General features: G+C 37.3%; 7 protein-coding genes across 12 annotated transcripts; 5 read left to right on the top strand and 2 right to left on the bottom strand.

Annotated features, from left to right (window-relative positions):
• The first annotated feature begins 26,508 nt into the window (after positions 1-26,508).
• LOC134821766 (uncharacterized) lies at positions 26,509-39,407 on the top strand. 4 transcript variants are annotated; one of them, XM_063832517.1, is made up of 22 exons: positions 26,509-26,887; positions 28,516-28,641; positions 28,777-28,849; positions 29,351-29,443; positions 29,657-29,749; positions 30,247-30,341; positions 30,676-30,777; positions 31,001-31,173; positions 31,684-33,179; positions 33,281-33,405; positions 33,550-33,718; positions 33,881-33,990; positions 34,139-34,236; positions 34,807-34,936; positions 35,259-35,366; positions 35,659-35,769; positions 35,880-36,001; positions 36,259-36,364; positions 36,596-36,672; positions 36,822-36,929; positions 38,100-38,200; positions 38,587-39,407. In XM_063832517.1, exons 1-22 carry the CDS (start codon positions 26,828-26,830, stop codon positions 38,715-38,717), a joined length of 3,807 nt encoding a protein of 1,268 aa, XP_063688587.1. In that variant the 5' UTR covers positions 26,509-26,827; the 3' UTR covers positions 38,718-39,407. The 4 variants fall into 4 exon arrangements, with proteins under 4 accessions (XP_063688587.1, XP_063688586.1, XP_063688590.1 ...); XM_063832516.1 differs by having other exon boundaries at positions 26,543-26,887; positions 38,100-38,210; positions 38,587-39,269; XM_063832520.1 differs by lacking the exon at positions 26,509-26,887 and adding an exon at positions 27,886-28,222.
• Positions 39,408-47,204: 7,797 nt separating this feature from the next.
• LOC134822156 (uncharacterized) lies at positions 47,205-72,370 on the top strand. Of its 2 annotated transcripts, none has more exons than XM_063833064.1 (23): positions 47,205-48,374; positions 48,490-48,534; positions 48,828-48,890; positions 49,015-49,131; positions 49,255-49,770; positions 49,923-50,051; positions 51,343-51,408; positions 51,594-51,656; positions 52,949-53,128; positions 53,304-53,828; positions 54,778-54,969; positions 55,093-55,169; positions 55,455-55,560; positions 55,702-55,844; positions 56,962-57,043; positions 57,149-57,225; positions 57,441-57,521; positions 57,782-57,936; positions 58,118-58,239; positions 59,125-59,300; positions 60,706-60,850; positions 71,292-71,462; positions 71,661-72,370. In XM_063833064.1, the coding sequence occupies exons 1-23, from the start codon at positions 48,083-48,085 to the stop codon at positions 72,164-72,166; spliced, it is 4,029 nt and encodes a 1,342-aa protein (XP_063689134.1). In that variant the 5' UTR covers positions 47,205-48,082; the 3' UTR covers positions 72,167-72,370. The 2 variants fall into 2 exon arrangements, with proteins under 2 accessions (XP_063689134.1, XP_063689133.1); XM_063833063.1 differs by having other exon boundaries at positions 52,925-53,128.
• A 3,320-nt stretch (positions 72,371-75,690) lies between these two features.
• On the top strand, positions 75,691-85,784 carry LOC134821743 (uncharacterized). Its single transcript, XM_063832487.1, has 7 exons — positions 75,691-75,740; positions 76,904-77,027; positions 77,244-77,374; positions 83,024-83,198; positions 83,356-83,451; positions 83,895-83,989; positions 84,176-85,784. Exons 1-7 carry the CDS (start codon positions 75,702-75,704, stop codon positions 85,484-85,486), a joined length of 1,971 nt encoding a protein of 656 aa, XP_063688557.1. The 5' UTR covers positions 75,691-75,701; the 3' UTR covers positions 85,487-85,784.
• Positions 77,580-79,140, bottom strand: LOC134821745 (endoglycoceramidase-like). Its single transcript, XM_063832490.1, has one exon. The coding sequence runs from the start codon at positions 79,136-79,138 to the stop codon at positions 77,663-77,665; it is 1,476 nt and encodes a 491-aa protein (XP_063688560.1). The 5' UTR covers positions 79,139-79,140; the 3' UTR covers positions 77,580-77,662.
• On the top strand, positions 79,456-81,374 carry LOC134822170 (endoglycoceramidase-like). Its single transcript, XM_063833084.1, has 3 exons — positions 79,456-79,478; positions 79,865-81,004; positions 81,110-81,374. Exons 1-3 carry the CDS (start codon positions 79,456-79,458, stop codon positions 81,372-81,374), a joined length of 1,428 nt encoding a protein of 475 aa, XP_063689154.1.
• LOC134821744 (transmembrane protein 145-like) lies at positions 85,730-108,919 on the bottom strand. Of its 2 annotated transcripts, XM_063832488.1 has the most exons (16): positions 108,740-108,919; positions 108,459-108,533; positions 108,213-108,305; positions 107,335-107,461; positions 105,725-105,790; positions 103,532-103,602; positions 102,690-102,771; positions 102,345-102,416; positions 101,103-101,171; positions 100,525-100,605; positions 100,266-100,344; positions 99,924-100,017; positions 99,471-99,643; positions 98,348-98,528; positions 89,466-89,561; positions 85,730-86,356 (listed from the first exon to the last, which is right to left on the bottom strand). In XM_063832488.1, the coding sequence occupies exons 1-16, from the start codon at positions 108,824-108,826 to the stop codon at positions 86,231-86,233; spliced, it is 1,572 nt and encodes a 523-aa protein (XP_063688558.1). In that variant the 5' UTR covers positions 108,827-108,919; the 3' UTR covers positions 85,730-86,230. The 2 variants fall into 2 exon arrangements, with proteins under 2 accessions (XP_063688558.1, XP_063688559.1); XM_063832489.1 differs by lacking the exon at positions 101,103-101,171 and having other exon boundaries at positions 86,145-86,356.
• A 1,920-nt stretch (positions 108,920-110,839) lies between these two features.
• On the top strand, positions 110,840-113,343 carry LOC134822039 (uncharacterized). Its single transcript, XM_063832878.1, has 6 exons — positions 110,840-111,022; positions 111,193-111,393; positions 111,606-111,853; positions 112,107-112,249; positions 112,403-112,487; positions 112,702-113,343. The coding sequence occupies exons 1-6, from the start codon at positions 110,859-110,861 to the stop codon at positions 112,794-112,796; spliced, it is 936 nt and encodes a 311-aa protein (XP_063688948.1). The 5' UTR covers positions 110,840-110,858; the 3' UTR covers positions 112,797-113,343.
• The last annotated feature ends 11,535 nt before the right edge of the window (positions 113,344-124,878 follow it).

Below are 124,878 nucleotides of genomic sequence, written 5' to 3'. Positions count from 1 at the left end.
TGAGTATTACTGGGCCGCGCTCAGCCTCAAGCCTGTCAAGTGTCTGAACTGAATACTGCCACTGGGCTGAAGTACCACGATCAACTTTTATTTCGGTTTTGTAACTATTCAGCTAGTCAATTAAGCCAATTCACGTGACACAAGAAACAAAAAATTAATTGAAGGCCAAGGTATGATCAAATTTGGACAGCTGTTATGTTGCAAGTGGATGGAAATCTAGCGTCCGCTGACAGCCGAACAAACGGGCGCAATTCTTTTTAATTAGGAAATTGATTTTATTGTGCAGAAGAGGATCAAGAAATACCTCTACTTCTAAAAGACCGTCAGTATTAATATTATCAATTATAGCATAGTAATAGTATACTGTATAGTATCAACTACCTTATCAGACCTTATTTGGACGGACATTACTTCAAGTAACGCTTGGAGGCCCTAGCGTTCATCTTAATGTCCGTTCAAATAAAGTCCGTTCAATTAATCATTAATGTCCGTCCAAGTTAAAGTCCGTTGGATTTTTTCCAAAATTTTTTACATTTTGAACTTTTTGTCCAGAATATGACACCTTTTTAATTTCCGTCAATTTCAATAGCTATCATTACATTAAACTAAACTATATCGTTGAACTAATAAAAACAAGGTATTATAAAATTTTAACAATCTGAATTGTAAATATCACATTATTGCATGATCAGTATCACTATCTTGAAGTTGATCTTCGGCTTCTTCAGTCTTCTACCTCCACATTTTATTTTACAACTGGTTGTCTGTCCAACTCGTAGTCGTACCGGGCAATGAATGATCCCAACTGCTCTACTAGAGAGATACTTGAATGCATAAAGTACAGCTTAAGCTTTATCTCTAGCCCCCCACTTGGTATAGGCGACCTTCGGTGGCTTTTGTCAGCTACGATACCTTCTACCATATACCGCCCATCTCGATAAAGTATAACTATAAGACAAACCGGGATATCTCCCTAGTTATGTGACCGACGGTATCTAATCTAGTCCTGTAGGTACCTTATCAGTTATCTGCACAGCGCAGATAAGCTTACTGTTATGTATAATCATTTGCTAAAATTTAAAAAACGTTAAAAAAAAGATGAAAAAAAATTCGGATTTTTGATGGTTTTGATTGCCTTCTAGCGTTCATATCAATGTCCGTTCATAATTATGTCCGTTCAAGTAATGTCCGTCCAAATAAGGTCCGATAATGTATCAAATAATACTAACGAATTATCTACTATGGGTGATTCAGAATCTAACTCTTTCGAATGGAAAGTTAATCAATATTCTCAGTCTGGTTTTTTAGTCTCGCAATGATAATAATAATAATAATATTCATAACATATACCTTAAGAACGACAAATTTAGTCTACCATAAATTTAGTCAAACTTTTGACTAAAAATGTTGTAAACTAAATTTCATGTACTCGTTTAAAACCCACAACGGGTTTTCTCTGAGTCAGGTAGCGACAGCTTCAAGACTCCAGGGGTCTGTAGATTGCATTGATATTTATTATTTTATGATTTCGTATATACTTTGGGAGTCCTGGCGTGCAGAGAGAGAGAGAGAGAGAGAGAGAGAGAGAGAGAGAGAGAGAGAGAGAGAGAGAGAGAGAGAGAGAGAGAGAGAGAGAGAGAGAGAGAGAGAGAGAGAGAGAGAGAGAGAGAGAGAGATATAGAGCGAGAGAGAGAGAGAGAGAGAGAGAGAGAGAGAGAGAGAGAGAGAGAGAGAGAGAGAGAGAGAGAGAGAGAGAGAGAGAGAGAGAGAGAGAGAGAGAGAGAGAGAGAGAGAGAGAGAGAGAGAGAGAGAGAGAGAGAGAGAGAGAGAGAGAGAGAGAGAGAGAGAGAGAGAGAGAGAGAGAGAGAGAGAGAGAGAGAGAGAGAGAGAGAGAGAGAGAGAGAGAGAGAGTTATGGAGACGAAGTGGTATCGAGTAGAAATTTCAAGGTGAGATTTAAATTAGCAAAGGTGGGATTTAAACTTGCAAAGGTGGGATTCAAACTAGCGAAGGTGGGATTCAAACTAGCAAAGGTGGGATTTAAACTTGCAAAGGTGGGATTCAAACTAGCGAAGGTGGGATTCAAACTAGCAAAGGTGGGATTTAAACTAGCAAAGGTGGGATTTAAACTTGGTAATCTCGTATCTACGAGAGTACGACCACGAGTATTTCACCATTTGTTTGTAAATTCAAAACAGGATATATCATTATTGGTACCTGACTAAATTAGGTGCAGCCACATGTTATACAGTTATACCATGTGACTGTGGGCAGTACCGGGTGATAGGCAAAATTAGCTCTGACATTTCCATATTGGGACACATTTTTAACCCCCACCTCATTCTGGTAAAGCAAAAAGTTTGTATTACCATAAAAAGTTTAAAAAATACAGGCAGAAAGGAAAATTTAAAAAGATTAAATTATTTAATTATTTAATCCATAATCGTAATTACTTATTAATCGCAATTATTTATTTTTTGGATTAATATGAACTTTTAGTTTACGGACTTTGAAACCCATCGCAATGAAATAAAAAATCAACACACAGGAGAAAGAAACTTGGTTGCCTTTGTATAAACTACAGTATTCAATTATTAATATTCGGAAGGTGACCGACATTAATTCTGGCACGTGACAAAGATACTTAACATTCATTTGACGCTGCTGTTATGACAGCTTAACAAACGGTCAAGCCATTTTTCAGGTAATGAATGCAGTACAGTACTGGTTGTAAGAGAAGCACAGTTAACCGGGCAAACATTTAAAACAACCACATTATAAACTGCCAGAACACATTTGATAAGACTAAGAGAAGTCTCCGAATAAAGCCAACTCAACATGCTAAACATGCCATTATTCACGTTGCACAGAATATAATTTTGCGCTTGCTTGCTCCTTAGCAGATCGACCGAGGAAGAGGTTAAGGCTAAGCAGCCAAGTGATTAAAGGTGATCAAATTTGTCAAGTGAACTGATTTCATTTTGAGATTAACTCGAGATCCGAGTCATGATCTCGATAACAATACTTGACTGCTTGAAATTGAAACCAACGAAAAGAGTTTATATAAATCCAAATTTAACTACTATTTGGATTAAATAGGCAGTGCGCCATCGACAATAAGACGCGCGCGCTGACCATTGAATGGTTTTTTGCTCTTATTTCGGCCAGCACATTATTTTGGAAACAATCGAAAAGTTATTATACTTCCCATATAACAATTTTGTTGAAATTTGGTCAACTTACGTAAACACTTATGTTCTACTGAACCTAATTTAGTTTGAGCAATTTCGATGCTCAGAATTTGAGTTATCAACGAATTTATACCTATTTTGTTATTTTTAGACCTCTTAATCAAGGCCAATCTCTCCCAACTAAATTAAATTAGGTTCGGTAGTTAAGTATGATTGGAAGGTTCTGACAAATTTTCAGCATGATTTATGTTCAGAAACCGAAGATATGACAGAATAATACGACAAAAATCAACGAATTTCGTCAAATTACGCGACTTTTACACCTAATTTTGCTCCAAAAGCCGCGCACCATCAAATATGGCACCTAGACGAAATTCACTGATCATTCCAAAAAGGTATGATAAATTTGCTACTGTGAAAATTCTCACAGTCTCTAGAAAACGATGGTACAAAAAATTTGAAAATCCGAGCAAGTTTATTTTTATCGTCAATCGTGCACCGCCTAGATTAAAAATTAAGCACTTTAATTTTAATTTACTAATAAAATACGATTATGTTATGGACACCGTCTTATATAATATTTAAAATTATATATTTTAATATATTGTGATTTAAACTATCACAATATATAGTACCTTATTGGACGTTATTTGACCGGATATTACGGGAAGGCGCAGTTTATATCTCCGCCAAAAGCAAATTTGTAAGCACTCACGCGCATTATATCCAAATGTGATTTTAAATTTTCGCATTGGATCGTTGCGCATTGGATGGTTGCTAAGCCGCGCCCTCCAGCATTATTCCTTCAATTGAGACCTTCGCCCCGCATTTAAGCTACTCGTCTGATATGATACCTTTATTTTTTAACAGCTTATTTTTTAAACATTTGATCAATTATTCTGTCTTATTTTGTTCCATTTTAAACTGTACGATTAATTGTGAGTGTGTTTTATATACATTTGAGTTCACAGTTGTGAACTTTATTTTCAGTATTTTATGTGACAGAGATTAGTTTAACTAATATTTGCTTCTCCTAAATCAGCTTATTTTTTAACATTTGATCAATTATTCTGTCTTATTTTGTTCCATTTTAAACTGTACGATCAGTTGTGTATGAAAATTATAATGATTGTCACGAGATGTTTGATCTAGTTATTAGAGTTGAGCTAATTCTAGTCCTTGTTATGACAGTATTAAAACTGTAATAATTGTCACGAGATGTTTGATCTAGTTATTAGAGTTGAGCTATTCCTAGTCCTTGCTATGACAGTATTAAAACTACAATAGTTGTCACGAGATGTTTGATCTAGTTATTAGAGTTGAGCTATTCCTAGTCCTTGCTATGACAGTATTAAAACTACAATAGTTGTCACGAGATGTTTGATCTAGTGGCTAGAGTTGAGCTATTCCTAGTCCTTGTTATGACAGTATTAAAACTACAATAGTTGTCACGAGATGTTTGATCTAGTTATTAGAGTTGAGCTAATTCTAGTCCTTGTTATGACAGTATTAAAACTGTAATAATTGTCACGAGATGTTTGATCTAGTGGCTAGAGTTGAGCTATTCCTAGTCCTTGCTATGACAGTATTAAAACTACAATAATTGTCACGAGATGTTTGATCTAGTGGCTAGAGTTGAGCTATTCCTAGTCCTTGCTATGACAGTATTAAAACTACAATAGTTGTCACGAGATGTTTGATCTAGTGGCTAGAGTTGAGCTATTCCTAGTCCTTGCTATGACAGTATTAAAACTACAATAGTTGTCACGAGATGTTTGATCTAGTGGCTAGAGTTGAGCTATTCCTAGTCCTTGTTATGACAGTATTAAAACTACAATAATTGTCACGAGATGTTTGATCTAGTTATTAGAGTTGAGCTATTCCTAGTCCTTGCTATGACAGTATTAAAACTACAATAGTTGTCACGAGATGTTTGATCTAGTGGCTAGAGTTGAGCTATTCCTAGTCCTTGCTATGACAGTATTAAAACTACAATAGTTGTCACGAGATGTTTGAACTATTGCGGTTTTAATACTGTCATAACAAGGACTAGGAATAGCTCAACTCTAATAACTAGATCAAACATCTCGTGACAACTATTGTAGTTTTAATACTGTCATAACAAGGACTAGGAATAGCTCAACTCTAATAACTAGATCAAACATCTCGTGACAACTATTGTAGTTTTAATACTGTCATAGCAAGGACTAGGAATAGCTCAACTCTAATAACTAGATCAAACATCTCGTGACAATTATTGTAGTTTTAATACTGTCATAGCAAGGACTAGGAATAGCTCAACTCTAATAACTAGATCAAACATCTCGTGACAATTATTACAGTTTTAATACTGTCATAACAAGGACTAGGAATAGCTCAACTCTAATAACTAGATCAAACATCTCGTGACAATTATTGTAGTTTTAATACTGTCATAGCAAGGACTAGGAATAGCTCAACTCTAGCCACTAGATCAAACATCTCGTGACAACTATTGTAGTTTTAATACTGTCATAACAAGGACTAGGAATAGCTCAACTCTAATAACTAGATCAAACATCTCGTGACAACTATTGTAGTTTTAATACTGTCATAACAAGGACTAGGAATAGCTCAACTCTAATAACTAGATCAAACATCTCGTGACAATTATTACAGTTTTAATACTGTCATAGCAAGGACTAGGAATAGCTCAACTCTAGCCACTAGATCAAACATCTCGTGACAACTATTGTAGTTTTAATACTGTCATAGCAAGGACTAGGAATAGCTCAACTCTAATAACTAGATCAAACATCTCGTGACAACTATTGTAGTTTTAATACTGTCATAACAAGGACTAGGAATAGCTCAACTCTAGCCACTAGATCAAACATCTCGTGACAACTATTGTAGTTTTAATACTGTCATAGCAAGAACTAGGAATAGCTCAACTCTAATAACTAGATCAAACATCTCGTGACAACTATTGTAGTTTTAATACTGTCATAGCAAGGACTAGGAATAGCTCAACTCTAGCCACTAGATCAAACATCTCGTGACAATTATTGTAGTTTTAATACTGTCATAGCAAGGACTAGGAATAGCTCAACTCTAATAACTAGATCAAACATCTCGTGACAATTATTACAGTTTTAATACTGTCATAACAAGGACTAGGAATAGCTCAACTCTAATAACTAGATCAAACATCTCGTGACAATTATTGTAGTTTTAATACTGTCCTAGCAAGAACTAGGAATAGCTCAACTCTAGCCACTAGATCAAACATCTCGTGACAACTATTGTAGTTTTAATACTGTCATAACAAGGACTAGGAATAGCTCAACTCTAATAACTAGATCAAACATCTCGTGACAACTATTGTAGTTTTAATACTGTCATAACAAGGACTAGGAATAGCTCAACTCTAATAACTAGATCAAACATCTCGTGACAATTATTACAGTTTTAATACTGTCATAGCAATAGGACTAGGAATAGCTCAACTCTAGCCACTAGATCAAACATCTCGTGACAACTATTGTAGTTTTAATACTGTCATAGCAAGGACTAGGAATAGCTCAACTCTAATAACTAGATCAAACATCTCGTGACAACTATTGTAGTTTTAATACTGTCATAACAAGGACTAGGAATAGCTCAACTCTAGCCACTAGATCAAACATCTCGTGACAACTATTGTAGTTTTAATACTGTCATAGCAAGAACTAGGAATAGCTCAACTCTAATAACTAGATCAAACATCTCGTGACAACTATTGTAGTTTTAATACTGTCATAGCAAGGACTAGGAATAGCTCAACTCTAGCCACTAGATCAAACATCTCGTGACAATTATTGTAGTTTTAATACTGTCATAGCAAGGACTAGGAATAGCTCAACTCTAGCTACTAGATCTAACATCTCGTGACAACTATTGTAGTTTTAATACTGTCATAACAAGGACTAGGAATAGCTCAACTCTAATAACTAGATCAAACATCTCGTGACAACTATTGTAGTTTTAATACTGTCATAACAAGGACTAGGAATAGCTCAACTCTAATAACTAGATCAAACATCTCGTGACAATTATTACAGTTTTAATACTGTCATAGCAATAAGGACTAGGAATAGCTCAACTCTAGCCACTAGATCAAACATCTCGTGACAACTATTGTAGTTTTAATACTGTCATAGCAAGGACTAGGAATAGCTCAACTCTAGCCACTAGATCAAACATCTCGTGACAACTATTGTAGTTTTAATACTGTCATAACAAGGACTAGGAATAGCTCAACTCTAATAACTAGATCAAACATCTCGATTCTCGTGACAACTATTGTAGTTTTAATACTTTCATAGCAAGGACTAGGAATAGCTCAACTCTAGCCACTAGATCAAACATCTCGTGACAATTATTGTAGTTTTAATACTGTCATAACAAGGACTAGGAATAGCTCAACTCTAGCCACTAGATCAAACATCTCGTGACAACTATTGTAGTTTTAATACTGTCATAGCAAGGACTAGGAATAGCTCAACTCTAATAAATTTTATTCGTTGTTATGACAATAATATAACTCAGAATGTCAACAAGTTTTTGAAAAGACTGTAGAAGAAGATATCATGCCTTATTCGTTGGAGTTCTCAGACCTGTCGACACTCTACTGCACAATTTCTAAGAAGAGGGCTGACTTCCTCAAAATGGGAAACAGGAGAAAAAGCTACAGACCATTAAGGCAGAATTAAAAGAATCATTTACCTAATACTTTTTAACAGTCACAGAGTTTTATAATAAAACTTTGTAAGAATTTTGATCGTTCTTTAAAGTTGTGTTTTGTAACATCATATTTTGTATTTCTCGACTCAAAAAAAGCATTATTATATAACAAACGAATCTTTTATCATTAAAGCATTTCATGCTTTACTGCCGGTTTACTATACGACTGAAGTGCACAATTGTATGGAAAAGTAAATTTATTCTCAATAATACGGGAGGAGGTGTTCTAACCAAATTGTACTAATATCACCCCGTAGGTATACCGGTACCGGTACACCGTAGGTACCGGTTTATTCTCTACTAAATATCGCCCATGTACAATATCGTCTCGGCCATGCTATTAATGTGCCAAGTTCGAATTCGGTTTCTTGCACTTTACTTATATATAATATTTTGCTTCCTATAAACTGGTATGTTAGGAAGCAAAAGTGGCTGTTTAATGTAACTTCAGGAAGGCGCGACTGTGAAAATAGTTGAGAAAACTACGCGCATTAATGCTAAAATGTGATGCTTTTGGCGGAGATATAAACTGCACCTTACGGGAACGGACATTAAAATGAACGTTCGAAGGCATTCATTTAATGTATCTAAATTTACTACCTTTTCGGACTTTATTTGAACGGAATATAAGAAAGCTTTCTGATAATAGTTTGAATTCTCCAGTTTTGTAGATTATTACAATATAATTATAAGACAGCTCCCATATTAACATAACCGTTCTCCAATATCGATAAATGGTCGAAATAAATGCTGCCGAATATTTAAATGCTAGTTAGCCAAATGCTAGTAATCTTTATATCTTAAGTATAAGGAGTATCGTTCTATCTTAAACAAAGCTATAAAATCTGCGAAAAAAAGCCCACTATGGGAAAAAATTTGAACTTGCTAAAGGAAATATTAAAAAAACCTGGGAATTGATTAACGAACTCAGGGGTAAATCTAAAAAAGATATAAAAGCATCATTCTTAATTGATGGTAGAATTGTAACTGAACGCCGTGAGATTGCCAACGGATTTAACATCTACTTCTCGTCTATTGCTCGTAATCTTAATTCGAAAGTTCAATCTTCTGTACCATCTCGTACGGTAACTGATGGCAATTTCAATAAAACGAAGTTTAAACAATACCTCAAGGGCAGAGAAAGAATAGTGAACTCTCTTTTTTTCTCAGCCCCTGTGACGAGGAAGAGATAAGTAAAATTATTGGTAGCCTTGAAAATGGGAAGGCAAGTGATATCTCTGTTAAAGTCTTGAAAAAGAGTGTAAATTATCTGTCTGGTCATATCTCTAGATTCTTTAATTGGTTCTTGGACAATGGGGTCTTTCCAAACAAGCTTAAAACGGGCTCTATTACACCAATTTATAAAAAAGGAGACTCACGATGCCTTGATAACTATCGACCTGTTTCTACATTACCGATATTTGGCAAAATACTTGAAAAAATAATTTATAATAGGTTATATAGTTACCTCAGTGCTATGAACGTGATTTATGATCGACAATTTGGTTTTAGAAAACAACACTCAACATCTCATGCCGTAAACTATTCTGTCAATAAAATACTTAATGAGATTGAACAGAAAAATCATGTAATTGGAATATTTATTGATCTAAGTAAGGCATTTGACACAATTGAGCACGATAAACTCCTGCATAAACTTGAACACTATGGAGTAAGAGGTACTGCACTAAAAACGCTTGCTAGCTATCTAACAAACCGTAGCCAAGTAACTTCTTTTCAAACTGAAAAATCGGACAAGTGTTCAGTTGAGTATGGTGTACCCCAGGGGTCAGTGTTAGGACCTCTACTATTTCTGATTTATATTAATGATATTGTGAGCTCCTCAAGTTTGGCTGAATTCGTCCTGTTTGCTGATGATACAAATATTTTTGTGATAGGTCGTTCAGCACAGGAAGCTTTTGAAAAAGCTAATCATGTAATGAAACAAGTCAGTAACTATATGGAGTCTAACAAGTTACATATAAATGCAGGGAAAAGTTGTTTTATGCATTTTCAGCCAGGTTTGTCAAGAGCAACACAGACCTGTGCTAGAACACGGCCCTTTAACAGGAATCTAACGATTTCAATAGATGGCAAAAAGCTAGAAAAAGTTCAATGTACAAAGTTTCTTGGGGTGATAATAGACGAACAGCTATGTTGGGAACCACATCTTAATCATTTATCTTTAAAGCTGAACTCCAGTATTGTATCGATTAAGAGAATTTGCAAATTCATTCCCAAATCTGAATATTTGAAACTATACAATGCTCTTTTTATGTCACATCTTAGCTATTGTATAAGTTGCTGGGGTGGGATCCCTAAACATAAGCTGAATAAAATCTTTGCAATTCAAAAACGATGTATAAGACTGCTATTTGGTAACATTCCCAATTTTGATCATAAAGAATACTACTTAACCTGTGCACGTTCAAGAACTTATAACGAACATATGGCTAGCAAGAACTACTGTCTTGAACACACTAAACCGCTATTCACTGAGCAGAAAATTATGAACCTGGAGAATCTGCACATGTACCATACATTTATGGAGCTATTCAAAATTCTTAAATTTGATGTCCCCCAGTCGATTAAAGATCTTTTCAAGCTCTGTCCTAGAAATGAAAAACTTCGTCTGATTGTCCCATTACTGAGATTAGATATCTCCCAACAGAACTTTTTGTACACCTCTACGAAAATATGGAATGATCTCATCCCCTATGTATTCGAAATATGTGATGCTAATGTAGATGGGATAATAATCCCGGGTTCTTCCAAAAATTCAGACTTATCAGCCTCGTCAGGTATTATTAAATCTAACCTTAAAAAGCACTTGCTATCCCTCCAAAATCGAGGTGACCCTAATATATGGTAACTAATCTGTATTATATCTCAAATTCTACATCCGGTACGGCTCTGCACACATGATATCTCTCTCTGCCATGAAACATGGCTAACCTTTCAAACTATGATTTCAAACATAAACCTAAACTAAAACTCAACTGGGCTCTCCTATGTCACCAAACTAGACCAATAAGCAATTTTAGCTTAGATAATTATATTTTTCTATATTTGTATAATAAGTATAGGTATTGACGTAGTGGATGGTTGAGGGGGTTTCAAGCACAGGTCACTCTCAAATCCTAAAGATAAGCAGTGGCCTTCGGCACTTGAAACCTCTTCAAACCTCCCCTGATTTATTTATTATTGATATTGTTTGATTGTGCCGTAAAAATAAATATTTGTTTTATTAAATATTTGTTTTATTAGTAAGTCAAATACTCAGAAATTAATCGAATACTCGGAAAGGAGGAAGAGCAATATGTAGAATAACGCTATCATCCCGAGCGTGCTAAATCACTCTACAGTCGATCTTCGAGATTGTTCTAAAAGGGCCCCCGACGGTTGTAACCAACTTCAATCGATGTATTTTCGGACGCTGATTCCGAATCACCCCCCATGACATAGGGTTAAAATGCTCCCCTGACGAGATATTGGCGAAAAACTGTCTCGATCACGTGATATGACCGTATAAGGAAGTTAGTCTAATTTCTCGTTAGGGTTAGGGTTTCAGCATATGTTTTTGTTAAGGATAGGGTTAGGGTTAGGGTTGGGATCAGATTAGAGGGTTAGGGTTTCGAAAAGTCGTTCAGAACCAGCTAGAGAACGGGTTGAAAAAGTCACGTGACAGTCGAGTGTAGAGTGATTAATCATCATCCCTATCATCCTTATTTTCTGGTCACGATAATCGCTTTAAATTGGTTGATCTTCTAAAACTGGTGTATATTTGTATTTTGTGACCAGAACAAGCTATTTGTTTATGTTACTGAACGAAGTTAGGACAAACTCTAAAGACAATTAACTGTGAACCCTGCATGATGCAGGAAAGGAGTATATCAATATGTATATCAAATTATATGTTATGTGGATGGGCCTACCAGGCGTAAAACGGACTTGGTAAAAAAGTATTACCAAAGCAATTTTGCCGGACATTACCGTGCAGTTAAACAATTTCATAACCCAATAAATCGAATTAATTAGAATTCATGCCAACTTGAAGGAAACGTCAAAATTGGAAACCACCATAAAGCCGGTCCTAAAATGGTTTAATCATGCGTGTTTTAGGCGTGTTTGCAAAACATACGGAATGTTAAAGCATCGTTGTGCATCAGCTACTTCGTGGACAACAAAATGACGCAGGTTGTTAGAGTTAGATTCTATAAACACATGATGACATGATGTCAGATTAGTGTCACGTGACCGAGAAAGGATGATCGATTAGAGATACGGGACTAGATTCTTACTTAGATTTCCGAAATGTTCCGTAAAATCTTGTCCATGATTCTGGCACGTTTTTAAAACCAGAAAATTGATTCATATTTTATTTCGAAAATCTACGGTGATATGATTACTATTGATTTTATCATGATCGAAAACACCAATCAATTATTGTATGATTGTGTAGGAATACCGTATAATAGAAAAGAGACAGTATCTCCACAGACCAGATTGTTTTCCCTGGGATTACAGTATGGACCTAGGACTAAGCCTTTTACTCAGTATACAACAAAATAATCTAAACCTGAAATATCAAATATATGCTTCCGTTTGGCGTGTTTGTAATGTAATCGTGAGTATGTAACCCTACAAAAAGCTGTTAAAATAGCTTCTCAAACTCATAAGTGGTTCATATTGCAGGTGCATAGTTTTAAACTAGATTTAAATTAGACAAATTAGACAAATTGGTTGAAATTCAAAATCATTGAAACTTGAAAGAAGCGCTTCATTTAAAAGCAAGATTTGACGTTCTCTTTTGCAGTGCATTTGTCATAAACCATAATTGCCTGTGAGAGTATTTCACACGACAATTATTCATTTCTTGAAGGAGTGAACTACCTAGAGGAGCTTCCAAGCCATGTAAATGATACAGGAATATGTTTTACAGAAGCTTTCACGTAACATATATCAACATCTTCAGCTGGGAGGTGACCTATCTAATCCTCCTCAAACTCCTCCAGCCCACTTAAAATATCCTCCTCCTCCTCCTCACCATCCTCCTCACCTCGGAGCAACTCCTCCCACCCACTTGAGGACACTGACTCTTCCATCTCCCAGAACTCTCTCTCGTCCACTAATTTATCAGAAAATGTAACCTTCTTCCTACGCTCTGTTTGTATAACCTGCCCACCTATATATCTACTGATCTTCTTATATATAGGTTTAGGGTGCAAACCTTCTTCACCACTCCAACTGTTTAAACTGGTTACAGTCAGTAACACTAAATTTCCTTCTTCTATTTTAATAGAAACGTTTTGATTAAGGAGGTTTGCCAAATCATTATAATGAAGATCTTCAAACGTTATTCTACATTTGCCATTTTTAAGAACGGCGCTATTATCTAATACCAGCTCTGCCTTAAGTTCTGCTGATTTGAAGCTTTCTTTACAGAGGCCTGATGGACCGGGAGTCTCTCCAACTATTGTTATCATGCTTCTATCACCGGATGATTCGTGCTCGTGTGAGGAGTTTTCTATTACCATTTCATCACCCTGTGATTCGTACTTGAGTGAGTCCTCTTTTCTTTTATCACCAGGTGATTCATTAACTTTTTGGGCTGTGGATGTATCGCTATCATCTGAGTAGTCCGGTGGAGAACCACGGGGTTGTTTTGAGGCTATTCTTCTTGACTTCATGGATAAACCACTAGTTGATTGAACTGATGTAGTTGAATAATTCTCCACTGAATCGCACCTTGACTGCTCCCTGTTCGATATAAGATTACGAGATGATGATATCTGGTTTGTATAAGAAGCACTGAGTTGTGATGATGCTCCTAAAGCGCCATTATCACAATTAATTAAGGATGGTTCAGTAAGCTGAATAAAGTTATCGAATGCTAATTCATCATCTGAGAAGGCTCTTATCAGAGAGTCTTCTGGTAGAGGGTCAGTTTGTTGGTTATTTAACACACGAGATTCTGTTTGGGTTGAAGAATCTGTTAGTTGTGTGGGTATACTTGGTGGTTGGATAAACCGTGCAACTGCTGAATTGCTGTGGCTCAGATAGCTGGAATTTGGTGATGAAATCAAAACGCTTTGAAAGTTAGGGGAGAAAGCAGTGTTTGGGGTAGCGGTTTGAAAGTGGCTTACAAGTGCACTTGGTCTCGGTCGCGCCACATCTTGGGTAGTGTTTGATCTAGTTTGCTGATAATCACCATCTCCAGTGTCCGCTGTACTCGACCCATTGCTCACTGTATTTCTGAACAAAGGATTATGATACATAGGAGCTGGTATGCGGGAGGGTGATTGTGGCCGATGTATATAAAGAGGTCTCGACACTGCCTCTGACTGATCAATGTTTCTAGATAATGAGCTGTTGCTACCTACCCTAGCAGAGTTCCTCCTAGCTCTTGAGAGACGCTGATTTTGTCGCGAAGGCACGTTTATAGATATCATGGGGACAAAATACTCGAACGAAGAGGAGGAGTCGCTGGGGATGTTGTTGTTGGAGTTTGTTGGAGTCGGATGGTTGTCATGATGGTGGCTATAACTTGTCCTTTCTCTTCTTCTTAAAGGTCCTCCCTGAAGATGATAACTTGGGCCGGGAATATTCTCTGCAATCACCGATCCAAACCGTAAAGGACGGTTCAAGCTTCTCTGTCGAGATCTATGTTGAGGTTCTGGAGTTGTCGGCCTGGCAGGGTATTGATCACGTGATCCCATCATCTGATCCTCGTCTTGTGAAGCAGTGGGAGAGTACTCGGAGATAGTGGAATCATCAAAAATATGCACATGGTCCGTGCCATTCTCGTTCTCTGTATGGATATCCCAGAGACTGTTGCTCTCCGAATCTTCATCAGGACCTGGATACCTCATGCTTCAGAGTAGCCGCAATATCTTTATCGAATCATAACTATTATGTCAACTGTATACTGTATAGCAACAAGAATCGGTGATACATAAAGAGTGGTCCTCCCTCATTGGCTTTCGTAGGTTTGCACATTTTGTCTGCATATATAACGTGATATATATTTATAGTCTCCGGGCTTTCTAGCTGCTGTTATGGCAGACGATATGCCAATATGCCATTTTGATTCTAGTTTACATGTACTCGTACATTATAACAGATTTTAAAAAGTTTGTTTTTTAAAAGTTCATATTTTCTTTAAATCGTAAGCGTTTCATTTTTTATATTTTCTTAGTTGCAACAAAAACTCGATCATGCTAATTAGGTTGATTAAAAATGTTGTCTTACTACCTAACGGTACATTGATTGAACATGGTAAATATCGAAAGAGATTCTTTCAATTGCTTAGCGGTTTCGCCTGTGTTCTGCAAGCGAAACCGTAAAACCATCACCATCTGCATTTCAATTAGTTAACTATATATAAATACAAACAAAAGGGAATTACTTTTTGATTAGTTTGTCGGAATGACCAACGCAATAATTTTAATACTTTTAAAGAACAACTCCGAGAAACACAACGTTCAAAACTTTAAATATCACAGCATCTAGATGAGATGGCTGTAACAACGATCATTCCCTCTGACCGTAAAGATAAACAACCCTCAAAGATCACGACCACCGTCAATAACGACCAAGCAAACTCCAGGTTTATATAACATATATTATGGACATTATCAAGTTTATAACGTGACAGCCACTTAGATTAAAGATCAATTTCTTCTTGGGGACCATTTAACTATGTTGGCTTTTATAGAGTTAGATTTGAGCTATATAAATCCCAAATGCAGCTGTCAAATTCAATATTCGAAGCCATTAAGATAAGCAAATAAGCAATGAATTTATGATTATATCCTCAGTTATAATCCAAATGGTTGTAATTCTTGGTACCAATAAGTACAATCGGTATGTGTTAGATACCAATATTGGCAATAATAATATGCTTGAATGATGCTTTGCTATCAGAAGCTATTTGAGGATTTAGCTAACTATCGGGGAAATAGTTAATTTATTTATCTTGAACCTGTATCATATCGCTAAATTATATAGCACAATATCTTTTTAGACAGCTATAAATGGGCAATGCGTTAATTGGTAAAGTGCTAATTAGTTAGGTGTTAATTATTAATGTAGGTGTTAATAAGTTAGGGGTTAATTAGTTAGGTTTTAATTAGTTAGGTCTTAATTTAAATTAGTTAGGTGTTAATTAGTTAGGTGTTAATTAGTAAGGTGTTAATTAGTTAAGTTTTAATTAGTTAGGTCTTAATTTAAATAAGTTGGGTTTTAATAAGTTAGTGGTTAATTTAAATTAGTGAGTTGTTAATTAGTTAGTTGTTAATTAGTTAGGTGCTAATTAGTTAGGTTTTAATTAGTGAAAATGCCGTCCATCTGAAATCAAACACGGCGGATCACTGTGTATAAAGAGTCGTCTAGCTAGGACAGTACAGAGACTGCACCAAATACTTTTACCTTACGTATTACGTACAGTCTAGCTATAGGGTCTTTGACAGCTCAAGGTTCCATTTTCAAACAATCCACCTGATTAATTGTCTGATGACCACATGGCATATTTGGAGCAAAGCACTCGTATAAACATCTTTGGAATCATATTGTGTAAAAGGACACCAAATTTATTGGCCTTGCAGTTATTAAAGTAATGTTTTGCCCCACTATACTTATACTGATATACCTCACCTTTATCAGGGTTAAGAATGTTATACAAATAATAAGTAGTATTTAGCATGTTATATAAACTTATAAAGGCTTATGGCTTAAGGCCTGCATATGCTCAATAAGCAGCTCAGTTTGAATAATTATCAATATCTAGGTTCATATTAAATGAATTGCGATTATTCTATTCTATTACCAGGGAGACCAAAGACAAAAACAAAACGCCAAGACGCAGTAAGAATGGGTCCAAAGATGAGATAGCTACAAAAGAGGTGTCCAATGAAAGTAGTAAAAAAGAATTGCCTGGTAAAGGGAAGAAAAGCAAAAAAGAAGTAATTGTAGGGGCCGATTATGCGGATAGCTCAAAGCAGCACAGAAAATCAAAATCTAAAAGAGATGCTAAAGTAGTTAAAAAAGGTATTCGATTAATTCCATAGTTGACAGCATGCCTATTAACATTGAACGTGTTACAGAGTTAAAGATAGGTAACAATTTTCAAAGTTATAGTTCACTTGCATTCATGGCTCTAGACATCATCAAGTTGTAAATGGATCGTTGTGTTCCATTAACTTGATTGAACACCGCAATTACAGTCGCCAGCCTTGAACTACTTTAGCAGATATTGTTACTAAACCAACGGAGATTAAAAATCCGTTAAAATAAGTTTTGTCCAAAACACTATTTGCATGAAATTTACTTAGAAATTCAAAACTGATGAAGGTGATGGGTGATGCTATATACAAATTTTCAGATAAAGATAAGGACAAAGATAAAGTCAAAAGAAAAGATGAAGAACAAACAGATAAAAACATTGAGCAGGAGGAGAAAAAGCGGGAGAAGGTCCGACCAAGCAGGAAGAAGAAAAGTCACCAGGAAGCTATTGATTCCCCATCTGAAGAAGAAGTGAGACTAATAACAATATATGCTCTGAAAACTAAGTACATAATATGAAATAATTAAGTATATAATATGCACTTACTTATTTAATTCCTGGTATATAAATTCACTATTACCCTTTTCACCAGGTATGTCATTTTCTTATAATTAGTTCCATACACCAACGGCAGGCCACACTGCAGAGTGCAGTTGTTTATTTTCGCAAACTGCAATCTGCATCCTCCCTTATGCTCTTATGATACATCATTGATAATAGCCATAAATGCAGTTGACGGCATGAGTAGGCCTCAAACCCACGACCATTTCAGGTTTTAGTGGAGATTCCAGAGGGTCTAAACGTTAGTACGCTAGCAGTGTTGCTGCCAAATCCTGATGGTACCATGAAGTTGGTACCCATAGCGGTGAGAGAAATTCAATGCACTGTTTATAGTTAATTTTATGATGAGTGGCGGTTGAGTTCTATTCTTTTGAGCGAAATCGCTCCTAATATTAATCCTAATTTTATAAGTTATCGAGTTGTTAATTCGGTCACCCCGAATTTTATGTGAAACAATATAATTCTAATTGAGTTGAAAGCCAAAATTAATGTCAGTAAAATCGGAAGATGTATTTGTATTTTAAGAGACTGATCCAGTAAACCCAGCATATGCACAAATACTTAGCCAATAATTATGAACAACATAACAACAAAATCAAACGTCAAATGTAAAATCTCAATCCTTCATATGAAGTTAGTTCATATATTGTTCCTTGAAAGTTTAAATCGCTTTTATCAGTTAACTTCTAAACCCTGTAGTGGTTAAAGAATCTACATTACGTACGATCCTGGAGACCATGCCTTTATCAGACATGACCTCATTTTCTCTTAACATTGTCGACAATGTCGTAGCTTTGACGTTTTTGTTCTAGCTATGACGTCATAAACCTCTAGACATTCTGAAAGCCATTCCATCGCGATTGTCCATTACCCTTGTAGTACGTTTGTAGAATTTAAATCATAAAACACAATTACAAGCTTCATTGCGTCAAAGTGGTACTGGTAGCAATCACTAAAAGAGTAAAAGGTGTCTCAGAGGACCCGTAAAATTAGTATTACTCGCCTCACAATGAGTCGATGACGGAGGTAAGTGAGATAATATAGTTGTGGATTATACGGAGGTAAGTGAGATAATATAGTTGTGGATTATACGGAGGTAAGTGAGATAATATAGTTGTGGATTATATGGAGGTAAGTGAGATATTATATCTGTGGATTATGGGACGGAGGTAAGTGAGATGTTATATCTGTGGATTATACGGAGGTAAGTGAGATATTATATCTGTGTATTATACGGAGGTAAGTGAGGTATCATATCTGTGGATTATGGGACCTGTCTCAATTGAGACATCTGGATCATCACTGCAAATGGAAACTGCATTAAATCTCAAACCTGCCAGTTTTGAATTTGGGAATAACTTAAATAGTTTGATAAAACACAAATAAAGAAATTTAGCGGGTTCAAATAAGTGATTTTTTGGAAAAAAGCTTTTTCTGTTCAAGATATTTGAAATGTAGGGTTAAATTTTGATAATAATAATAAATTGAAATTAAGAGTGTGTTCAGCAGTGTTTAATCTTACCATCCCAGAAAAATAATTCGACAAATTGTGAGTTAATATCTTTTGAGTTTTAAATAACAAATAAATATTTTGGCCCATATTAATTTGACCTCAGACAGAAAAACGGTTGGGATAAAGTTTGAAAGTGGGTTACCGAAACATTCTCTAAAAATTGGGACATGAATTACAATGACAAATCAACCTTCATAGCTTTGACAATGACCATTTTATTTATGGCCCGGCCTAATGTCAAAACTAGCTTCGACATTTGTTCAACAATTGTTCAACTGATAATGCATTACTTCAGGATACCGAAGACGCAAGCACAGAAAGTGACGTCGATACAATAAGTGAATCAGAAACCGAGCTACCCTCCGAATATAAGATTAACACCGAAATTAAAGATTATAGATAAACTAAATCGAATACTAAATAAATGGATCAGAAAAAATACGAAAAACTAAAACAGGTTACAATTTCTTGAATTGATTGGCAGCACTAGCATTATATTATCATAAACCGCTGATCTTTTCTGTTATTCGAACAAAACATTCGGTCATTTTTGGCATTCATTTTGTTATGAGAGCGTTTTTATGTGATAAACTCCTGCAATGTTTATTTAAGCGATTTCATTTAAAATGTGAGAGCTCAAAATATTATGATCAGCACAGCTAATATTTATTGTGTGAAATTGTTAATCTGTGGCCACATTTTAGCCGACAATATTTTAGCCAATCTTAGAATAAAAAATTATTTGTATATTTATGAATATAATCAAGCATTGCTGATTGCAAGTAATACTAATAAGATTGATCGAAAACAAACGTTTTCTACAATGAACAATTTTAAGAGCATGCTTCGATGCGAAATGAAAGCATCTGTTTATCACAAAGAGCTTTCAAATGACAATTCTTATTGACAAACGCGATACTGCTCGGTGCTTAATATAATTGGCAAACCAGTTTACAGTTGTGAGTTGAAGTTGTGACTTATTTAGATATATTTATAAAGCTTTAAATATCGCATGAATCCTGCATCAAACGCTCGTGCCACAAACGATTAAAAGCGGACATGTTGCGCACACTGTTAATGCACGAAAAATTGAGATTTCTGATTAAAACTGGTAAAGATCGGCGCCATAACGCAGGCACCATTTGCACTGGGCAGATAGATATTAATACAAATCTGTCAAATATCGAGGAAGAGGTTGAATAAAAGCGAATTAACAGGTAAGTTGTAGCACTTCAAATGTCAATCTCGCCCGCTGCAAATTATATAAGGGCGGAATTATACCTTACTAGATGGAGACTGTGATCTCCGTCATGTCTCAGTTTATGAAGGAGCATACTGCATATCCCATGGCATTTCATTATTTCAAGTTCCTTCAACAAACGTCAGTGTTATGCTAACGTATCACATTTATACACTGCGTAGCCTATTACATTTACATGTATTGTGTGAAGTAAAAACTGATATGAAGCGAACCAAAGGTTTAAAGATCATAAGCGCAAGTGTGCAGTATTCATGAATTGTAATGACTGAAAGTATAGTTTTTGTTACGTGACACGCACGCAGTTTAACAGGACCCCACATTGCACACGAGACATGTCGAGCTGTGCTTTGCAGTGAAGATTTTACTTACCCGCACTTGGTGAGGTCTCCTTAATCATTCAAATGCAGGCCTGCACCAACAAAATTCCATTTATGTCGTAAATCATCTCCTTCCAGACTGGAAGTTCCAGTTCCAATACTGGCAAACTTGTTTACACAATTCGATACAATATCGGAGCTTGCTGAAAATGTTGCAGCATCCTCAAGAACACATGTGCATTGACATCTTATTAAATAAATCTCCCTTTTACTTGGGCGATCGTTTCCTAAAATGTAAAAAAGGCTTATAATCATGTACTTAGGTCTTAGGAATTGCCTGGTGTCCGGCAATTCTGGCCTCATGTCATCTTAAGGGGGGTTCAACTTAATTTTTTTATAAAACTTGGTTTCAAGATACCAGTTGACCAACAAACTAGGACCGGTGACTGAAATTTTGAGGTGGTCCCGGACCCCAACCGCCAAACGGTGGCTGCGGGGCAGCCACGCCCATATTTGGTCCAAATTAGGCCCAATTTAGCCAGATACCCTGATCATGCTCAAAACCCAGATTTAGGTGCTCTACTTGTAGCTAGTGATCCCCTAAACTCGTATATGAAATCTCATTAAGATTGGACAAAAAATGACTGAGTTATGAGCTAAAAACTATATGCCCATATTTGGGTATACGCACCTAATTTGATCGATTTTGGCCCATAAATTAGTCAAATATCAATATTGTTTAATGAAACCAACTTTATATGAAAGGTACGCCTAAACTACACATTCTCTATGATTGTCAGCTCAATATCTAGGTACCTAACTGTGGATTCTGTGTTAAAATAATCGCAAAAAATGAACAAAATCGCCCGTATCTCAGAATTTTGAGTTAGGCCTTTAAAAAAATTTGGCGGGCATTTGTGAGCCACGTGACATGTGGAGTACGGGACAGGAACTGTGTGGCATGTAAAAGGGAGGATATACGAATGAGTAGGAGGAAGTGGACCATTAATATTAATACCAGAAGTGCTCTCTCACTCTGATCTCCGATCCAGATATTTATGGCCACTGCTGTCATGGGTGTCACCGTGAAATAATGAGGTTTTTCAAACCAAGAGGTTTCCAAATTTAAATTAACCTAGTTTCCATGCTCGTTAGCATATTACAGTTCATGTATTATAAAATATTATGTCATTCCGAAAAAAAACCAGCCATCGCACCATGTTATCGGAGCTATTAGTATTTTGACTGAATCTGGGGGATTATATCTCGTTTATCGGTGTTGTTTTGACTGAGATGCTGGGAGATCCTTTTACTCAACTTCTTACGACTCGAAAAGCCAGATCATATCTTGGTAGCCACTTATGATCTTCATCCTACTGAAATGAAGTACTAAACCCAGAAACTGGCATCAGGCATACTCAACCCAATACAAACCTCCTCGTCAGCTGTAGTTACAATTTCTCTCTGTTCACGATTTGGTTTTTTACAGTTTTGGTGTTTCTGGGTATTGGCGGATTGTTCTGCGACATTTTATTACTTAAATCAGTAGTTATTTAACTCGGGACAGGCTCTGTACGCCGAAATTATACTCCTGCAAAAAGGCAGCGATAAAAATAAAATCAATGCTGTGATTTGTAACTGGTCCTATTTAGGCATTAATTTGATCGATGCTTCCTTTATTTCTTTGGAACCTTACTTCAAATTTGCCGGTTATGTTCAATAAAGCTGGATATTGATTCTTTTACGCAAAGAATTTTACTACATTTTGTTTTGACTTTTTTATTGAGCTTTCTTGATTATGTTTAATGGTTTTTAATAAATTTTTATTATCTCATTTCACAGTTCTTGTTTTATTAGATGTACTTGCATTCTCTACTTAACATTTAACAAAGGAAGTGAAACAAAAGATTTAAAAAGTTCAATTGAGAATTTAAAGTATTCAAAATTAGCCACTGATTGGTCACCGGTCAAATATGCAGTCAAAAGTCTAAACTGTGAAATTTCGACAGAAAAGCATTCATCCAAAAATCATCCAAATGACTCCTTCTGTTCCGACGATTTTCCGCTTATCAAATATTTCTTTGGTAAACTAACTTTCAGTACCTTAATATTCAACCGTGTCTTGTGCCATCCACGACGGCGACTTGTGTCAGTCACTGACCTCACTGATTGATCACTAGTCAAATATTCAGTAAAAACTGTGAAATTTCGGAAAAGGAATCAAACTGGCCCCTGTCCCTTCGGGAAGATCTGAAACTCTTCGAGTAGGGCCTTGTTAAAGTCATCCTTAATCTTCTGTTTGTTCTTTGGCGTCAATTTTCGTCGTTTCCCATCGATACGCTTCAACCGACTGGAAGGTGGTTCTTCAGGTTACTCATTTGGGCGATTGTTTAAGTATTTATACGGTTAAAATCATACAAAACATTAATTTGAAGACAAAATTGATTAAATGTGTCAGACAAATCCCTATCACTCTATTATAACTATAAGCGAAATCAATTTAAAAACAGCAAATTAAAAACTCACTCAACGATGTAGACTTTGCGTCGTTTTAATTCGGCGGGCTGAAGGTCTGAAAGAACAACACCAACAAATGTCAAAATATCTACAGCAACAGCTCGATAAATATCAGTGACTTTCCATTGAGTTCCTTCGGCAGATGCTTTTTTCATATGATATGCTAAATTACTGAATACATCCTTTATCAAAAGAGGACGTGGACCAACAGAAAGAATATCAACGGGTTCGACAAATTGATCGAGCCTCATTTTTACTAATGAAACTTCTAACTTCTAAGAAAACCCCATGCTTTTATATTCTCGTAACTTGCGGTCGATTGAACGGGTGGTTAATTATTTCCAGACTATTTGGGGTGTGATTGCCAAGCTCAGAAGTTGGGGTAACATTGTAAACATGTAATACTCTAAAGATTAGTGGCGTAACTTTTGATCAAGAAAATTCTTCTCGTATAGTTATAGTGCGTCGATTACGATCGCGTCATGGTTCCAACGATTTGGCTGTGAATTTTGATTGCCCTGAACTATGAGGTCAGGAAACTGTTAACAACTGCAGCTCTAGTGCTCAGAATAATGATGGTAAGCAAAGTTTTTTAATATATTACCATATTATGTCGTATCTTGCGTCAATAGAAAGTTGTTAAATTTATGTTGCTTTGGGAATCAAATTGATACAGTATTATTGACTTTTACTTTCAACACTGTGTTTGATAGTAGGACCGTACCATCCTAATTTCATCACTGTACAGCCAGCATCTTCAAGAACATTGAGTACTGTTTCTCTGCTGATGTGTCAAAGGCACTTGACATGTCTATACTCATTCTGTGGTAGCTCCAATGCTTTCTAAGTACCACTGAGGTTAGCATACGTTGAGACCAAATTATATCGCCACAACTTCTACCTCTCTTGTAAGCACTTTGTGTAGGACCGGTGTACTGATCTAGCTTGCCTTGGATACGTTTTAGGGTAATCATTGACAGTAATTTTCTGGAGCAGTTTGAGAGGGTGAGAGGTCTGATGTTTGCTGCTTACTTAAATCAGTAAGTTATTTAACTCGGGACAGGCTCTGTACGCCGAAATTATACTCCTGCAAAAAGGCAGCGATAAAAATAAAATCAATGCTGTGATTTGTAACTGGTCCTATTTAGGCATTAATTTGATCGATGCTTCCTTTATTTCTTTGGAACCTTACTTCAAATTTGCCGGTTATTTTCAATAAAGCTGGATATTGATTCTTTTACGCAAAGAATTTTACTACATTTTGTTTTGACTTTTTTATTGAGCTTTCTTGATTATGTTTAATGGTTTTTAATAAATTTTTATTATCTCATTTCACAGTTCTTGTTTTATTAGATGTACTTGCATTCTCTACTTAACATTTAACAAAGGAAGTGAAACAAAAGATTTAAAAAGTTCAATTGAGAATTTAAAGTATTCAAAATTAGCCACTGATTGGTCACCGGTCAAATATGCAGTCAAAAGTCTAAACTGTGAAATTTCGACAGAAAAGCATTCATCCAAAAATCATCCAAATGACTCCTTCTGTTCCGACGATTTTCCGCTTATCAAATATTTCTTTGGTAAACTAACTTTCAGTACCTTAATATTCAACCGTGTCTTGTGCCATCCACGACGGCGACTTGTGTCAGTCACTGACCTCACTGATTGATCACTAGTCAAATATTCAGTAAAAACTGTGAAATTTCGGAAAAGGAATCAAACTGGCCCCTGTCCCTTCGGGAAGATCTGAAACTCTTCGAGTAGGGCCTTGTTAAAGTCATCCTTAATCTTCTGTTTGTTCTTTGGCGTCAATTTTCGTCGTTTCCCATCGATACGCTTCAACCGACTGGAAGGTGGTTCTTCAGGTTACTCATTTGGGCGATTGTTTAAGTATTTATACGGTTAAAATCATACAAAACATTAATTTGAAGACAAAATTGATTAAATGTGTCAGACAAATCCCTATCACTCTATTATAACTATAAGCGAAATCAATTTAAAAACAGCAAATTAAAAACTCACTCAACGATGTAGACTTTGCGTCGTTTTAATTCGGCGGGCTGAAGGTCTGAAAGAACAACACCAACAAATGTCAAAATATCTACAGCAACAGCTCGATAAATATCAGTGACTTTCCATTGAGTTCCTTCGGCAGATGCTTTTTTCATATGATATGCTAAATTACTGAATACATCCTTTATCAAAAGAGGACGTGGACCAACAGAAAGAATATCAACGGGTTCGACAAATTGATCGAGCCTCATTTTTACTAATGAAACTTCTAACTTCTAAGAAAACCCCATGCTTTTATATTCTCGTAACTTGCGGTCGATTGAACGGGTGGTTAATTATTTCCAGACTATTTGGGGTGTGATTGCCCTGAAGCTCATGAAGTTGGAGGTAACATTGTTAAAACATTGTAAAAACTGCTAAAGATTGAGTGGCGGTAAAACTTTTGATCAAGTAAACTATTCTATTCTCGTATAGTCTTATAGTGCGGTCGATTTAACGATCGCGTCATGGTTCCCAAACGATTTAGGCTGTGAATTTTGATTGCCCTGAAACTCATGAGGTCAGGGAAAAACTGTTAAAACTGCAGCTCTAGTGCTCAAGAATCAAGATTGAGTAGCGGCGAAAGTTTTTTTTAATATTAGTACATAATTTAATGTCGTATCTTGCGGTCAATAGAAAGGTTGGTTAAATTTAATAGTTTCCAAACGATTTGGGCTGTAATTCAAATTGCCTGAAGCTCATTTATAGCAACAATATAGCTCGTGAAGTTAGAGCGTCAAACTTTATAGAGGTAACTTTGTTCAAAACTGCTCAAGATTTTGACTTGAGAGGCATTACAACTTTTGTTTAATATATGCCATCTACATTTTACAATCGAGCATAAGTAAGAATCTGTAAAAATCTGCTTCAATTGCTTTGTTAATAAGGACTCTGCAGACTGCAGAGTCATTTCCCTCCCCCAGAAAGTGTAAACTTTTAAAGTGTTAGTCGGTTATAATCTCTCGATTCTAGCAAATGACAATGAATAAGTGCACCTGCAACCATTCAGTCGCACATTGCACAAGGAGATCTATATGTCGAGATATTAGTTTGCAGGAAAACAGATCAACCATTTCCTCAGTTACAATGATGACTTAATTATCCCACACATGACTGATGACACACGACACACACCCGTGTGTAATCAGAGAGAGAGAGAGAGAGAGAGAGAGAGAGAGAGAGAGAGAGAGAGAGAGAGAGAGAGAGAGCTGCTCGTGTACTGATAACGCACTCACTGTGTAGATAAGATAAGAACACACCCCCACACACACACACACACACACGCGAGGCTAATGGGGGAGACAGTGCAGATAGTGATTTCCTAGTAGGTATATAACTAAACATTACACACGAGGCAAGCTCTCTGCGTACTCTCTTTCTTAATTCGTCTCGCCAGTCATTACACGTACTCTCTCTCTCTCCCTCTCTCTCTCTCTCTGGCTTCCAGCCTGGATCGGCAGGGAGAGTAGCCTGCTATTAGAGCTGTTATAGTTAACGAGCTGCTTGGTTTGTTTGCTACACCCGACCTGGCCGTATTATAGGTAGATATATTAGTGCAGCGTATTTTGTGGTGAAGATCACGGAATAGATGTTGGGAGAAGTGGATGTTATCAACCGTGTTAAGTTTCGGAGGATAGCAAACGCTCTTGTGAGTTCAACATTATCGCATTATTTTACTGTTAATAGCACGGTATAAACAAAATTATCATGGCAATTATAATTGTTTATAAATTGCAGGTATGCTAATCCAACTGCAAATCGCTTGTGATTATTTGCCGCCACGTTCGTGCTGAGATTAGTGGACCAATAACGCTGGTCAATTGCGTAATTAAAGTTGTTAATTATGTAATTAAAGTTGTTAATTATGTAATTATCGTCCTTGAATCTGCTCTTGTTATCGCTAAGCTGATATAATCATCATAGTTCTGTTGTATGTTTACTAAATCGGCATCGTTTCTACCAACATAACGTAAGGCGACTGTTTGTTAGGATCAAAACCAATGTTGCAATCGGATTGAGCGTTATTTAAATTTATCATAGAACTGAATGTTTTTCTCGTTTCATTCTGGACATACTATTCTCGAAACGTTTTATAGTTCGCTGTCGGAGGCATTGGAATTAGGAATCTCAGGGCCAGCTACTAGGGCTGAGTGTTGAGACCAATTTCACCGATACAACTATTAAAAGCAATCATTATTGTCATGCCGTAGATGTCTACATACTCTATAGAAGCCTGGATCCGATTTTGAAATTGAGTCCTACCCTTTGCTTGCGAGAGTACCTTTATAAGTATATAGTACATGTTGTACTATCTGAGCATATGACTGATGATTGGCTCAACTCATTTACCGACCCATATTGGTTACCGCACAATTTCACGATAGCAGTATAATACTGCCACAATTTCGCAATATACTTATAGTACTAGTGTCGTTATACATACTAATACAGTGCACTGTGCATGAACCGTACATTTAATTAAAGTAGTACGACGTCGTACTCACGCAGGTTTAATAAGCACAGTACCAATTGCATGACAAGGTAGGGATCAGGGGGTCCGTCTGGAATCCTCTTGGCTATAACCTCAGGGCTAATATAAAGTAGGCTACATTTTACTTACAATGTATTCCATAATGTCCATGCAGTACATTGGCCATGTTAAGATGTTATAAGCTTGGTGTTTTCCTCAGTTTCCCTTTATACAGCTGTTAGCAGCCCCTTGGGGTACCTTAACGTAACCTACGGCACCACTCAATTTCCACCTTTATTAATGAAGCTGCCCAGTGATCCGCCCGCCTGACCAACTGTGTGGTATCAATGTACACTTCTGTTGAATTAGCATAGATATCGTTAGCTTTTCTGGCAATTATGTTGATGTACAGCTGATCGTTGTATTCAGATAGGCCTGGTTTGCTTTTCGCGTGTGTGAAGCTTTGATTTTATCCGATTCCTGGTCTCCACTGATCGAGCGTTATTTATATAGGTGACTACAGAGATTTTGCAGTGTTGCTATTGATTTTAGTAAAAGTAATGCTACTTTAGTAGCTATTTTAGCTTATATGATGGTGGTATTTGGCGGCACCCATTTCTCTGCGTTGGCGGCATTATAGGCGCGTTATAATAACGCTTGTCAATCACCAGTCCGCAGTATCGCCTTAACAGATTACCAATATCTGACTATTAAATGTCACTAGTCCCCAATATGAATATTATATTATGTCCTTTATAGCCCTAACAGTTCTACTTAATTAATTAACCCCCTCCCCCTCCACCTAGGTGACCTCGTTTGTAGTTGGAGTCTCCCCTGTACTCTCTGTTCGATGTAGGAAACTGTATGACAACATGTACGGTCGACTCCTTGCTATTTGTAGGAATGGTAACCCAGCTGTCGGCAAACGCAAGGTTAGTTTTTAGAGAACATGTTATTTTCTAACAGTAAACAAATTATATATTTATCAGAATTGGATGAATCGTGAGCTGTAGATCATTTGCCAAAATTACATGAATATGAATTTAATGACAATTTTTAATTTTCAGATTTCTTTTGATGATCTAATTCTTGCGTTTATCACATTCCTCTTTTTGATCAACGGAATTCTCTGGATAAATGGTAAGCAGTTCCTTGAGTCTCCAATCTGATCTGGAAAACAAGTACAGTTAAAATAAGGCACGTTTCGGTTGTTTTCATGCACGTCATATATTGGATCAAGTTATATCTTCAGTTAGAGACTTTACAGCGTACTAATTACTGCCTGGAATAAAGCTATTTATTATACAGCCAAGTGACTGGACACTGCAGTATATTTGTAAACCTTACAGCGACCAATCATATGATTATCCATGAACTGACCAGTTACTCTTCTGGTCGTATCAAATTTAAATGATAAGACTAACAACTTAATTATAATTGCTAACTAATTGCTAATGATATGAGTTACGACTAACAACCTAATTAGAATTGCTAACTAATTGCTAATGATACGACTAACAACTCAATTATAATTGTTAACTAATTGCTAATGATACGACTAACAACCTAATTTTAATTGCTAACTAATTACTAATGATACGACTAACAACCTAATTATAATTGCTAATTAACTTTCTACAGTGGTAACGACTCAAGATGGGAAAGCGTTGGGTGTGGACCACATCAGGAACTTTAAGAAAACATTTCCCAATCACCGGGGACAGTGCACTCAAGGTATTTAAGGAGTATTTAAGGAGTATTTTAAGGAGTATTTAAGGAGTTTGAAAGGTATTTAAGGAAAATATTTTGAGAAATTAGTTACAATATTTTCGTTGAATGAGGTTTTCCGATTTGATCGACAATCTCTTTGTCTTTGATTCTCATCGTGCAATTAACCTGGATGAAGTTACTATTATCACCAGCTGTAAAACTTAAAACTTGTTTCAGGATACGAGCTGAACACTCTACGTGGTAAAAAACTGTCTCCTTTTTGGCAGATTGTAACACTTACATCCAACATAGCTTATCGTCTTGTCACAGGTAGGGTTTAGAGACCAGCGCTACCTAGTTCCCACTAAAATATCCTTTGCTGTTTTTGCAGTTCCCTCTTTACTGGTACCCACTTTCCCGCCTTTACTATTTCTCTCCCCCCCCCCCCCTCTTTACTGGTACCCACTTTCCCGCCTTTACTATTTCTCTCACCCCCCCTCTTTACTGATAACCACTTTCCCGCCTTTACTATTTCTCTCCCCCCCTCTTTACTGGTACCCACTTTCCCGCCTTTACTATTTCTCTCCCCCCTCTTTACTGGTACCCACTTTCCCGCCTTCACTATTTCTCTCTCCCCCCCCCCCTCATTTTCAACTCATTTTCCTTCAGCGTCTGTCTTCCATCTGCTAATTTTATTTTACCCAAGTTTCGCATCTCAATCCATTATCTTCCCACCATGAACCATCGGCCACTCAAATCTTAAATCCCATTTTACACTTCAACAGGGCTACAACTTTACAACACAACCCAACCCCGATTATCTTCAGGGAGCTCTGTACACAGATGTAGACCGTGTGATGCTGGTTCTAGTAAAGTTAAAGAAGCACGATCCTGCTCACTCTGTCATCCCGGTCAATATCAGGTAATTAATGTTATTACCAGGTTATCCTTGTAATTAGTGTAATTACCAGGTGATCCTTGTAATTAGTGTAATCTATCAGCTAAGGCTGATCTCGTGGATGGTACGGCAAATCAAAACAGGCTTATTTCAATAATCATTAACCCTAATTTATGTAGACTTACTGAAACATGCAAATTAGCCAGCAAACATGCTAGTTGCTGACTCATTCGCATACTACAGTAGCTGCGGTGTATAACAATATGCCAAATGGCATGCGTACACCAGCGTATAACGTCCTCTGAATGGCCAAATACTCAATTACCGTCATCAATAATCATGATGCAAACCCTCGCAGCCAAGTAAAGGAAGCAGCGATTGTGTGGACTGCCCTGCTGGATCATACCAACCTGCTTTTGGAGCTGCAGTCTGTGATATCTGTCCGGCAGGATTCCACCAGGTAAAACCGTCAAAATATTATCAATTAATGAATATTACTATTAGTATTACTTACATTCTGTCATTCAAATTATTATTATTACAAAAATGCCGTTGTTGTTGGGGACGATGATTCTTAGTCAATCAGACCATAAGAATATTGGTTTTTGAACTGTTTGTTCGCCAAGATTAGTAAACTCTACGTAAGAAGCACCACTATAAAACTGATATTATCATCCGAACAGCCGGTACCAGGAGGGTGGGACTGTGTCCAATGCCCAGAGTTCACTTACCAACCTCGTAACGGAAGCAGAGAGTGTCTACCTTGCAGTGAACAAGAGCTGATCTCTGATCTCCACCAGTGTGGAATACTGGGTAAAGCTTCCAGAGACTCCCCTCTTGTTTGCGCTCTTGACAGGTACTGCGAGACTTTTTGGTGGATTTGACAAATTTGATGAGAATAAAACTCTGTTTTTAAGTTTGAACTGCTGGTTTCCTTCTTTTCAGTTCCATTATTCTTGCTTTGCAATCCCGCTGGTTAAGCTCTATTTCTTGCTTGATATGGCGTAACGAAGCTAAGGGCCCCGCCGACCCCGCTGTGCGGGGGGGGGGGGCCTTAGGGGGCGCCATATCGTTGTTTGAATGTGGGACAATTTGGAAAAACTTAACTAAGGTACTAGCAAAACTGCGCGTTTTGCTCTAGAAACACACTTTTTTAGAGATTTTACCGGCTTATCCTCTAAAATCATCTAATTTATTCAATTTTAGGGAGGTGCGCCAAAAGGGGGAGGGGCGCCAATAAGGGGGCGCATTTTCACCGGGGGGGGGGGGGGGGGGGCCCCAACAGGCAACGTTACGCTACTGTATGGCTGTTGGGGTGGTCTTTGCTGATACATTCTCTCTCAAACCGTAATCCCAAGTTCCTCAGGTGCCAATCGGAGTCTATTCAACAGGACCAACTTATCACCGAGCAGCAGGAGCATCATGATGAGGATGGCTTTTTTTTTAGCGGCTATTTACCTACTTTTGATAAGTTGAGGAGGAGATGGGAGGAGGAGATGGGAGGAGCAGAGGGCACGAGGGTGAAGGAGGAATTTACAGAGGAGTCACAAGCTGAGATAGTTGATAGCTCTGAATCGGGGTTGGAAGACGAGATAACGGTTGTGAACCATGATAATGATGAGGAGATTGGGGATCATCAAAAGGACGCGACTCTGGAGGAAAAAGAAGACGAATTGAAGGAAAAAGAAGACGCTTTGAAGGATGATGTTGATGTCTTGGAGATGGAATTACCAACCTCCGAATCTGATTCTACAGTATATGACGCTACGGTACATGAAGAGATTACTGGCGAAACCAGAGAAGAAACAGAAGTTGAAGTAAACTTGGAGGAGGACCAAAGTGGTGAATCTAATGAAAGTTTGGTCTCAGAAGACGAACCAGAGGTTGAGCTGGACGAAATGTCTTCTTCAGTGGTAGTGAAGACAGCAGAATATCTTAAATCTACGATGGACGAAAACGGAAATGAAAAAGAAACTTTGCCAGTGAAAGACGAAATTGATGATACTACTGATGAACAAAATTATCTACCCGAAAACAACTTGAATTCAATGGCCGATGTAGTAAAAGAAGAGAGCAAGGAGTTAAGCGAAATAGATTCAACTGAAAAAGATCGTGTTCTTGAGAATCATCCGTTGCCATCCACTCCACAACATTCACCACCTACAAGGAGCTCCGATCATCCTATCTTGCAAAAGATCACTGAGGAAATCAGCGAAAATAATAAAATATTTGACCCTTACATCCCGGTGAATGAAGACTTCAAAAATGACGCTGTGGTTATACCATCGAGCGAGACCGTCTACAGAGAGGTCGAAGAAGAAAAGGACATAGAAGTTGGATCTGATGATTCCTTCTCAACAGAGGTTGCGGAAGATTATGAAAATATGATCGAAGGATCAGTGATAGCAGATGCTCCTACAGAAGATATTGCAGAAGAAAACATTGCACAAATATTTGAAGATGTATCAGAAGATGGTCTTGACTCTACAGAAGAAGATGTGCAGGTAGCTGTAAAAGAGGTGACATCTAATGATTCAGACTCTGCGGAAGTTGCAGAAGAAAAGGATGCCAAGATTGAAAAGTTAGTTTATGCTGAAGAAAATTCCATAGAAAATTTGGAACAAAAGGCATCAGATGGTCCAGAAGTCTTAGGAGAATCAAGTGTAGAACTTGAGATTAAACTGGAAAATGCGGCTATCGTACTAGAAACAGTTGAAAGTGATAAGGATGAACATGTTGAGGAATCTGATAAAATATTTCTGAGTGATACAGTCGATAAGGTTCTGGTTCAGAGATCAGCTGAATGTGACGAAGTCTCCATCAAAGCCGATGAAGGAGATGTTTCTAAGAAAACTATGAGAGGTGTGTACTTTTAAATGTTTTATTTTATGTGTGGATTCTTTTGCGAGCGGAATAACATCTGGAATATTCTATTTACTTTCCACACGCCCAATCTTTACCAGGTTGTGATATTGCAAGAGCGACCAGAGAATGGATCTCAACAGGGAATTTAGCAGAACTTGAGCGGTTACAGCAACTTTTGGTTTCACAGTTTGATGCTATCAGGCATCATGGTCGTCGTGTTTTTGTGAGTTCACAGATTTTATCTTACAGTGTCTGAATTCTATCTTTTAAACAATTAGTCTAGTTGTCATAAAATATCGGCAGCTATTAAATCTCAATCACGTAAACAATAATTAATTAATTAATTAATTAAGACCACATTTTATAGGGATCAGAGCTACATCTGATTATCATCCCGATCGCTCTCTCCATCCTGCTGAGTTACTGTTGTTTGATGGGAATAGCTCTACACATGCTGGTTGTTACGGATAGAAACTTCCTCACCATGGCTTCTCTGTTAACCGACATGGTGTTTCTTGCCTCTTTTACCCTACTAGGTAAGCTGCTGCTTTTACTAAAGTTCTAATATATTTGATATTGTTGAAGTGTTAGAGTCAATATTTGAATGTTTTGAAAGACAGTGAGATAAGTTTTAAATGCTTTAGGTGCTGTTAAAGTACTGTTTAGTTACTTTGATAATCCGGTGTTATCTTTTGCAGAAGACGATATGAGGGGTGGTCATGTGGTTGCAGCAGTTTTACTAGTTCTCAGCATAGGTTTCTTCACTGCATCCCTTCGGGTCGTAGACCAAATCTCAAAAGCTTTCCCTGTGAGTATAACTATTCTTCTCGATGTTAAATTCTGCCGTGTACCCATTTTGAATTTATGATCTTCGATAGTTTATTCTATTTTGCTGTTATATGATCAGCATGAATTGTAACACTATCCATGAATTCGAATACAATGACTATTTTTAGATAAAATTATGGAAGAAAATCGCAACAATGATGATACTAACTGTTTCAAGTGTTATCGCACCACTCCTGTTCATCAACTGTGAATTAATGACAAGCAAGTAAGTAAAAGTTTAAAAGCTAAACAATTAAATTATGTTAGCGTTAAGAAAACAATGTACTATTAAGTTAAATAAACATTTCCTGGAGATCCTAACAATATTTAAAAAATATGTCCTACCGGTTGGACATATTCAAAATTTTCATTGCATCAAAGTTTTCTCCCGATATACTGCTTCCAGTACCTTGATGGCGACTTGTATCACTATCACCGACCTCACTGATTGGTCACTGGTCAAAATTCCAGTAAAAACCGCGAAATTTCGGTCAAGGAGACGGCAGAAAAGCCCCTTATAAAAAACTTTCCAAAATCTCTTTTTATATTCCGATGATTTTCTGTTTATCAAAGCTTTCTTTGGGAATAGAACTTGGAGTACCTCAATGGTGTCTTGTGCCATCCTCAGTGACCTTGCTAGATGGTCATGCAGCATACAGTACCTCGATGGTGACATGTGTCACTCACACTGACCTCATTGTTTGTTCACCGCTCAAAAAGTCAAAACTGTAACATTTCGGTCAAGGAAACTGCAGAAAAGCTTCAATCCGAGCTTAACTAACATTCTGATTCCCAGGACGAAGTATTGGCCACTACAAGACGAGACTATATTACGCTTACTATGTGTTTCCAAACTTTTGTCAATACCGTCTGTTCTGATTAGAATAGACTGCGAGGTGGCCAAGTCTCCACTCAGAACAACTCATGTATGTTGGTATTCGCAGATTTTTATTGGAATTTCTTTAAATTCCAATAATAATTCCGCATATTTTGTGTTTTATTTTCAGTTGCAAATCTTGTTTTTCGCATATCTTTTATAGCTGGAGGGAGATTGTTTAAAACAAGTGATACGAAAAGTCTATTATAGTTTTAGAAGATGATTATTCTTGAGCTTAACATTACATTGTTGACATATTTTTTACATTTATTGGTCGATTTTTTTTGGTGTCTATACCAAAAAACGATCAAACTACTCAGCATCTTAAATGTTTATTTTATAAAATTAATATGTTAAGTTAATATCTCCAGGGAGTACACGTGATTGATTTAATCTTGGAGACAATAAAATTCGTGCTTGCGATGATATCTCCGTTTAGTGAAACTATGCTGCAACTTGTTATTCTCAGCTCGACCGGGGTAAGTTCTACGAAAATTAACTGAGCATCAAAACTTAATATCGTGTTATGTTCGTGCGTTCCTGTCTCTTAAACCCTATGTCCGACTCGTTTAGTTTTTAGGATAATTTTCATATTTAAGTTGAACGGTGAAGTCATTCTATATCGCAGCAGTTTGGTCAGGGTAAATTGCAACGTTTTTATTTCTTATTCAGCTGAATAACTATTAAGTCTCGTCATAACTCCAGCAGACTGAACAGAATTAAACATATCAATAACTAATGACAGATGAGCTCACAGTGACTAATCCCCAGGTAGCAATCCAGTCCACACAGCAGCTGTTGTGTGAGGTATTGTTCAGCAGTGTCCACGTGACCAGTGACCACGTGACGGGAGAGGAAGATGATGTCAGCGATTTTACAGAGGTCGGTTAATTCACTAGTAGTGTCGTTTTTAGTTCTGTCCTTAACTTAGCATATAAGTTATTTCCTTGTGTTTGAGAATAGGTCAAACTAATGAAATCTCCTGATATCAGGTCAGGAAGCTAATACAGAGCAGCTCCCATCTTATGCGGTCTTTAGTGCCTGATAAGGAAGCTCGTAGAAGCGTGGAGGAAGGAGAAGAAAACGAGGATACGATTCATCTCCAGCAGATACTGTATTACACCAAATAATTATCCGCTTCTAATTAACCATTTTATCGATTCAGCTCTTTCTACTTATTTCAAATTTCCTTGAAATGAGCTCCGTTTCCTTTTATTCAACCTTATCTCTATGTTAAAATAAGTTTCCTGTAATTTGACTATAAGGCCAAAACATTTTGTAATCTGCCTATCCAAGAACTACTATGCGTTTCAAAGTTGCACTAGTAACAACTAACAACTAACAATACATGTGACTTATCTTATCTCTCAGAGAAGGTGGTATCGAGATAGACAAAAGAGAACTAACATTTGATAGGGGCCGTCTCCATAGCAACAGAAACATAGTAGCTTACATTAACAGAAGACCTGCAGAAGAGGTTAGTTTTGTTTACTTAGGGTCGGATCTGTTTAAATATTTCAGAAAACCTCCTGATAGCTTAGTGGTGGTTTCTTAGTAGATAGTATCTGGAGAATATGTAATGTTTAAACAACTGTATTATTGATAGTGTAGCAGACATACTACTATACTACTTTTTAGTCAAATCTCCAACTGTACACATAGTTATTAGTTGTAATAATTCCCCTTAAATATTCACTCCTCGTTTCAGATGGTATCATTTAACTCAGAGAGCGAGTGCAAGTTGTACCTAGCTCAGATGACAGGGTCATGTGAGAGTTTGGAGAGGTTAGTTGTATCTTTTATTTTTGATTTTTGATTTTGTTATTTTGTTAATGTAAAAGATGTATTTGCTTATACCCACACGGGTTTGTTGGGCTGGAACCTTGAAACTCAGAAACATTTTGTGACTTTATATATATAAGTTTTTTATTCAGCATTCTACAACAAGTCAGAAGAGACTCTGAAAAGTCGGAATCTTCCAACGAGGACTACATTATCATCCCCATTCCTAAGATAGTGGTAGAGTGCGGTGATCAGCAAAGGTAAGTTAAATTTAAGATAGTATAGTACATTCCAAAGGTAAGTTAAATTTAAAATAGTATAGTATATTCCAAAGGTAAGTTAAATTTAAGATAGTATAGTACATTCCAAAGGTAAGTTAAATTAAGATAGTATAGTATATTACAAAGGTAAGTTAAATTTAAGATAGTATAGTATATTCCAAAGGTAAGTTAAATTTAAGAAAGTATAGTATATTCCAAAGGTAAGTTAAATTTAACATATTAAAGTATATTCCAAAGGTAAGTTAAATTTAAGATAGTATAGTACATTCCAAAGGTAAGTTAAATTAAGATAGTATAGTATATTACAAAGGTAAGTTAAATTTAAGATAGTATAGTATATTCCAAAGGTAAGTTAAATTTAAGAAAGTATAGTATATTCCAAAGGTAAGTTAAATTTAACATATTAAAGTATATTGCAAAGGTAAGTTAAATTTAAGATAGTATAGTATATTCCAAAGGTAAGTTAAATTTAACATATTATATTATATTCCAAAGGTAAGTTAAATTTAACATATTATATTATATTCCAAAGGTAAGTTAAATTTAAGATAACTAATTTGTATATTCCAAAGGTAAGTTCAATTTAAGACAGTATAGTATATTCCAAAGGTAAGTAAAATTTAAGATAGTATAGTATATTCCAAAGGCAAGTTAAATAATAAATTTAAGATAGTATAGTATATTCCAAAGTTAAATTTATTTTAAGATCTTAAGATATTATATTCCAAATGAAAATGTCTCACTTGGATTAGATAATATAATTATAAATCGTATTATTTCAATATAATTAGAAGTGTGCTGCACCAAATATCAGGTAGATTTAACTCATACATTCGTCAGAAATATGACAAATAATATTAATTAAAATTTTTAAAAAAGAAAAAACTCAAAATGCACTCAAATATTTTCTCTTTTTGCTTGATATAAATTATAAAACTACAAATGGTAGTATTATTTATTAAGGTTCCATAATATCAAGTTACTAATTTAATTTCCTTTTTCATGTTTTTTTGTCAGAGAAGATGTCCTCACTCACACGAGAATGAGCAATAAGAATGACACACAGATGATCCAGGATATCTATATTAATGTTTTTATGTTCTTCAACTTCAACAGCAGTAAATTTCATTGAATAATTTGTGACCACAGGAAACTAGAAGTAGATTGTCTGTGTGTAGACTCAGAGCGGTACCCAGATCGTAGGAGGTGTAAGTCCGCCGACTCTTGCCGATCTCACAGCAGCCCATCTGGTAATTACAGGTTAACTATTCATGTAATTAGCTAATTAGGGGATTATAATTAATTACTGATCGTTTGGCTTGCTAGCCAGCACATGTGATATGATAATTATGGGAATATGGTGATTTGGCGGCAATTCAGTAATGTGGCAAAGCACGGTTAACGCACGGTTAAGGCACGGTTAAAGCACAGTTAAGGCACGGTTAAGGCACGGTTAAGGCACAAGGGTTACATAAATACCCTACTATACTTAATCTTTGTATTTCCCAATTTTCAATGACGTCGTTGGGAGATTTTTATTTAATAACGATTAAAAAAATGCAGTTGAGTGTATAAAATCCCGTAGCTAAGTTTACCAGGTAATTCAGCCTATAATTAAAATTTGATGTTTTGACAGAGTTAGCACGATCAGAAGAACTGCCGTACAGATTACTAGACGGCGAAGAGGACGAGGACAGGAGATGTTACTCCAGTCTCTCCTCGTTCGGGAACGGATCTTGTTTAACTTGCAGAAAAACCAAACTCTAGAGAAAAACGTTACATTTAAGAATATCATGCTATGATATACAATTATAACTTATATGATATTTATATTTGGTTGGATTAAACTTGTTGGCTCCAAGAAAGTATGTGATAATGGTATAGTAGGAATTATGGAGTCAAGGGGTAGTTTTTGTTTTAAAATCCCGGACGTGTAGTCTTATTTACACTATTTAAGGATATTCATTAAAAATTTGAGTCACCATTTCATAGAAATCAGATCCATGAATCTTATTATTCTTAAGGTTAATGTGATATTGATTGTGATTTGTGATGGATTCTTTTGAATATGGTTGCAACGTCTGCAGTGATGATGAGTATGACTGATTAATTTATTTGATATAAATTTATTAGTGTAGAATTTATTTATCTAAGATAAATTTATTCGTGTAGAATTTAATTATTTAAGATAAATTTATTCGTGTAGAATTTATTTATTAAAGATTTCCGTTATACATGTTTACGTTAAACGTGTTTGATGAAAGTGTTTCTATTTTCTTTTAGCGCTCTGTAATTATGATTTGAATTTCATTTATTCTCAATATTTTGTCTTACTTATACTTATAGCGTTATATATATAATATATCGCGAACGAAGATACGGGCAATTTTGTTCATTTTTTGGGGTATTTTCGCCTTAAAATCCACATTTAAACAGATATAAAGCTATTACTTACAGAGAATATGTAGTTCACACTTAGTCTTACCTTTCATATAAAGTAAGTCTCATTCAAAAATATTAATATTTGACCAATTTATGGGACGAAATCTACCAAATTTGATGCGTATGCCCAAATATGGGCATATGGTTTTTGGCTCATAACTCAGTCATTTTTGTCTAATCTTGATTAAATTTCATATACGATTTAAGGAGACCACTAGCTACAAGTTATCTTATCTTATCTTATCTTATCTTACGAGGATTCGTTGCGACGCAACAAGGCCATCGAATGAGTCGACCACCTTTGTTATTTTACTTCGGCATTACCTGCATTACAATGTAAACCAGCACTTTCAAGGAAGAGCTTTACAAGAAGCCGAAGGATCGTTCCTAAGGCCAGCGACGGTTAAGGCACTATGCCACACTTTCTTCGCCCGAGGCTTCGCTGTGTTGATCAAGCACAGCTCCTCATTTAACCCTCACACCCGATTTCTCGAGCATTCGGCTGAGTGAACCGTTGGGCTACATAGACCACTCGGGATCCTTAGCAGAGCGTCAACGACGCTCACCCCACGACTAGGCAGGCAGTGGGATTCGAACTCGCAACCTCACGATTACAAAGCCGATGCAATTAACCGACTACGCTACCTGGCCGCTACCTTAAACCTGGGTTTTGGGCATGTTCAGGATATTTTGCTAATTTGGACCAAATATGGGCTTGGCTCCCCCGGACCGCGGGCACCGTTTGGCGGTTGGGGTCCGGGACCCCCTCAAAAGTTCGGTCACTGGTCCTAGTTTGTTGGTCAACTGATATCTCGAAATAAAGTTTCACAAAAAAATACCCTTCCCCGGCCCCCTTAAAAGAAATAGGTACTTTCTTTCACAGGTTATATCGATAGAACATTTAAAACATTTAATGGTCTAGCACTTTTTAATTTATTATAGATTTCCATGATTTTAACGCCATCTTGTTCCACTTCCAAAGTGGAACGTTTGTAAATTGATTTTTGGGGAACCTTGCATTTTGACGGAGCTGTAAAGCCCTCTTAGTACGTACATTCCTGGGCCAGTACGTAGTACATTCCTGACCAGCCTAAAAACTGTTTCTCGCCCTACGTCAACCTACGTGAACATAGTCCAAAGAGCAGGATTGACCAGATATTGAACATCACCTACAGTGACGTCTTTTCGAGAAAAACATCACGCATACTATATAAAGAAAGAAAAGTATTACCGAGGTTGTTTTGACCACTGTTCGAATATGTAGCTGATGCATTATTAGTAATATTATATTACTAGTGTAACCCGGCCTTCGGCCGGGATTTCACTGCCGCAGTTAAAAAGGGTAGGATAATTTACCCGTTGAGTCAAAACCCGCATTAGGTGAGCAATTCTATTCGGAGTGCCCTCACGTATCCGTCATCCGATGGTATCTTAAACAATAGTAATAGTATCTTAAACAATAATCAATAGAAATTAACCCTTAACACCACACCCGCCTATCATATTTGTGAACACGCATAACATTGTCGTATGAAAGTATGAACTCTCTCTCTGCAGTCCAAACAGTGCCCCCTCCCCTAATAAGATTATAGTATAGACAGCGAATCTTGCACGGGTAACTCAATTACACTAATTATGCAGCTACATATGCGAGCCCCGTAACTCTTACCGTTGTGCTCAAGCCATTTTATGTAACATTTGTGGTACAAAATCATCAATTAAACCACTTACCAACGACCGATTTAAAAAACCTTTATCATTTAACTTCGTCAGAGTTTTGTCGGCACTTTACCGAAAAAATCAGTCCCGCAACTCTTACCGTTTTCTTGATTAAGCCGCTCGGAAATTACAAACAGACAGACAGACAGACAGACAGACAGAAAACACACATTCTGGGATTATTAGTTAGATATAATTTATATTGTAATTAAGTTAGCTTGACAACTTAGTAACAAAGCGGACGTGATATTATGATAATTGTAGTCAAACGGCATTATCGTAAAACACGAACGTTGTCTACTGCTCATGATAAAGAGCTCTATACTACTAACTCTATACTACAGTCTACTCGCAATTTGAGAATTCGGGTTCATTTCTTCTAAGCCGTAAGATACAAATAAAAGTGTCAATTGCACTCATGTCTTTTCGCTTATCGTACATAATCAGGGTGATAAGAGAAATAAATAAAAACATTGTTGGCACAGTTATAGAAGGATAATCAGTAACGTATAGTAACGTATATATTACCTATATGTAATGCCAGTAATTCGGCAAGTTTCCATAAACGATATTTTATGATCGTCGCCGATAATCGCTTATTGAGCGCTTTTTCGGCGCTTTTTTTTTAAAAAACCGTTTACAATCGCTTTTTTTACGATTATAAACGGTTCAAAAAAAATCGCTTATAATCGACTATAATTGGTGTCATAATTCAAAAAAGCGCTTTTTTGAATTTAAAAGCGCTTATAAGCGCTTTTAAATTCCGGGCACTCCCCCGTTCCGACCAGCTAAGGGGCAGCATTGAAAAACGCTTATAAGCGCTTTATAATTCTTGCCAACCCATGCCATGGGTGATAGGAAAAGTGGTAGAAAAGCGATCATAAGCGCCTATATGCGCTTTTAAATCCTGACTCTGCCGGTGCACCCCAGGTTGCTCAGAAAAGCACATGAAAGTTCCAACCAGGTTAAGGGGAATTGAGAAATCGCTTATAAGCGCTTTTAAATTCCGGGCACTACCCTGTTCCGACCAGGCTAGGGGCAGCATCGAAAAAGCGCTTATAAGCGCTTTTTAATTCCTGCTCACCTGGCCATGGATGATAGGAAAAGCGGTAAAAGCGGTGAAATAGCGATGAATTAGCCGTAATAAGCGATTTCTAAAAAAACGCTTATAATCGATTATAAGCGGTTATAAGATGTAATATAGCGTTTTCCTGACTCAATTTTAAAAGCGCTTATAAGCGCTTTATTTACGCTTTACAAACAGCTAAATTGCACCCCAATTATAAGCGCTTATAATCGCTTATAAATGGTTCAAAAAAGCGCCTACGAATCGCTTATCCGGCCAACCGCTTATCCACCCGTTTTTGGCGCCAATCCTACTGGAAAACCGCTTTCAAATCGCTCAGCGACGCTAGTAAGCGCTTAAAAGCGCTTATAAGCGCTTTTAAATTCAAAAAAGCGCTTTTTTGAATTATGACACCAATTATAGTCGATTATAAGCGATTTTTTTTGAACCGTTTATAATCGTAAAAAAAGCGATTGTAAACGGTTTTAAAAAAAAAAAGCGCCGAAAAAGCGCTCAATAAGCGATTATCGGCGACGATCATAAAATATCGTTTATGGAAACTTGCCAGTAATTCGATCGAAATTAATGGATTATATACTAAATCTATTATAATCTGTCTCTGTCGACTTTGGTGACGCTGGTGTTATTGATTTTTTGTCAGTATGCAACGCACTTCTTATCGGTATCCTGGTCTGAAGAAAAGAGAGTGGTAGAAAATTAAAATACCGGATATATATTATATTGCAGATCCACAGCGGAGTTGATCCAGATCTATATTGCAGACCGAGAGGGAATTGCATCCTATCTAGTAAATGAATCACGCCCTGGCTTTATATCAGTATACCTTACTCGGGATTATTATGACCGGGATAAAGTGGCGGGTTTAGGGTAATTTCGCCATATTTTTCCCGAACCACATTTTCACCGGTCGTTAATAAACCCGCCGTCTCAGCTTTTAGGGTTCCCAAGGGGTATGGGTGCTCATATTTTAATCGTTGTCTTATATTCACTAAAGAAGACTATTGGGACACTTGTTGTAGGTTTTTCGACTTCATTTGACTAAAATTGCAAAAAATTCACCTTTTTGCCCAATTCTTGTCATATATCCTTATTGTCAAAGTTGATTTAAATAGGCCAATTTTTAATTTCTTAGGTATTGACTATCTCTACATGATGAAATAGGACTCAAAGTAAAAGAAACAGTCATTATTTCTGTCTACTTTCAACAATTATTGATAATTCGACTTGTTTCACAAGTTTTAGCAATGCGAAAATTTCTAAACTTGCTTATCTCTAATAAGGAAATTTACATCTGAGACAAAATTTTTGAATCTAAAATTGAAAGGTTGGACACCGGTAAAATGGCGACCGGGAAAATGTGGTGGGTTTTGAGCAATTTCGCCATATTTTTCCCGAACCATATTTTAACCGGTCGTTAATAAACCCGTCGTAATAATCCCGAGTAAGGTAGTATTTTAATGTACTTTTACTCTATTTTTATAGCTTTGCTTATAGTTGATTAAGTCTTCGCATAGTAACCAAGATCATAACTCTGGTATGCGCCGTTTCTTTGACCCAAGTCGGTTTATGTTATTAATTGTAATAACATAACTTGAGACTTCGCATTCAAACTGCTGCAGTTTCGATTGCAGCTAAATTGAAACTTTTATAAATTGTCAATTCAACGGCCCTGATTTGAGCAATTTAACCATATTTTTTGTTCATAACTATGAGGGCCGTGGCTTTCATGATTTTTCACGACGTGTTTTATCGTAATTATAAAATGTCAACCAGAGTAACGGTAGGGGCACGTTTTAACAAAAGTTTGAGAAACAGTTTTGACAAAATTGACACGTTTTAACAAAAGTTTGAGAAACGCGTGTGACTATCGCCGCCGGGAGATACTGACTTTATTTATAATAGTATATGACAGGGCCCATCAATTTATAGGAAATTAATATTATATCCAAGGAAATATTATTAAATATTATTAAAACGAGAAAAAAATACTTGGGGTTCCCTCCTTAAAAGTAAAACTTAAACTATTCTTTTTAAGTTTAAACTACATTTTTTGTTCTTTAATGTTTCTTTGAAGTGTTATTACGTTTTTTTATAGCTATTGCAATATTATTTTCAGTATATATTATAACTCATACATTATGGTCAGATTCGAGACTTAAATATGATGATAACAAACCATTGATACCATGATATTAATATGATAATATAATAATGGTCGTGATCCTGGGTTTTTGCAGACGACATAAACGTATTATTAAACTTATTAAAAAACTTGATAAAAACGGCATTAATTATTCTCTGTTAGTCCTGAAATTTCATGCAAGTAAGATTTTCTCTTATTACTTTTTTATATTTCCTCAGAACATTATTATAGTTATACATATTGTTAGGAATTGCATAGTGCAAGACGGAGTTCTATTTACTTCAGCTGTAGAGAAGGGTGGTGGCAATTAGAGACTAGGTAGTTAGTCTAGCGTAGTTGAGTATAACTTAGTTCCCATAGATTGGTACCTGTGCTAGAACTTTGTGCTCAATAAATTTGCCGAGAGGACCGCCCAAAGTTTTCGTTCATCAAATGTTTAACGGGTGATACTCGTAAAATATTTGTTCCAATTATCAGGACCGTCGACGAGTCCAACTCGGCGCGCGTCCCGGTACTGGTAGGTTATAAACCTACAATCAAATGTTTGGGAATTAAATTTAAGGTACGTGACTTATATTGTTTCAATGGTTCAGTTTCTGCAGTTTAAGAACTTAAGCTGTATAGCATTTACCACGGCTGTTTAAAACTGTCTTCCAAGTTTAACTTTAACTATTTCCTTTAAATACTGTAAATTCTTTACTGCTGCAAATTCCGGACTGAACAATTCGTTTTTAACTTTTCCCCTTTCTGAGTTTGCTGCAAGAGGTGGACAGTGAAAGAGCTGTCTACCTATAGTACATGTAATTGTATCGACTTATAAGCGCCACATAATATATATTGTAAAGTCGAACAGCACTAGTTTTAAACGATGCACCACCGACGCCGAGTTTTTTTGTGCCACCGCCGGGTTAAGTCCACGACGTAGACAATTTTAATTAAATATTAAGATATTGATGTTTATATATAGCCGAGTGGTTAAACTTAAAGGTTAGCTATCCTACTTTCAATCCGAGAGTAGGAGGTTCGAATCCCGGCGTCGCTTATAATTTAGAAAATGAGGTTAGGATTCTGTTGGATCTTTACATCATTAAACTCCTTTTACAACTTCTGAACTTCTCCTCGATTTACTTACCCGAACGATCGGGAAACCGAAATTGAAGGTGAAATGAGGAGCTGTCCATTGCAGCGAAGCCTCGAACAAAAAAGTATGGAATTCATTTTCTGAACCGTCGCTGGCACAATTGTAATTATTACTTCGGATCCTGTCAGCAGATAAATATCATATTTTACCGAAGTAAAGAAGTATACTGGACTCGTATTAAAGGCGAAGGGTTAGTTCAAATGATATGAAATATCTCGACTACATTACTATTCCGCATACCGACTGCTACGATTTGTAGGTTCCTGCAGACGTAACTAGTTTACTAGCAAATTATCATAATCTCATATTTCTATTGTAATCTTATATAGTGGAGCATTTCGCCAATTTCACGGTGGGTAAACATGAATCAAAGAGTAATTGAGAGGACCAAAATTAATAAAATTAATCATCACACATGCTAGTGTTCAATCATCTTTTTGGTTGGGATATGCACTGCAAACATGACTTTAATACAATTAACGATCGCGATATATTGCATAAGTCATTTTACTTCTGTAAATATGTTTTATTATTACATATGAGACAAGAGATGCACCATTTTTATACTTAGAACGAGAGGAGAATTAGAACTCCTAAGCTGCCTCATTAGTTGCCGTGATTAGTTTAAAATATTTTCTGCTCCACATTTTATTAATCACTTGTCCTGTACAATATCCCTCCCAGTGGTGCACGCCGCGTGAACACTGTATTTTGAGAATTGTGAAATATCTTCCAACGGTAAAATCAAATTTTTGGCCTCACCGCCGCCGATTTTGGCAAAACGCGGCGGTGTGCATCATTAATCCCTCCTAGCTCATCGCCTTTTATTTGTAGTAAACATTTTTATTTCTTATCTTTATCAGTTGGAACGAAATCACATCTAATTGCGTTTGCAATCTCGTTCATTTCGTTTATATGATCTCATGTGTATGGCGCACGTCAGAACGTATTTTGTGTACGAAAATAAGCGTCCCACGTTATAACGCGGTCCCCCGCTGGTGTACACCAAATCTTCTTTCATCCCATAAACCGTTTTAGTGTTACACTTACAGAGAGGGAATACTGTACAATTTTAAAATTAATATAACTTATAGTACGGTACCAGTTTTTCGGGTCCAATATCAAATTATAACTACCATACTATTTTATTTAAACTTTTAAGGTAAATTTTAAGCATGAGCATAAATATAAAATAAATATATGGTAATATTGACTGGAAGACAAATAAATTTATTTTATTTTAATCTATGAGGATTGGGAAAACACTTTCATGTCGGCCAAAGTAAATTTTAAGCATAAATATAAAATAAATATATTATGGTAATATTGACTGGAAGACAAATAAATTTATTTTATTTTAATCTATGAGGATTAGGAAAACACTTTGTCGGCCAGTTTGTAGTTGGGAAAATGTCAGTTATACAAATATAGTAGGTAAGCTTTATACCGGAACATATCTGAAGTCTGAACGGATCTTACCAGGCTATCTGTGTGTAATTCAATGAAATAAGCTTAAGTACCGCGGTATGTAAAGAGTTTTTACCTATAATGGGTAATCCGTAATCATACCCATGATCACTGTCTCGTTTCAAACATAGAATTCCACGTTTTCCACGTTTTCCACATTATACCTGCCATTGACTAGATACCTTATATACACCTTTGCCTTTCACCAACATTTTCAATAATAGGAACATCTACATTCTACAAACTTGTGAAGTGTTACCGCAGTACTACCGCAGTGCTACCAGTACAGTACTCTGTAGTAGTAGTACTCTGTATCACGTACTATAACTACTGTAGTACGTAATATACAGAGCAATTGACATTATCATGTGCGAAATGTGTTTTATTATCAAGCTCTCTGGCTGGGCCAGGTTCTGATACTTCGTTACCAGATTGAAGTTTGAGTTATCTTTTGCTTAATCGCTAAAAGTCGTATTGATCGATTGTTCAAGATATCGTATTGGGCTCCGTGTGCATTACAAAAATTCTAAAATCATTTAGCATTCGAGTTATCTTTAACTTTTATTGGAAGTTTGTACTTACATTTAAAGAAATTTAAAAGAATAAATTTTCTACCTACAATTTCTCATTTTCATCACTTGGTGGCATCATATAGTTAACTTTTATGCACAGATTATTTCAAAGTTTCCAAATCATTATTTCGCCAGAGCCTTTTAATTGCTATTTCAAGATCCATCCTCATTTTCATCACCAATGTGCAATTTAACCAATAAGGCTCAGAATTAATTAATTTGTATGTACTGTTATGAATGATTTTGTCTTTCGAGTTTTGAAAAATAACTTTTTCACAGCTAGAAGATGAGGATGCAAGTCGTCCTCCTTCACTTCCTCTTCGGTGCTTCATACTACCTCGGTGCTGAGGGGGTTTGCAAGACTGATCTCAATGATGTGGAACAGTTGGTTCTTGACAAACATAATTCGAGTACCGAGCTAGGCACCAAGACACACCCCCGCTCTGTTATGCAGAGATTACTGGTGATGATGTTGAGTTCACGGCTCAGGAATGGGCCGATCATGTTGGGGAGACCGGTAAATTTAAACATACTCCAAATCCTAAAGTATACGGTGAGAACATGGCCTGGTCGTCTTTCAGAGGAGAGGATCCTGATCCAGCACCTTTTTACACTTCTGGCATGGAGCGTTGGTACAGTGAGATAAGAAACTGGGACTTTGCACTGAGCAAGGGGAGGATGACAACTCATTTTACTCAGATTGTTTGGAAAAGTTCGACACAGTTGAACTGCGGATTTTCAACGTCTGAAACTCTTCGTAGAGCTTACGTAATCTGTCAATACTGGCCCAAAGGAAACTGGGGGTCCGAATATCCGGTGAAAGTTCTCCCATTGATAGGGTTTGAACCTGAAGGTTAGCTTGACTTTTACTTACAAATTATTAACATCCCGTTATTTTTAAGTAACTAACAGATTGCTGTCATAATAGTCAGTGTACTACCATAATAATAAATATCAAATATTTTTAGGAGATGATTCTGAAAACGACTTAGAAAACGATTCAGAATCAGAAAGTAAGTGCTAACTACTATACCACTTTTTTGCAGCCGGATCTTCATAAGTAGATATTTAATTATCCGGACATTGTTTTGTACATTGTTTGAACTTTAACGGGTGATACTCGTAAAATATCTGTTCCACAGGACCGTCGACGAGTCCAACTCGGCGCGCGTCCTGGTAGGTTGTAAACCTACAATTTGAACTTTGATTTCAAATCAAAACAAGTTCATATGCTGCAAAATGTCAAAATATCGTTAATGTTATTATCAAAAAGAACAAACGATTGCCTAAAAAATTACCATTACAGAAGATAACACCTCTGAGGAACAGGCAGACAACTTTATTGAAGGCCCAGAGAACTTGATCTTTGGTAAGTATAAATTTCCAGAGCACCTATTGGATTATCAGTTATTTTGCTGGCATAATTGAACTCAATCGTCCAACCACAGTTCATAGCCTATCCAGTTAAAAAATCGATAACTTTAATCTCTCAGGATCTAAAGAAGAATCTAAGGAGAGAGCTAAGGATGAGCCTAAGGAGGAACACCAGGAAAAACCTAAGGAGGAACTTAAGGAGGAGAAAGAAAAGGCTGAAAAGGGAGACAAAAAAGGTTGAAACAAAATTTGTTTATATTCTGCAAAAAATAAAAACTCATCTTTCAACTCACAATAATTGTTAACCCTCACAACCGAAATATTTAAAGATATTATACTTTACAGAAAATACACCTCAGTGAAACAAAAAGGTTGCAAGACTGACCTCAGTGATATGGAACAGTTGGTTCTTGACAAACATAACGAGTACCGAGCTAGGCACCAAGACACACCCCCGCTCTGTTATGCAGAGATTACTGGTGATGATGTTGAGTTCATGGCTCAGGAATGGGCCGATCATGTTGGGGAGACCGGTAAATTTAAACATACTCCAAACCCTAAAGTATACGGTGAGAACATGGCCTGGTCGTCTTTCAGAGGAGAGGATCCTGATCCAGCACCTTTTTACACTTCTGGCATGGAGCGTTGGTACAGTGAGATTAGAAACTGGGACTTTGTACTGAGCAAGGGCAGGATGACAACTCATTTTACTCAGATTGTTTGGCAAAGTTCTACTCTTCTGAATTGCGGATTTTCAACGTCTGAAACTCTCCGTAGAGCCTATGTGGTTTGTCAATACTGGCCCAAAGGAAACTGGGGCCGGCAGTCTGAATATGCAGCAAAAGTTCGCCCACCGCTGGGTTTTGTACGTGAAGGTAAGTTGGCCAAAGGGGTTGGGTACATATAAATATTATTAACAGTATGACACATTTACTTGAACTTCTAACTTTCTAATTATCTAATACTTATTAAGAAATTTCAAAAACTCATGGTCATCATGATATCATAAAATGCTGTATTTATGCAGAAAGTGCAGTTTCCGAGCCAACAGAGAAGCCAGTAGAAGATTCAGAGAACGATCCAGAGGACAATTTAAAAGACCATTCTGAAGAGGATTCTTCAGAGGACGATTCAAAAGGCCAACCAGAAGCTGATAGTAAGTTTTTGACTCTTATCTTACAGTACTCTTATCTTACTGTACTCTTATCTTTCAGTACTCTTATCTTACAGTGCTCTTATCTTACAGTACTCTTATCTTTCAGTACTCTTATCTTACAGTACTCTTATCTTTCAGTACTCTTATCTTACAGTGCTCTTATCTTACAGTACTCTTATCTTACAGTACTCTTATCTTACAGTACTCTTATCTTACAGTGCTCTTATCTTACAGTACTCTTATCTTACAGTACTCTTATCATACAGTACTCTTATCTTACAGTACTCTTATCTTACAGTACTCTTATCTTACAGTACTCTTATCTTACAGTACTCTTATCTTACAGTACTCTTATCTTACAGTACTCTTATCTTACAGTACTCTTATCTTACAGTACTCTTATCTTACAGTACTCTTATCTTACAGTACTCTTATCTTACAGTACTTTTATTTTACAGTACTCTTATCTTACAGTGCTCTTATCTTACAGTACTCTTATCTTACAGTACTCTTATCTTACAGTACTCTTATCTTACAGTGCTCTTATCTTACAGTACTCTTTTCTTACAGTGCTCTTATCTTACAGTACTCTTATCTCACAGTACTCTTATCTTACAGTACTCTTATCTTACAGTACTCTTATCTTACAGTACTCTTATCTTACAGTAATCTTATCTTACACTACTCTTATCTTACAGTACTCTTATCTTACAGTACTCTTATCTTACAGTACTCTTATCTTACAGTGCTCTTATCTTACAGTACTCTTTTCTTACAGTACTCTTATCTTACAGTACTCTTATCTCACAGTACTCTTATCTTACAGTACTCTTATCTTACAGTACTCTTATCTTACAGTACTCTTATCTTACAGTACTTTTACCTTACTGTACTCTTATCTTACAGTACTCTTATCTTACAGTACTCCTATCTTACAGTACTCTTATCTTACAGCACTCTTATCTTACAGTACTCTTATCTTACAGTACTCTTATCTTACAGCACTCTTATCTTACAGTACTCTTATCTTACAGTACTCCTATCTTACAGTACTTTTATTTTACAGTACTCTTATCTTACAGTACTATTATCTTACAGTACTTTTATCTTACAGTACTCTTATCTTACAGCACTCTTATTTTACAGTACTATTATTTTACAGTACTCTCATCTTACAGTACTTCTATTGAAACTTCTTTTGCTTCAATCATCCACGCCTTTTTAATGTTCAAGCAAAATACTTAGACAGTGCCTAGACCATGGCCAGATTATTAAAATGAAATTTGTCCAGATGGTGCAGAGTCCGATCCAAAAGTGGATTCGGAACAGAATTTAGAAAACGATTCAGAAGATGATAGTAAGTTGTGGACAACTGGATCTCCATTTGTAATTGTATCATAAATATTGGATGGCGGATGCCTTGTATAATAATATAATTTAGATACCGAAATAGAGTTTCCTAATATTTTTGATTATTTAATTAAACCACTCATGGCAGTTGAAATCCTTTATTTAAAGACGTAACAAGATATTACATTACAGATGGGGTCACCTCAGAGACACAATCAGATATTTTGAATAATCTTCTCGAGAACTTGACATTTGGTGAGCAATTTATTAGTATATAGTAAACTTATTTAAAGCACCTACAATATCGATTGACACAATTTGTGTAAATGCAATAATCTTTTGTAGCATTCAATGTATGTTATTGAAACTCCTTCTATCCATATAATACTAATAGAACGTATTTATTGATTCTCGATCGATTTTAAAATTAATCGCTATTAGTCTCTTACAAGTTTCATATACAGTTCTTTTACTTCTAAGTTGCAATGATCCACACCTTGTCATGATGATGTTATAGATAGAGGTATTGAATCAGTATTTATAAATACCTTACTCGGGATTATTATGACCGGGATAAAGTGGCGGGTTTAGGGTAATTTCGCCATATTTTTCCCGAACCACATTTTCACCGGTCGTTAATAAACCCGCCGTCTCAGCTTTTAGGGTTCCCAAGGGGTATGGGTGCTCATATTTTAATCGTTGTCTTATATTCACTAAAGAAGACTATTGGGACACTTGTTGTAGGTTTTTCGACTTCATTTGACTAAAATTGCAAAAAATTCACCTTTTTGCCCAATTCTTGTCATATATCCTTATTGTCAAAGTTGATTTAAATAGGCCAATTTTTAATTTCTTAGGTATTGACTATCTCTACATGATGAAATAGGACTCAAAGTAAAAGAAACAGTCATTATTTCTGTCTACTTTCAACAATTATTGATAATTCGACTTGTTTCACAAGTTTTAGCAATGCGAAAATTTCTAAACTTGCTTATCTCTAATAAGGAAATTTACATCTGAGACAAAATTTTTGAATCTAAAATTGAAAGGTTGGACACCGGTAAAATGGCGACCGGGAAAATGTGGTGGGTTTTGAGCAATTTCGCCATATTTTTCCCGAACCATATTTTAACCGGTCGTTAATAAACCCGTCGTAATAATCCCGAGTAAGGTATATACTGATTTATTGCCTCAATTATGGTTACCGTATTGTTTTAGAACTAAATACTTGCCCTTGCTAAGAATGAACATGATTTTCACTGGTAGTTAATTTTAAAAAGTTATGGGCCGGCACATTGCCGTAAACCTCCTGAGTTTTCTGAATTAACTAGCAGTGAGAATCGTATCCATTCTATGATTCGCTTGTACACAGTAGAAGTTCTAGCCAACCCATTCAATAAATCAAACGATTACACACCGTCCAACCACTTTCAGAGGGGCATACTGTGTACTCTGTACAATAAAATACGATAGTACGATATAGCCTACTGCCACTCTTCAATTAAACTAAAATACTTGTTCAGAAGTTGCAGAATCTGATCTGAAAGATGATTCAGAATCTGATCTGAAAGATGATTCAGAAGATGATTCAGAAGATGAATCAGAAGAAGATACAGAAGATTATTCAGAAGATTATTCAGAAGATGATTCAGAAGAAGATACAGAAGATGATTCAGAAGATGATTCAAAAGATGATTCAGAAGATGACACAGAACAGGATTCTGAAGGTAATGGTGAGCAGTTGACTAAATCTTCAGCCTAAGATTATCGAAAAACTGATTTGTGAGGAAGTCTCGCACGATAATTATATTTCGATGTTAAAATATAAATTGTTTATATCCTGCGAAATATCCAAATTTTATTAATCTCCTTATAAAATGATGACCAGATATTATCTTACAGAGGAAGACAGAGTGAAGACAAAGGGTTGCATGACTAATCTGAATGAAATGGAACAGTTGGTTCTTGACAAACATAACGAGTACCGAGCTAAGCATCAAGACACACCCCCGCTCTGTTATGCAGAGATAACTGATGATGATAAGGAGTTCACAGCTCAGCAATGGGCCGATCAAGTTGGAGAGACTGGTGAATTCAAAATGTCGCCCTGGCCTAGGGCGTTCGGAGAGAACGCAGCCTGGTCGTCTTACAGAGGAGAAGATCCCGACCCTGGTCCAATTCTCCTTTCTAATATTGAACGTTGGTACAACAAAATAGAAAACTGGAACTTTGAGCTGAGCACGAGCACGGCCATGGCAAGTCAGTTCACACAGGTAATATGGAAGAGTACGACGCAGCTGAATTGTGGGTTTAGAACGTCTGCAACTCTCCGGAGAGCATACGTGTTTTGTCAATACTACCCCAAAGGAAACTGGAGGTCCCAATATCCAACACAAGTTCTTCCATTGATAGGCTACCAAGTTAAAGGTTGGTAGTTTTTAGTAATAGTGGATTGATGATGGTCTTACATTTTTTTCTAGTACGTCGATGTTGAACTTAAGTACCAGTTCGAGGGAGGGGAACCAGTTCGAGGGAGGGGAACCAGTTCCGTAGTTCGAGGGAGAGGAACCAGTTCGAGGGAGGGGAACCAGATCGAGGGAGGGGAACCAGTTCGAGGGAGGGGAGGAAGGGCGACAAATAGTGTTTTAAGATTTGTATGAATACACATTACAAACGTATTTTAAAAATGAGCCAAAACCATTTAGGGGGTTCACCCTGATTTTTTGGTGAAACTTGATTTCGAGATAGCAGTTGACCAACAAACTAGAGTCCGTGGTCGAACCTTGGAGGGGGCCGGGGACTCCAGGTGTCGAGTGTCGACCGCATGTAAAGTTTGGCTGACTTTTGAGAAAAATATTACATTGATTTTAATATATTTAATCCACGGGTCCTAGTTTGTTAGTCTCGAAGTTAAGTTTCACACAAAAAATCAGGGTGAACCCCAAACTAATTGTTACCGAGTCAATGTCCGACAAGCGGTGTTATAATATTTTCCGGGAATTATTTCCCCGAAAAGTGGTGGACACCATGGCTTAGTAATCGTGCCGGGCTCGCCCGTAGCACTCAACAGACAAGGTATTATTGTATTACAACTCCTAACGGTACCTATATCACCTGATAATTCGGTAATTCTAATTGATTCGGTCAAACAAGAGCTAGTATGGATTTACTTTTCTTGGACTAATGATTGTGGTGCGATCTCCATTTAGTTTAATCCAAGCCGTGACGGCATAATCGTTATTATCATTAGTTATATTCTGCAATTTTGCAATGCTGCAGAAATAAACTACTGCATATTATATCTCGAAATGTTTTTGCACTAACAAAACTGTTAAATTCTGAAATCTCTTGAACCATGAAACTAATTCTATTTTAGAGACGTGCAATCCCGAGGATGCAGAAGTTGATATTCCTGGAGGAAGCTATCATACTTCCAGAGAACAGGTCACTAGCTACGTCATGGGAGACGTTGTGGACTATACTTGTAACGAAAACTTTGTAATAGATGGAAACCCCTCTATAATGTGTAAAGGAACTAAGTTTAGCAGCAAAGCTCCAAAGTGCACAGGTTTGAACCTTCAAGTGGTAAGTTTGTTGTTTTGCCGAACATTAATACAAATTCAAGCATTATAGGACAAAATTTAAAATTATAAACATTGAATGATTATTGTCTGAACCTTAAAATGTTCAGCGATCAACACAAATTGCGACGAGTTTATCGTGAAGAATGGAAAACTCAGCATCAAGCATCCCTATATAACTAAAGATGTAAGTCCCCGCTTCCTGATTAGGTCATTTGATTAAAAAAGGATGAGGATTAAGAGGAACATCACCACAGATTGAAATAGTGTTCAAATTAATTCAGTGTCTGATTATATTTTCAGTAAAAGGTCCAAGAATGACTTCTTCTCAGTGACACAAAATAATTGCATGTGCAACATAGCATAGGAAAAGAGGACGTATGTGCTTCAGGCTTAACTGTAAATATCAGTTGTCAATTTCATTGGGGGAATTTATTAAGATTGTAATCAGCTATTTGATTGCCCTCTCCAGGAAGTACAAGTAACGTGTGCCACAGACTACATTCCTATCGGACCAAACCCGAGGAAGTGTGCTGAGGGTGGATGGGAGGATACGGCACCTATCTGCATTAAACATGGTAAAATCTAAAGAACTTTACAATTCTCACCCTCTCTACCTTCCCTAAAGATAGCATTAACTTATAACCTTCTAACGTAATCCTGTCCTATTCTTCTACGATGCTAAACCCCGCTGTTATCCTCAATTTCTCCCCCAACAGATGGAGGACAATGTATCCCGTTAAGTGCCCCCGTTAACGGTAACATAGCTTGCTCGGAGGAAGATGAGGGAAGATACGTGGCAGGGACGGAGTGTACTGTGAGCTGTGAGGAAAATTTCCTGGCTTTACCGGCTTCTGTTAAAGTAAGTGTAAGAGCCTGCTTCCCGTTCTCCTTGTTTAGATTCGGAAAACAAATATCACGGTCTGGCTCGACCAAGGTTGTTAATTCTTCAGGTTTAATGGTTACGATATATGTGATAACGGGTGATGGCTAAAAAATGGGACTTTTTTCAAGGGTCTTTTTAGTGTCGATAAAACTATTTTTGGTTCAAACCAATGAAACAGCGTTGTAAAGCGGGCAATATTGAACAAGTATGGTCAATGACAAGCGCCCATGAGCCCATTTTGATTGGTTCAGGAGGGCTTCTTTCTTCAAGCTCAAAAATTCGTCTGTACAGTTGGGCCTAAAATCGTGTTGGCGCAGTCTCTTCTTTTGTGCCCTAGGGCCCATGTATGCTTGTTAGCCATATTCCGGGCATGTACATGTGTTGCCAGGATACTAAAGAAGTCCTCTATGGGTTGAGATTGTCAAAATTTACTTTGGTCGATCACTTTTGGGACGAAATTAACCCTATGGCAAATAAAGATGTGGTTTTCATAGAAAAATACGATCTAGCCCCATCCTAACGAACCACCTTCCACCCTTTGGGGATATTTTCTTGTAGGAACAACACTAGGCAAGGCTCCAAGCACTTTGATTTTTACGTGGTACCATTATAGACCATGCTAAAGCCGATAGTTGACCTAGCCTCGATCTTTCACACGGTAAAATTTTACCCCTCAGGTGGTTTTGAGCTCAAATATCTTCTTACTGGTTTTAGCTACGCTGATGGGTGTTGAACCCTCGTCTTAAGCATAAAATTCGGCATACTCTCTGCTAAATATTTTTGGTATGGAAGCTTTAATTACCTGTGAGGCGACTTCTGTGAACAGTGCTTTACTGTAAAACTTTTATAGGACCCCTCCCCTAGTTCGAGACCATTATCGGGGACAAAGATCAACCAATTTGATCAAATGGGGGCGGAAACTGTTCGAGTATCGTTCAGAGTAACTGGTGGTTGTGGTAAAATATCAAAATTTTGTTCAGGTGGAATCTGAGGGCTAAAAAACATATAGTCCCATTTTTTATTCATCACCCGTTATATAGATAGTCAAAAGATTACGTTTTTTCACAAATCATAATGTTTTAAAATATTTCAGGAAACCACTTGTGAGGACAATAAGTTCAAATGGATACACCAGAACCCAAAAAATCTTCTCGGATTCTTTCGGCCTTGCATAAGTAAGGATGGTTATGTTATTTTAAAAACACAGGCTCATGGAAATAATAAAATAATTCAGTAGGAACCAATTTCTTTTGATCCACCTGCATTTACTCTTCCTTTAGGAATGATAGCACCGGTAAGCAAGAAGTTGAAAAACAAAGTTACTATCGGAGATGTTTACTGTCAGAACGACGACGAGGTTAGCTGATGCTAACATACAACTTTATCCAAGTCTCTTTTGTTACAGTTCGATGTTTACAGATTGTAAAATAATATGTACTTAACCTACATAAGTAGTTAAATATTTAATTTAATGCAATTTCTTCATCATACCCTGGTTATAAATACGATATTTTTATTTTTACTGCCAGAAAATGACAGCACTCAGCAGCATTAAACATTAAACTGTTTCAGAAAGCAGCAATAAGTGCAGCTTTAATGACCTTTCTCCAGGATACACTCAGTATTTCCTGTCTTCGTAATGGACAGTGTCAGGTAAGTTCTTACACTGCATTATCAGTGGCGTAAACGCTGAAAAAGCGCCCCCCTCCCTTTTTGGCGCCCCTCCCTAAAATTGGACAAATTAGATGATTTTAGAGGATACGCCGGTAAAATCTCTAAAAAGTGTGTTCCTAGAGCAAAATGCCCAGTTTTGCTAGTACCGTAGTTAAGTCGAACGACAATTTAGAGAAAATAAAAATGTCTCGTTACAGGCGATGAAAAATAATCACCAAGTTATCAATTTTCCATTTCAGGTGGAGTTAGTGATTTGTGAGTTGAACGGTGATAAGAATAACATCGCACTTACGTTTGAAGTGGTACAGAAACACGGCATGCTAAGGAGTGCTCTATTATTAGAAGCTAAGATAAAGATTGAAAATAGTGTTAAGTCAGACAGATTCACTCTGAGGTTAGCTGTATTCTATGCTGAGTAACAGCGGGAGTCCTAAACGTTTGACTTTTTCCTACCGAAAATAAAAAATAGTACCAGTCATTAACCCTTTTTTTAATCACGATAAATTATTGAAACCAAGCCGTTACAATTTGGATAAGATACATTTTTTAACTGAATCGTAACCTTATAATTCCAGTATTGATGAGAACAAGAGGCGGAGAAAGAGGGCGGTGTCCCTGTTAGCAGATAGAGATTCTCTGGAGGTTGAAGAGGAAGTGATCTGCAGAGAGGGAGAGGTTATCCAGGAGGGAGTCTGTGGTACGTTATATACCGTTACTATACCGTTACTATACCTTGGTAACTGTTACCTTGGTTATACCGTCTTTATAAATGCCGTCTTTATAATTGTGATTAATTTATTTTCTCATCTTTTAAAGTGATCAGTCAAAAAATGACCCATATAACCAACTGCAAAAACCTACTCTAAATATAAAACACCTCATCAAATGTAACTTTCTAAAATTGAACCCCCCCTAAACCCCCTAAACCCCCTTAACCCCCTAAACCCCCTAAACCCCCTAAACCCCCTAAACCCCCTAAACCCCCTAAACCCCCTAAACCCCCTAAACCCCCTAAACCCCCTAAACCCCCTAAACCCCCTAAACCCCCTAAACCCCCTAAACCCCCTAAACCCCCTAAACCCCCTAAACCCCCTAAACCCCCTAAACCCCCTAAACCCCCTAAACCCCCTTAACCCCCTAAACCCCCTAAACCCCCTTAACCCCCTAAACCCCCTTAACCCCCTAAACCCCCTTAACCCCCTAAACCCCCTAAACCCCCCTAAACCCCCTAAACCCTATAAACCCCCTAAACCCCCTAAACCCCCTTAACCCCCCTAAACCCCCCTAAACCCCCTAAACCCCCCATAAACCCCCTAAACCCTCTAAACCCCCTAAACCCCCTAAACCCCCCTAAACCCCCCTAAACCCCCTAAACCCCCTAAACCCTCTAAACCCCCTAAACCCCCTAAACCCCCTTAACCCCCCTAAACCCCATAAACCCCCTTAACCCCCCTAAACCCCCTTAACCCTCTAAACCCCCTAAACCCCCTAAACCCCCTAAACCCCCTAAACCCCCTAAACCCCCTAAACCCCCTAAACCCCCCTAAACCCCCAAACCCCATTGGCATTACACCCTCTTTAGTAAATTGTCCTGCTGGCTTCAAGACAGTAGAAGGAGCATGTCTACCCTGCGAGATAGGAACACACAATGCAGCTGAGGGAGCAATAGAGTGCATACCATGTGGTGGAGATAACACCACCTACACTACAGGTTCTACTAACATTCACCAGTGCTATCATCTCTGTATCGTTCCAGATGTAAGTTATAAGTTATTTATTGAGTTATTGTTGTGGTATTTATTTATTTAATATGCTATACGTGAGCTGATTCTAGGTTTAGTCGCCAGATCATTGTTTTTATTGCGAAAACGGCCCAGTCTATTTATTTATCAAAGATTATTTTACGGTCTAACCAGGTAACTGTAAATTACAAATAAAATTTATTTACTTGGTAATAATTCTGATTAAGTATTGCAGTGTTGGAGTCAATATTGAAGTCAACAGGGCTAAACTGATTAAATAATTCTTAATTTCATCATACCAATCGTACTACTAGTCTAAAGAAAATGATACATTGTTTATAATACTAAACTAGACAAAAATTAATCAGCAGTAAAGTTATGAAATTCCTTGATCCCGAAATAAAACCTTCATTTCCATTCTCTCTCTACTCCTCAGACTAACAATATGGATTACTGGATTTGGTGTAGCTATTTCGTCATTAAGTCATTAGCCATTAAAGTGATTAACAGTTATTATCTGCGACAATATCGTGTAGCAAGTAGAAGTTATGTTGTATGGGTTGAGTTAAAGATATTATAATTGGATTGAGTACCAAGTAGCAATTAATTTATTGTTGAAAACTTACATGTTGGTACACGTTTACGAATTAATGCCAGTTAAACGGTACTCAGTATCTGATATTTTATTTTGAAATGTGTTTAAATTAGGAGCAACTATTTGGGTAAATTTCATGGAGTGAGTATAAGTAATTCATTAAGTGTTGAAATATTATATGTCCGACGTCCGTACATGTGCATCTTCAAACAATGAAAGTTATTCAATACCTATTATTTTATTTACAATGCGGTCAGAAAAACTTCAAAAGGTCAAATGTGTTAAAATTCGGACCAACTATTTGGAGTTAACATTGTTTTAAATTTGAACGGCCGAAAATAGGGAGGATAAGTGTCCCTGTTATAAGCAAACTAAAGGCTTAAATTATATTAAAATAACAGGTACCTTTATACTTATAGCTTTGTGAGTTTCACTACAGGGCATTATAATATAGTCAACGTGTTTTTAAAGGCGTTATTAGTTTTATTAATAACTGCTTAGTGCTATCAAACACAGCTTAGATCTTGATACTTTTTTTTATTAAAAATTTTTTTTTTAAATCTTTATACTTTTTGATAAACTAGGGTTATTATGTCTGGAGTTTACAAAAGAATCAAAGAAACAGGCCCAATGTACAATATAATATAAGTGCCATTAAATGGAAAGCCATTGTAATCTTCAAAGAATGATAGACCTCTCTCTCGACCAGTCACAAATTTTTCTTCTATACAAAGTAAAAATCTATAAGTCAAGGGCTTCTTGCTGGGTTTGACTTGGACCTCGAATATGGTTTCAGAATACAAAATAAAAACCTACAAAACTTCAGATACCGCAAGGCTCGCTGAACCAGGAAACAGGTTACAAGGTGGATCCTACCTACACACTCACTCTCTCGTGTGAGGATGGTTACAGTGCCAGTGCCACTTCCTTCCAGTGTGACACCTTCTCACCAGACACACACAAGTGCAAACGTGAGTCATTTGATTCGACAAATTTTGGTATGCTTAGTAATATTTCACAGTGCTGGCAAGCACGAGCGGTGTCTTTATTGGGGGTATACTATGTACCCCCTTTACTATTGTACCCCCTTTACTATTATACCCCCTTTACTACTATAACCCCTTTGGTACTCGTCGGAAGCCTCTTTCGTGCACGCTAAGCGTGCACTCCGGCCGGAGGCGGCGGCCGAAGGCCGCCTCCTCCGGCACGAGTTTTTCAGGCATTAAGACTCATCGGAAGTCGTTCAGCAGATTTATTTTTAGTTCAAAACATTCTAATTTGATGTCAAAGATGACAGGAATATAAAATAGTTATGTTGAGATTTTTAAGAAATTTGCATAAAATACTCGCCAGCACTGTTATACGAAATTCGGTAAAAAACCCAAAATCGCCATATTCAGGTGCCTTAAAAACCATGTTAAAATTGAGTTAGAGATCTGAAATTTTTTAGGGCGTCTAGACGTTGACCAAATCGACTGCAAAAAAAGTTTCAGGTTTCAGGAGCATCGGGAAGTGGGTTTTCTAGAACCCCTGTTTTACGATAGATTGTCGTGATACATACATACATATATTATACAGAATAGAACACGTCACATATCGGAAGGTGATGTAGCATCCCTGAAAGCGATCAACACCGATGGGAAGCTACTACAGTACGAAAGGTATCAGATTCAGGGCCAAGGCCTCCATAAATGTGACGGTCATTCCTTTGAACTGAGTGATCGATCTTTTTTTGAAGGTTCCGAAATCTCAATTGATTCCGTGCAGTCAGAAATCAAAGTTGCGCTTCGTGAAGTTTCACCAGAAATCACGCCGGGCCAAGCCAAATCAAGCTGCACCGAATTGTTCTGGCGACCCAGTGTTGTGAAAGCACTGTGCAATGATCTTACTTCAGGTCTACCGCCAAATACACCCAGTCCTGGCCACCCTGAGGACAAAAACTCCCTTAAAACCTTGCTCGCAACCATAAACAACCGCGTTGGAGCTTTAACAAACAAAAATACCTTGTTCAACGGGCTCAGAATTATATATTCATTTGACAGGACCTCCAGAATGCCTCTGAAGAACACTCATAAAGATGACAATATGCCTCTTGTTATTCTACATATAGGAAAACCTAGAGACCTCAGTATCACCCCTCTCAGGTTTAACCCAGCCGTAGAAGACACCGAAGTCTGTGATGTCAGTCTAGGTAACTTTAGCCTCGTTACTCTATACCCAGATTCCATTAAACATCTACACTGCTATTTCTCTCCTGAGCTAAAGAAAAATGAGGGCGGTGACGAACAAGTCCTGATCATCCCGTATGTCGAAAACGTAGTAGAAGCTATTGATGAACCAGAAACTCTTCAAGCAACGGAATCGCAACCGGACGAAACTGAGCCTCCTGCTGCCGACGTAACCACACCAGCATCAGCTAAAGAAACAGCCGTCAGTCTACCTGCGTTTACCAATGAAACAGCTCACCATATCTCAAACAGTGTTCCACCTCCTCCTGACCCTTGTTTCATCAAACACAGTGAGGACCAAACAAGTGTCACCAACTCCCCAGTTGCAGTCTTCGACCCAAGAAGCAATTTGAACGAGCAGTCCAACATCTGCGTAAAGCCTGCTAGAATTACATCGGGTAAAGAGAAGGTTCTCGGAGTACCTAATCTGGACAATAGCGCCTCCATCGTGTTTAGATACATCACACTCGATCTCCTTAAAAACGCAGCAAACACATACAAAAAGAGCGCACTGGTGTCATTAGCATCGTCTCTCGGATTGAAAGGCTCCAACAATGTCACCACCAACAAAAAGAAGCTCTGTGACCTTCTCGAAACCTGTGAGACCACTGGTTCTAAGGAAACCGCAAAACTAGTCACACACCTTATAAACAAACTGGAGGACACCGTGATCAAATTTGAGCTCCTAGCAAACAGCCTCCCACTGAGCAATTCAGCCAGGGAAAGGAAAACTGACCTGGTTACGTTCTGCACAAACCGACACGTAAGCAGCGAAATTACTAGGCTAGTGTTCGATAGTCCAAATGAGGAAGCACCTGGAAACTCGATTTGTAGTAACGTCATACAGTCGCAGAATACGGAACATTTTGATAGCGAGCCAAGTCCACACGACCCGGGCGATTACATAACCCCTGGTGGACCGTTATCCGGCAGCTCCGACACAAAATTTGATTTCTTAACACCCCAGGCACAACAATGCCCTAAAATTCCGAAAAAGAAAAAGGGGAAGAGCAACAAAAAGAAAAAGAGAGGGAAACGCACCGATGATCAAAGCTTATCCATCTCAGGTGACACTCAGAAATCTCACCGAAAAACCTCTGATGCCTCCGTTACAAATGATGCTAGGATTATCACCAATGAGCTTACTACGGAAGCCAGCGATGGAAACCAACCAACTCGTGATGATAACCCTGAGGATCACCTGACCCTGAACGGTTGCAATAACTGCTCAGACCTGAAACATTCGATGTCTGTACTTCAAGACAGTCTACTCGGACTCAAAGAAGAGATGCTTCAACAAAAAGCATTCTCTGACCTCATCCTATCATCCCCAACCACATCTGAAAAATGTGTGTCATCCATCTTTAAAAAGAAAGTTGGCCCAATAGAGACCAAGCTTAATGGAATTCGGGCTGACCTCGACCAACTTAGATCAGCAGTAGACGAGCAGAACTTAATTCTCGAGAGACTGATCAACTTCAAAGCTCAGTTCTCGGACGAACTAAACACGATACAAAGTACGACTCTGAAAGTATTGTCATCTGCCAATTCCGCTAACAAACAGAGGATCGAGACCCTCGAGATCGGCCAAGAAAACTTGACGAAAGCCACGAAAGGAATTGCCAAGTCTGCACTCAATCAATCACATGCCTCAACCCAAGAACTTAAACATGAGCTTCGCCCCATCGTCGAGGCAATTGAAACCACAAGCGCATCGAACAGTTTCAGAATTGAAACCCTGGAGATCAACTTAGAGGACACGATACAAGCTCTAAACGCTGCTGAACAACCCGCAGTGAATAATATACCAGCGGCACTCAATAGTCCTTCCACAGGGAACTCCAAGCCAACACTCAAACGCAAGAAATTCAGAGTACACCGTAACAGCTCCAGCGATGCCACAGCACGTTCAGGTGAAAGCGAGCTCAAGCAAGCAGAGATGTCCTGGGCAGAGAGGGTTGATCAAAGCAACAAGACGCCATTCACGGTGGCAAACAAGCAGAACATGAAAAACCACAATGAAAGGGGCTCTAGAGGCGATCGACCCTCTAGCGAAATGAGGCGAAGTCGGGAGAACCTCAACACTAGAAGCCGCCAATATGACCTCGGAAACAGAATAGAACATACTAACCCCCCCGATCGGGGTTCCAGTGAAACAAACTCTGCCGCTGAAGCTAAGGTTAGCTACAGGCGTCACACAGTTCTTCTCATCCATGATGAGAGCTTTGACGAGTTTGACCCGAGGCGCTTTAACAGTCAGTTTAATGTTCACTGTTTTAAAGCAGATAGTTACTCAGATATGCTGAAAAAATCAAAGAAGCTCAACAACACTATAAAAAGACTAAGACCTGAGTGCATTTACATTCACACAGGGAGCAATGATTTCCTTAAAAAGAAATCAAGTCTTGTAAGCAATGTGAAGGAACTCTACGAACATTTACTGAACACCACAAAGGCTCAAATATGCTTTTCAGCGCTGATACCCTCCTCCAACAACTCTAGCATCAATGAAAGAATACAAGTCGTCAATGAGGAGACCAGAAACCATGTTAGCTGGCTCCACAAACACAGGCCGGATGTCAAAGATAGGATCTTCACCTTTTCAAACGATAAAATTGGCGATCAAAATTCTTATTCGTTCAACACTGGATTCGAGCTAAGGCAGAGAGGTCAAAAGATGCTTTGGCTTCGCCTCCGGGAGGGTCTGAGAAAGACCCTGCGACTCTCCCGAATAAGCTACCACGACAATGATAAAACAAGACGCAGCACCAACAGGTTTAGCAATGACTAAACCCACATCAACGAGGTCCCGCCACTCCCTTAAGTTTCTGTGCTGGAATATCAACCACTCTCGGGACAAAATTGAAGGAGCCAAGGTTGATATAACCGAAATTCGTGAACTACTTGACAACCACGATATTTTTGCTCTGCAAGAAACAAAAGGGGAGATCAACTTAAGTAACTACTGTTGCTTTAACTCTAACAGGAAGGGATCAAATTCAGGCGGAGTATGTATCGGAGTTCACAAAAGCTTAAAAGCTGGTGTAACCAACGTTCGTATGAATTCCAGGGAAGATATCGTTGTAGTTAAGCTTAAAGCTAACTACTTCGACCTAGACCGAAACACCTATATTATCAATGTCTATGACTCACCCAAAAATGGATCCTACAAGAAGCGAAGAAAAGGTCTGGAAACTGAAGACAGTATGTCAACTCTAGAGGATCTTCAAGAATTCCTGGCTGGAGTTCCTCTGAACGAGGATATCATTCTTCTCGGGGATTTCAATGCTAGAACTGGCACTCTGGACGACATGTTATCAGACCATAGTCTAATGAAGGATACAGAGCTCGACGCTCATTTCTCTAAAAAGCTGGCTAAACGCAATAACTCAGACCCAAAGCTAAACACGAATGGGCGACCCTTCATCGAACTCCTTCAGATGACAGGCCTAGTCATCCTAAATGGCAGAACTCTCGGCGACATATTCGGTGAACCCACCTGTATTCAGCGGCATGGTGTCAGCACAGTTGATTACATTTGCGTCTCGACGAGTCTTCATGACAGAGTCCGCCACCTGAAAATTGAGAGCATCTCTCAATATTCCGATCACAGAGCGCTGTCAATGTCAATATCGACAAACCCTTTAAGAAGGATTTCTAACAGTCTTGAATCGCCAGATATCCAAGATGCACCTAAAGCTTTCAAATGGAACTTATCAGAGAACCTCTCTGCTGACACAGCAACTAAGTTCCGGCTGGCACAGAATGATCAGTCATTCAAAGACAAAATGGACTGCCTCCTTGATCAACCAGTGAACACAGCAAACGACGCTGCTCAGCTTAATGAAGACGTGGTTGCAACATACCACAATCTTGCGAATTTTGTTACTACGACCAAAAGTGGCAAACGCTCCAGTAAGAAAAAGTGGTTTGACCAAAGCTGTAGACATGCTAAAAGGGAGGCCAACAGAGCCGACAGAAATGCCAACAGTAATCCACACAGCAACTTCCTTCGTGACCAGCACTTCCTCAGAAAAAAGGAATACCGAGCTATTAAGAGGATGAAAAAGGGGAAATTCCTGTATGAGATGAACCAGAAGATAAACGAAAGTGGAGATGTAAACTGGGCAGCACTCAAACGGCTATCTGACCAGTACAAAGATGAAGAACCATTCGACATTTACGATCTCATCCTCTTCCACAAATTCTTTAATGATCTCTACAACCGGAAGTGTGGTAGGAACGATCACTCAAGGGACGATGTCACCCCTACTCCATTGTCCAACAACTCGCAGCTCACCAAGGAACTGGTCGATGAACTGAATCGCGACTTCACGTTACAGGAAATCAAAGATGCAACTAAAAAACTCAAAAACAATAAGAGTGTGTCCGATGATCTGATATCCAACGAAATGTTGAAAAACTCCAACGAGAAACTCCAACTCGTCGTGGTAAAACTCTTCAACTCCTGCCTCCAGCATGGAACTTACCCCTGGAACAACTCCATCACAACTCCCCTCCATAGGAAGGGTGACCGGCAAAACCCTGATAACTATCGGGCCATAACAATTGGGAGCTGTCTCGGTAAACTCTTTTCGAATCTACTCCTCAAACGGTTAATCGAATTCAGAGAAAGAGCCTGTCCTGACCGACCCTATCAACTTGGATTCAGGAGTGGAGCCCAATGTAATGACCACATACTCACCCTAAATACAGTCATAGAGAAATACGCCAAGAAAGAGAAGAAGCGACTATTCGCATGCTTTGTTGACTATCGCAAGGCTTTCGATAGTGTATGTAGGGAAGCACTTCTGTTCAAGTTGAGCAACATGGGAATAGCAGGCAAATTCTTCGAATGCATCAGTCACATGTACAACAACTCTTCAACCCGAGTCAAGCTGATCCAAAAGCTCTCCGCAGCCATTGACGTCACGATCGGTACAGAACAAGGGCATCCAATGTCCCCTGAGCTCTTCAAACTTTATATCCACGAGCTCTCCATCAGGCTGGAACAAATTGAGGAATTGGATGTACCTCTTCTAAACGGTGTTAAAGTAAGCCACCTCCTTTGGGCAGATGACTTGGTCCTCTTAGCGCTGGATGCGGACAGCTTACAGAAACTGCTGAACTGCTTGCATGACTATGCCGTAAAGTGGGAGTTGTCTGTGAACATCAACAAAACCAGTGTGATGGTATTTAACACAAGCTCACGAATACTCAAATGTGCTTACGGATTTAAGCTAGGAAACTTGGACATCGCACCAGTAAGAAAATACTGCTACCTGGGAATCCAATTCTCTCTGAACGGTTCCTTCAAACAAGCAATCGACGAGCTTAGGAAAAAAGCTCTACGCTCGTTCTTCTCTATGAGACGAATTATTGACACGAGAGCACTCTCCACTAGCACGATGCTAAAACTCATCGATAGCTTAGTCAAGCCAGCAGCTACATACGGATGCCCTGTTTGGCTGCCATCGACCAACATCGCGAAAGCCATTCTCTCAAAAAACCAAGAAGTGAGTCTCCCAAAAGCAGCAGCAAAAGATGCTCTCGAATCTACTCACCTAAAAATTCTTAAATGGATATTGGGTGTCCACAAAAAGGCAAATAACAACTTCTGTTACGGCGACACAGGAAGAACCCCCTGGACAGTGACCGTCCTCCCTCAATGTATTGCCTACTTCTATAGAGCATCACAAGCGGTAGTAGGTAACGTGAACACACTTCTGCACCATACATTTCAGGAGCAGAAACAACTGAACCTTACCTGGTATGACACTTGGTCCACTATCATCAAGATGAGCACCTCCGCTAAACCAAACCTACACCCCGCTCTTGCAGCACGTGAGCACATACACGAAACCTTTGTGAACCACTGGAAAAAGGATCTTCACAACCAGCCGAAGATGTCATTCTACACCGCGGTCAAACCTGAGTTTGGTGAAGAACAGTACTTACAGATTCCGTGCAGGCTTAAGAGAGCTAACATTGCTAAACTTCGCTCTAGCAGTCACGATCTGAGAGTAGAGAAAGGTCGATATACTAGTGATCGATACAACACAGCATTGAAAACGTGTCGTTTTTGCTGCTCTCCAGACACAGACGTCATTCGCTTTTTCGAAGAGCTACCTTTCTTTGAAACACCTATCCTAGAAACTGAGGATCATGTCATAACTGAATGCCCTGGATACCACTCCCTCCGCTCAAAGCTTTCTGATAACCTGAAAAGCCTTGTAATGCTAAAAGAGTATAGGACCATAATGAACTCTTGTCACACAAAAGAATTCGGGAAATACCTAACAGACTCTTCAAACCTTCGAAATCCTAAAAATAAGTCCTAATCCTCGTACTCGAACTTTATTTACTGTATTACCTTAAATTATTATAGACGATCTTCTTTTATTTTCGTGAAATTGTAAACGGTTAAATTTTAATAATTTTTAAATGATTCAGTTTTAATAATTTTATTTATTGATTTATTTATTCATCCTTGTATAGCCAAGACGAGTCCGTTAGTGTTCTCTCTGGTAATTTCATGTTTAATCCTTGTTGTTTGTTTAATCCTGTTTAATCCATATATTCAGGGATAGACGCTTTGCCAGTCAATTGTAGCCTGTATTTAATTGTCCATAAATTCAAAAGTATAAAAGATACAGCCATTTCCGACCACAGGTTTTGCAAATAATTGTTTATACTTTAGTTTACATTGTATAATAAAATTATATGCCGTCATAAACACCCCTTGATGACGTCATCAAGTTAACCATTTTTAAAACTTGATTTTTGACAAAGCAATAACTTTTAAAATTAATTTTAAACCATTAAGGAGTAATTTTATTCAAAATCTGAGGAAATTTTCACCTTAGATAATTGTTCAAGCATTCTGAAAATCTACCGGAAAGTTTTTCTAGCTTGCTCCTTCATAAAGATATTCGTCATTGAAGTTTGTGCTTTTTTGAAGAATTATTTTATAAAAACGTCAAATTTGCGATTTAGTATTCTCTGGTGTTGGGCCATGCCTTAGATTGTGGAGCTCAGTTCTGCTTCCTATAGGTATAAATTGTGCATTAGGCTAGTTTTAAAGTTGAAAATCGAAAAGTTGCACACGTTGGGACACGCCCAAATTGATAGAAAATCGCTAAAATCACTGAAAATTGCTGTTTTCGTCATTTTCTGTCAACTTTAGAGTGCCGTTGTGATTACAGTTCTTCTTGAAATACTTTGAAACTTTGCATGCTTATCAAGCTATATATAAATCAATTACATTCAAAAATTTACGGCGATTCAATATTGGATGCTCACGCAACGTCTGCTCAAAGTTTGCACGTGCGAAAGGTGAGAATTTTGCTCATTCGTGATTTCCAACAAATTCTGCTTTGCCACGACAGTTTAATGTCATTATATATGAATTTAATGCCAACTTGAATGAGTATTAAGTGGCATATTCAGTCAGTGATCGACCGATATGCTTCCCTAAACACAAGGAAATGTTTTTAAAGGAAAAATTTCGAAATCGTTGAAACTTCCTCCTTATTAATGAAGATATCAGTTTATATTTCGACTTTATAAAGTACCCTGACATTATAATCAAAAAAAGATGATATTTTACCAAAACCCATAATCATGGGTAGAGTGGACCGCTGTCAGTGTCTCTCTTTCCCAAACAAAAGGAATTGATATTACTTTGATTGACCGTTCTCAAATGTAAAATGATACCGAGAATGAAATCGGTCGCTCGCTTTTCCCATTCATTTACAATTGTAATAGATTAAGAAGAACTACCCAAAGGCAGCTGTACTCGGCAATGAAGATTCAATAAACTTCAGCTAATTCAATAAGTAATACTAATAACTACCACCCTTACCCCGAAATACTAGGTATCGACCCGAACGCAACCCAAAGAGATTTTTACAGCATCTGATTGATGTAATCAATCGAAACTTATTACAATTCGTAAGCCGTGAATGAATGGGAAAAGCGAGCGACCGATTTCATTCTCGGTATCATTTTACATTTGAGAACGGTCAATCAAAGTAATATCAATTCCTTTTGTTTGGGAAAGAGAGACACTGACAGCGGTCCACTCTACCCATGATTATGGGTTTTGGTAAAATAACATATCAAAATTCTCAAATAGGTATTTTCTAGTGATTATACTAATTGGTCTGAGGTATAACAGTGACAACACAGCTTAATAAAGTTCATAATATCATGAGCAAATGACACGATTCGGAAAATTATATTTCGACCTTTATAAGTATAACTAAAACGGGAAAGATAAGAATACCTCACTGCTAAATTCTCCTCACCTCACTGCTCCTTAATGCTCCTCACCTTACTGCTGTCTGCTTCTTAATGCTCCTTAATGCTCCTTGACATAATGATCTTAAGTAGTGTAAAGCTAATTAACAAAGCGGATCAAGCGGCCATATCAAAGAAATTGACAATCTCTGCGAAATATAAATAACGTTCTTGCAGAGGCCATGGGAATATTCAACAAATGTGTTTATGAGATTCAAACGTTAACGCGGTGATATACGCGGTGCGGTTCCACATAAATGCAAATAACATTGAGCGTGACTCCCGGTTAAGTTTCAATTCTTACACGTTTCCGGTATCATCTAGGAGCATCTTAACTTATTCCGACATCATCTTAGAGTATCATAACGTGCTCTGACATTAGTTCATCGTCGTTACAATCCAGTTGATATTCTGTAGAAATGGATATAGTGAACTAAAGAGCTGGAAATGCACTAGGATGGTTTAATAAATTCCAAGCTGGTTCTGCAGAACAACTGCACAACTGCAGAACAACTGCACGGAGCACAACATGCCTGTTTAATTGATCGTGTGGGACCATGACAGTTATTTACGAACCTTGCCTAGACCTCTAGTTAGGGCAACAATTGAAATTTATAGGGCCATCTGAGAAAAAAATTTTTAACAAAGGTTTCTTTTCAGCAATGTGTTGTTTATTATAGTCCCAGGAAACACCCCAAAAAGTTGTCAGACTGACACTGATGGGGAAACGTTTCAAAAGAAATTTTTCTTCGCGCGCCCATACGCCCCAACCTTAAACGTCATAACTCTGTAATCCTGAAGTTATGTAGCAAATCTGCTCGTCAACACAACAAAAGAAATGACTAAAATCAAAATTAAGAAACTTGACTCTACCAAAATCCAGTGCACGGAGGCTGGACAGACGACGGTGATTGGTCGGAATGCTCTCAAGAATGTGGAGGTGGGACCCAGACCCTAACTAGAACCTGCACCAACCCTGCACCAGAGTACGGAGGAGATGACTGCGTGGGTGATGCGGAGGAACACCGGCCTTGTAATGAACAAGTCTGTCCAGGTGAGATATACTGCTCAGTGTGATTAACAACATTTTAACTGTAGGATCATAGAGCTCCTCTCCCTAAAGATATAACTATTAAAGCAAAAATGAAGCGGCTGTAACTCATGATTGCATAAACAAATAACTAAATAATAAATTAAATATAGAAACCGCGAAAATATTAGAATATGTAGTAATAACTATAATTCCCACCAGTTATCTACGCGAACTACACCACCTGTGACTGTTGGACCCCCCAGTGTGGCTACTGCTCCCACTTGGGCTGTACTGTGAAACAAGATCTCTTCAACTCTGAGAACGGCATTGCTGTCAGCTCTATCCTTAACCACAGCCGATATGTACCCATCCTGTTTTATGACGAAGTCGGGAACGAACTCGGACAATTCCAGTGGAATAAACGAGGCATTTTCCTGACAGGTTGCATATCATGTGCCACACCCGCCGCTTTAAAGAAGAAATGTAACAGAGTAGTGCCAACCCTTTGGGCAGTTTCCATCAACAACGGAGTTGTGAAAATAAAGATCGGTGGAGAGGTTTTGTATGAGAATAAGTTGACGGGATCCTGTCGTGAACAGTACTACACAGCTAAACGGTTCTCTTTCACTGGAAATCCTGCCGAAAGTGTGTTTTCGTTTGTGCCAGAGGAGATGGAAGTTGGAGAAAAGGTTACCAGTACTGGTTGTCCTGGGACAGTCGGTTGATATTTGGATATTTACGGTTATTTGGGATTCTTGCAGAAGTAGAGACATTTAAGAACATTTTTGATTTTTAGTTTAATTTTTATGTTTTCGTCATTTGATTAGACCTTTTTATGTAATTTATCATTTTTCATTTTTAAGCAAGGATTCTGCATGTTTGGTTGAGACGGAATAGTGTTTGTGTACATCTTGTATATCTTGTATATCTTGTATATCTTGTATATCTTGTATATCTTGTATATCTTGTATATCTTGTATATCTTGTATATCTTGTATATCTTGTATATCTTGTATATCTTGTATATCTTGTATATCTTGTATATCTTGTATATCTTGTATATCTTGTATATCTTGTATATCTTGTATATCTTGTATATCTTGTATATCTTGTATATCTTGTATATCTTGTATATCTTGTATATCTTGTATATCTTGTATATCTTGTATATCTTGTATATCTTGTATATCTTGTATATCTTGTATATCTTGTATATCTTGTATATCTTGTATATCTTGTATATCTTGTATATCTTGTATATCTTGTATATCTTGTATATCTTGTATATCTTGTATATCTTGTATATCTTGTATATCTTGTATATCTTGTATATCTTGTATATCTTGTATATCTTGTATATCTTGTATATCTTGTATATCTTGTATATCTTGTATATCTTGTATATCTTGTATATCTTGTATATCTTGTATATCTTGTATATCTTGTATATCTTGTATATCTTGTATATCTTGTATACTTTACAGTCGCCGCACCTTCTTCCAGTTTTTAAGGGCATTTTTATGCCTAAAATGAGCTCTTAGCTCCCATCAGATGCTTAAATATTTTGTACTAATTAGTGCATCAGTCGCTACTCGCGAGAGCGTAAAAATGGGGTCTGACCTAATAACTCAACAACCTGGAGTCTGTAGACTTTAAAACCATGCTCTACCCCACTCAATGCGATGATTATGACCATTTTTATGCCCGAGATGAGCGCTTAACTCCAATCAGAAGCTGAGACATCCTGAAATAAGTGTGTTAATTGTTACTCGCGAGACCGCAAAAGTGTGTGGTCATTATATAACTTATCAACCTTAATTGTGTGTTGAAACCACGTTCTACCCCCCTAAATGCGATGATTCTAACTATTTTCATACCCAAGTTGATCTCCTTTCTCCAATCAGAAGTGGAGATATAATAAACGGTATATTAGAATCAGACAGAAACAAATTGTGAAGGGCCTCAGGCCTGAACGGTTTAGTGTTCACGAAAGCGCCAAAAATGGGCGTGGTCAATTGCTCAAAACTGCCCCATATTCAGAAAGTCTTCCAAGCCAAATTTGTTTCTAAGGGGTCCCTTGAGTCGTTCCAGGTCTCAAATGTCGGGGCGGAAGACGTTTCTACGGAAATATTCTCAGGTCCATGACTATTGCCATTGGCCGTACCACATACATGCAGATATTTACTATTATCAACAACAATTTCAAAGTGGATGACATAATTGGTTTTGATACAGACTACTGAGTGTAATCTATAATACTAGTCAACTGTCAACTGCTCTCAAACTCCCAGTAATTTGATCAAATTATATGAATTGCTATTTCATATTAATTGCTGTTTTGCTTCCTTAGTAAATTAGTACTCAGTACGGGACATTAGGTCATTGTCAGAAGTAAATTGATGATGATAAAACTCCCAGGGAAGATTGAATAATAAATTCATTTACGCTTCCTTTGATGTTGTAGGATAAATTTGCCACACGGTAGTTTTAAGGTCCATTTTTGTGACTAACATCAATCAAATTAGCTGTAATTAGTTATTTGAAAATTTGACTACATAAATTTTTAGATCAGCTTATTCAACATTTTCTAAAACTAAGCTACCTGGAAAACCAACCAAACATACCAACCAAATATACACATTGTTCTGTGGAGCTGGACAGGTGGTCGCGGACTTTTTCAAGACACACTAGGCTAAATACTGTTAAGATAACTGGATCCAGTATAGAGATGAGTTAGAATTCTAGTGTCATCTTTAGATTTTGATAAGATATTCAAATTATTGGAGAAGAGAGTAAGGATGTTGTTGTGGTGGAAGTTGCTGGCTGTCTTAAAGGTCGAAAGTCTGGCCAGGTGAAGGGACTTGGATCGAGTGTCAAGGAGCGAAAGGCATGGGTGCCCTATAGGACAGTATATGAGCCTTTATTGGCCAAACTGTCTGCAAGATCATTACCGAGAATTCCGCTGTGTGCAAGTCGAGTGCATGATTGGTGGGATGGTGGGTTCCAGTCTGAAATAAAAAGGGTCAGAGCGCTCAGCGCACATTAGGACACTCTTTATTTCACATATTCACTAATAATGTAGTATTGCTCAGCTGTAATATCATAAGTATTCTTATCACGAAATGTACGTGATTTGCTTGATGACAGCTCGATTAGGTCTGATATCCAAAACGTCTGCACATTGAAATACACAGTTATTTTGTGTTCAATGTGGGTTGATCAAGTTGTTTTGCATTTAATTTCTAGATTTATCTAACTATAGGTGGGAACTATTTCGGAGTTCCGATTTTGAGGAATGACTTTAAAGAACATGAACAAAAAAGCCAATGGTTATTTCTTCCGATTAGTTACCCAATGTAACCGAAAACGCAGCAGAAAATGCCTGGTCGGTCATAATAGTCGTGGCGCCACCACTTTTTTCTGACCAGGGTTGATACGTCCCAAGTCAGTGGTGTAGAATCAGCTGAGAACTGCAATCCTGCAATATCACGTGACAGCATATTCTGCCAAGTTAATAACTACTAACTGTGTCCATCATCACATTTAGTGACCACATTTAGTGACCACATTTAGTGACCACATATTAACAATTATACATTTATGCCTATTCGGGAGGATTAACATTTTACACTAGCAAACCAATAGATTTACACTTTACAATTGAGTTTGAATCGCTATAGTAATTATATACACCGCGGAGTTATTGCGCCTTGTTACGAGTATAATTCGTATAATTATTAATACCATCGATAGTAACATTCTTTGAGCTGTTCTCTAGCTTTTATTATTTACTTTGTAAATATTAACTTTAGCTGATTTGTATACTATTTATAGTATACAAATTAGCTAAAGTAAATATTTATAAATGAGATTAGCACACTGCACAGTCTTTAGAATTTTTAGCTTGTACTATCCAGCTAATGTGTTGCATTTTTAGTTTAGATTGCACGAATTCGGGCAAATACATGATGTCTCGCCTAATTATGCCTCATTTTCCCAAGCTGGACTAGATCTCCGACTCATTGTTCAGTTTCTTTTTCAAATCAACTGCCTCCGCCTGCAAATAATTTAACCGTCCCATCCTCGATATATTATTTTTAGTTCAAATAGGCCTGCAGGATGAACAACATTATGTGAATCGATAATTAGCTGATAATATAAATCTAATGTCGGAGTTATTGTAACTTTGTAAGTATTTCAGTAGAGTACTCGATAATATTAATAAATCTTTTATATTTTCCCGTTTGAGTAGAATGCAAAATGGAGTTTACGAAGGTTCTGGAGGCACTCAAAGATCAGGTGAGAAAACAGTATTAGACAGTAATGCCATAATTTTAGACTCTTTAGTCTTTTCAGTTATACGGTATGTCGGCCCCAATAACTATCCCAATACTATACCTATAATGCATATCAATGATAATAATCTTACAATGTGTGTCTGTCTGTCTGTCTGTGCGCGTGTAATTTCCGAGCAGCTTAATCAAGAAAACGGTTATGGGAGTTAAGTTTTTTTTTTGGTATAGTTTCGACGAAGCCAATAAGCAAATTTTTAAAAATCGGCTGGTGGTAAGTGGATGAATTGATTCGTACCACAAATGTGACATAAAATGGCTAACGTTTTCTCCATTTTCGCTCTCTCTCCCATTCCTGCATATGCAGCGTTAATGCATAAATCATAGTTAGGTTAGACGCAAGATTCACAGTTATGTAATATTATAAGCTTATTAGGGGGGAACTCATTGCGGTCTGTTTGGACTGTAGAGAGAGTTCATACTTTCATTTTTTCATACGACAATGTAATGCGTGTTTTCAACTATAATAAGCGGGTTTATACTTTTGCATTTCAACTGTGATAGTGAAGTCCCGGCCGTAGGCACGGGTTACACTAGTTATTTTATAATTCACCACTAAAATCTGCCTCTGGTTTCCCAGGCTCCCAGGTCCCCTAGTTCACCAGCTCCCCCATCACCTGATGTACCTCAATTCCCCTAGTTCCCTCAGATCCTCAAGATCATTGAAATCCCTCATGTTCCTCCTCCCTATTTTGTTCCGCTCCTACTAAATCGCTCGCCCAAATTTTGGGCATGAAAGTGATCTAAATCGGTGTATTTTTGAAAGCTGATTCCGAATCACCCCCCCCCCCCCCCCCCATGACGTAGGGTAAAAATGCTTCCTTGGAGAGTTATGGGCAAAAAACCGTTTTGGTCACGTGACAGGCTGGTAAAATACGAATTCGATTGTTTAGCCTTAGGGCTCGGGTTAGGGTTAGGGCTGTGGAAGGGTTATGGTTAGCTTCGGGGTTATGGTTAGGGTTAGGGTTGGGATTAGGGTTCATGTAAAACCGTTTTGTACGGCTGCAAAACCATAAAAACCAAAGTCACGTGAAATTTTTGGGCGAGCGAATTAGTAAAAGCCATTCTGTTCTCCAAGCATCTGATCTTAGTGTAATCATGTATCCGCAGATGGGCGAAAGGCACATGATGTTGAGCTATCAATGGGACAATCAGGAACTGGTTGCCAAAGTGTATGATATCGTGTCGGAACACAACATCAACGTTTGGATGGACATTCACGGAGGGGTAACAGGTTTATTATCAATTTAATAACTTGCCAAATATGGATTTAGACTAAACAATTAAATCTTTAAATTTTAGCCTATTACAATTCTTTAATTTGTCTTATTTTAATTTTTTAAACGTTGAACGGGAACCAAGCTTACTGACGCTTCCATTATATATTTTATTTGTGAAGGTAACTTTAAAAACCGCATGCGACACTGAATTTCAAGGATTAATCTGTTAGGAAACATCAATGAGGCGATGGCATCTGGAGTTGAAGGTTCGGCAGTGGTGTGTTGCTTTATGACACAGAAGTACGAAAAATCTAAGAATTGCTCGGCTGAACTGAACTACGCAAATGATAGAGGAGTTGTGGTATGTTTTAACCTATATTTAGTTGGATGGTTACTTAGGTTACATGATTTAAATGTTCAGATAGATCATATGATCAATGTTAAGTTGGATAGTTACTAGGTCAAATGATTTACAAAATGTAACAATCCTTTCGTAGGATATATTAAGTAAGTCAAGTAAAAAAAATCAATAGTAGTTAAAATTTTTGATGAGAATCGGAAACGTATAAGCAATTTACCTAACTAATATTCAATATTGATGTATAGAAAGAAACAACAGATATTTCTAACTAAATTCAAGCTTATAAATTCAAGAAAACTTGGGTGTAAGATACACCTTAGCCTCAACTGGATTTGTAACAGAATTCTTGGGATAGATAAGCATGACATGATTGGCCAGGTCCCAAGTGTACACCAAGGTATCAGATATTGCCACTTCAATTCCTTCCCCGAAGTAGATGGGAGGAACAAATATCTCAGTAGGAGCCGTGATCGTAGGATCCAGTAGAAAGTTAAACTCCATCGAGTGACTCTTCATGTCCCAAGAGAGACCCAAAGGAGTTCCAGCTATGGCCCTAGGATACGCTCTGATGAAGGGCTTCACAGTGTCCAACTGGACGTTCCCACTAGCATCAAAAAAATCTGTATCCCAGTATGTCCAGCTCACTAGATTCTCGTCAGCTAACTTGAGAACTGTTTCACAGAGCACGGTGTTGGAAGAGTTCTGTCTCCCATCTGGTTTACACTCTCCAAACTCGGTCAGGAACCCACCCCCTCCTGTCCTAGTGAACTCCTTCTTGGCGTTAGTTAACACATCTGCTGCTAGAAGGTCATCACACAAGACCTTATCAAAGAAAGACAGGGGGTCACTGTCACCACTCTTGACCCAGCAGTAAAGGTGGTAAGAAAGGGCACTCCGGTCTCTGAACTCTGGACCCCCTGGTACTGTTTCAAATCCTGTTCCTGCTTCTCCATTAAACCAAATACCCCACGTGACAGGTTCGTACATGATGATTGTGTCGTTATCTACGTCTCTGATAGCTCGGGCTATCTTGTCATACATCGGGAAGAGATTCTGAGATCCTGCTTTTCCAGGTTGAAACAGGAGAGGGTCAGCCCAAACGTCTCCTGCCCACGGCTCGTTAATCAGCTCGTAACCTAGCACACTCGTCACGTCTTTAAAAGTAGAGGCTACTTTCTTCCAGAATGCTATGAACATGTCCTGGGAGTGGTTGACGTTGTCGTAGAGCCCTTGATATGCTGCTCCACAATCTTCAGTAAGATATTGCAATGCCCAGTTTCCCCCGTAGAATGGTTTGGTTGATTTCCAAGGATAGGGATATGGATTTCTACCTTTGGGAAGAATATCCACCAACCAAGCCGGTGCTCCGTCGTAAGTTCCGAATCTTTTTGACAGCACATCTTGGTGCATGTCCAGAAAAGCGTGCATGCCGTTAACAGCCAGAAGGCTAAGCTGAGATCTGATAACTTGAAGGTAAGTTTCGTTGTATTTACCCTGCTCTGGTTCCACTCCAGACCACATGGTTCCCAGTCTGACAGCGTTGAACCCCCACTCTTTGTAGTGCTTAACCAGGGAGGCGTTGCTCATGTGTTGGGGATACCAGGGGAACGCTTTGTTCACTGCATTGAACCCGTGGAATATTCTAACTCTACCCTGGTTGTCAACATAATGTCCATCTTGTCTGACTTTTATTCTGGAGAGTTCAGCAGAAAGTTGTCCTAATTGCAGCACTAAAAATATTAGAACTGCATACCTAGATTTCATGCTGTCCTGCCATATGTTCAGTTTAATAAAAGATTAACTAAATCATCCAATCACGGATAAACGATACATAGATTTCTAAAAATGTATTGGCTCCTAACCTATTAGCCTAAATTTTAAACTGCTTTATTGAAACATTTTTAATCGAAGAATTCTAGATTACGAAACTAGCCGAACGCTCAATGCAACGTTATCAGTTCAAATACCAGAAATTTGAACCAAAATTTTGTAAAAAGACGGAATGCACTTTGCAATCATAATTTACTTAACGTTTCGGTTTCTGCTTTCAAATTCATTTCACCATCACAAGGTCCGACTAAATGTTTTTAGATAAGGATTCTAGGTTTATCTACTAACGTTAAGGCAAGATATACTGTCAGCTGCAAGTTCACAATCAATCATAAATATCAGTTTTCCTAACCAATCACATGTTGATGTGCTATGTTTTAAAGTTCACGTGGACTTTCTTGATACTTCGGTTTTGACATTTTCATTTTATCTTTATATGGAATTGAAAATACTTTTTCGTGATATTACCAGTCTTTTTGTATCTCAAAGTACTGTTAGAAATATAAAATGTTTTCATTTTTACATTATTTAAGCTCACGAAGTATTTCTTATTGATATGAATTTGATACATCACAGGACAGCATGACATCCAGATTCCAGGTATGCAGTTCTAATATTTTTAGTGCTGCAATTAGGACAACTTTCTGCTGAACTCTCCAGAATAAAAGTCAGACAAGATAGACATTATGTTGACAACCAGGGTAGAGTTAGAATATTCCACGGGTTCAATGCAGTGAACAAAGCGTTCCCCTGGTATCCCCAACACATGAGCAACGCCTCCCTGGTTAAGCACTATAAAGAGTGGGGGTTCAACGCTGTCAGACTGGGAACCATGTGGTCTGGAGTGGAACCTGAGCAGGGTAAATACAACGAAACTTACCTTCAAGTTATCAGATCTCAGCTTAGCCTTCTGGCTGATAACGGCATGCACGCTTTTCTGGACATGCACCAAGATGTGCTGTCAAAAAGATTCGGGACTTACGACGGAGCACCGGCCTGGTTGGTGGATATTCTTCCCAAAGGTACAAATCCATATCCCTATCCTTGGAAATCAACCAAACCATTTTATGCCGGAGGTTGGGCCAAGCAATACTTCACTGAAGATTGCTGTGCGACTTTTCAAGGCTTCTATACGACAACGTCAACCACTCTCAGGAGTCAGGACATGTTCATAGCATTCTGGAAGAAAGTAGCCTCTTATACTTTTAAAGACGTGACGAGTGTGCTAGGTTACGAGCTGATTAACGAGCCATGGGCAGGATACGTTTGGGCTGACCCTCTCCTGTTCCTACCTGTAAAAGCAGGATCTCAGAACCTCTTCCCGGTGTATGACAAGATAGCCCGAGCTATCAGAGAAGTAGATAACGGCACAATCATCATGTACGAACCTGTCACGTGGGGTTACGTTCTGAATGGGGAGATTCTAGGAACAGGGATAGATACTTTACCTGGGGGTCCGGAGTTCAGGGATAGAAGTGCTTTATCCTACCATCTCTACTGCTGGATCCACGACGGAAACCACGACCCTCTGACTCCGTTCCAGAAGCTTGCCTGCGACGACATCCAGGAAAAAGCTATCATTTCCACCGCTCACGGAGACATGATGAGAACAGGAGGAGGCTGGTTCCTGACAGATTTTGGAGGTTGCCAACCTGACGGGAACAAAAACTCCTCCGACACTGTCATGTGTAATGCCATGATGGAGGTTGCTGACGACCACTTTGCTTCCTGGACATACTGGGATGAAGACTTCTTTGATGACCAGTGGCACATCCAGTGGAACATACCTGGGGACCTCAGGCTATTATGTTCATAAACATAGAATAGAGATTCGGCGGAATGACAGGCTGAGCGCGGCCCAGTAAAGTGGAACATACTGAAACCCCTCATTAGAACATACCCCAGAGCTACTGCTGGAACACCTTTATCTTTACATTGGGAAGTTGACGCCCACTCCATGACTTACAGTTATGTTGTTGATCCTAAGATTGGTGCTCCAACTGAAGTGTTTGTCCCCCCTATCTGGCATCCGCTTGGAATGGTATTGTCCTGTTCGGATGTGTTGACGTACTCGTTTGATGAAGATAATCACGTGCTTCTGTTCAAGCTTGATAGTACGGTTATAAACCCTCAGAGGGTTTCGATAAAAGTTAGCCCTAAGGCAAAATAATAGAACAGATGCTAACAGTAATATGATCGTGGACCCATTAACCATTAAGCCAATATTTAATTTGATGATATTGTTTCTTGTAGAAAAACTATTGCGATTTTGCATACAAATTTGTGGTCGTTAAGAAGATGGGAATTTTTAAAATTTCAGTTTATTGAAATGTGTGAATGCTTTATTATTCATTATAATCATGGCCTTGTATAATCGGACTACAAACAAATTTGTTTGAAATAATGACTGTATTAGTTGACATCAAATTTCAAAATCAAAATCTTCAGTTCGTGTTATATGACTAAATTAAAAAGCAAAATTATCACGATAAATTTGCCTGTTAGAGAAGTTCAACACAAATTGAACATCTTTGTCTGAAATACTAGCAATAATTACTTGTAAGTTTTCTTGCCTACCAAACTGACCATCAAAAGATCTCCCTAAGACTGAAATAGTTGGTGCAGCCCCGGACCAGCCAAAATGTTCTCTGTGTAGTTTGTAAGTCGGTGAGTGAGTGTTTAAGTGAGGGGGTGAGTGTGTTAATATGTGTAAGTAAGGGGGTGAGTGTGTTAATATGTGTAAGTGAGGGGGTGAGTGTGTTAATATGTGTAAGTGAGGGGGTGAGTGTGTTAATATGTGTAAGTGAGGGGGTGAGTGTGTTAATATGTGTAAGTGAGGGGGTGAGTGAGTGTGTAAGTGAGGGGTGAGTGTGTTAATATGTGTAAGTGAGGGGGTGAGTGTGTTAATATGTGTAAGTGAGGGGGTGAGTGTGTTAATATGTGTAAGTGAGGGGGTGAGTGAGTTAATATGTGTAAGTGAGGGGGTGAGTGTGTTAATATGTGTAAGTGAGGGGGTGAGTGTGTTAATATGTGTAAGTGAGGGGGTGAGTGTGTTAATATGTGTAAGTGAGGGGGTGAGTGTGTTAATATGTGTAAGTGAGGGGGTGAGTGTGTTAATATGTGTAAGTGAGGGGGTGAGTGTGTTAATATGTGTAAGTGAGGGGGTGAGTGTGTTAATATGTGTAAGTGAGGGGGTGAGTGTGTTAATATGTGTAAGTGAGGGGGTGAGTGTGTGTGTAAGTGAGGGGGTGAGTGTGTTAATATGTGTAAGTAAGGGGGTGAGTGTGTTAATATGTGTAAGTGAGGGGGTGAGTGTGTTAATATGTGTAAGTGAGGGGGTGAGTGTGTTAATATGTGTAAGTGAGGGGGTGAGTGAGTGTGTAAGTAAGGGGGTGAGTGTGTTAATATGTGTAAGTGAGGGGGTGAGTGAGTGTGTAAGTAAGGGGGTGAGTGTGTTAATATGTGTAAGTAAGGGGGTGAGTGTGTTAATATGTGTAAGTGAGGGGGTGAGTGTGTTAATATGTGTAAGTGAGGGGGTGAGTGTGTTAATATGTGTAAGTGAGGGGGTGAGTGAGTGTGTAAGTGAGGGGGTGAGTGTGTTAATATGTGTAAGTGAGGGGGTGAGTGAGTGTGTAAGTAAGGGGGTGAGTGTGTTAATATGTGTAAGTGAGGGGGTGAGTGTGTTAATATGTGTAAGTGAGGGGGTGAGTGTGTTAATATGTGTAAGTGAGGGGGTGAGTGAGTGTGTAAGTAAGGGGGTGAGTGTGTTAATATGTCGAGTCTTTTTGGATGCTATTAAACTACAAAACTATCCATCAGGTGGTGCCATGCATGGCACAAAACAGAACAGAGGACGGTAACCCGTTCCGAGCTAGTGGCTGGTTGGGGATCCTAACAGCCGGCAAGCTCTGGCTAGACTTCAAGAGTGACGAGCAGTTGGAGAAGAGGATAGTTCAGCTGCTTACTGAGTGTTGCGCTAGGCTTTGCAAATCAGGTGATGTAGCTTTGTGTTATTTGTACACTTTTACAGCTTTCATGATTGCAGTAGTAACTGTTTACTAATTCTGCTTAACAGGTTCGATCCTAACAGGCCACAAGTTTTGTCTATAAGCAGTGCTCCTGTCATTCACAATTTATAATTATTCTTATAGAGACCCCTGTCGGAAAGATGGTGTCTATGGAATCTAAGATGAGTAAGAAGAAAGCTCCTGTACAAAGAAAGAAAAAAGTTCGTGGAGCCGCAGCAGGTAGTTCTTCTGGTTGTTTCTAATTATTCGTCTAATTGTTTACTAACCGATGAAAAACAAGTTCTGTAGATACAATTTAACAACATGTTAACATAACATAACATAACATAACATAACATATACGGACGACAGAGGAATTTATTTTCTCCCTTTGAATCAATCAAGATTCAAGCTAGATGATTTGTTGTAAATACTGAGATCAAACTATCAATCTACAGGCTATCGTCAAACATGTTGCAAGGCGTCATTTTCAGTGATATAAGCCTAAAAAATTGTAAAACCCAGAATTCCTTTAAAAATCTTAATACTCTTAAAATGGTTATAAAATTGAAATTAATATGTTTTATCATCTAAAGGAGTAAGGGAAGGCCAAAAGGATTCATAGTGTTTATTCCCAAATATACGGACGACCAACCCAATTATAATACTGGTTGTACTTGTAGGTCAAGCGGAGGAAGGAACGGTGATGGTATTACCTGACGAGAGGAGTATAACCGTGCCACTGAACCAACCCTTAGAACCTGGGGATCAGATCGAGGTAAGTTACAGTTAACTCCAAGCACAAGATTTAACCCCCAACAGAGGATTAGGCCAAGAATCTCATGAAATTAAGCAAACTTTATTGTTCTGAGGGTTGTGTATTTTTCTCGCCGAATTTTATATAAAATTAAGAATAAAGATAGTTTTATAACGAGATCAAAGAAATTTATCTAGCTCCTTACAGGTTTGGGGACTGTACGAATACGGAGAAAAGTTCAACTTTAACCTGATTGGAGACGATTTAAGCCAAATCCTTCTCCACTTTGACATCCGGCCTACAGAAAACGTTGTTGTTATGAACAATAAAGTAAATGATCAATGGCAAACAGAGATACGAGATAACCGTGTGGTGAGAAAGTTTGAGAGAGGAGAATACGACGAAAATTTCAACCTCATCGTGAAATACGACGAAGATAAACTCGTCTTCTTCATAAATGGTGATAAGATGAGGAAGTCATTTCCAATCCGAGTACCTCTAAAGGAAGGGAGAAACGTAGTTTTAAGAGACGAGGACGATCTGGGGAGATGGAAGAAACTAAAAGTGCCAGCACCGCGGGTCACCCAGGAGAGCAAGGGTACTTCAGATGTTAAACTTGGAGAGGAGATGATACTGGAACAGTCGCTAGCAGTGGGGGATTGCATAGAAGTTTGGGGAAAGCACCAGGAGGGAGATAATTACAGCTTTAATATTATGAGGGGTAAAGGAGACTACCTGTTCCACTTCGATGTTAGGCCCAAAGAAGGGATTGTTTGCTTGGATTCTATTGTGAAAACACAACAATGGACAGGTTCTTTAAATCTCCATCTAGAGGACCTATTTAAGAAGCTGGCTCATGCAGACCCAAGTGGAAACTTCCATATTAAGATCGAATTCGCTGAGAATAAAATGATTTTGTTTGTGAATGAGATGCTGGTGGAGGAGTATATTCCCTACGCTTTTGATCTTGATACAGCTACTCACGTAGTCTGCTTTGTTCCCCCGGGGAGTAACGAGAATCCCTGGAAGAAGATAAGCCTACCAAAGCCTAGACAAATACTTCAGTCATTTGGGACGTACGAATTCAAAAGCCTTTCGATAGGAGACGTCATCAACTTCACGGGACATTTTAGGAAAGAAGAGGACCGTTTTGACATTAAAATCATAGAAGACCCAACTTCTGTACATCTCCACATCTCAATTAGACCTCTAGAGGGAGTGGTGGTGCTCATCATGAACATTAGGGATGCGCCAGAACGCGTTCAGGAAATCTCTGCTGCCATCCCAGACTCTTTAGCTGAGTGTGAGCTGTTTGACCTGTTTGTTCTGGTCGAGGAGAAGAATTTCCGAGTAGAATTCTTCAAAGATGGGGAAAATGAGAAAGTTCTGCTGGAGATGAAGATGAACCACAAAAATGAGTTCGCCAACGCAAGGTATGTTAGCTTCCATGATGTACAAAGTAATGTTTGGACTGAGTTGAACATGCCTGATGGCACAACGTACATCAGAGACGTTTGAGGAGCTGGGAAACATTCTAAAACATTTTATAGGTAGTTTCAGGAAATCTATCCAAGAGGAATGTAATTCTAGGAACTAATGATACTGATAGAGGGTGGGTTAGGTAGAAAATAGGAATAAATATTCTTAATTGACGAAAATTTGTATTTTTAAATGTCGTATTTTTGAAATTTGAATTATGTTGCAAATGTTCATAGAAATTGTTAAGTTACGTAGTATGAATAAACATTGAATAAACAATAATATTGTGTGAATAGAATGATTTACAAAAAATCTTATTTCTTTAGACTAAACTCACGAAATTCTCACTGCACTAACTTCTGCACCCTCCAGGGGAAGTGAACTTTACAAGCCTAAGAAATTTTATAATCTACGGAATAGTCACTTAAATATTTAAAATCCTACGTTTTGGGCTGTTTTAGCTAGGGCTTAGAGCAGTCATATAATACTACGTTGATATTAACAGGAAACGATGTAACAGTGTCGATATAGTTTAATGTTGCCATGGGGTGGTAAGTCCCCATACATCGTAGTGCCCATACATCGTAGTATGGATGGGGATACTTTATTTTGTCTCATGCTTTACATTTTACAAGTCTGAAGCATTTTTATAACTTTATGAGCCTTCGTGAATCATGGTCTTCGACCTTCGTAACATAATAATGCAAATAATGTCTATAAATAAGCCACGAGTGCTGGCCGATAACAAAGCCATTTGATAAAACCCGTGTTAAGTACTCTTTATTAAATGTGTGGCGGATCTTGACCAGCGTAGGGACTGAACATGTCCAGGTTGGTAGCACCAGTTTCTGCGTTGTATGCTACCGAGGAGAATCCAACAGCGTACGCGTCACCTCGGCCTCCATCAACCTGGGGTATGTTTGTAACTATAGCAACTGTAGCAACTATAACAACTATAGCTACTATAGCAACTACTGCAATCCCATTAACTTGGGATATTTTACAACTTGATACTGGATAATATGTATGTAATACGAGATATCCAGTACCCAGTTACTTTCGCTCGTCCCTACGATATATAAACATTTCACAGGCACCTCCTTTCATCCTTTGTCATGTAAACGACAAGTGTAATTTATGGATGTCCAGTGTCCACTAGACATGGTCCATCGTCCCTCACTCAAAGGTAAAAATCAACTTTTGCTTTTTGGTTGGGGAGGCTAAACTATCCTTGTGGATGAATTGCAGCTAATTAAAGTACTCTATGTGTTTTCAAGCCAGTATATTATACACTATACACTATACACTATACACTATGCATTATACACTATACACTATGCACTATACACTATACACTATACATCATACACTATGCATTATACACTATACACTATGCACTATACAATATACACTATACATTATACACTATACACTATACACTATACACTATACACGATACACTATACACTATACACGATACACTATACACTATACACTATACACTATACACTATACACTATACACTATACACTATACGCTATACACTATACACTATACACTATACACTATACACTATACACTATACACTATACACTATACACTATACACTATACACTATACACTATACACTATACACTATACACTATACACTATACACTATACACTATACACTATACACTATACACTATACACTATACACTATACACTATACACTATACACTATACACTATACACTATACACTATACACTATACACTATACACTATACACTATACACTATACACTATACACTATACACTATACACTATACACTATACACTATACACTATACACTATACACTATACACTATACACTATACACTATACACTATACACTATACACTATACACTATACACTATACACTATACACTATACACTATACACTATACACTATACACTATACACTATACACTATACACTATACACTATACACTATACACTATACACTATACACTATACACTATACACTATACACTATACACTATACACTATACACTATACACTATACACTATACACTATACACTATACACTATACACTATACACTATACACTATACTATACACTATACACTATACACTATACACTATACACTATACACTATACACTATACACTATACACTATACACTATACACTATACACTATACACTATACACTATACACTATACACTATACACTATACACTATACACTATACACTATACACTATACACTATACACTATACACTATACACTATACACTATACACTATACACTATACACTATACACTATACACTATACACTATACACTATACACTATACACTATACACTATACACTATACACTATACACTATACACTATACACTATACACTATACACTATACACTATACACTATACACTATACACTATACACTATACACTATACACTATACACTATACACTATACACTATACACTATACACTATACACTATACACTATACACTATACACTATACACTATACACTATACACTATACACGATACACTATACACGATACACTATACACTATACACTATACACTATACACTATACACTATACACTATACGCTATACACTATACACTATACACTATACACTATACACTATACGCTATACACTATACACTATACACTATACACTATACACTATACACTATACACTATACACTATACACTATACACTATACACTATACACTATACACTATACACTATACACTATACACTATACACTATACACTATACACTATACACTATACACTATACACTATACACTATACACTATACACTATACACTATACACTATACACTATACACTATACACTATACACTATACACTATACACTATACACTATACACTATACACTATACACTATACACTATACACTATACACTATACACTATACACTATACACTATACACTATACACTATGTATACACTATAGTACTATGTATAAGGTGATATGTATTTTATATTTGGTTTTGTGTGGGCTGGAGAATCGACCCGTGCATACTGATACAGTTGGCGTTGCAAACAGATATTTGTAGGTTTATAACTGACCGAGCTGCGCCTTGTTGCCGGGTCTGGAACAAATTTAAACGGGTATTATCCGTAAGACGTATATTCGAATTTACAAGATTTTCACAAATAGAATATTCAGAATATTTGTGGGCTAGCTTGTGCCAGTTCGGATATGATCCAACTATTATATAGTATATACCTTCGACCAGTTTTAAAATATGTAAGATCTGTCATAGGAAGAGCACGATAGAAAAGTTTACTGTTTTCATGCTTTCTAAAGATGTGCAGTCAGCAGCGCTATTATTATGCTGCTTTTGCGTGGCTTTACTTTCAGGCAACTTTCTGGCTTCAATCTATTTTGTGGTTTAAAATAGAAAATCAAAAGACAGACATCCAGCGTTTTGTTGTGAAAGTGTTGCTGAATGTGAGTTTTACAAACCTTCACCAGTCACCTCCCTACATTAATTCAATTACTAAATCTCTAAACCACTAATTGTTAATTGATTAGCGTTTCTAGCGACCCGCTTCGACGTTTATTATATACGTGTTCTATTTTTAATTTACTTTTTCCATTGGCAAAGCTGGTTTTAGAGATTTAATCGTATCTACCTTAATCAACTTAACCCTTTTATTTGCTGCACATATTCCGATTTTATATTTCGTCCGTTTCCTAGTACTCAAGAGTTGATGCAGATGGAACTTCTTTTTGTACCATTAGAACTTCCACTTATCAATATCTCAAGTTCATCTGCGACAGTGTAGTTATCCCACAACTGGCAGCGCCTAGACATACATTTTAAGTTCCTTGTGGATCTTATCTTATCCCCGTAAGTATATTTTTAACCTTTAGCGACGGTTCCAATACTAACTCATATCTTGATATCAGATTATATTTTTAAGTACTTAAAACGTATGAAATAATGAAATTTTAATGGATCGTTTGAATTTAATTTCTACTCACGGTTCTTGCGGCTCTGAACATGTTGGCCCGCTCAAAAGAGGAAGCTTTCGGTCTTTCTCCGTCAACCAAATCATCTGCAGTTCCTGATACCCCAATCTGAGGTGGGTTTTATGTTTTAATGTTTTTTGTGTTCAAATATTAACAATTTTAGCCACAATTTTTTTCCGATCCATGACTCGTGCCGAAGGCACAAAAGAGTCAAGGACAAGGGTTAGCGATCGAGGTTTTTTGTATATGGTAGCTTTGCGACCGTGCGTGCGTGCGTACGTGCCTGCGAGCACTGTTATCGCCCACGTGACTACCTGCGCAAAGTTATTTTGGGTGATAATCTGAATTATATAATTGTTGGCGCGCGGCGCTGAACCAACCAAGTACATTATTAATTTCATCATGTGCGTATCCCACTAGGCACTAATTGGTAGCATATTATTATTATTTTGAGTTAGTATTACTATTTTGCACAGATCCGTGTCAGGTTGCATAAACAATAAACATATGGTTACATAGAAGTATACACGATTTTCAAATTCAATATAGAATTATATTAACTGGGCGGCGCTCGGCAGTCGGCATGTCACTTCGCCATATTTGCATGTTTATATAAACAGTAAAGACTGGGCCGTCCCCAGGTTGTATGGAATATGATAAATACGCCATCACGGATCGGGAAATTGAGCGGCCATCCACAAAAGAAAAGCGGCCGCATTTCTTGGTAGTTTAATTTTTAAAATTTATTTCACGTTTATATAGGCCTTAGTTATTATCCCTTGAACTTCTAATTTCTGACTTTTAAGTTGTTTTTTTTAATTTTTTAAAATGTTTTAGTTCTTCTGCTATTTTAATCTTCATTTACAGTTTAACACCAAATCTGATAACCACCGATTACATTCGAAATAATAAACGGTATCTACACAACCATCGATTTCCGCCAATCAATCAAATTTAAAATACAATTACAATATGATTACTAGTAAAATATCTCAAAATAATTCAAATATCTCAAACAATTAAAATTTTAGTTTTCATTAACAAATTAACATAGTATAGCATAAGCGCAGTTAATCAAAATTTCCTGAAAACAACTATTTCATATAAATCACGACTGCAACAACATAACGTGTAATCTGTGATATATCTTACAACATTTGTTTTACAGTTCTACACCTCATTACCATTCATACAATAATATTTATGTATTCATATACATATTTATGTAATATTGTATGATACAATAATATGTAATCATTCATAACACATGACTATCTACCGGATGAGGTTAAAAAACTTTAGTGTGGGTGTTATTTGGGTTTTGGGAAGCTCAATGTACGAAGTGGGGCAAAAACTAAAATACCGAGAGCAAAAAATGCACAGATCAGATGATGTATGAACAGTTAGGTCATGTTCAACAGATCAGATGATGTATGAACAGTTAGGTCATGTTCAACAGATCAGATGATGTATGAACAGTTAGGTCATGCAGCTCATAACTGATGTCTAAAGTTGCTTTCAAACACCAATTTACAGATATCACTTTTCTTGATTAACATTGATATTGTTATCATTTTTCAATTCATTTGACTCCACTCATGCTGGTATTCGGACAGTTCTAAGTTTAAACTGTAGATTTGCGGGAGTGTTCACCGGCCAGATCTTCTTTACGGGACCAAGATTCCTTACAAATCTTCTAAAGGATGAGCTGATGACGGCGAAGCTAATGGCGTTGAAGGAAGCTTGAGTGAGAGGGAACCCGTATAATACAGTGAACCTCAGGACATCAAGGTAGGTAGGGAATGCTCTGTACATGCTGTATTTAATCTGGTAGACCAACCAACATACGTTGAGGACAGCCACGATAGTACTGAAGAGGTTCATCACCAGGATACACGCCACACTTCTCTTCAGATCCTTGTTAGCTGCTTCACAGGGGGTAGCTCCGATAGATTTCATGAGATACTGAGCATTTAGAACACTAAAGATAATGCTTAAAACAATCATGAGGAAATAGGCTCCACAGGAAGCATGCAGGAAATCATTCGAGCCAAGCATCCATTCCACGTCTGCTGGAAATGCCGTCTGGGTAATCCTGACGAATGCGGAGCCACTGCCTTTGTATTTGACCGTCCCCCAAACCCAATACCCTACCATAACTCCTGGGCCTGCAAGGCACAGAAATGGTGATACGACTTTAACTGGCCTCAAATTTATGTTGGGGTTCATGGAAGTGAGCATGATTAGGTATCTGAACCCGCATAAGAGAAGCAGCAAAGCATAGGTGATCTGGACTGGTACAAATGCCAAGACGCTGTTCATCAACCCAAACCATCCTTTGTAGCCATATTGGACATACGGTCCAATTTCATCAATCGGGGAGAGAAGTCTCGGGACTAACCAAACCGGAAAGTATAAGCTTTTAAAGGTATCCAGACTGGAGATGCATAGAAACAGAATGTTAGCTATTGTCCTCTTTTGTTTGGAGTGGTAGTAGACTATGACGGGCTGGAACAGTCCTGTTAAGAAGACCAGGATGAAGAGGGCAGCGAAGAAGTAGTTGAAGAATATGTCCCAGCTGGTGGTGGGCTTGTACCACATTCTGAAGTATGGATACACCCAAGTCTTTACCTCTCCAAATATAGCCATTTCTTTTGGTTAATTTTGGTTAGTTTTGTTATTGAAAACTTAATATCATGATACTACATGTACATGATATATAGATATAAAGCAGATTCATGAAAATGTACGATTAGGTCAAGAAGCTTCATGCCACTTCTGCGAGCGAAAATAATACGGCAAAATGATAAGAGTCTTTTTGGTTCATTCTAATCGAAGAGTAAGACTATTTCAGTAAACAACGGATACAAACACACTACACTGTTTAAAAGTACTAGCAGGAACCCGTCTAACCCTAAAATGGTGTCAAGACTCAAGAGACTAAAACAATTATTACCTATTTAATTCGCGTTTTTGACACCACTTGGGGTACCAAATTTTGGGCTCTAAAACTCCTATTTCTTGGCCAATTTTTTATTTTTTCATGCTGATTTGGAGGCCATTAAAGCATTTGACCCAGTCAAAAAAGTTTCAGTTGTATATCTTTTACGGTTTTTGCAGAAATTCGCGTTAAAGTTGATGCCGTGGTGTCAGTAAAATGGCACAGATAAATATATATATATCGTCTCGCATTATATATAGTAAGATAAGGTGAAAAGAAGGAACTGAAATCGTTTTAACATGCATGATACGGTAAACAAATATTTTGCAATATCAATATTAAAATCGCCTAACTTGCCATCTGTAAATGATTCACTATTGTCTTCCAGAAAACTGGACTGAACCAACCAGACAAATAAAATACTATATCACTCGAGCCTTCAACCGTTCCTGACTTTGATTACAGACTATTAAAACACTCGGTGAGGTTACGTTATTGTTTATATATACGGTTACTACATGATACGGTAAAAAGATATTTCGCAATATCGACATTGAAATCGCCTAACTTGCCATCTGTGAATAGTTCTACATTGTCTTTCAGAAATTTCTGTATGCTATCGTTTAATGAATAATAAATATAATAATTCAACATGGATTTGAATGATTACTATTGTCTCTCATAAAGAGTACGGTACACATACTTTAGTTATACGAGTACCCTAGTTCGATACGTTATATATAATACTGTAGTTCGACAAAGCCTGAATTTGTACGCTACCTGGACTCTAGTTCAACAAGTATTTCCTTTCCTTGACTGCGGAAACAAAATTTTTTTAAACATCTGAACTCTTAAGGTGACATCAGTTAAATAAAAAAATTTTTAAAAAGAAGATATGAGGCGAATTTTCTCGAAAGTGCGAATATAACTCACACACATTTTAAAAGTGCCTATACATATTTATTTTTGCTAAAATCTTCCAAATATTAATATGAAGTCATCTGCCGCAGAAATAACCATGAACGGTTATATTGTATGTCCACGAGCCAGAGCTTCATTCCTCAATTAACATGTCCTAACTTCACTTCTTGTTGATTAATAGAGGAGTCCAAGCGCAGCAGAGAAAAGGACGAAAGAAACGCCAATATGAACGACGAAACTGCTATTCTCATCCTCACCACCATTACTTTTATCTTCAGATTTGGTGGGGTCGTTGCACATTTCGATTTCACATGGGTCCGAAACATCACACTTCATGTTGGAAATGGAAACAGTTCCCAGGTTGTAAATGGAAACAGTTCTCATTTTTCCCGTCATGGTTGACTCCATAGAGGACTTTATTGTGTTACAGAACTGGTCATTGGCGTTATCCATGCACGTATAAGCAGTCTTTATACCATCACGTGATCCCCTTGCTATTTCAGTTCCTCCTGCCTTAATCTCATAGTCGAACTCCAGGGAAACAGTAACACATCCAGCATGACACTCTGCAGTTGTTTTGTTAGTGCATTCTCCGTCGGGGTAACCCTGACTTTGTCCGGCTATTTCGATAGTACCGGCTCCACAATCCACATCCAAAGTAGCATTTCACGGCAGACTAGGTGGCAGAGACCACAGCCACAGTTAGGAGCAGACACCGCAACATGCTTTGTATAGATCCCTAATTAATTCCGATATTGTGAAATTTATTAGTATAAAGGGCTTCCTTTAAAAAAACAACAAGCAAACAAATTTGGGATACTGTTATAGAATTGAAACATAACCATTTCTCTTTAAGACCAATTGAAATGTTCGTTAAAACCGATTGAGATAGCCTACAAACTTTAAGTTAGTATTAACGTTATTAGGCTACAGAAGACACAGGACCGACAAAAAACATTCCAATAGAAGAAGACGAAGATGAGACAGTAATATACATATATAAATTCAGATTAAGGTCTTCAAGCTGTAGAAATCTATTGAAAAAGAGAGCAGCGAATGTCGTATGTGGGCTAAAAAACACAGTTACAGAAGGTTTCCTATGAGAGTATGAGGCTTAACTGACATGTGTTCTACTGTATAGATATTGAGATGAAGGACAATCAAAAGTCAAAACCAAAAGGACAACTGTTTGCTAACTTTATCTTTTCAGGATTCAGAGTACATGATGTTTGATACCATTCCTTTGATTTCAAGGAAAGTCACTATCAGTATTAACACAAAGTGATCAGATCTTTTCCCCCCAACTTTCTTGGTTTCGCCTAATGAGGCTCATTGTTGCACGCTAGCGAATAGCTCCCGATGAGATCACTGACAACATTACTGACAACATTACTGATTAATTACCGAGATCACGTATCCACTAGATATTGAAAGAGTCATAACTCGGTTAAATTGTATCAACCCAAATATGTCTAGAAACTTTGGATTTTCTAGCTCAAAGCGTTTTCAATTTATGGTGACAATAGTGAAAAAAGGGAATGGCGTGGTACACCCAATTCAATCAATGAATCTTTACGAAACTTTCAGGAAATTTAAGTATGACCCATCGCAGTGCTGACAGGCACAACCGTTTCCATTATAATCACTATACTATTATACCAACTATACTATTATACTTCTTTTAACTTTTTCCAGGAATTAATATTCATCGGAAGTTTTCCAGAAGGTTTATTTTTAGTTCATAACATTTTAATTCAATGTCGATGATGACAGGCATAAGATTAAGTAATATTCACTTTCAGGTGCCTTAATACCTTATCGGACCTTATTTGGACATTAATTGAACGCTGGAGGCCCTATAACGTTCATCTTAATGTCCGTTCAAATAAAGTCCGTTAATTTACTAGGTCAAAGTTTAAGTCCGTTGAATTTTTTTCAAAAACGTTTCCAGTTCGTCCAGAACAAGACAACTATGAGAACTTTATTGTGCCGTAACTTAAGTTATTTCCTTGGTCTGCCGGAGGCAGAGACGACTTTACTAGTAATAGTATATAAAGGGTCGCTTGGTGGAAAAAGTCAACGAAATTATGGCACTCAACAACATACTCATAGTTTTTTAGCTAGTTCCCGCTTACATGACAAACTTGTTCCAGCCTCTAGATATTACGGTAAATCGTGTTGCCAACTAGGACATTGTCCGACGTTGTTATAGTTCATATTACTCAGCGGAGGTAATGACAGGGTGCTAGGAAAGCTTCACGTGATGTTAAGGTAAACCTAAAGTTGTCTAATATAAAACCACTTCACACAAAATGGCTTGTAAAAGTTAACACTGAAAGTGAAATGCAGGACCGGGGTAGTTTGATAAAAAAAGGTTTCCATAAAGTTAGAAATCACTGCGATGCTTTAAGCATGGACTTTTTTATGCACGAAAACCCATTTGATGGAGATGATATGTGATATTAATAGACACTGATCATGTACACATATTTTAACATTTTTACTGCTTAACGACTGCTTTTCTTACTTACTGTTTAAAAATGGATTTAAAAATCATTTGCTGAAATAAAAAAACGTCAAAAAATTAAAAAATTCGGATTTTTGATGGTTTTGAATGCCTTCTACCGTTCATATTAATGTCCGTTTAAAATTATGTCCGTTCATTTAATGTTTGTCCAAATAAAGTCCGATAAGGAAATATAGAAACGACAAAATAAAAAAGTTTCAATTTTAATTTACAATTGTAACATATTAAGGAAAACCCGAAGGCAGCTGCACTCGGCAATAATTATTCAATAAACGACTGTTCATGACATGAGTCATGAGCCGTTGGACCACAATCATAAAATAGAGAGAAAATATTTTTTCGAATTAGAGTACGCTACCTGGACTTGACCTTGCTACTTCGGCGTTTAACGGCGGTGATTTCTGGCGAACTTTAGTTGTCGAACTAAACTACGTGGATCAAGATTCCAACGATGGACTCGAGAACATTGATTTTACGTTGATTCTAACACTCAAAGTTGACAGGAACAAAACGTTGCTCACGGGAATTTGTTTCAATCCTCCAGGCTCCACTATAAAGAAGTGACAGAAAAAAATTACTAATTTATTATTAATTTAATAACTAATTTATGTTAACGCAAACTATCGGCATGATGGTAACTGGTGACCACTGACCTCGTGTGGGAGTGAGAGTAATTCACTGTAAAGTTGTATCTGACTTACCGAATCTAAATACCATTAGCAGTTAAAACTTAAGTGGTGGTGAAAGTGTTATCTGACCCTTTTATATGAAGGCAAATCAAAATCCTCTGAACAGTTAAACGGTCTGCACGTGACAAATAATTCTACATCTTATTGGTTATTAGTTAGCTGCTCGAAATTCACTCGAAATTTCACTCGGAATTTGTTTTTTAGTAGCTATACCACTTACTCTTTTAATATAAGCGATTGAACAATATCGACAAAAAGTCCTGCAGTACTATAGATTTCTGTTTATTCGATGTAATATGAGAACATAAACTAAGAGTAGAAGTTAAACTAATCTTCGATAGGTGATTTATATACTCGAGGAATGTATTTAAGGAATGTATTTGAGGAATATGTACTTGAGGAATGTTTTTGAGGAACGTACTTGAGGAATATCAGGGTGATTTGTAGCCAGCCTGAAGAATTTTTTAATTAATTTTTAAGTTCTGCTGAACGTTTTTGGTTATTCTAACCCATGAAGCACACCAGTTAATAGTTATACACTTCCTAACATATGCTGGTCCATGACAGTGGTTCACAGTGGTTAATTCCCCTATACTCACGTGGAATCATCTAGAACCATGTTATCTTGACATGAACCATTAATGAAGTTTGTGTCACAAAAGAACCGACTAAATTTAGATGTCAGAACTCAGAACTGAAAGGATGGCATTTTCTTGGAATATCATCAAGTCGAAAAATTGGATGATTTTCGAAGTACTTGAACAATTGAATGGCAGAAATTAACCTATAAATTGTGTCGATTTTAAATAACTTAGTTCAAGTTATTATTAATACAGTTTATCGACTTTTATTATGCCCCATTTGCATTTGTCCTATTTCTTGTTTCTTCTTTGCAGTTTCGGATATTTAACTATACTTACTCATCACTGCCGTGATATCTAACAAACTTTTCCGGTTGAAGTCATATCACCATTTTTTTGTCTCGAATAACGAATTACCATAGGATATGATCAGCTTCGGTAGGGTATTGTAGGCATGGGGATGGTCAGATTACAGATACAGAAGAAGTGGCTTCGCATTCAGGAACACCTACACATTATTTCCAGCAGACGTTGTCCGTTGAATGGATAGTTTGGATACTTGGTTCGAATGATTTTCTGCACACTTCCTCACTCCTGTGGAGTACCATGGTTGTGATCTGAGCGGTAATTCATGCGTTCTAAGTATGCAGTATTTCATGAAATCAATCGGAATTCGGAGCTACTCATTTTGAAGCAGCAAACAACAATATGAAGAGCTAAGTGTGACGTGTATCATCGTTTTGTGGTTTTCCTCAACTTGTATTTCCGTGGAATCTTCTAAAGGTCGTATCATTATATCAGTAATTTACCCTGACAAATGAATTAAATGTTCCCAGACCCTTCTACAATACCCAGTAGAACCTTATCATGAACATTATCATTTCAAAAGATCAATTTTAGTGGAATATGAATTACGTAGAAAGATGAATGGCAGAAATGACCCCTATAAAAATTTGATCTTTTTGACTTATTAACAATAACTTTACGCTTTGTTACATTCTTTTACTTTTGAGTCTTCTACTTGCTTGTATAATATTTAGTTAAAACGAAAATTATCGCATGAAATTTTTTTTGTGATGTTTCACAACGCGACTGCAACTTGATCGATAAATTTATAGATTTTCGTATCGATCGCATCAAGTTTTCCCCATTTTTTAAGCATGAAAAGTATCAAAAAGATTGCAATAACTCAATTAAAAGTCATCAACAAGTATAATTAATTAGCGTGCAAATACCTGCGAGGTTTTAACATTGTAAGGGAACATCTTGTTATTTGTGGAGGGTCGTGTCAGGACCAGGAACACACTGTACCCGAAGAAATGGTTCGAGTTTAGGACCACGTTAACCGCCTTTTCTCTGTAGTGGTCCTCCAGTTGGAAGGCTGCTATGAGAACCATTATAGGCTTCGCGAGGAACCTGCAAGATGTTCAAATATCAAATTTAAATATTTAGGTTTATCTAAATTTAGGGCTTAAAACGAATAGGTACGATTAAAAGGGAGGATAACATGTTTTGCTGCGTTGATACATTTTCATAAATCGGACAGTGCTACTCCCGAAATCCTCGTTGATTACGAAAATTCTGTAGAATCTCCAAATCGAGCAAAAGAACACCACAAGGGTTTCAAAGGTGGGGCGTATAGGATGACGCCTTTAAATGATAATTTCGTCATGGTCGAAAGCGCAAGAACAGAACATTTTTCAAATTGCAAGTATATTAGGGCTTCTTGGCGGGATTCCATGATGATAGCAATTTTAGAGAATTCGGCAGATAAATTTCCCTTTAAGGAATTCTCATTCGAGTTGGAACGCCTGGTATGAAGTATTACACTATACTATAAGGTTACTTCCCCGAGTCAAATATAAAATACTGATATGAGTACTTGGGCAAAATAGTAATGACATGGGTTCTTGGCAGTAATATGAGCCGACTATATTGTTGAGCGTATTTCTACGTAATTGCTCCGTCTAATTTAGTAATTTAGTAATTGGGTCTTCACTGCAGGTTAAATAAGTAGGTTTGATTCTGAAATTTTACACACGAACTGTAGCTATAATTGAAAAACTATGTTTTCAGTAAATTCTATTAAAGTCTTTTATAATTTATTTGTATATTGTTAACTCGAGATATCCGCTTACGATGGAAAAGTTGACAATTTGAATTTGAAATTTGGAACAAAGAATTTTGATTGTATACGTAATAAACTAGGTGAACTTGTTTTTAATGAACATTTGATTTTTTAATTATCAAACTTCATCTTGTATAAAACGGTATTCACGTTGTATTGGTAATATATATTGCAATAAAAAGTCCTAATGAAACACGAGAAATGAGAATGTGCTTCACCTAACCTCTTACCATATAGAGTAAGCGGCGAAGAAGATTCCATAGAATTTATTTTGGTCAGGATAATTTTGGAGAGTGTGATAATTGCAGGTGCAAAACCATATCCACATGAGAGTAAGACATGCAATTACAACATAACCAGGCGCAGATTCATACTCGTATAGTACCTCACCAGGATCGAACATCTGGAGGGAATTAATTTTTAATTTTTAAGGTTGTTAATTTATTCATTTATTTTATTTTTTATTTTTTTTAATTCATTTAATTAATGAGATGTAAAATCTTTCTGGTGATTGATCACAGTCTACTGTTTGATTCATCACTTTTAACTGATTAACCAATTAGTTAATTAGTAATATAACTCACGTAACCAATTATTTAATTAGTAATATAACTCACGTAACCAATTAGTTAATTAGTAATATAACTCACGTAACCAATTAGTTAATTAGTAATATAACTCACGTAAGCAGACCAAAATAGAGCCACCACTTGTGATAAGAAGTAAAATGTTATAGAAGCTGATAGTATCATAGTACCTTGAGTGCTCAAACGTCCTCTGAAACACTTTAAAATTAGTTAAAACGTTAAAACGTCGAAAATTTACGTGTACGTGTTATTAATGCAGTAAAATAAGTTTAAAGTATATGATCTGAAAACATTTCTGGCGAAGCACTCCTATGACTTCCCTAAGCTGTAACGATTTCTACAGAAATTTGGGCAAGAAAAGGTTATTTTCGGAGTTTGGAATGTTTTTGTATATTTTCACTCGAAGAATTTCGGGCAAAAAAATGTTATAATATTTACCTTACTACGGTCCAGCCTTTACTGAGAAGAATGAGCAACAAAATGAACAGTGTTTCAGCAATAACTGCAATAGCTTTACCTGCAGATTGAACATGATTTTTATTATTTAGCTCTTGGTTAAAATAAAAGTAACTACAACCGCTCTCAAGTTAAGGTTCATAATTGCGGTAAAATGATCCGAAAAGAATGAACTATAAGCCGATAGGCTGATTATTTATTAGACAGATGCTTAAATTAACAAAAAATGACCCTTACTTACCAAAATATTTCAGCACTTTATTTTCCTGTCCGTTCATGTTTATCATACACCGGAATATCACGACCACTATCTGGCTTATAGCTGAAAAATTTAAATTTAACAGCTGAAAAATGTAGATTTTCTTATCATTGGCTCGGAAAAATGTAAAATATGTGCCCTAATTTGACTTAATAGGTCATACTTATCACATTACAGTTCTTGGCAGAGGATTACAAATTTTTGTGGTGTCACAATCGTCATCGTTTTATCGTAAGATTTATCAATTATCTTGAACACAATCGGAATAGAGTCCTTCGACGCCAAAATAACATCATGTGGAAATGATTATGGTAATATATGGAATTCACACGGTCTGTAATTCTTATTAACTGCGAACCCTGATGCGGGACAGGGATATATTGAGGGGGTTATCTGGCGTAGATAGGACGTCTTATATATATTGTATATATATATATATATTAGTTCCGACATAGTAGTAGTATAGTAGTCTTATTACTGGGCCGCGCTCAGCCTGTCATTCCGCCGAATCTCTATTATGAAAATAATAGCCTGAGGTCCCCAGGTAATAGTCTTATTACCTTGCATAGTAACGGAGGCCATGAAGATTTTAAAGGAAGTATGGTAGAGCTGCCTGTTCGCTAGAGTACCTGGGAGTTGTTTTGTCATGTTAAGAGTCAGATATACCATTCAATTGAGTGGGGTGACATTGTGGGAGTGAGTCGTTAGATATTATTGGCTAGTTTAGGGGCTGATAGTTACCAGCCCACGCCTGATCAGGTGATGATGGTTGGAAATCGAGTCGAGAGGCGGATATAAAGAGATAAATACAACGTTCCGTAGCTCCTGGCTCCACAAAATCGAATGACTCCAAAAAAAGAGGAAATTCCATTTGCAGTATTGTAATCACTAAAATAGAAAATGGAATTATAGTGATGGTAACGTAAAAATTCCGTTTCGTGTCTATTTAAATGAAATAACGATATAACGGAAATCCAAGACATTAAACTACGACATCCCTGAAATTATTTCTCCAGAAATCTCGGGCTACTCTGCTGAATATAGAAAATCCCATTTACAGTATCGGAAGTCATATTAGTGTTATTCTGATTTTAACTTTCTTTTTTCAAAGGGTTAGGCAGCTTTCTTCTCCTGCTCTTAATCCTATAGCAAGATATTTTCCGTGGAAGCAATATCAGAAAGTGAGTAATACTTAACAAAGTTAAACCTCTACCGTACTCAACGGAGCCTCCTAATGAATTGGTGAATGACCGTAGCTCGGTTCTCGTACTGTAGTGCAGTGCTAACAATTCAGGGTGTTTGATCTAGACTGTAGACTAAAGAAGAGAAGCGGGGCCACAACCTGCTCCACCCTTATCCACCCAGTCATGAGTACACGCGCGCACAGCTGTGGTCTTGCTACTGCTAGTTAAGTAGTTACGGAGAATGCGGACTGTTTTCCTATTTATTCCTATTTTCCTTAATTTTTAACCAGAAGAGTAAGTTGACCCATACGTCATTGTAGGTTTACCAGGACGCGCGCCGAGTTGGACTCGTCCTAATATACGGTCCTAATATATGGAACAATTATTTTACGAGTATCATCCGTTAAATACGTCATGACACATACCACATTTCACAAAAAAATACCATTTAGTCTGGCACAGTTTACCCATCACATACGCGACGTTTGCTAGTCAGAAAGAAAAGTGAACGTTTTATCAGATCAGGTTTGGAAATGACGATCAGTAAAAAGAGAACTGTATATAAGACTAGAACGTTTTAGAATTGTCCATTATTTCGTTTGGATACTGAAAACTCACGTGCAACTTTAGCAGAAGCTATCACCAAGTAGATAAACAATATCACAAAAACAATGTCCGTTTCCAGTATCCCTGAAAATGAGTAAAAGTTTAAATAATGCTTTTAAATTGAACCATCGTCATAATGTGAGATTCGTCTTAAAGTAAAGAAGAGGTGAAGCCACTTAGTTAATAAAACTGATTCTCCAGCTTCCAGTCCCAGGAACACGTTGGAACAGATTCATGAAAAATCTGACCAGCACAAACTCAAACATTTGCCAGCTTAAACGTCCCATAGCTTTACTTGAATGAAGAAATAGTGGTGTTGTATAAGAGGCTAGAAAGACTGCTGATATAAACACTGACCTATTTCATCTGCTGACACGTGTCTGGTCCAGAAAGTGTCCCCATTGGTCAGTTCAACTGTGTAGGACATTCTTGTAACCCCCTAGGGTAGTATATAGTAGTATTAGTGAGTGTTCACATTGGTCAGTTCAACTGTGTAGGACATTCTTGCAACCCCCTAGGGTAGTATATTAAAGTCACTATTGTGACGGTACATTAGAACTAGACAGAAACAAAGTGTGAAGGGCCTGAACGGAGCCCCTCGGTTTCAGTTCCTTGTTTAATGTTTAACTGTATAGTAGTATTAGTGATTAGTGGGAATGGAGCTGCATTACAAAGTGATGGATAAACCTACATTAGCGGCCCAAACACATCGGCAATATAAACTCAATGATGTTGACTGGGGGAACATATCAGTTATCATGACAATTATTTATCTTATTTGTTTTAAAGCTAGTAAGACTTAAGTTTCTGATCTTGGTCTAGATTTGAACATTGAAACCTGCAAAATCACACTCACACTTTACAGTATAAACCTCATACTTACGTTAGGATTATCACAGTTATACTTACGTTAGGGTTATCACAGTTATACTTACGTTAGGATTATCACAGTTATACTTACGTTATATAGGAGTATCACAGTTATACTTACGTTAGGATTATCACAGTTATACTTACGTTAGGGTTATCACAGTTATACTTACGTTAGGATTATCACAGTTATACTTAAGTTAGTATTATCACAGTTATACTTACGTTAGTATTATCACAGTTATACTTACGTTAGGGTTATCACAGTTATACTTACGTTAGGATTATCACAGTTATACTTACGTTAGTATTATCACAGTTATACTTACGTTAGGATTATCACAGTTGGACACAGCAAAGTACCACCATCTAGCCCGAGAGTTCTGGAAGCCAATGTATCCTGAAGTTATGTTGATATCTTCAGCACTAAGTACTACATACAGGTAGGTACACTAGATACTTTGAGCTCACGTTATCATGACGACGAGCTTGGAAGTGAATGATTCCGTGGAGGTCACTTTTAGTGACCTAGTCGGGGTTTGTAATTGTAGTACCCTAAATCAGAGCTAGTGCATACACCTACAATTGGTGCATCGAAAATTATTGTTGTCTCTAGATGTGATGATTTAGTGAATCGCGTGATTGGAGAGGAATTTCCACGAAGATGAAATCACCTGACGGCATGTTTTGAGCCTTTTAGCCTAGCACAGGAATTCAGATGGGAATCATTTAAAATATGGAAAAAATGCTTCTTTGACGTGATCTGTGACGCATGTACCCTGAAGGACTTACGTTTATCGTATCACCTTTAACCTTTTAAGGATCACTACGTGATGACCTTCCTCTGGAATTCAGACAGAAATTATTTGAGATATTGAAATATTGCTTCTCTGACGTGGGTTTCTTAGAAATTAAGTTCACATTTCTCAAAAACATACGAATCGAGAGAGTCTCTTATCTCACTGCGGTAATGGTATTTCCAAAGCCCGCAAAACGTCCGATGACCTGACTGACGATATGGGTAGGTACTATGCGTGGTCATTAACCGTGAATTCCTACGATTGACGAACCTAGTAGTGAGCCTATGGCTATAGTCTATACTACTACTAGGTTCGTAAGCTAAAATACGAATAGTGAGCTTACCTATATCTGAACTGTGAAACCTTACAGGCTGCAGTTCTACAGAAGTTAGCATGGTAATCATTTGATATTTTGAATTTATATGCACTTTTAAGTCACTTAATAAAAACTGCTTTTAAGGATTACTGAATACTGTGTATTTTATTTCAGGTAAGTCCAATTGTTTGACAAAACTATTGTGACGCCCAGAATTATGTTTTACGTACCTAAATAAACTCTACGTGAATGATTTAAATTCAGAAAATATTGACATTCCTAATAATTTTATTAGTATTTTTATCTTTATCAGTCGGCCGTAACGAGACGAGATTGGCCTGGATCACAAAAGCAGTAGTACAAATGATCAGCCTACCCTGGATCAGGATAGCCAATTTCCTGATAGGTAATTGAATTTAAACCCGGCTTTTGATGGATCATATACCTGCAAATAATTTTTTACACGAAATATTTAATTTTCGCAATATTAAATTTCTCAGATAACTTTTATCTTATAAAGCCATACTCTTTTTAAAATCCAGCCAAATTTTTTAAATCCAGCCCTATTTCTAATGCCAACTGAAATAATTTCCGCGTAGAATAAATTAATTAAATTCATGGAAACTCTTGCCGTTGAATAAGATGATTGATTAAGAATGAAATTTTAAACCCTTCGACGTCATAATTAAAAATTATTTTTGGCAATTATGGAAATCCTACAAGTTTTGGAAAATCCATCGACTGAGAATTATCCGATGGGTTTACTTCAGGGCACTAAGTTACTAGGGCACTAGGGCTTCGACTGTCAATTCAACTTCATATTTCTGTGGAACCAGAATCGACCAAAAACACGATTTCAGGCCTTTTCTTAAGAAAACTTCCACATTTTAAGGAAATACTCTAAGGATTCAGTTGATCAAAACTGTGAAAAGCACGTATTTAGGGGCGTATTTAAGAGTCAGAGAATTATAATTTGCCATATTCCTAGTTAGGATCGAACCTTTTGTTTCATCAATGTTTGATTTATAGCTGTTCTTCTTATCACTAACAGTGCTTTAAAAGTTTAAAGTTAAACGGAACTACGCGTACGATCTTAAATAACTTTATAGCTTAGTTTGAGTTTTAAGTCCCCTGTTTCACTGCATTGAGTATACTTCACATAACAAAAGTATTCTGCAGTGGACAGCCTTGGAAATATTTTGTCAAAATTCCAACACTGGTATTTGTTAAAGCTAGCGGAAGTTACATTTTTCCCAAGTCAGCATATCTTGACAATTTAAACAATCACTAGTTCAGCTACATGACATGTAAAACCACTGTCAACCTTTTGCAAAACTAGAATTTACAAACTAAAATCATAACTTTTTCTGTTTTCAAACACTTCAAATATTGGGCTGTATTCCTACCGTTGTGAAATGTCACGATGTTTGGGTCCCCTACTGCATACACAGCCTTCTTGTTTTCAAAATTACCTGCAAGTACACTCAAGGGTTAACATAGGATAAACTCGTAAATGAGAATTCTATGGGGAGGGCTTTAAAACGGCCTGAGCGAGGACCATGGTCCTTCGGCCCGAGATGGATCTAGTTAGAATCGCCGGTTATTAACATTAAAGATTAATGTTGCAGAAATCACCAGGATAACTGAGGTGTCGACCCTATTCCGGCATGAAACAAACAATTATATGGCCTCATGCTCCTTTATCCAATTTTTTATTTTGCGTTATCCCAAATTCCATGTCTTCTATATTTCTTGATTTCCTGCTTCCAACCTTTATGGGATCCACAAAATACTTTCTCAATTCCGTGGAAGAAAGAAATTATGTTCCTCTATTCGATCTGCGGTAGGGCGTGAAGTATAAGTTATGGGAAACTTGAATTTGGCGCCTGTTCCTGATTAGAGTTGGCAGATACCCGATTAATGATGGACTATCGGGTGATGTTTTAGCATTGTGATCAGTACTTCTGCAGTACTGGAGGGTCTGAGGTTCTGGTAGTAGAGGAGGAATTTATTTATAGGAACTATTTACAAGGACAAGATATTATTGGAATACCTAGAGCTCATACCAAATAATCCATATTTTAAAATGTCGTCTCATCGGGTCCATCATCAGGTAGACTAGTATCTACTCAGTTAAAAAATATGATGTATTTTAACTCATAAGAGACTCTCCTTCACCTTCCAAAGGTGCTCATAATTTTGTAACAAAAATGTCCATTATCACCCAGGGAAGCCCTACTGAAATGAACTGTGCCCTAATTCACTTTAAAGAAGCCCCCACTGATACTAGATACATTAATAATAGGTTATAGGTTCTCCAAGTCCCGCCCAAAATTGCATAACTTTCGGGGGCCGTTCTGATGACGTCAGTAAAATACCAAAGTCACGTGACTATATACTGGAGCGTGCAACCCCATCCCATCTCCAGAGGCCAGCTTCAGTTTTAATGGCCGTGAATTCTGCAGAGAGCAGCCCATCAAATAGTTTTGACGTCACTAGACTCCCACAATCTGGGGTACATTAAAACATGATTATAAGGTGCCGAGTGTGCCTCACAATTTCGAGTATCTGTTAACTATTTCACCGTCATATGATAGGAATTACAGGTCACGTGATCAGTATTTAGAGATATTGGTATCTAACATTCAGGTCATGTGGGTAGCAGAGCAGCTGATGAACAGCCAACAGATTATTAGCGATCTGCAGAACTCAGGCTTCTGCAGAGAATTTTAAATTTAAGGCACGGTCAATAGTGGGCTTGGTCAAGGGAATGGAGTATTTAAGGGCTTGAGTGCAGAACCTTTGGTAGCATCCTCAAATTTACAATTGTCTTCATGCAATGAGTTTGCTGAAGCCTTGCTTAGTTTTAATATCGAACGATTTCTTTATTTTTATCTAGAGGCATTCCAGGTTTTCGAGTCGCCAACCAATTTTATTCCTCAAAGTTTCAGAACCAAATTTGCAATTCAATAAAATTGTAAAACTTAATCAAGTTTGTAATTAGTTAATAACTTACTTGTACAATTGATAAGAGGGGCGGTGTTGTCCTCTTGACTACAGTACCTTTCATCCGTCTCCCTGAGCTCTGCTATCTGATCACTGTCGTTCTGATCCTCCAGCAAATCCACTTTTTCGTGACACGCCTGTAAATGATAATTACTTAATTAAATACTTTAGACAATTACTTAATTAAATACTTTAGATAATTACTTAATTAAATACTTTAGATAATTACTTAATTAAATACTTTAGATAATTACTTAATTAAATACTTTAGATAGTTTCGGGCCAATATTTGTAGCATCTCGAGTTAACCTAATATGGTCATTACTCATTATTGCGAGTCAGAAACACTTTGAACAGAAAACAGATCAAAGTGAGCATATTTCCAAGAAAGAAAGATATTAACATACTTTCTTTCTTGGCACATACAATTCAAATAAAACTGGAAGCTGATTTCACGTACGATAAAAGCCCAGAAGTTTGCCGTGTTCTGCCCAACATATTTTTTTCGAAAACTCCTAAAATCAACTATTTACTTTGCAGACAAATGTAATTTTCATCACCTTGTGAATAAAATCATTGAACGGGAAATTAGTGTTATGAATTTCGCTTTTGATTACCTAATACCTAGCCATAAAGTCATGCTATGTAATCGAGATGATATTTAAAGATTAGTCATGATTCTTAACATTCCTACCAATCTGTGCTGCAGGATTACGTAAAAGTTTTAACAAAAAAGCAATTCCGCCAGTAAGGAGCTCTGTTATCGTGAGGTCTCCTAACAAATGGTAACTGATGGTAACTATTGGTAACAAATGGTAACTACTAGTAACTACTAGTAACTACTAATAACTACTAGTAACTACTAGATAACTATAGGTAGCTACTTACCATTGGAGTTTTGTAGGCAGCATCCCATTGTTTAATTCCGTCGTAGTACATTAGCAGTGAATTGTAGGTAGGTAAAATATTATCCACATTCTCCTGAGAGAGGGGAGAAATAACTCGTTGTTTGCTCGAAAACATTTATATTACTAAGCGTCAATCTTTTATTTTGAAGAAACAATTGGGCTTACTATCATGAGGATAATTTAAATATCGGGAAAAAAAACAGAATTTCCCGATTCCCATACAAACCCGTCTATAAGTAAACGTAAAGGAAGCTTTTCCGTTGTGAGGTCGAAAACAGAACCGGGCCAAAAAGTGAAAATTCTGAAGATAATTCGCTGATTATAATTACAGTTAAATAACTCGTACTCTTATAGAAAAAAATACAATATAGATGAAAGTCAAATAATGGAAGCTTTCTGAAAGTATGTAAATAAGCTCAGTGGAATGGTCAGCATATAAGATTTCCAAAACATGATTAGATCTCCCTGGATTACAAGCACAAGTAAGAGTTTTGGGTCCTCATTTACCTCAAATGTATCAACAGTCCCAGTTAGGATTTTAAAATCCGCTCCAAGAACCAGTAAAACTAAAACAAAGCTCTTCAAACCAATCATACTGTACGGCCTTACACGAATAATGAAAATCTCAAAGTATTACCAGTCATTGAAAATGTTCGATGAGCTAGCCAGTGCATCAATAGTTCGTTAAGCAGCTCCGTGCAGGACAATGGAGTTTGCTTGCTCTGCTTGTCACGCCTCCTCACCAATCCTACACAAGCATTGCTGTATCTTTGACCAATCACGAGCAAGCATTTGTTTAGCAGCCAATAGAAGGGATAGATATCAGTGCAGTACAAGCTTCATTTGCATATGTTGCATTACAACATCCAATTGTTTTGAAATAATGATGGTGAAGAATGACATGGTAGTATAATAATACCAGCAAGAACTGATGACACAGCGGGTGATTCTGTAAAACGAGACCTCTATACTATTACTATATTTGTAATACTTGTATAACTAAGACATCACCTATAAACCTAACTTAAATGAGCCATTCAAAGATCCACATCGCTCTATTGAAATGCTTGTCTGTGTGATTACACTCAATTATAATTTATCTCTGAAATATGTAAGATTTGATACATTATTTAATCTCATTGAGACACCTTGTTTTGGTTGGCATGTTCGTTGTTAACTTTATAACAGCTGTGGTCCCCCGGGGTTTAACAACAACAACAAACACGCCAACAAATTACAACTTCCTGCATTACGATGTTCAGTTAATTGGACTATTAGCCGTCATATTAAATGCATTAATTTGTACGGTGAACCTTGAATTATCAGGATAAAAACATATAACTGTGCGTGGTGTGATTGCACTAAGATCGTTAAAATAACAAAGTACTAGGATATGTTTTGTGTGTGGCTAAACAGCTGCCATATCAGATATTTATCATTTATTCATCGATTTGAGTGCAAGTCAGTTGTATCAAGGCTCTTGTATTTGTCTAGGATAACCCTACTAAAAGTTTCGTCATATTCGTATCTAAAATTCATTACTATCGCGTCTATATCCGTACGTGATTTTGCACTCACATACTTTGCCTGGTTAAAAATAAATGATGAAACGTTGGAATGTTAAAGCGGTAATTTTAGGAAAAAAATAGTAGTGTGCCCAGTTGCCCGGAGCAATTAAGTAATTGAAATTAGTCATCAGAGGCAATTGCAATGTAAAAATGAAATTATTTAGACTATTTTGATGAAATATGTGCTTTGTGCAGGTAACTTGTTTGCAAGGTTTTGGGCTTCTAGAATTATACACGATTACTTTGAAAGTTTGAACTATGTAATACTTATCCAATTCTTGAAATAAGTGTTGCAAGTTTATCCTGTAATTCCCTGGAATTATAAGGATAAAATTTAGGCTTCAAAGCAACGCTTACTGACGTCAGCCAATATAACGTTTACTTTGTTCAATTCATAATCTCTACTACCGGCCTGCGATACAACCCTACCATTGGCTCGTTACACCGTTTACGTAATGCCATTATCCCATGTAACAACAAGACAGTTGATCAGCGTAACTTATGAATCAGCATAACTGGCATATGTGCCCCGTTTATTCGGGAACGGGGCCCCCGAAATTCAGAGTTTTGGCGGTTCCATCTCGGCCCGTTAGACGCAGAATATTTGCTCAATGCCCTCGAATTAAATTACGCCTTGGTCACCCACAAAGAGTCGCATTCCGAGCAATTAGCCTGGGGAGATTAGGGCGTGAGCGACATTCCTCGAAATTTGAGGAATGCTTATGGATCCTCGGGGGGTTAAAAACCGCCTGCCAAGTTAATGGTCTCACATTTTGATTTTGACGCTAGATTTGTTAGATGTCCCCAAAATATTGGCTCACACTTCTTTTACCAGCCGTTATGCGCTATGTTTTATATTTTGAAATTTTTGTATTCACATGCGTATCTTTTACCGATCATATACTTCAAATTAATAAGTGTGCGGCTTGATCATTTACCAATGTGTTGTGCCCATTTTTGTTGTTGTTACAGTTGATTGATAAAAAGCAAACACTTAATTTAATCGACCGGTTTAATTAACGACAACAACCCATTTAGCTATAACAATCTACACGACAATGGATCAATCTTTTACTCCGCTTATCCTCGCCACCACGGCTTTGAGCTTGACTGCCAGCTTCTACGGACTTGCAACACTGATGAGAAGCAAGAAGAAGCTGGGTGTTAAAGTTATGCTGGCCTCTATCGCTTGCCAAATTCTCTTTTGGGACTTCTTAAGATGGTGAGTTTTTAATTTCCTGTCTTTTCATGATTTTTTCATCTAACATTAATTATTTTTTGATATTCTTATCGAACAAAACTTAGATTGAACTTTAGATCTAAAAAATTCCTCAAAAATATGGCGTTATTAAGGACAAGAAAACAGTAAAACTAACACCCCCACCCCTTCAGCCTGACTATCGGGATAGTATCCGGAATCTGGAACCTCTCTTACCCTGACACGGGAGTTCTCTGCACCATAATCGGACCTCTAACGGACATGTCTCACCGTGTCTCCTTCTTCCTAGTTCTCGGTCACGTGATCATGGGCTTGAAGAAATCCGAAGAGAGCGCTGCCCTAAGATGGACTGGAGCTGGAACCGTCATTATTGGGTAAGTTTCAAGTTTATTTAACTCTGAATTCTTGCTTTAAAACTTGGTATCTATTTCATGGCATGCAGGGACTAAATATCAACTACAACTTATTTATTTAACAGCAAACCAATTTTCCTTGTAAACGATTATAGTTCTTTTGGATTGCATCATTATCATATTTTATCTTGTCATTATGCAGTATCTTATCACTAACCTATCCCCACCCTCAGTTATCTGATCAGTATCGGTTTCGCCGTACTCCCATACCTCCGTGGAACCACTTACCTAATGGGACAAGAAGGATTCTGTACTTATTACGCTGACCAAATCTTCTACCTGGACTACGAGACCATGACCAACGATCAAATTTTCAAGTCCACTTTGGGCTACAACATCATCCTGAGCGTGCTGCCATTTGCCCTGATGTTTGTGATGGTGGCAGTTGGGATGATAACCTGTTTCTGTGCCAAGTCACAAGGTAATTTGAAATATTTCGTTAAGGAATGTTTGGTCCGTCATTAGTCAATTATCTAGTTATGGTAGCACAGTGTCACGTTTACTGTTGACGTAATGAGGACCTGGATTTAACCGCCGAGGTCAGACCTTTTAGCGGTGAAGTCAATAAACATTCCGAGTTTTATAATCAGCTGATTCCAACGAAAAAACGTTAAGAATTAAGGTTAAAGGGTTACAAAACATAGATCAGGTTTATTACAAAACGCATTCCTCAGATTCCACGAGCTTGGTAAATGCAGGAGCGCTCCTCTTTTGCTACGCCCCCATGATGGGGATTGGAATGGCTCTGACTGCTAACTATTTCGGAGTCAGCACCATCCTCACCAGCTGGGATCCAGAAGATATGCCAAACCAAATGGTACGTTCAAACATAGGAACACTAATAAGCTTCTTTGTAATTTTAGTAGTTATGAAGAAATTGAAAAAGCCATATCATTAAAAATAGATTAAAACCTATAACAAAACCCACCAAATCTTCAAATATAATTCTCTAATAATCCATTGTTTTCAGCTGATTCTGTTTCTGTCGATGGTACTGATGCCAGTTTCTACCCCTCTTGTCAAGCTTCTGACCAATGCAACTATCTCCTGCTACAGTAAGTTATCTTTTTACTTGAATCCCGTGATTTACTACGTATTCAGTGATTCGACTTCTGCCGAATGTTTTACAAATTCTGTGGATTAAAGTTAAACGGTCTTCCCGGCTCCTTAAACGATACCTATTAATATCAAAGTCGCCTCGATCTATAAACTTAAACCTGTTCAGACTGGACATGAATTTCGATAAATCTAACACATTGAATCTTTCAGAGTCAAGAACTGAGCAACAGGACACATTTTGTCAGAAGACCAGTAGCAACAGCACTACCATTCTTGTGAATGATGTGGACTGCATGGTCGAGTGAGGCCTATTTACAGGGGCAGACGTGGACATGTCTGAAAACCGGTTATTTCAAGTATATGCTTGAGCGATACCAATATACTCTGCTGCAAATTCCGCGTGTTATATGATGAGGATTTAAAGTTAATGATGCGGAAATCTTTGAAGAAGAAGTGGAGATGGAGGAGAAAAGTTGACGATCTAAGTGCAGAATTTGAAAAAGAAGAGATGGTGATAAGAACTAGAAGATATAAAAAGGTTGAACGGATATCTGCGTAAAGCAAATTTGAGACATTTTATATTAGGAAGCTTATTTGATAGACTTTTATATGAAATCATTGAACAATGTATTGCATTCGATCAACAAACGCTTTACAATTAAGCAAGATCGGGCCAAATTTGAGTCCTAAGACAATTGAGAAGTAAATTATTGATAATTGATATTTGCTTAAATTTTATGTAGATAGTCCAATTGCATGTGCAACTATTTGTAATTTTGTAATTCAAATAGAGGCAGACAATGTTTTACAGAATGTATCCCACAAATTCTATTCTATTTAATGTACAGTTTCAATTTTGAAATACTCCTTTTATTTGTTCCATTGTCAAAATAAATAATACTTTCTAATACTGGAATCTAGTGAATTTGCAGTACAGATATAATATATTCGTGCATCAGTAAAACAATAGATTTACTGTGAATTAACACCAATATAATCGATTGACGTCATGAAATTTGTCACAACTCACAGTCAATATTCGAAAAGGAAATCTTTTGACAAATTGTGAAGCGAATATTTGTATTTTTGATACAAATTAAATCACATATCAAATTCGTATTGCAACCTCGTACACCGATATAATATAATCTGTTTACGTCATCAAATTTATCACAACTCACAGCAAATGTTTAAGAAGGAAATATTTGACAAATTATGGAGCAAAGATCTTGATTTTAACACGGTCATAATTATGACGGTCATGATCATGACCGTGTTAAAATGAAGATCATTGCTCCATAATTTGTCAAATGTTTCTCGAGATATCGATTTAACGAAAATTCGGTTCAATCGCAGTTATTTGTTAATACTGGGAGCTGAAACAAAATCCTGAGTGGTTAGAGATTAGGTTAGACTAATTTGAATTAGAAGACAGCTCCAGATTTTATGAGATTCGTCCATAATTTCATTTATTTTATTGGTAATTAATTTTTCACCGTCCAAACCTTTGAAACTAGAATGTATTGGACTTTCTTTACAGATACAAAAAATTCGTATTGCAAAATCGTGCTCCAGCTCTCCAGTATAATTTAGTTAATCTGTTGACCTCACCAAATTTTTGTCATAACTCTAGGCCCCCCGTCCCCGTACCCCTCTTTCAACTCAAGCTGAATAATGAATCTGTGTAAGAGAGTTATTTCCAAGTATTATACTTCCTGCAAGGCGAAGCAGCAAAGGGTGCAGCCAGGCTACAAGCTTATGACAGCCTCACTCTTGAAACTATCGCCTTCAGGAAAGGAACTATCAAAAATCATACCACTATCAACAAACAATTCATGGCAGATCTCATTATCCCACCCAGAGCAACGAGAGACCTAACAACACCAACCATGATGCTGGGACGGCACTTCACAGTCACAACTCCTGGAGCCGATAACACTGAATATAGAAATTCACTTCAAAACACCATTGACAACATCACCAGTGAAACGGTCACCTGCTACACTGACGGGTCACTCACAGACTCAGGATGCGGGGCTGGCTATATCATCACAACTGACAACAATTACACCAACCTTGAAGAAAGATCATTCAAGCTCCCTGATTATTGCACTGTTTACCAAACAGAGCTCACCGCCATCATTGAAGCTTGCAAATATCTCTCTACCTATACCAACACACATATCATCATATGGACTGACAGTCTCTCGTCTATACAAGCTATCACTGCGCTTTCAACGCGGAGTAGAACTACAAGAGACTGTTACGACTCTCTTAATGCACTCGGATCCAACAACACGCTAGAGATACGATGGATTGCAGCACACATCGGATTGTGGGGGAACGAAAAAGCAGATGAGCTGGCCAAGCTTGGTACAATCAGTGAATCCACTTTGAAGTGTCCAATTCCACAATCCTACATCAAGCGTCAAATCGACAACAAAGTCAACAGACTGAATCAGGAAACTTGGTTAAATGACGTTCCCAGGCACACCAAACTGACACTCGGCCACAAGCACGCCAAAAACATCAAAACCTCAACACTACACTCAGCAACAACAGACAAGATTACAGAACTGCAGTTCACCTCATCACGGGTCACTGCGGCTTAAACAAACACCTTCACACCATTTGCAAATCAAACACCAGTGCTTGTCCTATGTGCAGCGACGGAGAGGAAACTGTCTCACACTTCCTTGAACAGAGTCCGGCTATTGCCCAAATTAGAGGTCAATATTGCCAGGACTACTATCTCTCTGTCAATGACATATTCGACAACCAACACATCACCACAATTGTCAATTTCGCAAACCGCACCAAACGCTTAATTGTGCCGGAAGAGCTGGATCAGACCGGGGTGACTTAAAGTATTATCTCATATGCTGTCTCGTCTCGTTTTACTTTTCCAAACCCAGCTGGCATTTAAGGGGAGTTACACCAAAAACGTTTTTGCTCCGAACATCGATTTTATTTTATATTATGGTTAAATAGACAAAAAGAATAAGATTGCACACCTTCAAAAATTTCTAAAAATAGTCCCTCATCGAGAAAAAAATATATTTTTCTTTTTCGAAAATTTTTAAAATTTGGAGAAGTCTGTCACTGTAAGGGGTCGTTCACATATTACGTAATCAATATTTTAGCAATTTTTACCCCCCCCCCCCCCCTTCCGTAATCAACCGTAATCAAGACCCAACCCCCCCCCCCTCCTGACAGCAATATTACGTAATCATGGCCTGAACCCCCCCCCCCCCCCCCCCCTTGACTTTTTTCCTAGAAAACACTTTTCTCTACATTTCATGATACCCTGATCATGCTATCATGATGAGCCGAAATCATTGTTATGATATCCGGCCAAGCACCTTCTAAACTACTTACTATTATAGCCGGATATTCGATCAATTTCTAAATTTTATCATTATCAGAGTGAAATTGAGTGGAATTTGAATTAAAATATCGTCAAATTGTTATTATTCTAGAGGGTAGAAAAGAAAATTTTGATTACGTAATCAACGACCGAACCCCCCCCCCCCCCTCCCCGTAATCAACCGTAAGCATTTGTAAACCCCCCCCTCCCCCCTCGGCTGATTACGTCATATGTGAACGACCCCTAATACCGATAGTTCGGCCATTTTAAAAGTTTTTTGACTGATTTTTGACTGAACATTACTTACAATCCGTACATTAAGAAGCCCTTTAAAGGATTTTATGATTAAAATATAGATGACGAAGTTACAGACCAAACAAGGTCGAGAGGAGCAAATTGAAATTTTTGTAAAAATCAGAGTTGTATATTTTACCATTCACCCAGGTCATAAGAGATCGCTTCAAAAATTTTTGTGAGTGTAGATGATGTGTTCCAATTTTTGGAACAGGATTTCTCTCAATTTTGAGTTTTAAGGTATGAAATGTGGCCTCAAACGACTTAGTAAAATTCATCGTAAAAAAGGGCCAAAAATGGCAGATTTAAGCCTTAAAATGCCTACAACTCAAAAAGTATCAGTTTTTTTGAAATAATTTTGACAGAATCGTAATCAGCTTGAGAAGACGAATCTTTAAATACCAAATTTATAATAGTTAAAGACACAAAATTTGTAAAAAAATGTGTAAAATTTGTACAAAATTTATACAAGGGGGGACCCTTGTGTTCGAGCTGGAAAATTATTTAAGACAATTTGTCTTCTAAAATCACCTATTTGGTACTAAAAGATTCTTCTCAAGCTGATCACGATTCTGTAAAAATTATTTCAAAAAATTGATACTTTTTGAGTTATTTGCCATGTTTGGCCCTTTTTTACGATGAATTTTACTAAGTCGTTTGAGGCCACATTTCATACCCTAAAACTCAAAATTGAGAGAAATCCTGTTCCAAAAATTGGAACACATCAGCTACACTCACAAGAATTTTTGAAGCGATATCTTATGCCCTGGGTGAATGGTAAAATATACAACTCTGATTTTTACAAAAATTTCAATTTGCTTCTCTCGACCTTGTTTGGTCTGTAACTTCGTCATCTATATTTTAATTATAAAATCCTTTGAAGGGCTTCTTGTACTGATTGTAAGTAATGTTTAGTAAAAAAATCAGTCAAACAACTTTTTAAATAGCCGAACTATCGGTATTACAGTGACAGACTTCTCCAAATTTTAAAAATATTTGAAAAAGAAAAATATTTTTTTCTCGATGAGGGACTATTTTTAGAAAATTTTGAAGGTGTGCAATCTTTTTTGTTGTTGTCTATTTGACCATAATATAAAATAAAATCGATGTTCGGAGCAAAAACGTTTTTGGTGTATCTCCCCTTAAGCATATCATTCTGACTCATATCACTTCTTACACCATCCTCCACCATTCACTCTGATTTCACCGGCAACCTTCCCCAGGGTTGCCACACCCCAGAGGTAGGCAGAGCATCTCAATGCTATCCTCTCGTGGGCTATCTTGGCCCAGCCTCTCTTTTTTTAAAGTATTGTACTTTCAATCTCTAAATACTTTTCTATTCGGGTATTTTGCAGTTTTTAATTGAATTTATCACATAGTTTTGGTTCAGAGAAAGCGGCTCCTCTGATAGTGATACAAATTTAATTACAGGGGCCATTGTAAATTATAAAAATGGTACAAGAGCACCCTTGTGCAGAAGATTATTAAATTCCAAGCACCAATATTCAATTAAATGGTCTACCATACCACTGGCATACCAGGGATATCGTCCAGTACAACTGAGGATTAACTTACTAATACTTGGTTAAAGTTACAAGAAATATTATTATCACACTTTCGAGCCAAATTTGGCAGGAAAGCAGAATTGATATTGCATGCCCCGATTAGATGGGGAGCACTGGCTCTCATCCGGGGGCATGAAATATCAATTAGTTGCTCAGAGAGAGCCCGATATTCCCATAATAGGAACAAGGAGCCCACTCTCAACAACTGTTCTACTACTGTGAGGTACTGATTTAAATAAAGATTTAAATCAACAACCTGAAGTAGTCTATGACCGTAAATGCAATGATCAGATGGAATTTCCAGAAATAGGAAAAATGTATATTTATAGTTGGTTTTAAAAACATTTCCTTGCGTTTGAGATGTGTTAAGCGAAATAAAAATTTTTGTTGTAAAACTTTTTCAAGCTGTCGCTTTTTTATTGCACTTCATAGTTCAAAGCCTAATTAGGCTTCGGATGATGAAACAAAGTAAAAACTCCCTGGTTTGTACGAGCTTTAAGTGACTTAAGATTACTGAAAACGAGATCAAAGTTTACAAGCAGACTTGAAAGTTGCACAAAGTTTTGGTACTTGTCAGCGATACAATCAATCAGGCTAATTAATTTCCTTAATCGCTTACTTGAAATTAAAAAGGAAGTGTCAGAACAAACTACAGTCGCCCTCACAAAAAATAGTAAACACTAAACGATGTTTGATTAATTCGAACGTAGAAAACACACAAAACAAGAATCTTGGTGTCAAGTAGTTATATTTGAAAGAAAATTATTGTCAAGAATTGATAAAGGGCTGGTCAGCAAATCATAACGTAATAAATTGTGATACATTACGATATGGGATCCCGGATCATTCGCATATTAATTTAGCCACATTTCAGCCATTTCAGACCTCACTTTTAACCCCCTCTGATCCCTTCTGTGAGCCATATTCCATATAGAAATTGTGCAGAAATTATACTAGGCTTTTCCAAACCGGCTTCCCTTAGAATGGCTTGCGAAATTCGTGGCTGATTTATAACTTGAGACTTATAAATTCTGTACAAAAAAGAGCGAAAATTCAATAAAAGTCAATAAAAGTCAATGATTACAAGTTCCAGTGATAAATCATTCTGAAATAACAGACAATCAAGACGGACGATAATATTGTTGATATATGAATTAGGGCGTGTAGTACGAGTACAACATGAACAGTTGAAAATTTGGACTTATGAATAGACAATCATGGGGCCACAGCCCAATTCAAATATAACAACCAGGAAATACTATCACCTTATCGCAGATTAGTATTACATGATAAGGACTAGGATGTTATCAACACTAAACAGATGTCTATACATTACAAGTCATTAAACCTGAGATGTATAATCATCTAATGATATTATACAAGTCATTAAACCTGAAGATGTATAATCATCTAATGATAATATACATCTTCAGGTTTAATGACACAAAATATATCTAATAGAAATAAAGTATAAGAATCACCTCACATCGATTGATATGCAGGAAATAATTTATGATTAAAATACGCGCTCGTGGTGGAATATTCTAGAATGCAATAAGTACAAGACCCATAGGCGTGAATATATTGATATCCGATGCACAACGTACCAATAGAAAGCAAATTGGGCGCGGCGTACAGCATTCACTGTGTCATAAATGTGGGAACGTGAGATCCTAATTTTACGTATTGTATCTTCGATATCTGAAATACTAACTCATCGAGAGCTATATATAGCTTGGACATTATAAACATAAATAAGTTGGACATGTCTAGTTTGCTTTGGTGAGATTTATAACTAACGTTTGATCAAATTCTGCTTTCCCGGCCAAATTTGGCTCCAAAGAAAGTGTGATAAAACATTAATCACATGCCATATCAAGGGACGAATGGCGTAACTTAATTCGCTAATCCGGTTATAAATTGGTCTGGTCGCTGGGGCAAATTTAGGTCCGATGATTGATATGCTGCCATTCTTTAGACCAATTCAATATTGCTAACAGTACGGGTGAACTGCCTGGCAATGACCAGGGTGGTTATAAAAGGCTGGTGAAGTGCGTTCTAAAATGGTATTACCAGGCCGATTATCGGGCTATTAAGTCAAGAGTTACTTTCATAAACAATACTAAAGAGTACGGATGTCTGCTCTTGATATTAAAACAATCTAGAGTTGTATTGAAGAGATACATTATATTACGGCTGTTCTGATAATTTCTAGTGAAGCAAATGATGGCAAGATGAATATATTAGAAGACTATTATAATACTCGATAAAATTCAATAAAAGTCAATGATTACAAGTTCCAGTGATAAATCATTCTGAAATAACAAACAATCAAGACGGACGATAATATTGTTGATATATGAATTAGGGCGTGTAGTACGAGTACAACATGAACAGTTGAAAATTTGGACTTATGAATAGACAATCATGGCGCCACAGCCCAATTCAAATATAACAACCAGGAAATACTATCACCTTATCGCAGATTAGTATTACATGATAAGGACTAGGATGTTATCAACACTAAAACAAATGTTCTATACATTATTCATCTTCAGGTTTAATGACTCAAAATATATCTAATAGAAATAAAGTATAAGAATCACCTCACATCGATTGATGTGCAGGAAATAATTTATGATTAAAATACGCGCTCGTGGTGGAATATTCTAGAATGCAATAAGTACAAGACCCATAGGCGTGAATATATTGATATCCGATGCACAACGTACCAATAAAAAGCAAATTGGGCGCGGCGTACAGCATTCACTGTGTCATAAATGTGGGAACGTGAGATCCTAATTTTACGTATTGTATCTTCGATATCTAAAATACTAACTCATCGAGAGCTATATATAGCTTGGACATTATAAACATAAACAAGTTGGACATGTCTAGTTTGCTTTGGTGAGATTTATAACTAACGTTTGATCAAATTCTGCTTTCCCGGCCAAATTTGGCTCCAAAGAAAGTGTGATAAAACATTAATCACATGCCTTCTCATGCGATATCAACATTTTCAAAACTCGGCAAGCCTCGTGATTGAAAATGTCGATATAACCCTCGGCAAGCCTCGGGAAATATCGAAACTTTCGCTAACTCGGCAAGCCTCGTGGGCGAAAGTTTTGATATCGCATGAGAAGGCATGTGATAAATGTATAGTATTCAGTACTACTATTACACATTTTGTTGTAGTTTGTACGTACTTTAATCTAGCTGAAGGAAATACAACAGAGTTATAATTTCAATAATTCCGATTCTGGATCAATTTATTTTTTATACCGCTCACTTACCAAGCTAAAAGCTTGTTTGGTTATTAATTTATTAATATATTTGACAATACAAAAGCTGCTCAGAGATATTATTCAATTAGCAGCAGCTGCGCAGCACAAAAAATCAACTTGATATGAAGCACCAGCCCCTCTAACTCAACATTACATTTGGTGGCGACTGGCGAATCATTTCAAATGGTGTGGCACAGAAAAATACGATACAAACAATAAAAAAAATACAAAATACAAACAATACAAAAAATACAAACAATACAATACAATACAAACAATACAAAAAATACAAACAATACAATACAATACAAACAATACAAAACATTACTTTATTTTACTTTACTTTACGTTGTTTAGCTGCAAGGCAGCAGGGTCATTTATGAAAACCACCCTTTTTCTTTTACTTCGGACAACCATGGCCGGCACCAGCACTAATGAGTCGTTCACATATTACGTAATCAATATTTTGCCAATTTTTACCCCCCCCCCCCTCCGTAATCAACCGAACCCCCCCCCCCCCCCCCTATATAACTTAATCAAGGTTTGACCCCCCCCCCCTCCCCCCCCCCCCCCCCCCCCCGTAATCAAGACCCAACCCCCCTCCTATATTACGCAATCAGCTATCATAACTAAGGCCAGCGACGGTTAAGGTAGCAAAACTTTTTGGTCCAGTTTTACTAAGATGGGCTGACTTGAGCCTACTTGAAGTGGTTGGTGTTTATATGAGCGAGGATTAATAAATCACTACTTGGCTTACAGCTTCTTTATTTTATACTGTATTTACGGATATTAAGTTAAACACTTGCAGCTTTTGCAACTCAGAGAAGTTTGTTTTTCATGTGCCTAGCCTTTAAGAGCGGGTATTATTTATTGTGGGATAGAATTTGATTGCTAACCCTTGATTTTCAAAGTGATGTCGAGATTCTAGAACTATGAGTATGATAGAATTACATATAAGGGGTCGTTCACATATTATCACTTTTTGGACAATTTTTAACCCCCCCCCCCCCCCCCCCTCGCCCCGACGCCCCTCCGTAATCAGTTTTGGCTTTGCACATAGCTATTGTATTAAAATTACACTAGCGTAATCATTTGGAAACCCCCTCCCTTCGGCTCATTACGTAATATGTGAACGAGGCCCCTAGGCCTAAGGGGCACCGCTGCCCGCCTGTTATTTATCTTTTCTCTAAGGAAATACTTTCGCAACTAGGATAACATTGTAACATAAAAACTGTAATATCATGAGTTTCTCACGCAAATGTTCGGACTGTGATCATCTGAGGATTTGATAAATAGTCGATAGTGATGAGTCCCATTTACCACGATAAGTGTTTCTCATTATCGACTTCTTACGATAAAGAAAAGCACCTGCTCTTTCTAGAGGCAACGTAATTTTTAGAAATTGTGAACATTCATCTTATGGTCGTGCTGTCACGACAATCTTGATTTCCCCCGTCTTTATTCATATACATTCAATACAGTCTTCTTTATTTCCGTTGTGAGGAGTTTCCAAGTTTCCACATCAAATTTATAGTCTAGAGTAATATAACAGTAATTATGCAATGTGCATTTAATTAACTGAGTTGGTTTTAATTAATTGAGTTGGTTTGTTTGAATATCTCCCCCTTTGTAAGATCCCATTTTCAGTTTCTGTTATAGAAGAATTCTCCTTTACACTCATTACATTCAAGGAACGTTTTATGCTTTCACTGTAGATTTATTCTTCATATTCCATGACGACCTAATTGAAGCACACAATAGTTTAAATTTCCAACCTTTAAAACTTTAAGTGCTAGAGTGATAAAACAGTTCTAAATCCATCTCCCAGTCATGAGCAGTACCCTTCAGGACCCTGTTTGATTTACGCGCAGGTGTTAAAACTTAAAAGTATATTAAAATCAAGTTCAAGTATAGTGAATAGTGCCATTTTATTTAGGCTATAGGTCAGTGTTAGGTCAACGGTAGTGGTAGATCATTGCGATCTTTCAGTTATCTAATTTTCTCCCCGGCGCGTGATATTGTTTTACTTTTATACACGTTATTACTATTATACACGTTACTATTATACCTGTTATAGAGGGAGTCTAACAACTAGTGCTTTTTTAGAAAATGGGTACATTTGGAGGTCACTTGTTACCGGGAGTTGCTTTCTATTTTACAGGTAAGTGATAACTGATCAGGTCAATGAGCTCGGCCTGTCTCAATATTTAGTGAAGTTTGGAAATAACAGCGATTTTAAAATGTACAATGTTTCTCCCGCTAATAAATATGATAGACTAGAGCATAAATCTCTTCTTAAGGAGACGGAAGCTCTAGTTTATGCAGCTTCCTGCTTCTGTAGACTAGTCGAGTTCCAGGCGCATATAATTGTTCACATGAAACTGCTCTACCTCAAAGTTGTGTGTTTTGCTCATTATTTAATCAAAATGCAACAATTCCAAGTTAAATAGTTTGATCAGAGCGATGCTATTTTTTTAATTTTTCTACATTATAGGTGTTAAAAATACCTCCATACAGGTGTTACAAATAACGTAATCAAAATTACAGGAGTCTGGAATTTGGTAAACTGTCTGAGAATTCTTGTTGCTGGAGCACCATTCCTTCACAAATTCTGGTAAGCCCGTAATGACATCCTGCAATTGATCTAATTGAAACGCGTTAGAAATGATCAAAGTCCCAAGTATTAACGGGAACTTAAAACACTCGACCCGATAGTTGGATTTTTGTTAAGATCTCGTTTGCAGTGAAAGTTTGATAGAACTTTACCTGGGGACCCCAGGCTATTATATTTATGTTCATAATCACAGAGATTTGGCGGAATGACAGGCTGAGCGCCGCCCGCGGTAAGATAGAACTAAGATTAGGAACAGTTCTAATAATATTCACAGTTTTGCAACTTTATTATAATTATACCCGGTAATATTAACAATTTCTTCGAGACTATGAGGCAGATGAAAATTGCCCGAAACCGCAGCCCAATTTAGGCCCCTAGGAATGATAACAATTCTAGAGGCCAGTTTTCTTCAACCTTAACTCAATATGAATATGTGATAAATGTAATTCTATCAGGTATCCAGTTAATATCAGATGTACGCAAAAGCCTTTAGAACCTCTACTAAAGATCATCCTTTGCTTTTCCGGTATACTAATTGAAGTCGTAACGGAAATCTTATAAATCTTTACACGGAAATTCAGAGAAATTGACTATTATTTACTTTAACACTTTATGAAGGCTATACAATGAAGATTGTATAAGATTTTAATTCGGCTATTAACTTTCAGGAATATTGGTGGAGATGGGTCACTCGGCCAAATGGTCTCTTCACGACACGGAGGGTAACTACATCCACATAAACGATCTGCAACACAGCACCATGTCAGTTCCTATACACAATGTCAAATACAAGGATTTATTTCTTGTCTGAGATATGGTCGCGTAAATGTTCCCCATGAATCTGTCATTCATATACCTATTAAATCAAAGTTCTAAACAAGGGATAGTTTTAAAAAACAACGCCCAAGTCTAATCTTTCCCTAAAACAAAAACTAAAAATTAAAAACTTCATTGCAAATTCCGCCAATATCTCTTGTCATAACTCAAATTACGGAGATAATGCAGGTCAAAGATATTATTCAAATAAAGATTTCTTTTACATAAATCATGCACAATCAGCGAGAATAGATTGCTTTGGGGTCTTCCTCTTCTCCCTGGTAAGTCCAGTGTAGGATACAAGGATACAAGGATACAAGGATACAAGGATACAAAAGTGATAATTATTTTATTGAATTCACAATAGTTATAATTCTGAAATAATTTAAGGTTACACAATTCTAGTTATTTACAAATGTGTAGGGATAAAATAGAAATGTTTTATAA

Source organism: Bolinopsis microptera, chromosome 10 (genome assembly GCF_026151205.1).
Source record: "Bolinopsis microptera isolate Bmic1 chromosome 10, MBARI_Bmic_1.0, whole genome shotgun sequence".
Lineage (NCBI taxonomy): Eukaryota > Metazoa > Ctenophora > Tentaculata > Lobata > Bolinopsidae > Bolinopsis > Bolinopsis microptera.
Note: the sequence above shows the minus strand (reverse complement) of the source record. Positions and strands in the feature narration are given on the sequence as shown.

What these genes read in the sequence shown, in the direction of transcription:
- LOC134821743 (XM_063832487.1), top strand. Translation starts at nt 75,702, where the DNA reads ATGGAGTTTACGAAGGTTCTGGAGGCACTCAAAGATCAG. An exon ending in CAAATGATAGAGGAGTTGTG is followed by an intron (nt 77,375 to 83,023) that starts GTATGTTTTAAC and finishes ACTATCCATCAG; the next exon opens with GTGGTGCCATGCATGGCACA. An exon ending in AGTTCGTGGAGCCGCAGCAG is followed by an intron (nt 83,452 to 83,894) that starts GTAGTTCTTCTG and finishes TTGTACTTGTAG; the next exon opens with GTCAAGCGGAGGAAGGAACG.
- LOC134822170 (XM_063833084.1), top strand. Translation starts at nt 79,456, where the DNA reads ATGTTTTTAGATAAGGATTCTAG. An exon ending in TTTTTAGATAAGGATTCTAG is followed by an intron (nt 79,479 to 79,864) that starts GTTTATCTACTA and finishes TGAACTCTCCAG; the next exon opens with AATAAAAGTCAGACAAGATA. An exon ending in AACATACCTGGGGACCTCAG is followed by an intron (nt 81,005 to 81,109) that starts GCTATTATGTTC and finishes AACATACCCCAG; the next exon opens with AGCTACTGCTGGAACACCTT.
- LOC134821766 (XM_063832516.1), top strand. Translation starts at nt 26,828, where the DNA reads ATGTTGGGAGAAGTGGATGTTATCAACCGTGTTAAGTTTCGGAGGATA. An exon ending in TTATTCTCAGCTCGACCGGG is followed by an intron (nt 35,367 to 35,658) that starts GTAAGTTCTACG and finishes ACTAATCCCCAG; the next exon opens with GTAGCAATCCAGTCCACACA. An exon ending in GAGTGCGGTGATCAGCAAAG is followed by an intron (nt 36,930 to 38,099) that starts GTAAGTTAAATT and finishes TTGTGACCACAG; the next exon opens with GAAACTAGAAGTAGATTGTC.
- LOC134821744 (XM_063832488.1), bottom strand. Translation starts at nt 108,826, where the DNA reads ATGATTGGTTTGAAGAGCTTTGTTTTAGTTTTACTGGTTCTTGGAGCG. An exon ending in TAAAGTGCTGAAATATTTTG is followed by an intron (nt 100,345 to 100,524) that starts GTAAGTAAGGGT and finishes TTCAATCTGCAG; the next exon opens with GTAAAGCTATTGCAGTTATT. An exon ending in CTCTATTTTGGTCTGCTTAC is followed by an intron (nt 99,644 to 99,923) that starts GTGAGTTATATT and finishes AATTCCCTCCAG; the next exon opens with ATGTTCGATCCTGGTGAGGT.
- LOC134822039 (XM_063832878.1), top strand. Translation starts at nt 110,859, where the DNA reads ATGGATCAATCTTTTACTCCGCTTATCCTCGCCACCACGGCTTTGAGC. An exon ending in TTTCTGTGCCAAGTCACAAG is followed by an intron (nt 111,854 to 112,106) that starts GTAATTTGAAAT and finishes CGCATTCCTCAG; the next exon opens with ATTCCACGAGCTTGGTAAAT. An exon ending in TGCAACTATCTCCTGCTACA is followed by an intron (nt 112,488 to 112,701) that starts GTAAGTTATCTT and finishes TGAATCTTTCAG; the next exon opens with AGTCAAGAACTGAGCAACAG.
- LOC134821745 (XM_063832490.1), bottom strand. Translation starts at nt 79,138, where the DNA reads ATGAAATCTAGGTATGCAGTTCTAATATTTTTAGTGCTGCAATTAGGA.
- LOC134822156 (XM_063833063.1), top strand. Translation starts at nt 48,083, where the DNA reads ATGGCCTGGTCGTCTTTCAGAGGAGAGGATCCTGATCCAGCACCTTTT. An exon ending in ATCCCTATATAACTAAAGAT is followed by an intron (nt 55,170 to 55,454) that starts GTAAGTCCCCGC and finishes TGCCCTCTCCAG; the next exon opens with GAAGTACAAGTAACGTGTGC. An exon ending in CTTTACCGGCTTCTGTTAAA is followed by an intron (nt 55,845 to 56,961) that starts GTAAGTGTAAGA and finishes AAAATATTTCAG; the next exon opens with GAAACCACTTGTGAGGACAA.